The sequence below is a fragment of the Mastigoproctus giganteus genome, chromosome 6 (genome assembly GCF_048544385.1).
Source record: "Mastigoproctus giganteus isolate SK-2022 chromosome 6, ASM4854438v1, whole genome shotgun sequence".
In the NCBI taxonomy this organism is placed as follows: Eukaryota; Metazoa; Arthropoda; class Arachnida; order Uropygi; family Thelyphonidae; genus Mastigoproctus; species Mastigoproctus giganteus.
This window is the reverse complement of record NC_143580.1, coordinates 216,613,525-216,757,703: the sequence shown is the minus strand read 5'-3', so window position 1 is coordinate 216,757,703 and position 144,179 is coordinate 216,613,525. Positions and strand designations below refer to the sequence as shown.

General features: G+C 37.7%; 1 protein-coding gene and 1 non-coding gene across 2 annotated transcripts; both read left to right on the top strand.

Annotated features, from left to right (window-relative positions):
* The first annotated feature begins 44,244 nt into the window (after nucleotides 1-44,244).
* On the top strand, nucleotides 44,245-98,663 carry LOC150084968 (globin C, coelomic-like). The gene is made up of 3 exons (XM_090375675.1): nucleotides 44,245-44,822; nucleotides 95,337-95,562; nucleotides 97,996-98,663. The coding sequence occupies exons 1-3, from the start codon at nucleotides 44,611-44,613 to the stop codon at nucleotides 98,200-98,202; spliced, it is 645 nt and encodes a 214-aa protein (XP_090231801.1). The 5' UTR covers nucleotides 44,245-44,610; the 3' UTR covers nucleotides 98,203-98,663.
* Nucleotides 98,664-137,073: 38,410 nt separating this feature from the next.
* Nucleotides 137,074-137,145, top strand: TRNAW-CCA (transfer RNA tryptophan (anticodon CCA)). Its single transcript has one exon. It is a non-coding gene; the product is annotated as a tRNA-Trp (tRNA).
* Nucleotides 137,146-144,179: the final 7,034 nt, after the last annotated feature.

Below are 144,179 nucleotides of genomic sequence, written 5' to 3'. Positions count from 1 at the left end.
TCCTGAACGCCTGTAGGATAGTCAGAGAGTTCCTCGACCAACAGTAACACCAGACACAACAACAACCACTCTGTGTACTTGGTACCAATACCCGTGACGAGGTGAAACACCCAATCAGCGAGAAATAATAATAACAATATAATTTATTCATTAAAAGAATTTCTGTACAATAAATAAACTTGTTAATAAAATTAAATTTCTTAACAATAACTTGTAATTCATCACATAAAACAGTTTTCCAGACAAATTTATTATTTAACAGAAAAGAAAAAGAAAAGATTACAGTATATAACACATTCCACATTGTAAACAGAGGTAATAATTTTTATGCATAGAAACTCTAATCTACGAAATCATTAACTAACAAAAATTTCGTTATTTGAAAACAGTATACGTTCTCCTAAATCTCAAATCAACACTGACCAACAAATCATTTAATAATAATAATACTTACATTTAACAAATAAATTTTCTCAACGTTCAACACTGGCTAGAGGGCGCGTGTGTTCTTAGAATGAAAATAAGAATCGGAAATAGAATAATTTAGTATTTCTTTCACTCGCATTTATATAAGGTAGCTGAAAATACATCAAAGGTAAAGTTAACTTTTTATTATTAGATTCATGAGTATACTTTGAAAACTAGCTTTACAAGCTTAAATTCTTTTGATGTGAAAGAATCGAATGTGAAAGGAGTGTAATATACTAACGACATTAAGCCTACTTTCCATTGCCATATTTGTCATGCAAATGTTAGTACTACAATACATTTCTGTGTGTTTTAAATATTAATAGAACTCCACAAAGTTTTGATATACAAATTCTTTCTGCTGTATCTTCTCAACGTACAGGATGGAATGGCAAAAGGGGGTAAGCAGTTAGCTCCGAGGATGTTATGTCTGATTATGAATAAAACAACCACAGCAACCGGAAACAAACGTCTGAAAAAGAATTAAACGAAAAAAAAAGGAATATTTTTACAAGTAATATAAATGCGGCCCTCGAAAATGTTGCCCTCGAAGATAGACCTTCCATGGCATATTCCATTATCATGTTCTGTATTCTTCCTCAAAATATGCAAATAGAAACATCTCATTTTCTAGCTTGGACGTCATCGCTTCTGAACTAATATTTGTCCACGAGACATGCTTTTATTTAAGGTGATCGATATTGATTAAAGATGGGGAGGAGGAAATCGAGAACGTTCGCGTATGCCATCAGTTGGATCTGCGAATATAATAAAAATTGGATAAAAAATTGCGAAAAAAAAAAAATTTAAACGCTTTGAATAACAATTACGACCAGGATATGAGAAAGGCAAACAGAAAACAAGCGTAGAATTAGATTGCTAGCAGGAAAGAAACAACGAGACTAATTCAATTTAAAATTTGGTATTACAAAAAAAATCGCTGTAAATAGAAGATTCATCTATGATTACAGAACATAATCTCAAAGAAATTAAACACTAATGCGTTTCTCGTCTCCCTGCTGTTTCAGGGAGACGAGATCCAGGAGATCCGAATGGAAAAATTAATGTTAGAGCTCCTTGGGCTTCTTTTCCAAAACTTAGGGGGGGGGGTCCCTCGTTTAGATTTGATGCCCTTTTCAATCGGGGAGGGGGTTCGGTTACGTTGCTTCTGCTCCTGCCTCTTGCACAACAACTGATTTTGGCATAACAGAGTTGTACAGTGGACGGATAGCATAATAGAAATACCTGATATGAAAGTAGTAGTTGTAGTAGGGTTTTTGGTTATACTGCAGTACATGGGTACACCTTGTTCTTCGGCGAGAAAGAGTGGAAGAAGGCTAATTCGGGACGGATTCAAGCAAAAGAAGTGTGGGTTTTTTAATAGACTTTCATTTTTGGCTAGTGAAAAAGATTAGGTTAGTTTACGCCACTAATTCGGGACGGATTCAAGTAAATAAGCCACACTGGCAAAGTGGTACCCATGTTCTGGAGTATAACCGGGTGTTTTTTAGGAGCATCAGCGACTAAGGCCATATTGTTTCGTGTATATTGTCTGTAATTAGGTGTGTTCTGAGGTCGATTTTCTGTTTGCTGGACGAAAAACTCGAGTTTCCTGTAGAAAAAACCATGCTACCCTCACCTGAGGCCGACTAACTCAGCCACGTTGTGAAAAGTGCCCATAAAAATTCCTCCCGTCATCAACGGGACTCGAACTCATCTTTTCCGCCTGGTGGCATGGGGAGATGAAAGTAGTAGTTTTTGTAATGGATGTATGACGTATTTATGAACATGCAGTGATGATTTTTTTTTTCTTTCAGATAGTTCTGTGAGGGAAAGACAAAAGCTTATGTTTATTTTAGAGGAAATATAAAAGGTAATATAAAAGATATTATGTTGCTTAAAGGCAATATAAAAGGTACATGAAGAAAATTATCCACCTGTCCGAATTCCAAAGTGGTCAAATTGTTGGTGCCGGTTTAGCAGGGACCACTAAAACTGTGACTAAAACCGAAACAAATATGGAAGAATTCTGATAGGACGAATTGTGGAAGAAAATCGAAGCTGAGTGAGGGAAACCGCCGGACACTGAAAAGGACTGTAAGCCTTAAAAATACTGCATCAAATATGACTGCAGAACTTAACACGGGTCTTAGAAAATCAAGTTGTAAGGAAAACAGTTCGGCGAGAACTTCATAAAGCTGAAATTTATGGTAGAGCAGCCGCGATTGCCAATCTACTCGTTACTTATGGTAATGCTAGAAAGAGAATGCATTGGTGTAAGGAGCCAAAAACTGCACACTTGATTGGAAACGTCATATTTTCAGACAAATCATCATTCATACGTTTTCCAACATCTTTACGTTTGGCCGATGCCAAAGGAAGCTTATTATCCTGACTGTCTTGTGCTAACCGTCAAACATGGAGGAGGATCAACAAAGATTTGAGCAGCAGTATCTTGATATTCTTTAGATCTTATCATTAACCGTGAACGGGTTAATTACTGTCACTGATAATCTTACTAGGTTCATCGCATAGTGCAAACATTGTTTCCCAAAAACGATGTCGTGTTTCAAGATGATACTGCTCTAATACACACTCAGACAGATGCGTCCAATCTTGCTTTCAGGAGCACGAAACAGGCTAATTTGCAATTCACCAGACCTAAAAGTTATTAAACCACTGTGGGCATAATTGCAGGGTGGATTGAGAAGCAGATTTTCATCAAGGAGTTTGAAACGTTCCTCCATGACGAATGGTCCAGTATTCCTCTTAAGACGGTTCAAGATTTGGAACCTATTTCACGTATAATACAGCTGTTTTAAAAGCAAAGAGTGACCCAACACCGTATCATTGCGTGTGTTCGGTCACTCTTGACGCAAACTGTGTTTCCATTATTTTGTCCACTTCCTATACGTATATAACTTTGCCTAAGAATCATAATAGGTGGTAAAAAAGATTACTATTAATTATGAACCTGCTGTTTCACTTGATTAGCTCTTTTTATTCGTGTTCAGATTAGTGGAAAATTCAGATAACAAGATCGGTTTAATAATTCATTCTGCGCACTTGACGTTCGTCAGTTATGGAAGTTGGTTTTTTGTATGTAAGAAAGCAAAAAAAAGCAGATCATGTTTTTTTTTTATTTGATTTTCTAATCAAGTAAACAAGGGATGAGCCTCACTCCAATCTTGAAAAATAGGAAACTATGCATTTGTATAAAGTATTGTATAGAGAGAAATCATAATTTTATGGAATCCAAAAATACTGAATGTCTATTAAAATTGAGAATTACAATTACTGGATTTCTATTTTAATGAAATTTGGGATGGTTCAACAAATCCTACTAAAGTATCCAAATATAAAATTTCATGCAAATCTGCCCAGCGGGAGTTGAGTTGCTGTTAAGTGCAGACAGACGTACATACACAGTGGAGACAGCTGGTGTTTTAGAGATCTGAGATTGCTCCTGAAAATTGCAATTCTAACAACATAATTCTATTTGAATCTTTCCGTGGTAAGCAGGAAGTATTTGCTTTGTCCTGCTGTTCATAAATATAAGAAAATAAAAGAAACTATCCAGACACTTTCCAGACGCCTCTGCATACATAATATGCCTTTATTAAAATGGAGGGCAGCTTGGACATCTTAATGACAATAATTGCATTAGACAGAAACGAATTTATGGTAGTTGAAAATATAGAATTTTTTAGTATTTTTGACGATGTGGATCATGATTTTAATGTTTTGAAAGTACAGAGCTGCTGAAACTGTTGTATGAAGTCTAACTCCACTTAATTCTGAAATAAAAGCGATGTTTTTTGATTTTGTTGCTCTTGAACGTTATAGGAAGTTAGTTTATTGAAGGAAAAAGGGCGAAAATTGAAAATTTATGAGAAATAATGGACTGGTACCGAATTAGTTACTATTAATTGTAGAAAAGCCATCTAGTGATAATTCTTATGGACCCTCTGAAGATGGATCCTTAGTGTGGTCTCCTGCCACCCCAGATAAATTTTGTATTTTTTGTAGCATTGGATCAAACTGATTTTTAAAAAGATTCTGAGAGAAATTTGACCATGTCCTTCAGCGAGCCTTCAGCAGTTGGAACGTCACTTGTACCAATCAAGCAGGAATAAGTTTTTCCAATGCGTAGCATACGTAGTCGAGGAACAAGAGGTGGATCCTTGTGCTTGATGCCCTTATTCAAGAGATTATTATTACATTGAAAAATTGAAACTATACATTACAATTACGCAAACGTCACATCATATATATACATACACTCCCACCTAAAAGTTTAGAATCACAGCGTATGACAACAGTTTCATTTTTTTTTTGAAATTAGCTACGACAATGTAAATTTTGTTATTAAATAAAAAACACCCTACAAAGTATTTTAAGATTTTTTTTTATTAAGTATTGAAAATTTTTTAGAGCAAAAATATTGAAATGATTCATATAGTGATATTTCTTAAAAATATTCTCCACGAGACCTTACACAGACGAGGCATTCTGGCAATTATTATAAAATTAATGTCTTGATTAATATTATTCCAAGCGATCTGCAAGGCTCCCCATAAATTTTTTGAGGATGGGCAGATTTAACGGACTGGACGTTCTGGATGATCTCATAAAAGCTCTATTGGGTTTAAGTCAGGGGATTTGGATGAACACATTATAATTTGCAATCCCCCCCCCCCTCCGTTGTTTAGTTGCTAGAAAGTTCCTGCACAGCTTAGAGCTGTGTTCCTGGTCTTGTAATACAGAATTTCTTCCACAAAGTTGAAGTCCATAGGAAATGGCATTATGTTCAAGGATGTTTTTATAGCCTTCTTTTCTTAAAATTCGTTCATTTCTGATGATTATTACCCATTCCAGAAAAACAGAATCAACCCTAGACCATGATGAAATCGCCACTGTGCTTAACAACGTGATACAATTTTTTTCTTCAGTTGAGCGTTTGAGCGTCTCACATAAGCTATATGCTTGGGTCCAAAAATTTCAAATTTGGATTCATCCATCCACAGTACGTTTTTCCTCTTTTCAGTTTTCCAACATTGATGGCTGTTATCCCAAGCCAACCGTTTCTTACGATTTTCCGACTTCAGTAAGGGTTTTTCGGACCTCAATATGACCACGAAGTCCTGCTTCTTTAAAACGAAGTTTTACAGTGGATGTAGACACTGGTGTTTCTCTATTCCTGTTGAACTGAGCTGGGATTTTAGCTGAAGTAAGTTGTCGATTGAGTTTGGAAAGCTCTTATGTCTTACCTTGTGCTTCCGTTGTAACGCGTGGTCGTCTTGGTCGTGTCCTTTAAACTGCCAGTCTTCTTGAATAGTCGAATGGTAGTTTGTACTCTTAATCCTTGTTTCTTGCCATATTTATCATGAACCACACAAATCTTACACCGAACATAATTTCTGAATGGCTTGTGTTCGATTATATAAGTTTCAGATTTTACTCCTGTATATTATGGCAAAACACTCTAGAATCATCTGCAATCTTCTATAATATTCAAACAATACTCCCGCTTTCCAGAATATTCTAGAATCATCTACAGCGTAATACCACATTCAGGAGTCTTCTACAACTATCTGGAATAGTCTTGAATATTCTAGAAATTTCTTAAATATTATTTAAGGTAAACAAGTAAAATAGGTTAACAAGTTTATCCTATTTTAATAAAAACTGAAAATTAAGTAAAATGAAACGTGATTCCGAACTTTTAGGCGGGTGTGTATATACGGGGACACAGAGTAGAGCTGTTGATAGAGAATGACTCTGTCTATGAGATGCAGCTTGGTTGAGCAAGGAGATTGTGTCAGATAGCATTCTGATGATTGTCATCAGTCATATTAACGGAAGTCTGCGAAGATGTGGAATGGCTTCCAGGGCAGTTGTCACGCAAACTGCTCGGAGGCTGTGTTTATATACACATGGCCGTGCAATAGGGGGATGCACTTTATGAGACGTATCTTGGCTCCTATACAGAAGAAGCCCCAGAGAATTTTTCTTAATTCTAAAATAAGGGTGCCCCAAAATCAATCATGTACCCAGGCCCCGGAATACCATTGTATGGTCGTTATACATAGCTCAATGCAACCAATATTCTTCTGCAAATAGTTATTTAATTTAATGGTAGTGAGAAATGCACAGCCCCAAATATGGTCTCCATATATGTTGTTGTAGGAGTCTATCTGCATAAGCAACTTTGTCATATTGCGCCTATATAATGTCTGTAAATTGCGTATGTTCTGTGATCGATTTGATTTTTTTTTTCTGGATGAGAAATGTGAGTTTCCGGTAGGAAAAAACTATCCCACTCTAGCCTGAGACCGGCTAACTCAGCTGCGTTGTGAAAAAGTCTCTTAAAAATATCCCGTCGTTGTTGGGATTTCAACTCCCTTCAGTTACTGCACTCGTGGGTAGCACAGTTGGTAGGATCGCCGTCCTCCCAACACCAGGTGTAAAAAACCCGAGTTCGAGTCCGGGAGGAATTTTTATGGGCTTTTTCACAACGTGGCTGAGTTAGTCGGTCTCAGGCCAGGTTTTTTTCATTTTTATGGGCTTTTTCACAACGTGGCTGAGTTAGTCCGCCTCAGGCCAGGATTTTTCCAATGGTAGCATGGTTTTTTCTCATGGTTTTTTGTGGACGAAAATCCCGAGTTTCCGGGATTTTCGTCCACAAAAAACAGACAATCAACCACAGAACACACGCAACTTACAGACAACATACACGGAGCAATATGGCCTTAGTCGCTGATGCTCCTAAAACCCAATTCATCTAATGCTTAAGGGATTCGAAATCAGATCTTTTCCACATGCCGCATTATGGCTGTTTAATTTTTGTCTCTTGGCAGATAGACTGTGATAGGTAATTGTACAATGAAAGGACAGAATTCATGGGATACCTGGTTTCCGGGCAACGCAACGCTGTCATCCCTCTCACTAATGTACGAGCCCACCGCTTGGCAAGTATATAGGTGCGCTGTATTCATAGACGACAATTCGATGTCACTAGGCCCGCGGGTGCATAAGTCACATGCCTTGCGTGACTGGGGTTCAAGCTCGTGACTACTGAATACGGTGCTGTTTGGTCGTCCCGGAGTATAAACAGAAAAAAATAATAAATAAATAAACGTCGTGAGTTAACCGACTTTGAAAGAGGGATGATAGTGGGTGTTCGACGCATGATCACCCTATTGCGGAAGTGGTACAGAAATTGTACTGTCCTCGTTCGATGCTGTCAAGGATGTATCAGGAATATGCCATTTCTAGAATAACATGTCATCGTGGACAGCGCTGTGGATGGAGAAAAGTGGTGGATGAATGTGGCCGTCGACGTCTGTCTCGCATTGTTTCAGCCAACCGGAGAGCGACAATGGCACAAATCACCGCTGACTTCAACGATGGAGGTGCCAGAAACGTCTCAACCAAGACCATCAGGCGATCATTAGCCTCAATAAGTTATGGGAGCCGCCGACCCCCCAGAGTCCCATTGCTAACACCACGACACAGGACTCTAAGCTTCAACTGGGCGAAAGAACATCCACACTGGACCTTGGATGATTGGAGACGGGTCTCCTGGGCCGATGAGTCCCGTTTCCAGTTATTTTGAGCGGACGGGAGGGTGCGTATCTGGCGGAAACCGCAAGACGCTATGAACCCGTAATGTCAACAAGGAACTGTTCGGGCAGGTGGACGGTCGGTGATTCGTCTGGGGCATGTTCAACTAGCACACTTTGGGACCTCTGGTACATCAAGACTCATCTCTGAATTGTCCAGGTTACGTGTCCATCCTTGCAAACCATTTGCATCCCTTCATGGTCATCGTACACCCACAGGGCAATTGACTCTTCCAGTTAGACAGTGCGCCTCCCCACAGAGCTGTGGTGACTCGAACATGGTTCGAAGAGCCTTCCGCAGATTTTACCACCATGAATTGCCTCCACGTTCATCGGACATGAACCCTATGGAGCGTCTTTGGAATGCTGTGGAGAGGTCCATTCGAGCTTTGGATTCTCCACTCAGGAATGCGACGGAATTATAGACAGCGGTGCAGCAAGCACAGATGGAAATATCTGTGGAACACTTTTGTGGATTCAGTGCCTCATCGTGTGACTGCCCTTATCCGGGCGAAAGGTGGGCCTACCCGTTACTAGGTAGGTATCCCATGATTTCTGTCCACTCAGTGTATAGTATATTTTTACTGTACAATAAAGATTTATTGTACCTTGAATAATCAGAAACTTGGCTTTGCACTCGGTTCCACAAACCCTAAATCTGACGCTCTATGTTATGCAGTTTTTTGTTCATTTGCTACAGCTTTGGCTTTCCAAAGACAAATAAAGAGAGAAATAAAACTTCTAGACATGTCTGACTAATTAAACAGTCCTTTTCAAGACATGCTTCATCTTTGTTTAAATTAAAATGTTTAAAAAACTCGGGTTTCATAATAGTGTCACGTACAGAAAAAGATAAAAACGTGAAATCTCTTCTAATACACATTACAATTATCATACAAACGACTAGTAGTCAGTTAAGCCATAACTACACCCACTCATAATATTTAGGCACTAAATCATCTAGAAAAATTCCAATTCAAGTCGTGTAGTTAAAATGAAAGAAGATTTTAATGATATAATAAGAAGTGCACCGGATTAGAACAAATTTGTGTTATCTGTGATGAAAGAATTTGCGTGAGTTTTTGACACCTTTGATGATTAATGTGATGCTGTTAAGTTTTTTTCCATTGGAAGATTGGTTTAGAAACTTCTAAGAGAGACAGATTAAAGGTCTTGTGTGTTCCGCAGAAGTTCTGAAATGTACTCGTACCATAAAGTGTATACCTTTCAGATCTGCCACTTTTGTATCCCAGTGGAATAAACACTGGGTGACCAAAAATGTAGGAACCAAGGATTGAATGTTCATTTTCAAGAAAACATACAGACCAGTCACTTTTCAGGTTTTTAGAATACGCGCCATGGTAACTTCCTTTTCAAAGACCTGTAAATTTGCTGATGTATAATGAGAGCTGATGGTCCTTTGCACTTAATTCATCCTTTTGAGCGAAACAAAGCTTCATAAGAAGTGGAAATTGTTTGGAGATGTGGATAGGATCACATTTTCAATTTCAGAAAGACCTTCAACAGATTGAAATCTGACTCAATTAAAGGAACCTCAGTTGCTCTTAATAATGGTAGTACTTTTATAACTCGGGTATGGCGGATATATTAATCCCCTTGACAATAACCCTTGGCTTAATTACATAGCTGCGTTCTGTTCCCTTGCCTATGATGTTAATCCTCCGTGTATACCCCAGTGGTGTACTCCTTTTGTACTGTTTGTATTCGCATTTCTAAATACGAGCTCATCAAAGCAACGAATGCCATTTTCCCGTGACCGCTGATAATGGCAGAATACCTTCAGTATTTACAACGAGATTCTAAAATTTATTTATTTCAGCTACAAATAGCAATGGTACATGCCTCAAAATGCAGCTACATAAAACTATAACTCAATTTCAAAGAAATTCAGATTTTTTTTTTCAACCCCAAACACGAGAGGTATTAGAACCTATAGTACTTAGTACCGTGCATGGGTTGAAGGTTGAGAATAAGGACGATACTGTGGCACGTGTTTAGATTGTTTTGGAAGGGAGAGTGGTAATTGTGGAAGCCAGTTTAGAAGAACAGTGCCGATGGAAGTATCTATAGAAAAGGCATGCAGCAGAAATAGAGGGTTGATGAGACAGAGAGTGGAGAGACTGTTAGATGAGTCATTAATTAACTTAATTTTGTATTAATTCTTGTATTAAATAATCTCTTTTGAATAGAATCTAGAAGCCTAAGAAAGGTTTTGGGGGCACCGCCCCAGATGTGGGAACAATATTCTATGGGGAATTGCGACTTATACAAAGTGAACAGCTGATTGAAAGATAAGTAATGCTGAGAGCGAAAGAGAAAACCTAGTTTTTTAGTTGCAGAGGAAGTAATATTTGTAATGTGCTTATGCCAAGAGAGATTAGAAGTCAGGATAATCCCCAAAAGAGATATATAATCTTGCCTAGAAAACAGTGTCATCGCAGATAAGCATAGGAGCAGAAGAATACTTTTTTGCTAGACATAAGACAGGTCTTAGAAGCACTGAAATCAACTATGTTATCTTTCCTCCACTGGAGAATTACATGGAGATCAGCATTTAAGTAACTGGTAGTAGATTTTCGAGAAGTTGAAGCTGTTTGTTCAGGGCAAAGTTTCTTAACCTGGAAGGGAGAATGCAATGCGCTGTCATTAGGCGAAACTATGAATATGATTTTTGGTCAATGGAAGAAAGTCATTAATACACAAGAGGGAAAGAATAGGAGAAAAAAAATTAACTTTGGGGAACACCAGCATTAGTAGTGTAAGAGCTGGCGGTTAATTGATTTCTCCATTACTTTGGAAAGAGTAGTAGTGAGTGTCATTTTAAGTAATGGCTCTTACTTATGATAAGCTGATGTAGTGACCTTATTTTGTATTAAATATATTAAAAAACTGTCACATTAAGGCTACCTGAGAATTATCTCATCTATCAATGTGTATATTGCGTGTGTTCTTTGGCCGGTTCTGGACGAAAAACCGAGTTTCTTGGGGAAAAACCTTGCTGTCCTCGCGTGAGACTGACTAACTCAGCCATGGAGTGAAAAAAGCCTATAAACGTTTCTTGTCACTGACGGGACTCCAACTTGAACCTCTTCCACCCTATGTGGAAGGGGCGGTGGTTATAACTACTGTGCTATCTGCGAAGATTGTGTTAAAAGTTGTGGTGATGTATTAAATGCTCCTTGTGGCTATAGAATTGGATTAGATCGGAGATTTCCAAACTTTTATACCTTGCTGTATTTTAGATTTTATTATGTTCCTGTATTATAAACTCAAAATATTAAATATCTGTTACGTTGGTCTCAGAGCTTTGTAAAATATTAAAGTCTAGCGTGCATCTGGAGTGGCATTTAAAACTGAGAAAAACAAAAGATAAAAAAAAAAAGAGAAAAGCTAAACTGAAATAGTGCAACTTGGATTTCAGTGGAAATAACTCTCCTGGTCATTCTGTAAGATCTATTGGTTATTTGTTATTTGGATTGTTCCCCAGCTATCAAAAAAAAAAGGGAATAAATCTTGGAAAGGATATATACCAAAGGGAAAACTTTGTTCAGTGATCACGCAAACTGTGTTCTTGAAGTCCCAATTGAATTCAGCGAAAGAACGCGAGAGCAAGAAGGAAAAATAAAATGAAACCCCGTTTTTTAGCAGTCTTATAACAAACAGCCCTAATTTTCTTAACCTATGGTTGGCCTTCACATCTGAAACGTAAGTTGAAGGCTCGCTAGTCTATTTTTTGTATAATAAATTTTATTGCTATTAAAAATACAAAGGCATCCTCAATATATATATTTATTATTTATTTTCAGTACTTTCACCATCATTTTAAGAAGGACATTGGCTATTAATAAATATAAAAAAAAAGCATATTGACATGGTTGGAATCTAAGCTCTCTCCTTAATAAAAGAAGAAACAAATATATTCTTAGGAATATTCTAAATTTTTTTAAGGTAATATAAATATAGACCTAAATTTAGGATATTATCTGAATGTGCATCTGGCATTTACTGCTGTGAAGGGAATTTGGTCCTAACCAATGTAGTAAGTAGTATTTTGGTTAGGGCCAAATTTCTATTTGGTAAGACAAATAAAGGTTTATTTAAAATAGCAGTATATTTATGTTAAAATATAATAACAGAAATTTGGGAAATTTTTGAAAATATTGCTACAAAAATATGATTAAAACACTGCTTACTTTATTACAGAATATTGCTTGTTTATGTCGGGGAAGGGAAGAATTCATAATTTCCGGATCTGCCCTTAAAGTAAGTCATTAGAACATAGATGAGTGAAATGTTATTGAAAAACGAGTTTTATTGTGCGTTATTTTAGATTGCAACAATCAGATATTTGATTTCTGTCGACTTTACTTTCGCATCCCACATTCCCTGCCTGGAAAAATCCTAGAGTGATTACTTTATCGATAGAAAGAAAAGAATGAATGCTGCAATTTTATCTTGGCTTTCGCTCTGATCGCGTTTTAATCTAAAATTCTTGATTGTAAAAGAAAGTAAGTTTGAACTTTGGTGAAAAACGAAACAAACATCTTACTTGTTTGCTTTCTTAGAGAAGCGTGAAAAATGACAGTTTTTTTCCCCCGAACAATACAAAGATGAGAGAGATCAGGATGGAACTACTTAGTCTCTTCGTAGCGAAGGAGAGGATGTCACAAACACGGCTTCTGGTGAGTAATCCTTGGAAGAGGCAGGGCGCTTGAGCGAGGGAGTTGAGGGGGAAAGATGCTTCAGCAGACTCAGAAACCAACACAACGAAAAGAATAGAAATGAAAGAGGTGCAATGTAAAAAAAATCGCTCCTTCTCTCTTGATCATTCGGTTGCTGCAATGTAAACGCGAACTGCCAGTGTCCCTGTCGGGTGTTGGAAAAAGGATGCGCGGCAGCCTCTCCATTCTTTAAACACAAAAGAAATTTCATTCCCTTTAAGAGTCCCATCAGCATCGTTGACGTTGATGTCTCTGTCGCTTCCGGGTTTAGAATCACCGCTTTCGAAATACCGTGAAGTCTTTTGTAATTGTACCTTGTCTCTTGTATTACATTCTTAATTTACTTCCATATTATTCTCTAATTTTCTTCTATTTTAATCATCGCTTACTTGTTGCCCTAATGAGATTATGCAAAAACAATCCAATTTAAAATGAGCCACGATTAATGCAATTAAATAATAATAACTTCCAATCTCGCTGACCTAGAAAAACAGCAGCTTACAGTATATTTCATACCGTTTAAGGCAGCTCGTGGTAATGTCACCATGACAACAGCTTACTGTATATTTCGTACTGGTAAGGCAACTGCCTTAAATGGTACGAAATATACAGTAAACTATTGCGGTACTGTGGTCACCATGGCAACAGCTTACTGTATATTTCATGTCTATAAGGCAGCTCTCGATAACTTTACCATGACAACCGCTTGTGCATTTCATATAATTTAAGGCAGCTCGGGATAATGTTACCATGACAACCACTTGTATATTTCGTATCGTTTAAGGCAGCTCGGGATAATGTTACCATGACAACCACTTGTATATTTCGTATCGTTTAAGGCATCTCGGGATGATGTTACCATGAAAATTGTTTACTGTATATTTTACATTGCTAATGCACAGTATGCTTTGGGGGTATGAAATATACCCAAAGTTATTGCTATGGTAACCATTAAAATAAAAGCCCCAACTTTCATAATCTTAAAGTTGTTTCTGCGATAATTTCATGGATTTGCATATATATTAAACGAAAAATAGGTAAATAAGTTATTTATTTAATTTTTTAAATTAAAACTATTCAAGCATCAGCTGAAAAAAAAATGACACACGTATAACTTCCTATATAGCTAAATTGCAAGTAAAATAGGTATTTTTGTGTTTGTTTTGACTATGTTTTTTTTTTAATTACGTAATTTTATCTTTTAATTGTTTTAAATTACAAAATATACATTTTAATTTCATCATTTCTTATAATGCGAGTTGGCTCTGACCGTTTATCTCCGATTATCGCGGCTCTACTTTTTTGCAAGAAAACAATCTTCATAGCAAAATTATAAAATAGAAGAGGTAGTCACTTTATAAGAGTTTCTTTATATAAAAAATATATAATAAACAAATCCATCTGTTTAAATGTAAGCAACAGCATCTCTTTTACATAGAGAAACAAACTGTGAGCTATTTTGCATACTTTTCTGTTAGCCGAATAATTCAATAAAGACTATGATGACCCAAAGACAGCGATACCGCTTTTTAAAAAGGAACCTTTGCTTTTAAGTTTATAAATCTGCGTGGTAATATTATTATACATTTTGGTGACTGCCTACGATGAAACACCACTCTAAGAGTGTTTTCGCATTACTATCAACCGCTTTGTCCTTGAGCTTAGGAAAAAGTTTCACGACTTCTCCGAAATGGGTGTTGTTTGTCGCCTATAATACCGGAAAAATAAGGTGATAAAAGCTATCAATATGTGTCTGCTATTCGTGACTCTTCAGCGTGAACTCTAACGCCAGAGAATGCTTCAAATGATGCCTCGTAAAAGAACATTACGAAATGCGACAGTAGTGCATACTGGGAGCGGTGTACATGGACACCTACATAGCTTCATAACATAGTTCTAATGTTAAATCATAGTAGAATGAAATAGATTCCAATACAAAAGCATCCCAACGACAGACAGCCTTATCTTTACAACGTCTATAAAAGAAATTCTTCGATAGAAGGAAAACACTGGAAGATACGGGGTGGGGGCTTAGTCGTAACGGATCCTAGAAAGGATGTTTATATTGCTTTATGCCAATGGTTCCATAGTGACAACATAAATGACCCTTACCTTGACTTCTGCACTCTAAACCACAGCATTTCGCTCTTATACAATACTGTATAGGAGCTAATCTACCATTTAATGATTACTGTATTTTTTTTCTTCTGAAACTATACTGGTTTTTAAAATTAGCAGAACAAATCGTTATTACACGCAGTTATTGTGATATGGCATGTTTCTTCCTTTACTTTTGCACGCTGGTATATTTTCTGCTATCTAGATTCAGCTTTGTTTATTTAAATATTACATTAATGTATATATATTACCGAAACAGGGTCTGTTTATAATTAATCCCCTAAACATAGAAAGAGATCATTAGCCAGCTAGCGTGAATAATTGCCCTGCCTCCACCTCATATTCTATGCATATCTGTTAATAAGAAAAGCCAAAACAATTATTGTTTAATGTGACCTTTCTAATGTGTAACGAGATAAGTATGTTGTTGAGAAGGAGCAACGGAGGATGACATAATATCACATTGCTGCCATGCATTTGCATGTTTCGGATTCGGTCCAAAAATTGAGATAAAATTAGTTCTATACAGTTTTATAGACTATTATTCTTTGATTCTCTGCAAGTCAAATAAAGGTATAAAAAGATAATATTTTTGTCTGTCTGACTCAGTCCTCTCCTCTTCCATATATCTATCTACCAATCTGTTTATCTTTGGTAATTTTCTTGATGTCCTCAAGAATATCAGGGCAATTTCTCCATTGTTAGGACTGAATATCAAGGGAATCGAGTACAGTACAAAAGCAATAAACCTCAGTGAACGCATCCTTCCCTGACTGATAAGAAAAGGGGAGAAATTTCCTTGGAGGATCATGAAATATCTCCACTACTCCTCCCAAACACAATAACTGCATGGGGGATGGCTTACAACGTCTGAAGGAGATAGTTTTGTGTAATGCTACACGCCATACGATGATTATATACGTTGCTTTTCACTCCGTCTGTCTATCCATTTATCTTCTCTCTCTCTCTTTCTTGTCATCCTTGCTTTATACTCCTTTCGGAGTAATATTCTTTGAAGTTGGTTTGTTTCTATAGCTGCACTCCCCGTTGATAAAAGCTTGCTCAATCCATTGCCGTTTTCCCAGACATGTTATTTCCATCTTATCGACTCTTTCTCTGTAGAATAACAATTCGCAGGCACCATATACTAATTCAAGGCTATAGTTTGCAAATAGTTTTATTATTCCGTTGGTTCCAGGAAACAAAATTGCAAATACCTAAAGAAACTCCATTAGACAGAAATCCATTAGACGGATTCAAAAGACCAATAAATAATATTGGTCTTTTGAATTAATGTCTAACCACGATTTCATTTTTTTGAAAACCCCAAACACGAGAGGTATTAGTACCTATAGTACTTAGTACCGAGCATGGGTTGAATGTTGAGAAGATGAAAGAAGATATTTGTTGACAATAGACTTCAACTTCTGTAGATTATGATTTTCAGGGAATACGTATCAAGGAACGTTGTTCCAGAGAATGGAAATTGAAGGAATAAATGGTGAAGAAGAAAAGTTGGTTCTGTGAATTTGAAGTTGGACAGTGAAATAATGTTGAGTAGTTTCAGCACATATTCGGATTGCTTTGGAAGAGAGAGCGGAAATTATAGAAGCCAATTCAGAAGTACAGTGCCCGTGGAACTATCTATAGAAAATGCATGCAGCAGAAACAGAACGTCTATGAGAGAGAGTGGAGAGACTCTGTTGGAGATGAGTCATCAATATCTGCCCTCTTTTTAATGGAATCTTAGAAGCCTGAGAGAGGTTTTGGGGGCACCGCCCAGATGTGGGAACAATATTCCATGGTAGGGCGGATTTGCGATTTATACAGAGTAAGCAGCTCTTTGGAAGAAAAGTAACGCCGAGAGCGAAAGATAAAACCCGGTTTTTCAGATGCAGAGGAAGCAATATTTGTAATGTGCTTATGCCAAGAGAGGTTAGAAGTCAGGGTAATCCCCAATAGAGATAAATGTGATCTTGTCTAGAAATCAGCGTCATCGAAGATAAGCTTAGGAATAGAAGAATCCTTTTTGCGAGATATAAGACAAGGCTGAGTTTCAGAAGGATTTAAATCAACTAAGTTATCTTTGCCCCACTGGCGAATTACCTAGAGATCAGCATTTAAGGAATTAGTAGTAGATATTCGAGAAGTTGAAGTTGTTTGTGCATGGCAAGGTTTCTCAAACTGGAAGGTGGAATGGAACGTGCTATCATCAGCAATTTTTGTCAAATATTGTAAATAATTCTGTGAATATTATTATAAATATTGTTATACACAATATCAATATTTTGGTTGCATAAAAAATATATATATATTTATATCATCTCCATATAAATTAATTAAAAGCATAAAACAAAATCCTCACTTTTTGGAGATTTTTTTTTAGATTAAGAATTTCTTATGACAAAATTCTTAACACTTTCTCCAGAACAGACTGGATTCGTCGTTACATGGAATCAGCAACACCTGATGTTGTTACAGGAGGTGTACCCTACCTAAGAAACGAACTACAATATTTAATACGGTTCTTCTCGAACAAAGAGGATTTGAAACATTTTTCTGTCTTTCATACGCTCTGACGGCTGCAGTGACACTGTCACATTACTGAAAACAAAATTTAAGAGCGATTTATCTTCAGGCAACATTTTAAAACGAACGTGACTGGACCTGTTTACTTAAGTTAGGTCCAGTGTCAAGTTTTTATCTTGAAAACAAAGAATAAGACCACGACGAACAAACACTCGAATTCTTCGTTCCTAGAGCCCTTCCTTTTTTTACAACAAACGCAAGAATGGTTGATTAGAGTGAATAAATCCCCCTGGCGATAAAATTTCGAAATAATTCTTATTGTTAAAAAAATTCCCCAATATTCCGATAACAAACTTTTAAGGACTTCTTAACGTTTAAGGACTTCTTTCAGTAGTAATTTATGAAGTGGTTGCTGGGTAGTTAGAGTCTTCCCTTTATTTATATTATAAATATTATAAATTTACTGTATATTATAAAATTCGTGACTTATTACTATTTTCTAATAGGTTAGCTCTATACAAATTTTCAGACATCAGCAACTATCATATGCTCATCTCATCTCTCTTAAATGCATGAATAAAAGCTCTCGTGGGTAGCACAGTTGGTGGGATCGTCGTCCTCCTCACACCGGGTGGAAAAGACCTGAGTTCGAGTCCCGTCGATGATGTAAGGAATTTTTATGGGTCTGTTTCACAACGTGGCCAAGTTAGTCGGTCTCAGGAGAGAGTAGCATGGTTCGTTCTCCCGGAAACTCGGGTTTTACATCCAGCAAAACAGAAAATCGACTACAAAACACACGTGCAATTAACTGTCAATTGACAGAGCAATATGGTCTTAGTTGCTGATGTTCCTAAAACCGAACAACAGCATGAATAACAGACGATTTTCAGTAGGAAGAGACAGACAAAAAAATTTCTGCACACTCACATGCCTCAGCTGAAAAAAAAGAAAAAAAGTTGGGCCAGTTCGAACAGTCTGATAGGTAAGAGAATTCCCAGGAGGAAAAAGGGACGTGGGTAGACATTAGATAGCAAAAGCTTTAGAAGCTGCCGAGTGACTTTATCTTAGTGTGCTAAATATAAAACGCCTTTTTTAACTCCTGTAGGAGAGTATCTAACGGGGTACAGCTGTCCCATAGGACTTTAGCACGCATGTAATGGTATCAAAATGAGATTTGAGGTAATATTTGGGTGTCCAAAGCCACCTCCTCCGTCTACAGTGTTGGTAATAAGGGTATTCTGTGGACGACGGGCCTATATTACAACAAGGAAAAAGGTTTTTTTCCGATTTCCACGCCAGCTCTAAATTGAAAGAAGCAAGTTTTCTCCGCTGATCTACTCCATTGGGAAGGAGAAGTTCTCGTACAGTTGTAACAGAATAACAGTGTGATGTAGCAAGAAAGAAACGAATAAGTAATTTCCCTTTTGATTTATGGTGCGAAGAATCAAAAGATTGGATGACAAAAGCGGATTAAAATTATTCCAGGCGGATATGAATTGCTAGGATTCATTCAGCATTGCCTGCAACACACTACAATTGCTTCTTGAGAGTTTTATTTAAAACAGGTTTTGATTTTTTTGTCACTTATATGAATGTTTCTTCTCGTCCGATACTTTTGATAATGTCTTGTGTATATCCATTCTAATTCCGTTTGCTGTAAATGGAAGAAATAGTTAGTCTAGTTTACGAGAACAAATGTTGGGAAGCATTTCCTTGCGTCTTAGGTAATCGTAAAATTTAAGAATTTTTTCTTCTATTTATTAAAAAGATAATCAATCTTTATTTTATATAAACTCCAAACACGAAAAGTATTAGAACCCTCGAGGGAGGTTGAAAAGTTCATCGCCTGAGTATGAAAGGGTAGTGGTATAGTGTTAAAAATTTCTGTACTTAATGTCAATAGCGTTCACTGTTTTTATATCTCATCCCCTCTCTGCCCTTATTATATACACTCAGTGATCACTGAATTATGACCAACCTAGCCATTATGGACTATGCCGCATAGCTCTCAGTATAAAAAGCCGAATATCTTCGTATACTAGAGCAGTGGTAATTTGTATATGGTCGTGCAAATCAAAGTGAAAAAGTAGCAATTATGGGAGGCCACTGGAGGACTGCAAACCAGTGTATTGGTTGGATGAGTCCAAAAACCTGATGCAACATGCCGATGGACTCCGTGTGTGTATCAAACAAGAGTCCACGAACCGTTCGTGCATGGTGCTGACCGTGAGATGTTTGGGAATGGGAAGTGAGGCTTTTGGACACGCAACCGTCATCTGTTCGTACATTGTGGAAAGCCTTGTAGGCAGCATTGCTGCAGATATCTAGTGGAGTCAAGATTAGGGGAACAGCGGCTGTTAATCGTGCGAGTGTCCCAACACGGTATTAGATAGGTGATCATGCCCATTATTGTTAATCCAAAATTTTCTTTTGCGACTTCAGACATCTGGCCTTCCGTTATAGTCTACACTGAATAACCACTTTATAAAGTAAATTACCCAAATAAGCGAGTAGCCTATATTTTAGAATTTTTTTCATGGCGTGGACTCAAAGAGGTATCAAAAGTGTGCCACAGGGATGCTGGCCCATGTTGACTCAATTACTTCCCACACTTGTTGCAAGAAAGAAACACTTGTCATGATGAACCGAAGGCGAAAAGTGAAGAGCAAGATAAACACTGACAAGGAGAAAATTGAGTATACTGAGTTATGCAAAGCCATTAGAAAGAGACTCAGAGAGGACATAAGAAGATTTAACACAAGAAAAGTAGAACAAGCATTAAGGGAAAACAAAGGATTTAAATCAGCAGCCATGAGCAGTAATACAGAAAGACAAATAATACTGAAACTGAAGAATAGCGATGGTGTACTTATAAACAGCAGAGAAGGCATAATTCAAATAGCAGAAGACTACTATAGAGAATTATACAAGGAGCAGGGGAATGATGCCAGCAGTGGGGAAGATGGATTGCAAAGTAGCAACACATACGACATACCCGATATTCTTCCTCATGAGGTAGAACATGGATTGAAGAAAATGAAAAATCAGAAAGCCCCGGGGGAAGATGAAGTTACTGTAGAGTTGTTAAAATTGGGAGGAAGAGCCATAACACAAAAACTGGCAAGGCTCTTCACAAAGTGCATTAGAAAAGGTGTGACGCATAAGCAGTGGAATAATGCAATCATAGTTTTGCTGTATAAGAAAGGAGATAAATTGGAAATTATAGACCAATTAGCTTGTTATCCCATATCTACAACTTGTTCACAAGGGTCATTACTAACAGATTAGAAACAATACTTGATGAGAATCAACCGAAAGAGCAAGCTGGCTTTAGGACAGGATTCTCAACTATGGATCACCTTCACGTAATATCACAACTAATGAAGAAAGCAAATGAATATAAAACACCATTATGCCTGGCATTTGTGGATTATGAAATGGCATTTGACTCCATACAGCATAAGGCAATGTTTCGGACACTGGAAAGACAAGGCATAGATATCCCACATTATAATTGTGAAGAAAATATATGAGAATGCGACCTCCTTTATTAGACAAAAACAGTAGGAAATTTAAAATTGAGAAAGGAGTTCCCAATGAATTAGAGGAAAATCTTAATCAGTTATGCACAGTTAGTAAGGATTTTGGACTAAAGATGAATATGGCTAAAACAAAAGTAATGATGAACAAGTATGCCACAGAAAGGGAAATAATGATTGAAGGAGCAGTAATTGAAAAGGTGGAGTCATATACTTATCTGAGACAAGTTATTACCTGTAATAATGATAAATGGCTGGAAGTCAAGAGAAGAATAAATTTTTGATGGATAGCATTCAGGAAATATAGTCACATACTGAAGAGCAATATCCCAGTTTGTCTGAAACATAAAATAATGAACCAATGTATACTCCCCACCATGACTTATGGAAGTGAAACTTGGGCACTCACCAAAAGAATGGAAGAGAAGCTGAGAACTACACAGCGAAGAATGGAACGAATCATATTGGGAATCAGACTGTTAGATAAGAAGAGAAACACATGGATTAGGCAGCAAACTCAAGTAAAGGACATTCTGATCAAAACTAAAGAACCAAAATGGTCTTGGGCAGGACACATAGCTAGAAGACATGATGACAGATGAACTAAGAAAATAACAGAATGGTACCCAAGAGGAGCTAGAAGAAAACCTGGAAGACAAAGGCGGAGATGGATAGATGAAATTCATGAGTTTTTGTGTAGTAAATGGATGGCTAGTGCTCAAAACAGAAGGAACTGGAAAGTGGCTGGAGACGCCTTCATCCTGCAGTGGATTGAAAATGGCTGATGATGATGATGACTTGTTGCAAATTGGATGGTTGTGGATCTCTACTATGAAGTGTTCGTGTATTTTGTGCTACAAATAGGTGATGCTGTGACTGAAGGAGTGTCCCATTTCATGAAATGGGATGGTATACTAAGTTGAAACATTGATTGATCTTATCGGAAATAGAGTATTTGAAATAAAGCCAGCGAGTCTCACTACTCAGTATTTTTCACAACCTGAGTAGTCAAGAAAAAAAAATATAAATAATATAAAAAAGTTTTATTTTTTTATTGACTGAAACGATTTTTCCAATACTTAAATTTTAACTTCCTTTACTCTAACATATTTACAAGAAATGATTAACAGAAAGTTAATTCATATTTGAATTTGCGAAGACGATACGGACAAGAATTATGCAGAAATGTTTAGTACCAAAAGCCACCGCCAGGTGTCACATTCTGATGACAAGTGGAAGTAGGCGTCATGCTTTTGACATCTTTTAGCTGAAATATCTTTTTAGAGAGTTAATTTGAGTAAGATATGGGCACAAAAAGACCCTCAGGTGTGTACCTGAAAGAAAAATTAAAACAATCCAGTTCTGTGGTTGTTTTTGTCATTCTATCTTTTTCAGGTTTGCTCATTATCTTAAAACTCTACTTTCTTTCGACTGAGTAAGCATATCATTAATATTCTTTTGATCGAAAATACTTCAGTTATTTATAAGCTAATGGAGTTCAGAATACTAATTGGAACCAGTTGGTGATTGTGAAAGTATTCTAGACAGACAACAATACGATTCTTTTAGTTTTTAAGCAATTTCTGACTTTCAAATAACAGAGAAACTGATAAATTTGAATTTTAAATGCTTATTTTTCCAACTATTTTACATTAGATTTTTGTTAGCGCTCATTGTGGCGATACATGCCTAGTACGAAAGACGCTTGTCAGTTTTTGTTATCAAAATGGAAAAAAACTAAGGCCTGCATCGCCATCTGGTGGGATAAATGAGCATTGAAATAAATAAATGAGTACTATATTTTTTCTGCTACCCTTTCGATCTCTCTAGATTTGTTAATAAATAAAAAACTTATTACTACAACAAACTTCTGCAGGTAAACTTCTCTAACGGGTCTCCCAATCTTAGAAAGAAAAAAAGGAGAAAAATAAAAGAAGGAATTTTTTTTTTCGACTGTTACCTGTAATGAATCGAGATCTCGAAGTTCACTGTGCTAGTGAGCGAGCACACTAACCACACCCTCGCTTGCTAAGGTGTCTCAGTGTTGTCCTTTAAATACACAAAAATATACGAGGGGTGATAATTTTATTCGCGGACTGGTGCAAAATCTTATCTTAATTGTCATCATCCGAATTTTCTTGTGGATGTCTCTTTCTCGAAATACTCTCCCTTGAACTTTACACACTTTCGCCACCGTTGTACCCAAGCATTAAATGATGCTTCTTGCAAGCCATTTTTCGAAAGACTGCGAAGTGCTTCCTTTGTGGCTCTGAGAGCATTGTTCTGTCGGAACGCTTGCCATTCAGAACTTTCTTAGACGTGGAAACAGGAAGAAATCACACGGGGCCAAGTCCGATGAATAAGGGGGATGTGGCAGAACCTCGGCACCTATAGCCTGCACAATATTAGCCATATGGGACCTGGCATTGTTTTGCTGGAGAAACCACTTTATACCGGAATATGGCCGTTCTACCAAGACACGTCCTACCGTACGCTTCATTCATCTCTTTAACTGTTTCCGATGCATTTAATCTCCTTCTGACACAATAACGGATCACATATCGCTGTTCAATCTGTATGTCCGACATGATACTTGCTTCAAAACGATCGTCAGTGACACGCGGCTAAAAAAACTCTTCACGCAACATTAGCTCGACAAGTACTGACATGGGCACACCGAGTCTGCTCAATAGGAATCAGGGAGAGCGCCTCCAGAGTTGAACACTCATGTCCGTCCGATCCATCTCTCTGCACAGAGACCTGCTCTTCTTGGCATTACCAGAGCCTCTAGAACTGTGACAACATGTGCATTATGTGTGTTAGCTGGCAAATTGCCGGCTGACCTGCAAGTTGCTCAGACTCAACTTGAAGAGAGGGATTCCCAGACTGGTATTTGGCGTCCGGTCGTGCCCGGTTGCGCAGACGGACGATGCCTATAACATTACAGCTGAGCAGAGGCGGATCAGTGATGAGCTAGAGACCATATGGCAAGCCCAGCCAGCGTAGGCCTTGGCTCCGATTTAAACTGGCTGTCTGTTCTGTCCTGACAGTCTGCGCGGGTAGCACAGTGGTATTGTCACCGTCCTCCCCACACCGGGTGGAAAAGACCTGGGTTCGAATCCCGTTGATGACGCGAGGAACTTTAAGGGGCTTTTTTCGCTCCGTGGCTGAGTTAGTCGGTCTCAGGCGTAGATGGCAAGGATTTTCCCCCAGAAACTGGAGTTTTTTCGTCCAGCAAACAGGCAAATCGACCAGAGAACACACGCAATTTACAGACAAAATAAATATATGAGTAGATGTAATCATTTACGGAGGACCCTAATATTATAATTTGTTTTTTTTTGTTTTTTTTTGTTCTGTCTTGACTGGACATGGTCTGAGGTCGCGGCTGCTCCGGCTGGGGCTTGCGATCAGAGATCTCTGCTCTTGTGGAGAGCCAGAAACTGGCCTTCACATTGTGCTGGATTGTTCATTGTATGATGACCTCCCAGCGAGGCTAGAGGGAGGGACGCTCGCCCTTTCAGAGTTCGCGGTGGAGGAAATTTGTCAGTATTTTTCTAGGTTTGACAGATTTGTCAAATTTGTGAAAGGTGCCTACGCACGCTGACCTAATCGCTAGACAGGGCGACCTACCTCCTCGTGGTTGGGACGGTAACTCATAATAGGGGGGGGGAGACACCATCTCCACTGCGTGGCCAAAGGGTTGTTCCTGTTTTAATCATTGTCATTTGAGGTTGTGAATTGTATTCTTACTAATAATTGTTGTTATGATAATAACACTGCTAACCTTAAGAAAGATTAAGTTGCAAGTAAAGAATCGGAAATTACTTGCACCAGTCCCCGAATTAAATGATCACCCCCTCGTACTTAAGAACTCCCGATACACTTAAAAGAAAATAAAACAACTCGTAAAGTAAATTTTTGAATAATTTATTGAAACTGGAATTTAAATTTAAATTTCAATAAGTTATTTCTTAGCTTTAATGGCGTACTGAATATTTAAAATATTGCATTCATTTTAAAAAAGAAGTTCGGATAAATGGCATCCATCTCTGATTCGTTGCAAATATTTTTATTGCGTTCCGTGTGCAAAATTTTCTTTTGACTTTATGGAAATAGAAGGTCGCAGACAAAAGGAAATTTCTTTTTAGGGATTTAGCTTTTTATTGATGTCACTCTGTTTAAATACGAGTTCCAAATATCCGTGCACGTGGCCAATGTGTACACTTTGATACGGGCTTCCATTTCTAGCACCCCAACCTTATTCGAGTCCTTTGAAAGGTAGGATTTACATCATTATTTTAAAAAGCTGTTCGAGTTTTCAATCTAAGCCAAACAGCATTGTCGACTCCTATGAACAATAAAAGGCAGTTTCCATGGCAACCATTTCACGCATCTTCGAGAAGCAATTTATGTCCTTTGGTGATAAATGCACTTCGGGCATCCAAGCTGATAACTAATAATCATGCCTCGTTTCGCGGAAAATTCTCTGGCAATATTTTTATTTCTTTTATTCTTTTACAACATCCTCAACTATTTAACATTACCGGATATTTACGACAATGTTGGCCAATTGAATCTCCTAAATTATCACAATGCACTTATTTTAAAAATAAATTAAAAATTTTGCGGTTTAAAAAAAAAAATCAAAAAATGACAGCTGTTAAAAGTAACTGCAGTAGTATCTTACCAAACATCGAAGTAAGAGATTATGCGTGTGTTTGTAATGATGACATTTCCGATGTAAAAACAGCGGCTTAAGGGGTAAAGAGGATCAAAATGAATTTAAGTTTCAGTTTATGATATCATAGAACAACCTGAAGTTGGTGTACAACTAGTTTCACTGAAAAAGATTGCGCATGTGATCATAAAGCTACATTTACATCTAGGTACATATACAAATTTTTGTATATTGATATTGTAGTGAAGTTTTAGGAGCATCAGCGACTAAGGCCATATTGCTCCATGTGTATTTTCTGTAAATTGCGTGTGTTCTGTGGTCGATTTTCTGGATGAAAAACCCCAGTTTCAGGGAAAAAATAGATTAGATTAGGTACATGAGATAGGAATTGTCATAAATGAGGTTCTTCAGAGTGGACTAGAGCAGCAAGTGAAGTCCCTCTGGGATCAGTGATTGGACCTCTCTTAGTTTGGTAAGCAATAGAAATAGTAGTTTAAAGAACATCCTTTAATCCCTCCCACGACGCCTTGTTGGAGAGATTAAAGAAAAGTTCAATATGAGAAAGACTTGAGGATTACTATGCATGAAATTCAACATGAAATTGTAAAGAAGAAGCAAGAAGATCGCATGGTTTTCTATCTACACTCATTGATCACTGAATTGTGACCACCCCATCCATACTGGACTATGCCACATAGATCTCAGTACAAAAAACCCGAACTGCTTCGTACGTTAGAGCAATGGTAATTTGCATCCGGTCCTGCAAATCAAAGTGGTAAAGTAGCAGTTATTGGACGGTTTTAAAAGGACAAATTTGTGGGAACTCACTTCCATATTGGAAACATATGTCTTCACTGCAGCTCACTGCCCCATGTGGTTTTGGTCTACAAATAATGGTGTCAATGGATCGAATCACCTCTTCCGCAGACAGAACTGTAAAGAATTAAGCAAGGTACAGCGAAAGTACAGCGCATTGTAGATGCCCGATGGAAGGTTACCGAAGCCAAATATTTGATATAATAGGCATCCTGGCATGCAAGTTCCCAGTATCCAATAGAAATCGATGTACCACCTTACAGAATCACACATTATGCAAATTATTCATGCCTATAAAAACACGGGTTGCGACCACATCACTTCACTCCCGTTTGATGGCTTGCTCAGTGGGACAGCCACATTTTCAGTACTCAGGATGGCAAGTCATTGTCGTTTAGATGATTCTTTGGGATGGTGATCCGGTGGAAGGCCTGAAGCTGGGCAGTCACAGAGGGGGGGGGGTGACACGTTCACGTAATGTGTCACGCATGTCGTCTAGGCACTGTGGAAGCAGTTTCAGGAGACGGAAACCATTACAAGAACAGCGAGGGCTACGTCAACTAGAACAGATCTCCTATTTGGATCTAACAGCAAGACGGAACCCTGTCCTGTCATCAACTATCTAACGAGGTTGCTGTGGCCACAGGTGAAAACATTTCCAAGTAGACTGTGTTAAAAAGGCTCAGTTCAAGTGGACAGTTCAGTTCTCAGATTCTACAGTTATTTCATCTGGAGACGATGTGGTATGCGGTACCATCCCTCCAACATCAGAGAAAGGAACACCTATTGTGGAAGCGGTGTCCTCGTGTGGGAATAATGATCAACAGCTGCACCCCTCGTCATGTTTTGGTTAGGGTACCGTAACTGCACAGTGGTATTGAGAACAGAATCTGGAACCGTATATGCAACTTTCACGTGTGCACTTATCCCAGATTTTCTTTCATGTACGACAATGCCACTGAACATGGAACTCAAGTGGAGGAGGAATCTTGAAACTGAAGGTGTCCAGCGACTACCGTGGCGAACACGATCATGTGTGGGACGCCCTTGAACTCGAACATGTGTGGCACGCCTTTGGGCGTCGCATTGCACGCAGACAGTCAATTCAGCTAACGCCTCAGTCACTTGGTGAGCTGGGGTGTGCGCTGGTGTAAGAATGGGATTTATTGCCACAGAATCTTGTAGACACCCTTAGATTGAGCATGGTTGTCACTGTCAGGTCTGTTTAGCCGTTGTGGATCATACGCTGTATTGATGTCATGTGACCATATTTTCGAGCATCTTGTATCGACTTGTGTAATGTGACCTTTTTGGTAATTCTTATACAACCCCTAGAAATGTTCCTTATACCCGAAGTTTCTCGCTTTCTCTTATTTTTATAATTATTCTATGGTACACCACCATACCAAATTTTGTCCAGCTTCATCGCAAGCTGCAAGAGTTACACCACGTTTTCTACCGTGTTCTGTTTATTTTGTCGAGCAGTGTAGAACTTCTGGTGCAAAGAAGAGCGCCAAACATTATGCCTATGAGAAACGGCTCAGAAATTGTATACAGTGCATGACAACAGTGTTAGATCTTTTAGGGGAGGCTTTATTGAAGTATACAAAGCCTTGAAAGATGATTAGCAAAATGAATTACAAGGAATGGTGAGTGACACAAGAATCAAAGGGCAACTATAAAATCTTTGGGAGTAAGAACAGATTTGACCTTGTGAATAACAAACAATTATTAAATCACTATCTTTGTGAATGGTGAAATGCCTGTCTGTTCAAATTGAACCCGTGTAATAAAGTTATTTTCTCTTCGTGCGAATTCATCTCGGAAATGAATCGAATATTTGGTAACTTATGTTTACGGGCACTTCCAGTCTGGAACACGAATTTCTGTGCAGGAATCGATTAGGTCAGGCGACGTAAAAATGAGGAAATATTCCCTTATGGGCAGAACAAAAGAGCCACGAAAACTCTTTTCTTCGGAACATCAGCCAGCGTTGACGCCAAATATTTCGGAGAATGAACGAAGATGAAATACCGCGTACCTAATCCTTCAGAAGCAACAGAAAGCCGAAGAAACTTATTACACACAACAGCACCCCAAAGGAAATGGTTATACGAGCGGTCGATAAAGCTTGGAACTCTAAGATGCAAAAGATCATATTAACTGAACGGTGCTGTTTTCGATTAAAATTTTCGCACTGTGGTCACGTGTTATCCCTTGTTTATATAACTAGCAAAATTTGTTTTCCATTAGCATGACAATAAGATTGAAAATTGCGCAATCCTTTATGAATAATAAAAGTTTATTAATTAATATGATCTCGTCTATTATATCAATTGATCAAGTTAGATTGCTCAATTTACATCTTTTCAAAACCGTATCCCAGCAGATCCTCTACCTGAAATTAAAATTGCAGACGTGTATTCAGTCCTCAAGATCTGGTCTATCCAACAGAGTGGAATAATTACCTTTTTTCATGCCTACCAGCAAAATTCCTGAACTTCATACACTCACTGGCCAAAATTTAGAAACGTTGTTGTTGTTTGGTTTTTAGGAGCATTAGCAACTAAGGCCATATTGCTCCAGGATATGCGGCGGTCATTCCTTAACCTTTCCGCATCCTCCGTATTTGGTGGTGACGGGCTCGAACCCCGGTCTAATCAAGAAGCGTGTGCTACGCACTGCTGCTCCTTCCCACCTGGCTACGGAGGCGCCTTAATTTAGAAACCTTTTGCAATTAGAGTTAACAGATAATTAAGTGTGAGTTGTAATATGGTATGATCACATGCTTATTGGTTAACAGAATAAAACTGTACGCTTTCCTGGGATTCTCATTCAATGGGGTCAAGGGTAAGAGAGAAAGGCGTTATTGTTTGACACGTTTAGTAGGAGCCACAATTGAGAAAACAAAGGAAATTACTGGTGTGCTGAAAGCAGCCATCTGAAAGGTATCCAATGAGTGGAAGATGAAAGGATAATGCAAGAATGGGACCATGCAATGGAAAAGAAGGTTCAATGTTCAGGAAATGACTGAAAAATTATGGCAAAGAAACACCCATTTCCAACCGAACTATGTGGCGGGAGTTTAAAAATCTAGAATTTGGTAGTCGGGTGCCTACACGAAAGCTTCTTTATTTCTTTTTATAAAATATCGAAAAATTGAAAGATTCGACTGGATGCTGCCCCCACCACAAAGACTGGACTGAAAAAAGATTGTGGCTCTCGATTTAAACGTTTTTGTCCCAATGGTAGGATTTAAGCGTGATCTGAACCTCATGAATCCACGAATACAGACTCTCGTATCCACAACTGAAGCGGCTGGAGGCGGTGTCATAATATGGAGTATGTTCTGTTGGTACGGACAAGGTCTTCATATTAGAAGATCGTGTTATCTTCAATGAATATCTGTCTGTCGTAAATTCACTCTACAGTGCCTAAATTTTACCCAGATTGCGACGAATTCTTTGAAGGCAACTATCTACCATGCGAAAATTGTATCTAGGAACATTTCCAAGATCGCAACATCTACCCTGGCCGTACCATTCTCCAGCACTGAATCACGTCTGGTATATGTTTGAAAGGGCAGTGCAGTTCGGCTTCACAGTTCTCTACTGATCACAATACAGCAATTGACAAATACAAGGTGCGACTAAAAAGAAACGAGAAATATTTTAAAATCATTTATCGTTCTAAATACAACAATCCATCATCATAATGGATTGTTGGACAGACGTCCATAGGACCACCTACTGCATGGATAGACGTCCATGCAGTAGGTGGTCCTAATAGTTATTGAATAAAGATTGCTAATTTTTTTCCCTCGTGAATGCAGCATGAAGGTATCAGATTGTTGGATTCCCTAATAAATTGGATGGGCAGTGTAATTCTCCAGTACCTTTGAAAGAAATTTCCCTTGATAAATTATAAGACGAAAGAACTGTTCATCTGATAGTTTAAGTTCAAGAAACTCAATCTTCTCTTCCGGTCAAACAACGATCCAACTCCTTTCTGGGAATCATCAACAATCGACTTTATAAGTCAGTTTACGAAGAGCTGGAACGCTTAGGGTAGTTCGTAATTAAACCGCACATGACTGGTCGCTGTTTATGACTTTCCAACTTCAATTAGTCATTGCTAGACAAAAGGTCAGTTATTTCCATCAACTGCTAATATACAGACATGGATCTACGCTTCGAGAGAGCGTTCAGGCTTTGGAGGTTTGAAAATTATACGACCGCCAGTTCGCCTAGTCATTACCGAAGTTATTCGTGTGTTCGCGTTCCTTGTTCATTGACCTTAACAGGTGCCGGTGTGATGCAGCCGTCCACGTACACACAATGTTGACCTCATTAGAGAAGTTTATTTACTCTGCCAAGAAATCGACCTTCAGAACCTTTTTCAAAGTTCTAATCGATTGAGCAAATGCGAAGTCTATTGATGAAGATTAGACTAGGTAGTTTACATCTCCATTTAAATTTAAATGGATTATAAAAGCTTTAAAAATAGACTGAGCAATGTAAAGGCAAATTATATTTAAAACATTGTTAATTAAAAAAGAGAGAAAGTTTTCTTCTTTGGAGAAACTTTCAGACCTATCGTCAATATCTGTCCGGTACAGAAGAAATTGGTAGAACACCAAGAAGATTAGAGGATAGAAGTTAATTCTATGTTTCTATTGAACATTCTATTAACTATTTTTAAACTTCCAGTTTTGGTGATTCAGTACTCTTAACACCAGTTCTGCAACGTAATCATCTTAGAAATTGCTGACAAGTGAATCTCTAGATTGCTGATCACAGTATAATTTTCATGGTTCCTTAAAAAGTTTTATTCTTGTTTTGAAGTTAACCGAATTTTGAAATTTATCACGGGAGTAATTAATAGTATGGTATGAAGAGTTGGGAGAAGAGCACCTTCTTAAACTTTATCAATAAGAATTTTTATTGATAAAGAATGAATCCGGGAATTTATATCTGCAGGATAAAGAATTATTAAAACAGCATGAAAATTTCAACATTACTTCAATAATTTAGATAGGCTCAGTGGTCTCTCTTTAAAAGGACTTCTTTGTGGGAGCTCGTGCGTCAGGTGCTTTCGTATAGGAAGCACCTGATGCACGAGCACGTATTGTGGTTAAGGTGAACCACCTCCTTCAGACAGAACTGTAAAGGCCTAAGCAAAGTAGATTTTCCTGGTAAGCGAAGGGTGAAGAGCGTTGAGCCGCACACCCAGACATATGGGGTTCCACAGCAGACGACCCAAGAGACACCTTCATCTCAATGCTAATTATCGTAGATGGCGAATGATGTGGAGTCAACAACACGCTGGTTGGGCACTGGAGGACTGAAAACGAGTGTACTGATCTGATGAGTCAAAATACCTGGTGCTACATGCCTTTGTGTTTGTCGCAAGCAACACGACTCCATGGATCCATCGCTGTTCTCACTATCGAGAGAGGTGCCGGTGGTTGCTTAATATGGAGTATGTTTTGCTGGTAAGAACTAGGACCCGTGCGTATTGATCAACGTTTCGCTAGTGAGGTTTACCGGCAGCTGTTAGGTGACCATGTACACCCCTGCCATGTTACATTTTTCCTCAGAGAGAAACTGCATCTTCTAAGACGATAATGTGCCATACATCGGTCCTGCAGTGTGCACAAGTAGTTCAAGGAATGCAGTGAGGATATCAGCCATCATCATTGGCCTCAACATTCGCCTGACCTCAATCAAATTGAACACCTGTGGTATGTTTTGGAATGGGAAGTGAGGCGTATGGACACGCAACTGTCATCTATTCCAACACTGTGGAAAGCCTTGCATGCAGCATGGCTGCAGATCCCTACAGTCGTTTTTAGCCATCTACTGGAACTAATGCCTAGTCGAATAGCGGCTGTTATCTGTGCAAACGGTGGTCCATCACGGTATTAGATATGTGGTCATAATTCAGTGATCACCAAGTGTATATGCTATTTCAGATTCTTGATATAAAGTGATACTCTGCTCACGATTTAAGAGAGAATGTTCCTTCTTTAAGGAACATCTGATGAATCAGTACGTGGAATAGCAATATTGAGACTGACGGCATCAGTAATAATATATTCAAACATATATTAGGACCTCATTTTCCTATGTGTAATATTTCAATGAATTCGCGTTCTGTGGACGATTTGCCTGTTTTGTTGGACATAAACTCCAAGTTTCCCGCGATAAGAAACCTTGCTGTCCACGCGTCTGAGACCGACTAACTCAGCTACGGAGTGAAAAACCCATAACAGTTCCTCGTATTATTGATGGGATTGGAACCCCAGCCTTTTACAACACCTGTAGAAAGGACAGTGATCGTATCCACTGTGCTACCACGCAGACTAGTAACCATTCTCCAACAAGACTCTCTAAAAACGTTTTCTGGCACATCTTCCAGTACCCATTGGAAACTCTCTTTGTAGAAACATTGATTGACACACACACACACGCGTGGGTATAACAGTGGTATCAATGATCCAGTATAAAGGGCTTGAATACAAATCCTGTCTATGAAAAGAAGGATTTTTATGGGCTTCTATCACAATGTGGCTTAATCTATCTCAGGCGAGGGTTGCATGGTGTTTTCTCCTGGAAACAGTTTTCAAATAAAATGAAATACACACAGTGGCCAAAAAAATACAAACTTTATTTAGCATCGAATCGAGCCACCTTTGTTTCGAATAACAGCACATGTGCTGCGTGTCATGGATTTTAAACGTGTTTTGTTTTAGTGCTTTTGGTTCTAATTGTAACCATTCTTCCAGCAAAATATCGCGCAGCTGCGACAAAGTTGAAAGAAGAAGACTTCGTTGCCGAATAGCTCTCTTCGAACCATTGCGCTTTTGCATTGTCATTCATGAAGTGGCCATCACCTTGATAAAAATGATAGAAAATTCAGGTACCTCCTGAATGATCTTCTACCTTCCACCATTATCAACGGATCCAGCCCTTACCAACAAAACATTCCCCATATGATACCACCTCCAGAAGCTGGATTGTCTTTACAAAGCAAGTAGGGTCCATCGTTTCGTGGTTCTCGCCATACTCTCACCTGCCACCAGTGCAAAACAAAAGTATATCGTAATTCTTCTGACCACAACTTTCTTCCATCGTTCCACTGTGCAATGACGTTCTAGACATCATTGCAAGCGGATTGTTTTTTCTCTGAAACGAGTGGATTTCAAATAGGCACATGACTGCCAATACCTAATTTCTTAAATTCCCTGCTCAGTGTACGAGTTTAAATATGGCAGTTCTGGGCTTGGTTGAATTCAGATGTTATTTGCTGCACACTGGATGTCCTATTTTTTTCGTACAGTCCCCCAAGAGTACAACGGCTTCGCTCTTTAAGAATTGATTTTCTGCACATTTACCCGTTTGAGATGTGGAAGAACCGCTTGCTGTCCAGCCATTAAAAACCTTTGAGACGAATGCTTTTGAGAAACCTGTCATGTTTTGGGTTTCTTGCATCGTGGCGTCTGCTAAACGTACACTCACGATAAGACCTTTTTCAAAGTCTGGTAGATCACACATTTTCCTCATTCTGGCTTCAAATTACTGCAGTCGAACATCCTGTGCAGTCTTTATACCCAATGAGGCAACACTTCATTACCCACAGTCGCAGTTTCATTTACATCTGTTTGAATTTCTCCTGGCTGTGGCTGTCTTAATACAAAGGTTCATAATTTTTGGCCAGCACGTGTAGATACATCTCATATTACTGGCTTTTTAAGCAACGTATTTACATTTGCTTTGCTTAAAATTTCCAATTTGTGATACAGGAGGGTTTTTCCAGGTTTTAGTAACTCTGTCTTTTATAGTTTTCTAGTTGAAATAGATAAATTCTTGTACAGTGACTCATGAATTGCGCGATTATCTGTACTCAGTCTGAATTGGCCAGCTCTGAATAGATATTTTGTGTTTTAAAATGACGATTTTACTAGCCAGCGAATTTTCATCAAATATCGTTTCAAATTACTGAAAAGTGCAACGAATAGTTGAGTGCTGGTGTTCGTGATCCGATCAGCAGGCAATTAATATTGATACAACATTTAGGAATGCAATAACGTTTCAGACAAGTTTGAACATCACTGGCGATCACAAAGAAGTTCTCGAATGTCGGGAATGACTAATTATGGATATATGGCTATAATCAAGAAACAAAGGCCCAGCCCTTTCAACAGAAGACTTCATTTTCTTCAAGGTCCAAAAAAAAAAAAAAAAAAAAAAAAAGCAACCCAATCTTGATCAAATGTGAAAATCAATTTAACAATGCCAATGAGTCAAAAAAATTTTCAATTTTTTTGACTCATTGGCATTGTTAATTATGAATCTATTCCGTATGGTGAAATAGTGAACTAGGACTACTACAAAACATTTTTATGGTGGTTGCGGGACGCCACTCGGAGAAAAAGATCCAAAAATTGGGTTGCGGGGAATTGGCTCTTGCATTATGACAACGTCCTTGCACACATTGCCCTTTCCATTCAAAAATTTCGTGCGAGGCACTTTTTTCGTTTTCTAAACTTAAATCTCCTTTGAATGTCGCAAATCTGGAGTCTGTGTACGCATTGTCAAGAAGACTACTTAGTATTAGCCACAGGCTTTTGATGAACTCTGGCAAAGAAAAGAGTAGGTCAGAAAATATAAATGCTGAGCTTCCCTCCTCACTTAGTAACTATCCAGTTGATCTTTGAATTTCTTCAAACTGTCAGCCTCAACTTGTTCAGGCAACCAACAACTCGCTGGCTAAAAGAAAACTTCCTACAATCTAGTCTGAACCATTTCCCCTGTTAATGTTCCCTATTTATGGAATTCTTCATAACAGTAAAAATTCCACCTTCATTCATTTTACTAACCCCTCTCAGAGCCTTATAAACCTCAGTCATGTCCCTTCTAAGGTGACTGGTTGCCTAGTTCTTTAGCTCACATAATCAAAGTATTTCCTTGTACAGTCGCCCTTTTGTCGATCTCACCTTGGGAATTGCCCCTCTTTGGACTCAGTCCAGAAGCCGAATGTCTCCTTTCAGATGAGGTCTCCATACTTGGACACAGTATTACGATGCAGTCTTACAATTACTTTATAAAGTGGGATTATGACCTCCCCATCTCCACAGGATATTCTTCGATAAATCATCGATAGGACACCATGAGCTTTCCTTCAATGTAGATCCATCCGTATAGCGAGTAAACTTCGTTATTTCCCAAAAAGGTTCAGTCTCCGAACTTTTTAATAAAATCCCAAACTCTTGATTGATATTATTAATGATACTGATCTTATTCCTAGAAATAAGTTTAGGAATTAAGTTATTATTTTTTTTTATTTTTATGTACGTAATTTTCATTACTAGCTGTGCTTTTATGCAATAGCTTTGTGAGGTCTCTTGTGTGTTAATAAGGCTACGAGGCACCAGTGCACATTGTCTGAAATTGTGTGTATTCTTCGGTCTGTTTGCCTATTCGCTGGATGAAAAACCCAAGTTTTTCATCCAGATTTTAAATTTTCAAAAAAATTTAAAATGAGTAATGGTGTGTTGCAAGAATCAGACAATGATATATTATTCGGTGATTTAGCAAAAAACGCCCAATCATTGAGACCATTATTGGTTATCCACTAAAACCAGGTAAAAGCAGGATAAGCGTGTAAGTTCAATGACATGTGGATGGTGTCCCATCGTACGCTAATGGCAGACGAAAAGTAAACTCATCATTCATCCCAAGCCATATAGAACACCATACCATTAATGACTCGCAGAGCATGTTGACAGTTGAAACCGGAAGTGAGAGAAAATTGCAAATTGCCCTTAATGGGCTGACTTGAGCGACAATTGACAGGACCAGAATAAGTGTAGGACCAACAAACACCATAGAAACACTTCACAAAATGGGTTACCATGGTAGCTGCTTGTAAACCAAAGCCGATATTCCCAGCAATGACGTCATTGATTATTCTTGTGCAAAAAGAGTGAAGAACTTAATATTACAGCAGTGGCTGAACGTGATAAATCGCTGCAAAGTCCAGGAGTCTGATGGACGCACCTGGTGTGGTTGTCATTGTAAGGGGATTTTGGGAGCATCAGCGACTAAGGTCATATTGCTCCGTGTATACTGTCTGTAAAATGCGTGTGTTCTGTGGTCGGTTTTCTGGATGAAAAACCCATGTTTGGTGGAGAGTAAACCATGCTACCCACGCCTGAGACCGACTAACTCAGACACGTTGTGAAAATGCGAAAATCGTAGTTTTACATGTGTTTTATTCCCAAATTTGAAATTGTGGCACCGAAAACCATGTGCTATAAACAAACATAGGGATTATTGACTAAAAATTCGTGCCTGATAAATAATTTCATATTTACCCCAGTGGATGTAAATTATAAAGTAGAAACTCCAAAATAGCACTGACGAAACAGCTGCCAATTGCATATTTATTACATTCTTAAAACTTCCTGGAGACAGTCGAATATTTTCTTCTCCGAAAGAAAAATGTGCCAATTCCACGCGCTGTCTAAGACTACACACTCTTTGCAAGCGAGAAAAAAAGCATTCCAAGTGTTTTCCAGACTTGTTGCGACCTCTAGCAGATGCATTATTTATGTCTCTGGAGGAGAGCGCACGTGATATATGCTATCACACGCTTCCGTGGAAACTTGAAAATATACAGGCGGTAGCAAAAAATGTCACTGGTACAGTTTAGGAGAAGCTCTTGGAGAAAACTAGTCATAGGAGAAGCTCTTTATCCCTCCATATTTACACATTCCATTAATAATTACATCAACCTCCTAATGAGATGAAAGCAGCCTAGTGCGTGCCTCTACTGTGCATTATAATCAAGGTATTTTTCTCCTCTCTCTCTCTCTCTCTCTCTGTCTTGCTGTCTATCTTTATAGTGGTATATAGGCAACGAGCTGCAAAGGAACTAGTTTTTAATTTTAATTTTAAAATGATTTAAATTTGAATTATATGTTATCGCACATTATATACATTTTAAAGTATTATAATTCGTGGTATGTATAAAAATTGAAATAAGGAACAGACTACTTGGTTAGTTTGTCTGGAGAGGAACACCAAGAAATCTGGGCAAGATATCTTCCTGAAGATGTCGATAAGCTTGGTGGTCTGTCTCCAGTCCCAATTAACTGATCACCCACAACACCGCACGAGCTGCTCTTGATGGACCCTTACCATCACCATACTGTTAGCAGTAAAAAAATTAAAGTGGTACAACTATGGGGTTTTTGTTAGAGCAGGGTTTTAGGTGCATCAATAATTAAGGCCATATTGCTCCATGTATACTGTCTGTAAATTACGTGTGTTCTGTGGTTGATTTTTTGTTGGCTGGACGGAAAACCCGAATTTCCGGAAGAAAAACCATGCTGACCTCGCCTGAGACCGACTAACTCTGTCACGTTGTGAAAAAGGTCCATAAAAATTCCTCATCTCATCGATGGGACTGGAAACTCAAGTCTTTTCCACCCGGTGTGGGGAGGACGGCGATTCTGCCCACGAGGGCTCCACTACTATGGGGAGTGTATATCATCATTTTGTCTGATACGTGTCCATGGATCATCTTGTCTAGAGTCAACTAACATGTTGAGACAAGTCACAACTCGCTACAACACCTTAATTTTAAAGACACAAAATCCCCGAACTTTTTCATCACGCCTCATATATTGACTGTAGAAACGCCGAATGCTCTCTGGCACTAAAGTGCGGAACATTGACGTTTAGCAACATCAAACTCTTGGGAAAATCAATACTTTGGTTTAATGTTGTCAAGGAATGAGACACAACATCTCGCTCTTCTTTAATTTAGGAAAGACGTGAAACCGCTGTCGTAGTAGGCAGAAGTATCTACGAAGAGAAGCAATTTTTTTATTTGAAGCAAAGAAAAATAGTCCGTGTATGTTTTATACATTTGAGTTACTGGACACCACTGATTCGAAAAGAAAACATCAGAGAAGACAGGAGGGCACAGTAGAACAGATATATTAAAGCAAAAGGGTATACGTAATCATTTTAGCCCTCATGAGTATCAGAGTTGGTAGAATGGCCATCCTCCCCACACCAGGTGAAAAAGACCTGAGTTCGAATTTTATCGATGACGTCAGGAATTTTTATAGACTTTTTCACAACCTGGTCGAATTAGTCGGACTCAGGCTAGGGTACCATGGTTTTTTCTCCTGGAAACTCTGGTCTTTCAGGACTCTAACTCAGTTCTTTTTCATCCGGTACACTACTTCGTGTACACGGTGAAAAAGAACTGAGTTCGAGTAGTACAGTATTCTAACATGTTCAGATATCTTCAGGCGTGTCTTTCATGTTATACTGAGGTAGAATTATATTCTAAAAAGGATTCCATTCATCCTCTTTGTCCATTGAGCATCGAAGGTTAAAAATGTTCTTTTACAATTGGAATCATCTCCAAGAATGCGGAAGAAAAACTCACAATTTTTCAGTGACTTTGAACAACGGCGTATCTTTACAACCCTTGAAGAAAAACACTTCAGTGGTGATTTACAAGTACTTCTGAAAACTTTCTTGTAGTTTATAAACAATTCTTGAAATACTGAACATCGTCAAAAAATTGTATTTTTGATAGGTTCGATCTTCAACATTTTTTGTAAGACATCTATGATATAGTTGCGTGCTCTTCAGCCATTCTACCGAGAAACTCTTTTTCTGAACCAGTTTTTTCACAGAACTCCAATATATTAAAAAAAAAAAAACTGAACACTATACAAAGTAAACGGACACCTGCATATTTCAAAGGGACCCTTTATTGACACCATATGAAATCCGTCACTAGCAACTCCGTGGATAGTTAAACGTTATTGCATTCCTAAATCTTGTATCAATATTAATTGATTGCTGATCAGATCACCAACTCTAGGATTCTCCCAAAGAATTCAATGAATTGTTTGCCAGCTAAGTGAAAGCTGCATTCTGCCCACATGGTTTTCCCGACGTTCATAATTCAATTATGCAGGACCCACACAGATTGTACAGATTTTGTCCTAAGTGTCTTAAGTGATCTGCTTAATTACCCACTATGTTTTTGTAGGTAGATTCCGAGCCAATTTCTGATGACAAGATGGCATTCTTCAAAATATGTATCCAACACCGTTTGGAAAAGGATTGAGTTCGAATTCCATTGATGACGCCAAGAATTTTTTTGGGCCCTTTTCACAACGTGGCTGTGTTAGTTGGTCGCAGGCGTGGGTGGTATGGTTTTTTCCCCCGGAAACTCCACTTTCTCGTCCGGCAAACAGAAAATCGTCCACAGAACACATGCAATTTACAGACACATTACATAAGGCGCAACATGGCCTAAGTTGCTGATCAGACTAAAAACTCTCCTACTACTGCATCAGCAATGAATGTCTGGAGACATGGTGGAGAAGTGATCGTCTTCTATCTCACTCTCTGTCATTGACTTAAGAGAGGTTCCAAGTTAAGATAACTCTGAAAAACATTGTGTTTTTTTTTTAAAGTTGACAACTGTTATTTTTAAGTGTGTTTGGTGTATCTTCCTCTCCAGAGTTAAATTCTTGCATCGTCACAATAGCCCTACAAGAACTTAACTCAGCCTGGGGCGTACATCATCTGCAAATAATCCTTTGTACTTTTGTTGGGTGAATTTAACATGCTACAACTAAAGTATGAGAAACAAACAAAAAAAGAACCTCGATCATGATGGATTTGGGCTTAAGCGCTTATTCCTTAACCAGAGGTTCTCAAGCCTTTGATCTCATACATCACAATCTTCCAAAGGTACTTCCCGTACTGCAAAATTTCAAACTTAATTGTGATCAACACCAACTATCATCTAAATTTCCTCATCAGAGGACTATATCGAAGGACTCATCGAAGTAATTCCAAACAATCTAAAGGTATCATCTTTGATAAGTTTCATCGACAAAAATCATAATAAAAGCTGCATTCTGCCCACATGGTTTCCCCGACGTTCATAATTCAATTATGCAGGACCACACAGATTGTACGGATTCTGTCCTAACGGATTAAAATTAATTATGGCCTAGAAAAGAATCTACAAAGTCTGCCAAAGGACGGATTAAAGTAGCCCTGAGAATTTCTGAAGAAATCTCCAGGACTGCTTTAATCCGTAGAATCTGGAACAGTCAAATGAGTTCCAATCAAAAATCAAAATCGAAGGACCAAATAAAATCATGTCCTGGTCCTTTCTCAGCGTGAAACGTCAGGAACCGGGATTCTTCAAACTAGGCAACGTTCATGAATTTCGAGTAGAAATTCGAATCCTGGACTGTTCCATTACAGTCTGGAAGGATAGTGATTGCAACCACTGTACTAATTGCGAGGGCTTGAAATATATTTCCTTTAATTTAGCTTTTGGATTGCTTTTATTTTATTATTTCCCCAAGTTTTTATAACCTCAATAAATCTCCTATCATGTATGTTCAACTGTTATCTTTTAAAATCTGTTCTCCTATAATTGACTTTCTTAACTTGAGTAATAAAATCATGTATATTTTGAATTTAAATCTTTCTTTATATTGGATTGATTGCAATTTTTCAATTATGATGATCTATAGTAGTTCAAATTCAAACTATTGAATTACTCTGAAGGTGCATTTTTTAGCTTCTAAGGATTTTGACATCAAGTGTGTCCGATCTAAGATTTGGAAATTATGTAACGTTTATTGATTTTTCGAATCCATAACTGTGTTTAATGTCCCGAACTTCAAGTTGTTCGAGCACCCTTTGGTGTCACGTGATGTCAGATCTTTAGACACAGTTGTAAATGTGTCTCACACCCTTACTACCACTGAAACTATCCCCCGTAAGCACTTCGCAGGCGCCTGAGCATGGCCATCAACCTTCTGTAACCTTGACTACCTTTCAGAAACATTATCAGCAATTGATCGACAGTAATAAACTTCATTTAAGATCATCGACTGTGGATGCGCCAAACGTCAAAAGGCCTTGAGGTAAATCACCCTAGTGCATCAGGGGCTGAGTTTGCTAATTAGGCTTAGCAAAGTTTTATGACTCCTAGGACTGGAAAAGCTCGCTATGAGAGCAATCCATCATGTCTATATTTGCTGAATCCTTTCAGACAAAACCACTTGTTAGTTCTGTTCTGTTCTTGGAAAAAATTGTTACCCAGGAAGACCTAATCGATATTCTTAAAGTCATCTGATCTCCCTGTTTATGGAAAAAGTCGATATCCTGGTCTTAAGTTTAGATTTATTTCTGACTTTAAAGATTTTATGATTGTAACTTATCTCGTTTCTTGTTTATATATAAAACATTTCCAGCCATATCTGTTTTCCGAGGCATTTTGGAAAGGATCGATCTATGGCTAGCAAGAGAAAGATATTATTTATTTTAACAGCACTCTTAGTTTTGATGCCCAGTAAAAGATATTATGGGATCTTTATTCAGGCAGGGTGATCGTTTAATTCGCAGAGTAGCAACGCCACCGTACAACCACACAATTTCAGCTAACTGCCGGTAGATGGCAGTAGTTTAAAACCGAGAAAACTTTGGTTATATTGTTTTGTTTGACGTGGTGATCTCCTGCCATCTACCGACAGTTATCCAAAGCTTGGATGGTTGTACAATTACAAGACCCTTTTCTCGCTCACTTTTGCTTCAACTGTATTTTCTACCACGAAACCTATAGGGCTTCTGACAGAGACTGTCCATTTTTATCCTAGAAACAGGACTACCCTGAACATATGCAACAGATGGTTCAGTAATGACTAAACTCCCGCCATACGGTGGATTGTGATCCAGTAATGACAGCTGAGAAAATGCAATCCAGATCTGAAGTCACTCTTTGGTTTCACATCATTGTAAGACACTTTGTTGGTTCTGATCTGTTACGGGATTCTGTGAATGATATTGTAGATGATTAAAGATTTCCTGTGGCCACATTCTCAATGGGAAGAATGATGAACTAATACTCATATAGGATAATGAATTCGCTGCAATTCTTGATAATCTTTGTGGCAGCCACGTTTTTCGAAAGCCACTAGAGCAGCGTGTACCAATTATTTGGTTGTTGGGATTTCACCTCTAACCTCTTGTAACTTCGTATGAGGCTGGACCAAAGAAGAGCTTTACAAAACTTGCTCTCGCGTAGCATAGTGGTTTTAACGAGTGTCTCCTACTCCGGAGGACGCTGCCACGAAATCTATAGGGCCTCTGACAGAGACATCCCATTTTTATCCTAGAAACAGGACTACTCTGATCCTATGTACTGAATTTATGCCCCTAGCCTAGTGCTGTGATGGGCTTGCTGTATTTGCAATAAATAAATATTTATTTATATGCAACAGAAGACTCACTAATCACTAAACTTTCGCCATTGGCTGGATTCCGATCCAGTAATGATAATTGAGAAAATGCAGTCCAGATCAAAGTCACTCTTTGCTTTGTTGGTCCTGATCTGTTATGGGATTCCGTGAATGATATTGTAGTTGATTAAAGATTTCAGGTGGCCAGATTCTCAATGGGAAGAATGTTGAACTAACACTCATATAGGACAATGAACTCGCTGAAATTCTTGCTAATTAGTGTACATCGAACCTCTTGTAACTTCGTTTGAGGCTGGACCAGCGAAGAGCTTTACAAAAACAGCTCTCGGTAGCCTAGTAGTTATAATCAGAGTTCCCTACATCGGAGGACGCTGATTGCAATTACTTAAGGAACTTTTATGGGCTTTTTCACTTCGTGGCCGAGTTAGTTGGCTTCAGGCATGGCTGCTGTCTGTTCTTTTTTTTTTTTTTTTTTTTTTTTTTCAGAAAAAATCATGCCATCATCATGATGAAACGGGATCAGAAATACAACTTACCCGCGTTTTTTTAGCTAAGAATTAGAAGTACCGTCCAAAATGTAAACAGTCATGGTCCGATTCTTGTATACAGTTCCCAACCACCCTCACGAGTAGCACAGTTGGTAAGACCGCCATCCTCCCCACACTGGGTGGAAAAGATCTGAGTTCGAATCCTGTCGATGATGTGAGGAATTTTTATGGGTCTTTTTCATAGTACAGCTGTATTAGTCGGTCTCAGACGAGGTTAGCATGATTTTTTCTCCCGGAAAGTGGTTTTTGATCCATCAAACAGAAAATCGACCTCAGGACACGCAATTTACATACAATGTACATGGAGCAACATGGCCTTAGTCGCTGATGCTCCTAAAACCCAACAACAACAGTTCCCACCAACTGCAGTACTCTTTAGGCAAAATCGAACTGGGCTCTGGAAATCATTGTGGCAAACCTTTTCACAATAAATTTAGAACGTTCTTCATGGCTCTATTATCAAAGTTAAGATGTCCACGTAATCTTCAATACCTCTAAAAAAAAAAAAAAAAAAAAAAAAAAAAAAACACGAATAAACCAAAAATTATTTGCGAAACATTTACGGATTTTGAAAATGAAAATCGAAACTTTTTTCCTTTGTTCAACAAGATAACGAGTTCAAAGATCTTTATGTTTTTCTATCAGTTGAACAAATCATTAATTGCAATGTTCACACCGGAAATTGTATATTAATAGATTTTTGTTTGTGTTTTGACATATCTGATCGTTTGTTTTACCTTCTGTTTTGCACGCCCTGTGACTGTTGCGTTGCTAGGAGCAACTGTGTTATCAGCGCCCTCATTCTGTACTCGCTATAAGAGAAGCGTTGGAGATCGAAGAACGCTCATAGTGTTTTGATCGGATGAAGACTTACATCCTTCTGTTCGCGATGGTATCTGAATAGCGCGTAGTAACTCTTCACGATGCGCTAAGGAGGAGAAAAAAAATCTGAACTGATTAAACCGAAGAAAAGAAATCCGGAGAAGATTTACTTAGGCGAGATTAAGTGTTTAAGTTGAAAAGTCGAAGTTTAGAAGGTCTCCGGACAACCTCAGTAGGGCGTGCATGAGTGGATTGGCAATTTTCCGGTTGGGAAAATTCAAGTGAGGAGGCACACTTGTTAACCTCGTATCTGAGATTCGTTACTAACGATGAGAGGTTCCTCTGCTGTACAACGCACATTACTTCCTCTTCGCTGATGCCATGCTCAGCCCCTCGACATGGGTTGCCAGCAGAGTAAAACAGCTGATGCGAACGTAAAGTCTTGTCAGGACACAAATGCCTGTGGTCAGAATGGATCGGTGAAGACAAACTCCAATATTTTGCCACCCAATCCTCCAACTCTATCGGAAGATCAAAAGAAACTTGTGGTGATCACTTGGCAGAAGCTTGTGGAAAACATTAGCAGTGTTGGAGTGATCACCTTCATGAGGTAAGTTGTAGATTTTAAATACCACTTAGTGTGACGTCATCACAATTTTATGTGTGTTCAGTTTTCTCTACCGCTCCTCTCTGAATTCCTGAAGATGCTAAGAATTATTATTCTTTCTTTTAAGGCTTTGTGTTTTTTTAAGAAAATTATTTTCTGGGGACTCGCTAGAAGTAATAAGTTTCTTTAAGTAGTAATATTCTTTCTGGTGATTACTCTGACGAGGTACATTACTTTTTGTTTTTCATAAACCATTCAGATCTGTGCCATCGCGTTCGTGATTAGAAACACCCCCGCTGCAAAGGAGCTAAATTTTTTTTTCTCCTCCCATTTATAATTTGCTTCACTTTATTCGTGAATCTCTCAGACGGAATGGAGTATCTTCGTAGACCGCTCCCGCGGGTTTTTATTCCCTTTTCAATTACTGCGAGAATGTACTCTCCAGCAGGCGCCAAATGATAATCCTCCTTTCCATTTGTGTGTCCAATGTTCCGTTGCTACTGGTTACTAAGTTTTCACGAAGCTAATGAGAATGTAAAAGAAATCACCCGGAGGGCTATTTTCATCCTTTGTGCAGGTGGTATCGTGATGTTTACGACGGGAACTCTGCAATCACTGGTGTCTTGTCTCGACCGATTCCGTGGGTCATTACACCAGCCCAAGAGACTCACAAAGTTGGATGCGGCGCGTTTGTCTGGACTCTCTCTTTCTCTCTCACTTACTCACTATTGGATCTCCACCACTGGTGTGATGTGTACCTAATTTTTCTTATTTAATTTTCCATAATTTTGGCCTTTGTTTATTCTCATCACCTTCATCTTCCTTATCCCATCATCCCACTCCTTATTCATCTTTTGTCATCCTAATTTCTATTGTCTTCATCGATTTAATTTCCATTTTCTTAATTTTAACTTGTCTATTTTTCACCCACCCTTTTAATCTCCCTAATTCATCCTTTTAATCTTCATAATTTCCAATCTCTTCATCTTCGTATTTTCAATTTCCATTCCTATCTTCATCTTCCTCATTTCCACGTTTTTCGTATTTATTCGATTAGAAATTTTCACATCATCATCAACTTCTTCCTCATCATCTTCATGTTTCCAGTTTTCTTCATTTTTCCTTTCCACTTTTCTCCCTTTTTCATTTCCACTTTTTTCATCTTCATCTTCCCAATTTCCATTCTCTACATCTTTATCATCCCAATTTCCATGCTCTTCATATTTATCTTTTTTTTAATTTCATCTTTTTCTTCATATTTATCGTTGTAATTTCTTCCTATTCTTCATCCTCATCTTTCCAATTTCCTTTCTCTTCATCTTCCCAATTTCTATTCTCATCTTCACCTTATAAATTTCCATTCTCTTCTTCTCCACCTTCCTAATTTCATTCTCTTCTTCTTCATCTCCATCTTCCTAATATATTCTCTTCATCTCTATTTTCCCAATTTCCATTCTCTTCATCTTTATTTTTCTGATTTCATTCCTTTCTTCATCTTGATCTTCAGCCTCCCAATTCCCGTTATCTTCATCTTTAACTTTTTGATTTTATTCCTTTTTCATCTTCATTTTTCCAGGTTCCATTCTCTTCATGTTCCTCTTCTCAATTCGTTTTCATCATGTTCCTGTTCTCAATTTCCATTCGCTTCCTCTTCATTCTTCATTCTCTGCATCCTCATCTTTCCAAGTTCCATTCTCTTTATCTCAGTCTTATCGGTTTCCATCTCAATCTTCCCAATTATCTTTTTCTCCCTCTCAATCTTCTCAATTATCTTTTTCTCCATCTTTCCATATTCCATTCACTTTTTCTCCATCTTCCCAATTTCCATTCTCTTCTTATCTTTCTGATTTCATCCCTTTTTTTCATATTCATCTTCCCAATTTCCATTCGTTTCATCTCTTATCTTTCTAATTTCCTCCCTTTCTTCATTTCTATTTTCATTATTTCCTTTCTCACCATCTTCAGCTTCCCAGTTTCTTAATTTTCACCCCTTCATCTTCCCAATTTTTTTAATTTTCATCTCCGTCTTCCGATTTCCATTCCTTTTTTTATCTGCAGCTTTCTAATTTTTATCGACATAATTGCTATTATTTTCACTCTTATTCTTTATATTTCTTCGATATCACTATTTTATTTCATATATTTCTTCTCTTTTACTTACCAATCTATTTTTTAATTTCTTGTTTCCATTATTATTTACATCTGGCAGAAGAAAAACAAAATTCACATTAATCCCTTAACAAAAAAGGTGAAGGGATTAATGTGTTAATGTGCATCTAACTTTTCCTTAAATTTAGCCAAACTCTCTGCCTCAGCTGCACTTGCAGACAACTTCTTACAACGTTCACGCTACCACTCCAAACCCTTCAATAGTAATGTTAACGGGAATCCTACCATTAGTAACGTTAATACCGACTTTTTCAGTGTAATGGGATGCACACCATCTGGCCCTGAGGCTTTACACCCCTCTTAGCCCCCAATATCTCTTCAGATAGACGCAGGTCTTACCCCGTCAGCAGTTAATATACCATATGAAAGGGATGTAATGCATGTCCTTGATCCATTATCTCATGTTTAACTAAGAATACGTATTAAAGACCGAAAGCCCCTCTTGGAAGCGAATAGAAGTGATGGATCAAACGCGGAAAGGTTATAAGTCAACAACGGAAGAAACTGCGACAGGCGAGCAAGTTTAACCATTTTTAAAAGAACATCGGAGAGAGAATTCGAAACTGATTGTATACCCTTAGAAATGTTACCATCTTATTATTACATCCATTAATACGCTGGAGGCTAGTTGGAAATGGGATGTTTTTGAACAAATAGCTCGAATCGCTTAAGATGTCGTATGGAAGTTCTGATAGTGCTTCTATTCATGCAACGCGTTGATACGTGCGTTCGATGTAAGGGGGTATTTATACAAGAAATGGACGTTTTCATTCTCCTCTCTGTAAGTGTCCGTATTACAGATGGAGTGGATAGGTTAGGTTGCTAGATTCACAGCGTGTTGTATGCTCAGATAGACTTGTCGTACCATTCCTACCCTGTTTACTGGATTTCCAATAAGTAAACCGAATGGAACCAAATGGAGGAGTGATTTTGTATTAAAATGAAATCGATTTTAGCCTATAACACTCTCATTCGTTACATGTTTCGTGTGACAACCACAGTTCAATAATAAAGATTTTTTGGGACACAGTGTACATAACTCCAGAATATTTTTGTACTTCTTCAGGACATTGTTTTCATGGGGGATATTACCTCTTGTTAATCCTGCCACCTTCATTCAGTTATCTTTTGATCTCATTCATCCTCAGTAGATGTTATAAAACCGGTGGGTTTAAGTACTCCTTACATCCAACAACGAATAAGGAATATGGGCTTTCCAGAGATTATACAGGGGCAACTTCAGGGATTGACAATGGATTTATAAAGGAGTTGTGTATTTTCGTATGATTCACCCGAAGTTTGGCCGTGATTTTTTCTTTCACACTATATAAGAAAAAGTAAATACTGATATCCTTAGAGAGAGAGAAGCCTTAATTGCATTATAATCCTGCGTTTATTAATCATACGCCATTTTTACCAACGAAAATGGGATGAAAGGCTCCAAACTACAAATGGAATATGGGAGCGAGAAGTGACTAAAGGCGATCCTTAGATGGTGTCTTATCGGGACTACTGTTTACACCAATAATCGCACAAGTACTGAGGAACAGCCAACATCTACTGAGTTATGCCGACGACCTTAAGCAGATCTTGCTCAGACTATCGAGACCTCAATGGAACACTTAGTAACTTATCTACCTATCTCGCACATTTTTGACTGAAAATTAACTCATCAAAATCTGCCTTAATAAGTTTCTCAGTAAAGTTTACCCCATATGTGAACTTACCATCGTTTAACAATACGACATTCCTCATGTTACATCACATTCTGATGTGGGTGTGACATTTGACCACAAATTGCGATTTAATCTGCAGATTGAAAAACTGTCGTCCCATACGGGCGAATTCAGATGGAGGGCAAAACAAGATCTACAACATTTTAAGGACCGCGTAGTAATAAAGTATACCAGGACAATATCTTATCCACCACTGTGATATGGGACTCAGCAGCTAATGTTGCCAAATGAGTTGTTGTTGCTAGGTTGGGCTAACTGGAAAGCAAGACTTCCATAACGACAGCGCATAACAGCCCCGGCAATGTCGATGGAGATTCAGTGGATCCTTTAACTCATTAAGGAATAAGGGCTTCTCATAACTGTGAAGATGCTCATCGGACAGATTTCGGCACCCTTAATTTGGGTAAAGTGCTGTTGGTGCATTCCACCGCCCGCCCTTCGCTCCACTCCAACATTGGAAACAATCAAAACACACCTATACGTCACAGACCGATCCATCCATTATGAAATGCTTCATATTGTGCAAAGGCTAGATGTTAACATGGGCCAACCCGGAACAATATCTGGCATGACCATGTGTCGCACGCTCGCACGTATGGGCTATACCAGCAGATAACCCCTACGGCATCCTCTCCTAACCAAGGTTCATCGGCGTAAAAGACTCGCCTGGTGCAAAGAACATGCAAGTTGGACGTTAGAAGACTGGAAGAAGGTGTGCTGGTCGGATGAGTCACGTCACGTAATTTACTCCACACCGTGGATGGTCGTGTACGGATTTGGCGTCGACAACATGAGGCTCATGATCCATCATGCATGGTATCAAAAGTGCGGACTCGTGCACAGGCAGGAAGTGAATCAGGCACGAAATTAACACTGCTTCTCTTTTTGCAGACAAAAAGAGAAGCAGTGTTAATTTCCTGCTTGATTCACTTCCGATTTTTAAACGAGGGCATAGGGGATATATCTGTTTTTTTTTTCAAAGTCTGTATTACATATTCACTATATTCTGAATATAGTGAATATGTTAGTGTTCTTGCGGTCTTTCATCATGTCACGTCAAGCTGTGGGAATAGAGGGCTGCAGTCGGTAGTTGAGGTCGGTCCTTATCTCCTCCAGGGTCACTGGGAGTGTCGTTGTTAGGACCTGTACGGTCAGACTGCTTACTGGCGGCAGGCTCTTATAAAAGTTAACAGGATATTTCTTAGTATGGGTTCAAGCTTGCATTTTTTCCTTACGAATATTGCGCAGGTGCACCATATACCAGCTCCATCTGTTATCACTGGCCAGAAGAGTGGAAAAGAGCACTGGGGTGACAGTTTAGGTAAATAGGTGAAAACAAAGAAAGTGGATGATAGGAAGACTTCCGCCTGGAATCTGAAGAATAGGAGATAGGGGCACCCTCCACAGGGAAGACTCTTAAACCTGGGAGAGCCAACCAAGTGATTTTATTAGGTAGGTAGGGTAGAGTAGAGGGAGCGGTCAGTACCTGCGGTGTTTGAGGGGGGGGGATTAAAGTCATAGGGCCAGGGCACCTATGTGGGGGAGGTCGTCAGTCTTTTTAGTCAGAAAAATTTGGCTTTCCGTCATCGGTCAGACCCCATGCAACCAGTGTCAGCATCTCACAACCATGCTGCCTAAGGAGAAGTGGTGTCAGCACAGGCAGAGGGGACGCCTCCAGGTAGGTCGTGCCCCCCAACTGCAGTCATACTATAACCAGATCATATAATACCCATTTGGTTAACGCACAATTATAGACATGACCAATCCATTCGTACATCGGAGACCTTGGAAAACCAAGGCCCTCGATGCCCTTCCACTACTACAAGAATGTAGGCCAGGAAGTAGGATGTATAGTCTCTGACTGAGGCGAATCCTAGCATCGCATGGGTTTGCCAGGGAGGGCCCTTACAAAAAAAGTGGTTGTTTTTCTCAACAATTTGGAAAGTGTTTAGTACACTATTTGTCTATCTTGCACATTGACATATCTGGTGGTTTTCACAGAGCGGGGAAGTCCTTACCTGTGGGATGCCCAAGTCGTCACCGGGAGAAGGGAACAGTGATAGGAAAAGCAGAAGGTGGGAATTTATTACTAAAGTTGGGGTATTTATCGGGACTGGGAAATATCCCTGTAGTAAAATTAATGTTATTTCCACGTTCCCAGAGGCCCTCCCCACATACAATGGGTCAAACATTATCAGTTGGTCCCACTGTATAGAATTTACACTGTCCGAGATCACTGTAGTCACCGTTAAGAAAGTAAAAACCCTTCCCTTTACCTCTGATGGTAGTTATATCTTTAAGTTGTTGTTGGATTTTAGGAGCATCAGCGACTAAGGCCCGACGTGTATATTGTCTGTAAATTGCGTCTGTTCTGTGGTCGATTTTCTGGTTATCAGGCCGAAAAACCAGAAATTGCGGAAAATAAACCATGCTACCGTTGCCTGAGACCGACTAACTCAGTCACGTTGTGAAAAGGCCCATAACAATTCCTCACATCATTAACGAGACTCGAACTCAAGTCTTTTTCACCCGGTGTGGGAGGATAACGATTCTACCAACTGTGCTACCCACGAGGGCACATCTTTAAGTAAATCCGAAATCAGTACACTGTGATCACTGCCATTCAGTCATTCTTTTATCTGCAGATTCTTAATTCATGAATAATCAATGCTGATAATCAGATCAAGAGTATTACTTCTGGTTGCCTCTCGAACATGATGCCATAGAAAACAATCAACCAATGAATCTACAAAAGTCTTTCTAGTGTGCGATTGACCAACCCACAAGTTCCAGTCAATATCTGTGAAGTTAAAATCCCCCATTATAAGACAATCTGGTTTACTGTCCCACTCTGTTTCTTTGTGTTTCTCGATGATAATGCCTATCTTTCTATCGTCACTAACCAAATACACCCCTTCACGATGATGGTGTATCCAGACAACTCCGGCGTCTATCAACGACACAATGCGCCATGACACAAGGCCCGGCAGGTTCTAACTGATTTCAGGAGATGAAAATGAATTCTCCGTATTCTTATAGCCGCCCAACTCTACTGATCTCAACCCAATGGAACATGTTCGGGACCTACTAGAAAAGGACATGCGTTGCTACGACCAACCACTTGACAATGTGCGGCCATTACTGAACACATTGTTCAACTCATGGGTAGCATTACCACTGGATAGCCCGCAGCACCTTGTAGTATCCTTGTGACATCAGAGAGTCATGTATTCCTGCGAGCTCTTGGCGTACCATCCACCTAGGTCATCATTCTGGTGATGAAATGTGAAACCCTCATCGCACGTGAGACCCAAGTCCTCAAGCGTGTTGACCTTACCTACCAACTCACCTGCGATATAATGGAGTAAAGTCCCTTTTAAATTCTTTACAGCTGATATTGTACAGCTTGTCGAGAATACAGTTTGCATATTGGGTGTCTGAATATGTGTGATTTCCATGGAAACACACTTTCGAACTGCCTTTTTTTAACGCAAATTGCTAAGCTTGGTGTGACGTCATGTGCCTTTAATAGTCAATATTTTGTTAAATATAGCATCAAATCGAAAAGCTGTTTTGGATATTTTCGATTTATTGGCCAAAGAATCATTTCTCGTGAGATTATGAGGTAATGATGGTACACTGTGAGTACTGTATTATTTTTATTTGATGTAATATATATAAACAGATGAATTATAAGATTAATCTAGTAATAAACTGGGAAACGTCCTCATCGTGCACCTTTTGGTGGGCAGACTATACTTCCATCATGTACGCTACATTGCCAAAAGTAGCTGGGCACTCTTGGTATTTCGGAAAAACGAAACAAATTGTTGCATACAGACGATGGGAAAAAAACGAAAACATCACAGCATCTGTGATATCCAGTATTCAGAATCAGTATGACCACAAGAGGGTTGCTTTGATTCAATAGTACCTACAAATCATTGCTATTGTAAAGCGATACAAGCGCAATCAATATCTGATGAGAACTGTACCATTAGGATTTTCATGGGCGAACAAGTGCTTAGCATCATTATCGAAACAGAATGTCAGATACAGTCGTGTTTACGATTTCTAAATAGGTTCTGGAACAATAGAGGAGCATCATATGGTGCGATGAATCATTAACCATTGTCTACCTCCTATGGGCAAGTCGGTTTTGGCGTAAACCGAACAAATGTTATGAATTGTCATACTACAGTACATCAATAACGTTGTCCTCCCCAAACTGGGTGGTAAAGACCTAAGTTCGAGTCTCGTCGATGACGTGAGGGATTTTTCTGGGCTTTTTTCACAACGTGGCTGAGTTAGTTGGTCTCAGGCTAAGGTAGCATGGCCTTTCTCTCCCAGAAACCTGGGTTTTTCATCCAGCAAACAGAAAATCGAACTCGGCACACCGGAAAAAGAATACAGACCACAGTTACACGATATAACAAGCTAATAAACTTTCATTAATACACCCCATCGAGGATTTATTGAATTATTCATAACCTTAGCAAGCTGAAGGAGTTAAATTGCAGACCAAATACTTTTAATCTTATTTCGTGGACCAGTTCACTAACACTATATTAAATTTCTCGGATAACTTGGTTAATTACTGCAAGAATACGGTCTGTAATCAATAATTTTGCTTCTCTCCGCGATATTTCATCACAAGCTGGACGTATTTAGGAAGCTAAAATCTCCTTAATGCGTTTAGCTATTCGAACAGCCCAAACTTAATTTTGTTTATTTGCAATTAGTATATATAATGACATTATCTTCTCAAATGTCTTCCTTTTAAGCGAGGGCTTAAATGATTTTCCTTTAAGTTGTGAAAGTCGCATCGCTGCAGACTAAAGTGGAACATTCTGGTATCTATGGTTACCGCAAGAAGCAAGTAGGAGAGTGATTGAAAAGATTGGAACATACGTTTGTCATTTCGGCAACGTTTTTCAACAAGAAGAAAGAGATGTAAATTTTGCCCTCGTGGTAACAGATTTCGTTGAAACGCCATCGTCCCCACAATGGGTGGAAGAGACTTGAATTGGAGGTGTAGTCGATGACGTGAGGAATTTTTATGGGCCTTTTCACCACGTGGTTGAGTTAGTCGAGTGTAGCATGGTTTTTACTTCCAGCAAACAGAAAACCGACCTCAGAACACACGCAATTTACAGACAATATACAAGGAGCAACATAGCCTTAGTGGCTGATGCTCCTGAAAAAATAACATACTACGCCTGATGTGAAAAAGATAAAAAGGCTAAACTCCAGGAGATTTAGGTGTATTATATGCATAGCGCAGACAGGGGAAGACTAAACATTTCATTTCAGCAGGATTCATGTCCACAGAGTTATCCAAGAGGATGAACAGGTTGTTATTGGTATTAAATACTTGAATCTGTTTTCTTCTGTTGAGAACGTTTCAAGAAAATTATTGAAGCACGCAAATTTTAGTAATTTTCAAGTAGCGTAGCTAAATTTTCTTCTTGAAGTGAAGGGACCAAGTTCTTTTGTTGCTCGTAATATGGGCAGAAAAGAAGGTGAAACCATGTTTCTTCATCACCGCATAAATAAAAGGCGTTGTTTCGAACCTAAATTGAAAGAGTTTAGCCTTCAGGAGCCATGACCTATGAGTAAATTTGACGTGGTCATTGAAGGATAGAACCAATTTTTAATTGTAGTTGTTAAAGCATAAGAAACGTCAAGTATAAAGTTCCTAATAACTAGACCTGTAATGCTAGAATGACATCTTGTTTGTCAAATGATGTGCAGTTCGGTCCGAATTCTAGACTTTGTTTTTTTTTTTTTAAATTTATTTTCAGAATCGCTGTTAATACCAAGTGAGTCGAAAGGGCCTTCAAAAATGTTTCCAACCAAATTGAAAGAGTTTGGTCTTTAGGAGCCATGACCTACGAGTAAATATGACGTGGTCATTGAAGGATAGAACCAATTTTTAATTGTAGTTGTTGAAGCATAAGAAATGTCAGGTGTAAAGGTCCTAATAACTAGACCTGTAACGCTAGAACAGTCATACATTGGGGGAATGGCGTCTTCCGAAGAGAAAATAGAATGGTAGGCATTCTCATCGTGTTGTTGATAAACAGTTATCAGAGAAGTCAGGAATGCTATAAAAACAGTCCCCAAATCAAAAACAGTGCTGCCTCTAGTCTGCCGAATGCCAAAATGGCATCCAGGTGCCATGGCCTCATGTTGCCTTCTCCAAACATGATACGCCGATCAGCATGATAGAGTTGAAACGGGATTCACCAGATGAGAACATTCCACGTGTTAGTGGAGATATAGCACAGTATTGGTACTCACTGCGAGACAAGATAGACCGACGAGCCATAGCTTATACGAGCTAATATCTCTCCAGAGCATAGTCAATGTGGAATTGGTCTTGCTGTTCTTACGTTGTACCGGGTGGTTAATGGGTCACTTGCTGCGTCGCTGCTAGGTTACAAGACGAGACACAAGACTACCCTCACCATGGGCTTCGACCGCACACCCGGCTTTGTTCGACTGCTGTTGAGCCACTCACTGTAGACTCGTGACACCACAGAAGGGAGCCCTTAACCGCGTAGGCTGCGGTCGAGATACAATCATTCCACGTTGAAAGTTGGAAAGATCTCTACGCCGACCCATTCTTCCTCGTAGATACACTAAAAGTGTGCGAACTACAATCTTATATCACCCGTTCCTGACTTTGAGCCGTCACAGACCAGTCCATTTCTACACAAGGGAGTGTTGCTAATACAAAGCCAACTCAGTGTATTCGATACACGGTACTTAATCGTTAAGGACATATTGAGTAATACACTATTGAGAATGCACGGGATCACTGCTGTTCAATCTTCATAGGTCACATTATGGAAGCGGGAAGACACATTTAAACTTTATTTAGGGTGGGGAGCGGTATCAATAAACAGAACTGCCTAATCGAAATCCTCTTCGCGACTACACAAGAGTGGATTTCTTCCTTTAACTCAATAATGAACTATATTCTACCAAAATACAAATCATGCACTAGTCGACAAGGGTATCATTTGCATATCACTTCGGAGTGGTATCAGTTCTATGCCATAAATCCCATTTTAACGACTTAATCCCCATATGGGCATATTACAAAGATACAATGCATTGACAGATTTAGAATTATATTAAATCCAGTTATAGAATCAGTTTGCTTGTAACAAATGAATTACTATTTTTGCTTAATGAAATATACTCGGCACTCCCCATTTGCATTCAAGCTTTTCGTATCAATGAATGGTAAGCATTGTACAGAAGACTGTTCATTATCCTATTTATATAACGAACGCGCCATTCATAAATTGCCTGAAGCAATCACGAAAAGGCGCCACTACCAATCGTTCAAACTGAAATCAGCCATTCGTTTCTCTCCAGGGTATGCTAATCGACCGCTGTAGAGATCCCTCGCTCGATAATCAAATGTCTCGAGTTCTCTTCGAACTGCAAGCACAACTTTGTTTCAGTCTATCGGAGTGGAATCACCAGGTAGTCATGAGATGGAACAATGGGTCCCTAGGGGTAAACCTCGAGGGACCTATTGAGTCGGGCTCTGTTACATCGTTCGATGTTTGGGCCCATAGATGCCCATAGTGTCCTCTACAGTCTGGTAGCTACACTTCTACTTTATCAGTATTCTATAGAAGAACATTCTTGTTAGGGATAATCTCTAATGATGATGGTGGGAAAATGATTCTGGAAACTGCAGATTAGAGGAATTTCAGAATTCGAGACAGCTGCGTAGCTATCTTCCCTTGATTTTTAAATAATATTTATTACCATTTTAATAATGTATACACGAGCAATGAACTACACACCACCGACAACAGGTCAAAAACATTATGGAGTTAACTGAATTTGCGGATAGCCCATTTTACCATAAAGTATTCCTGAGAATAAAATGGTTCTTGTAAGGAGGGAGTGGCAGGTAGCCATATTTCAGATTCATATGTTATTACATGATAGACCTGAAAGAATATTGCAACTCTTTTTTGGAATCGTTTATGTAGAGGAAATGTTATTCACAAGGAAGTCAATACGATGGTTGAATCTCATCTTTGGATAGAAAAGGACTCTATGATCTCTGTGGTAAATGATTCGATATCGGTGTACCATTAATTTGAGCAGTATTTGTCTTGAATTGGATTTTAATAAGAATATCAGGTTGGATTTATTTGCGTTTAGGTTCAATTTAGGTTAATATCAGAGATTTTAATCGAACAGGTTTATTTTATTATTAATTATTGACGTGAGAGTTGATGGGGGCGCTGTCTGAAGTACGGTCGTTAGAACTTTATGTCTTCCACGTACCTGTTCTTTGGGGTACATCAAGAGAAAAAGAATAGCAGAGAATTGGTGACCAGAAAGGACACCACCTTGCAACACACTTATAATCTGTTGCTGTAGGGCTCATTTGTAAGGTGGAATTCGTGTTTTGGAGGAGAGTGTTGTCCTTTCTCCATTTATTTACCCTGTATTCCCCCCCCCCCCTTGTTCCTTAGTATTGCCATCAGTGGAAATTGTTGTTATTATTTTAGTACAACAGCTCCTCTCAAGCACTGAGGGCCACAAGCTATCAAAATATTAGAATTTGCAGTAGCTGTTAATACATGATATAATTTCCATTAAGTTTCTCTCAATTAACAATATCAACTCTCTCTACAGCTACAAACCACAACTAATTCAATCTTAATCGCTTCCTCATATTTCTCTTAATCAGCAATATCAGTTCTCTTCACAACAGCAATCCATAAACTAACCTAATACTAACAATTCCATATAATCTCTTTTAATTTACCAATATCGATTCTCGTTATAACTTTAACCAATAAACCAACTCAATACTAAATAAACCAACTCAATACTAAACATTTCCTTATGTTTCCCGTAATTTCTTTAACTTCAATCTTACTCTGAAATAATCTACAACTCTATCTAAGCACCCTTTCCAGCACAGTTCAGAGGACTTACATTCCTTCTCTTTCACGTGGGATATTTTTATAGGATTCCTTCCACGAAATGCGATGAAGTCTCTCTTCTTAGTTGAAATCCCATATAACTCTTCTAGTATTGTCTTATTTCGGGAATAGTTTTCTGTTAATACTGAAGGAAATTACCACAGCAGTAGTAGTAGAAGCCAGGGGCGCTATCTGACTTACCTGTTACTCAGCTTAAGGATTAACTTCTGGACAGGAACATATCCGACAAGAGATAAGCTAAACTTTCCCTAATAACCTTACTACTTAAGGGGTAACAGGATAAGACAGGTACCATTTTACTTTACTCTTTTCAGTACTTTCTCTCCTAAAACTGAAAATTCTCTTTCCCCCCACACTCGCTGCTAAAACAGCCTCTGTAGTGCACGACAGAACTCTTCCACTAGGCAGTGGGACTTTCCCAGGACTGGACCCCAAACTAATCCCAGAATTACAACAGCAACAAGAAGCACAATTCCCTTAACACGATGGGAGCATGGAGTTAAGGTGTTGAAAAGCAACACGTGGAATATTGGACTTTTCATTATGCAGATTCCATGGTCATTTTTTTTTCCTGGATAAATCTCCCAATATCATTGAGGAAAAAATCAGGCAATAGAATAAGTGGGTTACGGTCTGAAAAAGGCCAAAATTGGTCAATCTGCGATTCGAACCATTTCACAGTCGAATTGCAAATTTCTTTTTTTCCTTTGAAGTGTATCGATCTTTCAAAATAACATCAAGTTTACTGGTAGTTTCGACCTTAAGAAATAGCAATTCATTTTCATTTCTCACTTTAATAATTGTCTTAAGCTGATCTTAATTTGTATTCATGTCACTTATTTAGATTTTGAAATTTTAATGATTTTGAAGCAATTAATTTTAAAAAGAAATGATTTACACTTCAATTTAAAACATTCCACTTTTTAAATTACATTTACTGCTGTTTATTAAAAAAAAAGAAGGAAATTTATTAATCGACATCAAGCATAATTTAATGGGTAAACGTTGCCACTAATAGTTTTGTTTTGGTCGAGCTCACGTGGCAAGATGTATAAAGATTAATGCGCATGCCCGTTAATCTTATTGATGGGCATTTCCTCATGAGAGATCTTCTGCGCGAGAAAAATAAATCATTGGACCCCCTAGCGGTAAATTTCAGTCAGAGAGTCCCAGAAATAATAAATCAAAATCTAGGTACGTCTTGTAAATAAATAATAGGAAAGTTATTTAATTTTTTTTTGCCATTATTTTCAGAAACTCCTTATTTTTGTTGAGCAATATTTAAGTGAACTTCACGATCCAATAAATAAATATTATTTGCCATAATTGGAACGTTTTATGGCATAAATAAATCTAAATAATAATTGATCTGATTATTAAATGCGTTTCGGATAGAAGGATTTCTAAAATATTTAATGGTGGAACTGCGTGCTTTTTCTTTCTGTCTTGTTTGTTTAATGTGCACCAATGCGGAAATAATTCAGTCTGATGAGTATCATACACATTCAGTTTGTTTTTCTTTCAGCCTACACATTCAGTTTGTTTTCGATTTCAATACACTATTCATTTTCTGTATTCTGTTTTCATCTGTGGGCTTCACTTGTTCGCAGCATTTATAAGTGGAGTAACAGATTCTGAAAAAACTTCTGTCCTGTAGTTCTTTTGTGCATAGCCTTTCTAGGTCTACTTGGAGATCGTTGTAGATCTTGATAGTAATAGAAAAAAATCCCTGCAGACTTACCAGCTGCGTGAGCGCACTACTAAGTGGAGTTTTATTCGCCCACTTTTGCTTCATGCGGGGCCCAGTCAGCAAGTATTCAGCTTTCGGAGAGTCGAGTCTCCCGGTCAGCAGTTTCACGAGTGTGAGAACGTTTTTTGTGATGATTATGTCTGTCCACGGTGTGACATCCAATTTTGCGCATAAAATGGCTGCAAAGCGACACTGTTTAATCATCTCAAGACCCAGTACTGTAATCCTAGGAAAGCTTTGATGGTGTCCAGGGAAGAGGACCAAATTTGAGATGCGTAGAGAGGGACAGGTATGACGCATCTTAAAATGTATTTCTTAATAAGGTCGGGGTTTCTAATGCCCACCAGCTCCTATCTGCAGGTTCATAGTGCTGCATACGTTTTCTTCTTTACATGCCCGAAATATGTGAAGTTTAGGTTTTCGTTCCATTTCAGACGAAGATCCACATGTGTCTGAACTTTCTGACCTCGCTTCCATTCATGTTTATGGATATGTGGTTCTTAATTATCTTGTAGGTGAAAACAGTTTGTGCCGTCTTGTGTTTATTTAAATGGAGCCCAATGCAACTAAGTGATTCTTCCAACTCGACGATTTTGGAATTTGCTTCATTGTGGCATTGCAAAGCTGTCCTTTGATTGTTCGAGGTGATGAAAAATTTTAAAGTCGTCTGCATAAACGACAAATTGTTTTTGATTCTGGACCAGGAAAATGTGTAGTGCTACCGCAAAGAGAGTAGCAGAGGAGACATCACCTTGGGTACTTCCCTTTTGACTTGGTAGGTCGCTTTAAAGATTCCGTTAATGGCAGTGATTTGTCTCTCTTTGAGAGTGCTCGTTATTATGCTAAGACCTACCCAATTATATGGAAATATTCCTTTAAGATGACATTAATAGCCGAGATGGAAATATTGTTAAAAAGCGGATGTAATGTGTAGGAAGACAATATCTAATTGCTGTCTGAAGTTAACGGCACGTTTGATTCTAAATAATGTCTCCATAATGGTTTGAGAAGTATGCGAAGGATGGACGCGGTGAAGATAATAAGGCGTTTATGCATATATATGCTAACGCGCCTAAAAAACAAACTTTTCCGTTAATAAAGCTCGATTTTACTGAAAGGAAAACCCGAGTTTCCCGCAGAAAAAATCATGCTGTCCTCTCCTGAGACCGACTAGCTCAGCCACATTGTGAGAAAGGCCCATAAAAATTCCTCCCATCACCGACGGGACTCGAAATCAGATCTTTTCCACCCGGTGTGGAGGAGGACGGCGATTCTATCAACCGGGCTACCCACGAGGGCAAGTACGAAGTACTTCGTGTTGTGTTTAAAAGGCGGACGTTCTCATTAAAATTTGTTTAGTTTGCATACGAACGAACACACTGAAAAGGGCAGAATAGGATTCCTTACGTGGATAGCGAGCAGTCCGAAACCTAACTGCTCTACCCTGATTTTAGGTGATTTCAATTTGTTCCTGCTTAAATGTCTAGGGCTTTGCAAAGCGCTAGATAAAGCCCTTCTCGTATATGACTTACATCAGCTCAGAATGGCTGGCCTATGACTTACATCAGCTCAAAGTGGCTGGCCATCCTTCCAGGGATGGCCAGCCACTTGACCCAATCTTCTACAACCTTCAGAAGATAAAATTAAGACCAACTGCAATAAGTTTCAGTCAGATCATTCTCCATTTGTAGGTGGTTTTTACTCTGTGATCAATTTTAGACCAGAAGGCACTTCGCGAAATGGGACAGTGAGAACATGCCTAGGTTTTTTCCATTAAATTCATATAAACGGCCATAATTCTTAGGCACCTAATGAGCCGTGTTTAGGAAGGGCTGAAAACGAATTGAGTAGAAGAAATCTCAAAAAGAAAAAAACTAAGGTGGCTATCACCGGAGCGGCCAAGTTTGTCTGAATCTCATCCCGTACTCCTGCATGGTTCAATTCTGGTGTGAAAGGAGACTTTCTCCAAATGCAAAAGGCATGCCAGAGATGGAGGCGGACCTCTATATTAGAAGACGATATAATGTACAAGAAAAGAGAGGATTAATTTCCTAAGAAGCAAAAGAAAGTTAATGAACCACATAATTTATGAGAAACTACAAGGGAAGAGAATTTATAAGTGGCAGCACCGCAATTTCCAAATGAATGAACAAACTTTTCAAAAATGTGAACAGTGTGCAGTGTTTTGAACAGTGTAGCCTTCTTCCAAATAAACTTGATCTTCCGAATGTGAACAAGTCAGGGAAACCCCTCTTATAAACTATGGAGATTACTTGTGACATAATAAAATAACCAATACCCTACCAAATAAGAACACGATCGGTCTAGACGGTTCCCCACAATTTATCCTTGGACATTTATCCTTGACCCTCTCACTGTACTTTAACCAGATCATGGAAGATGCAACCATACCTAAGATATGGAACCACTATTATGCGAGACGAGTTCCTGAATTGAAGAATTCAAGAGTATTCAATGACTTCAGGCCCGTATACATATGCTGCACTCTCCTAAAGGTATTTGAAAAAGCAATACAATTCATTCTGGCTCAGAACTGCTTCAGCACTGGACTCCTCCCCTACTTGCACACAGTTGTCAGAGGCAGATCCACCACCAACTTACTACGAATTCAATATGCGCTCAACAGTAATATGCAGCTGGATAGCTAATATATACTGTATATGTCATAAGCAGCTTTTACATCTTTTTAGATGTAAAAGCTGCTTATGACATATACAGTATATATTAGCTATCAGTTTCTCCTGAGCAATGACACAAATATCATAAAACAATTATTTATTATACAAATTCATATTTCTCTTAATCAGCAATATCATATCAATTCTCTTCACAACAGCAATCCATAAGCTTACTTAATCCTAACAATTCCATATATCTCTCTTAATTTAGCAATATCAATTATCTTTCCAACTTTAACCAATAAACGAACTCGATACTAAACATTTCCTTATATTTCTCGCAATTTCTTCAGATTCAACCTTACTCTAAAATAATCTACAACTTTATCTCACCTTTTCCAATACAACACAGTGGACTTACTGTCCTTCTCTTTCACGGTGGGGTTTCTTTGTGCGGATTCCTTCCACGGAGTGTGACGAAGTCTCTCTCTTCTTAGTTGAAGTTGACCATATAGCTCTTCCAGTAGTGTCTTATTTCGGGAACAGTTCTCTGTCAATACTGAAGGAAATTACCCCAGCAGTAGAAGAAGCCAGGGGCACTATCTGACTGGCTTGTTACTCAACTTCCGGGTTAACTTCTCGCACAGGAACATGCCCGACGACAGATAAGCTTAACGTTACCTCTTAAGAAGTAACTCGACAAGACAGATACCATTTTACTTTAATCTTTTCGATACTTTCTCTCCTAACACTGAGACTTCTCCTTCAAACGCTACTAAAAAAGCCAGTGCAGTGCACGATTGAGCTCTTCACTACATAGCGGGACTTTCCCAGGATTTGACCCCGAACTTAACCCAGAACTACACAGCAACCACTCCGAAGAGCAACAACAAACACACTTCCAAAATTTACGCGAAAACTTTATTTATCTTCTTCTAATTTACTTATCTTATTTATACTTACAGCTACCCAAACTTAGAGAGAAGACCGCGCAGTCCCACCTGTCCCAATCATGGTGTTACTTTTTAAACTCACTCTTCTCATACATCAGTAACTCAGATTCTGTTTTTCCCACACAATCGAACTCTTTCATCTACCTCTAGACCACCTTTCGAACTCTTTCATCTTTTACCTCTAGACCACCTGCTGACCATACCTTTGAATTGCTCCATACTGACTCCCTTCCCCTCAAATGCACTGAGTGTTGTGTCCTCAAGACCTTGTTTTTTATATTTCTTAAGTGCCCTACAGCCAGGCCTACTCCCACTAATGAAAATATTTCCATAATGATATTTTATTTATTCCTTAAGTGCTTTACTTTCACACTATTCTTACTAAGAGAAATATTGTTGTTGTTGTTGGGTTTTTTGGAGCATCAGCAACTAAGGCCATGTTGCTTTGTTATATTGTCTGTAAATTGCATGTGTTCTGTGGTCCGTTTTCTGTTTACTGGACGAAAAACCCGAGTTTCCGGGAGAAAAAACCATGTCGCCCTCTCCTAAGACAGAATAATTCAGCCACGTTGTGAAAAAGATCCATACAAATTCCGCCCGCCATCGACTGGACTCGAACTCGAGTCTTTTCCACCCAGTATGGGGAGAACGATTCTACCAACTGTGCTACTCACGAGGGCTTTCAAGGAGACAGTAATACGATTGTGAATGCAAGTTGCAGTGATAAATGGACTTAAGACTTCAGGCGTAGAATGATAACAGGGTGCTACATAAGCAGTCGGTCTGTTAGGGGTCATTTCAACGTCGTTGAAGATCGCTAAGTCGACTAATGGTGATGTGATCCTCAAATGAAAGCGGACTGGTGCTGAAACCGTCACGAAATGAAAGAAAGCCATCTAGCTTGGTGTGAGGCCTACTCTTCTTGGACTGTAGACCAATGGAGAGGCTGCGCTTTGGAGCGACGAGTCACCATACATGGTTTCCCACTGTGACGGTCGTGCCTGAGCGTGGTGGATACCCGGAGAAAGCTACCTGCCCAACTGTATCGTCCCGACAAATGAAGTTTAGCGAAGACAGCGTGATGGTCCGAAGTTGATTTTCATAGTTTGGTCTTTTCCACCCATGTGGGGAGGACGGCAATTCTACTAACTGTGCTACCCACGAGTGCTCTCGTCATTGGCTGAAATTGAGAAATACATCCATTTGACAGACACGATATACTGATACCTCATAGCTTCAGATCCCCTGAACGTAATACAGGGGGGAAGTTCGATACATCTCTCCCATCAATTCCCTTCCTTCAACCTTTGGACCAACCTGATGAATTCTTTGTTTCCTTCTTATTTCGGAATCCTTTATCACTCCCTGAAATATTTTTCTTTCACCTCCCCACTATTTATAAACACTCATTTCCTTGTTTGTCTGGGTCTTCTACATAAGTTGTCTCCAAACAAAGATACTATTCAAACAGCCTAATGCAAATTCACTCTGTACTTTGGATATATATAGAAACGAATTTCCTGCTCTGTTCTGTCCTTTAATACTCTAACACTCACATTACTTACAGCATTCATCACAATAACGCCTTTGTGAATTTTGAATGAATGCTACATGCTCTGAGCTAATATAAGGCGTCTATACATCTGTAAACTGCTATATTCACTGGGTAGGTTAGCCATGATAAAGTTATTAAAAGTTCCTCCTATCGTGGCATGAAGTAACTTATCTCTCAACTTCGACTGTTGACCAGAATCGAACCCAGGCTATTTCTACCTGGTGCGAGATCGCATAAACTTTCTCTATTGCTAAATAAGAAATAAGCTTGTATTTTGGGATATAAAGTTTTAAATATCTGACGAAAACTTGTATATTTATTCCCATTAACTAGGGATCAAAACGATGCATCAAATTCCATATCTAATCATCTGTCATCGTTCCTCTGTTGCACGAATCAACTTAGAAAACTCGCCACCAAGCCCTGTCCGTGTACTTCTCTCCATCGCATTTCACTCCACTTTCTCCCTCTCTTAATGACATCGATCATTATTATGACCTGCCACCTCATTCTTGGTCTCCCCCTTGGTCTTTTGTCCTTTAATTGTAAATCAAACATTCCTCTTGGCAAACGTCTCTCGCTCATCCTCTTGACATGTCCGAACCACCTTCAGTTCTACTCTGCAGCTTTTCTAGCTGAATTCTCTCCCTAATCGCTTTTTGCTGGGTCACAGTTCCTCCCTTTATAAACACAATATAAAGTTCACCTTTAAGAGGTGTCACTGCTCTTTCTACAATATTGATTCAGAAAAGGGATTGACTTGAGAATTCTGCGAAATCTCTTGTAATACCACGAATAGAATTCCAAGAAAAACAGATAAAATCCCCATACTTTGATGAACTTGGAAAGAATTTCCATGTAAGTTGTCAAAAATATCAAGGAAAATTTATCCCCCTACAGCGACAGTGATGTACAACAGACTCCAGCAGAATAAAACCTCGCGTTTTTTCTTGTGAAAATATCTTGTCAGCTGACACCAAAGATTATCTTAAATTGTTTCTCATGATATCCTCTAAAAGAAAAGTTTCTTATTGATGCTAGAATAAAGGGAAACAATCCTACAGGACATAATGATAAATGCGTGAACTGTTAAGTAGAAAAAGCACCCGGCACCGTATGTCTTAAGCATCAGACAACGACGTATCAAAAGAGAATGTCAGGTCAAGTTGCGATGGAGGAGTGTTTGCAAACAATTTTGAATAAAATTACTTCCCAATATTGAAAAGTTGGATGAATAAAGGCGCACATATGTATCATTATCCCACCTTTAATTGTCACCTTACTTTTCAAACAGCCCTCGTATACACTCACTGGCCAAAAACGTAGATTCCTTTATTCAATATCTAGTAGGGACACCCTTTGCGCAAATTACAGCCCATACACGTGCTTGGATGCCTGGAGACGGTCCAGCTCCAGATTTAACCATTCTTTCATTACGTCTTGTTATGCGCTATAGTGTGTGGTTAACACGTCACAGGTCGACGAAACTTGACTAGTTGTACGGTGGTGCTGCAATTTCTCGAATTAAATGATCAACGATTGTATCTTGGGGTTTCTTTTATTTTCTTATTTTATTCTAAATATGAAACGCCTAGATTTCAACTTAATCTAAAATTAAAAACCTTTTCTAGGATGCTTTTAAAGTTCACATGCTCCCCAACATATTTTAAGTTGCTTTATTAAGAGTGACAAATATTAAGTTTCTCTTAAAGTCCATATTGCATATTTTCTTCTCATAATTAGGAGAAGAGAAAGTAGCATCCTTTCCACCCATATTAATTACGAAATTTCAAAAAGACAGAAAGAATTACTTAAGTAATTCCGATTCTTCATAAACTGTCTTATTTTTTTTTTTCACCTTCTTTCATTAATACTTAAAATATGTCAGCCATCGAGAGATGCAAACCATGAAAAAAAATATATATAAATAAAAAAGGGTTCCTCTATCTACAACCATTTCTACAATTTTATTCTTCATTCGAAATGGAATTTAAGAAAAATAAATAACTCCTGGTGAGCATTCTAGGAAATATTACTCATACGTCATCCTATGCGATTGTTAGCTATTCCTACTCACAAAAAAGCCATTACAGCGGCTCAGTCCAAAGAAATCTTTATTCTGGCCTCGCTGACTTTCGATTTCTTAACGTACATACTTAAAATTTATATTTCTTTTAAAATACATTACTCGAATGCGCAATAAACTACAATCTTTCATCTCTTTACAAAAAAAAAAAAAAAAAAAAAAAAAGCAGATATTAAAACCCAGTTGGAATTCCTCAAATAAGAAATGTATCTGCATTTCTTTTAGGAAAAAAAAAATATACTTCCTTATTATTTCCAATTGTGTAGTTTTTTTGAGGGGATTAGTTAGTCGGGTAGTACAGCCTGGTATTTTCTTCTTAAAGAGAAATTTTTCTTTGATTTTTGCTTACAGTAGCTGTTTGATTAGCCCTCAGGGCTAGCAAAGGGGATCACACATTTTCAGTAGACGCCCTACCTTTGTGGTAATCGGAGACTAAGAATATTTCCACCCTTTCGAACCATCCTTGGTTTTGACTGATTGAGTACTGGATTGGGTACTGGACAAATTTTGAGTACTCTGAGTACTCAATCCAGTCTGGAAACGAATTCTGTACCTCAGCAGCTCCAATAGATAATTTACTGTGGTCAACCGTTTGGTTGCCAAAGGTAAACTTCCTGGGAACCAGTTTATAGGCATTAACCTTTGGCCAACAAGAGCTGATGCACTCACTGTCCAAAAAATTATAAACCATTATTCAGTATCTTAACGGGATTACAGCTTGTACAGGTCATAGCACAGAAGACGTCCAGCTCCAGATTTGGCCAATTTTTAGGACCATGAGGGTTTGAGCTATATATATGCAACAATTATTATGAAGAAATGTATAAATCGAAGGAGTCACATTGTGTATGACCGGCCGAGGAAAGTGGTATAATACCATGTTACCAGATAGTTCCCAAAGACTTCGAAAGAGAAATGACTGTCGCACGTTGAAACGCAACTATCTTTAACGAATGGGAAAACACCAAGCGCATCTCGCGGTCTTAATAAAGTGGCCATGCAGTGTACCAGTGTCTTCTTAAGTAGGACAACAGAGAATTTGTTTTTCTTCCATCAGAAATCTCTTCAGCTTTATCGAATTAGACTGCAATCGATGGCGACTTGCTGATAAACCACTGAATTAATTAAGTGCAGCGAAAAGATCCTGGCTCAGCATATTTGATATAACCGAACTGGGACAGGAAGGAAGGGAGATTCAGTTAATCACACAAATGTGCCTCATGAATAAATGAAGGCTCGTGACAGCAAAATTACTTGTTATACCACCCAATCAACTGAATATTAAATTTCCAATCAATTGCACGTCAGCTTTAAGCCCCTAAAGGAACGCAATAAATATAACAATCATGTGGTAGTAAGGAAAAGAGCTCGGTGTAGTTCATGTACACAAGCAATTTGATTAATAATCTCGTATGGAATGAAGTTGGCCATTAATTTTCGCTGAACATAGAAGAAAAGTGGCCATTCGAAATTTAAAACGCTGTTTAACATCAAGTACTGTGTTGTTATGGAAATGGGCCGGATTATCGATTGCATGTTCTCGATCATTCGGCCCGGTTCAATAATCGATTGATTTATTAATTTAGGTACTTCTATAAGAAATTCTTGAAACCGAGAATGATTCTAAAATTTATTTCCATGGTAAAAAAAAATTATAAATTCATCATGAGATACTGTCTTCTGTTTCAAATTTTTCTTCTGAAGATCCTGCATAAATCTTTTCATGGAAAAAATGGCAAGTTGTCATTTGCCATCCAAGTCATCAGGAAAAATTAAGTACATGGTAAGATAGCTGTCAGCACCACACTGAGAATTTTGACAATGACTTTGAAGAATCCAAACTGACAATTTGCAGCAATCTTGTGGGTACCTCCAGGCAAGATGCCATTGCGTGATGAATGATGGCTTAATTTTATAATTTGTTCGATTGAGAAACTAAAAATAAGGAAAATAATTTAGATTTAAGAAAATGCGATTTTCCAGAGATTATTTTCTATATATTAAAGCAGATATCACTGTTTATGAATCCTTTTTGCCACACCAATTAAAACTGGTGCTCGTTTTATTCTGGCAAGGCAGTGTATTTCATGCTTGTCATGTACGAGTTAATTATACATCTTACTGCGCTTGATAAATTGCAAAATTTTAATAGATGTTTATCATCTCTTCAAAGCCACCCATCATCTCAGTGTTTATTGGCTGATTGAAGAGGCCATAAATCACCTTCGTCCATCTACGAACGTCTTACACATGTCCAGATAATGGATTATTTCCTGATTAGCAAAGGAAGTACTCCTTCGCATCAAAAATGTCATCATAAAGTTTTCCTTCCACGGAAAGGAAGATCTTGTCTATAGATTAGGATCTTAGAAATTGGACAACCATGCTCACCTTGGTTTCTTTGTCGCAATAAGAGGAAATGGAATCCAGAACATTTCCAGCAATGGCGAAATTTGAATCTCCTTTTAATTTCTTCTGGACTAATCTGTGGCTAAATAAATCGCTTATCAGATCTCACCAAACTGACAAAATGTGTACAATCCTTTCTGAATGCTTTCAAAGTCGATATCAGGAAAAAAAGAAATCATTATTCTTCCAGTTATCTAGCAATCGCATGATGTCTGCTAAGTTTCATAAAGTAAAAACATCTTGTTGAGTTTTTAAGGAAACCATGGAGATATCTTGTAGAACTAGGAGAATAGGATAAATTCTGCATTTATGTTTGACCAGGAGGAATAAAACAGACAATTGTCAAACTTCAAAAGATCAAGATGTATTTTGTCGTGGTGGACAGACACAGGCTCCTTTACCTTCAACAATTATAACGTATTGCTGGATAAATAAATATTACTTTGAAGGACGCCTTGTATACACTGCACTACCATTAATATCCAGAGACCTCTCCAAGGATGGGGAATCAGGTCCTATGCATGCAACACGTCACAGAACCTGCTATAAATATGCACACTGGGCTTCGAACAGACAATTGCAAAGTTGGGCATGCAAGATGACAAGGTCAACAGAATTAACAGACTTAGAACGTGGAATGATAGTAGGATGCCACATAAGCAAGCGCTCTGTGCGAGACATCGCAGTCACTCTGAGGATCCCTAGGTCAAAGGTTAGTGACGTCATATGCAAATGGCAGAGGAATGTGAGTGAATCTGCCAAAAAACGGCCTGGTAAACCCCAAAAACTAACAGAACTGTGCGCGCGAATCGTAATTGGCCATTGTCTCAAGTCACACAAACCCCTCTGTGATAATAGGGGATAATATCAGCACTAGTACAATACGAAGGTCACTCTATGATATGGGTTAAAATGGTCGTGCAGTTGTTCACAAGACATTGATCACCTCAACAAATGCTAGACGCCGATTAACATGGTATAAGCAGCGCGAATCCTGGATGGTAGAACAGTGGAAAACAGTCCTATGGCCAGACGAGTTGAGGTTTGCACTCTACCAGTCTGATGGCCGTTCCTGGGTGTGGTGAATGCCACGGGAACAGTTCCTTTCTCATTGTATCCTCCGAACAATAAAGTTTGGAGGCAGTGTCATGGTATGGGGCTGCTTTTCATGGTTTGACTTGGGCCCATTAGCCATTATCGACAAAACCATGAATGCTGTGCAATAGTGTATAGTGTGTTCGTGTCTAACGGCACCAGGGGTTTCCCCCCATCTCCGCGTTGCTTTCATTGTGGGTGTAACAATTCAATGTAAAGCCAGAGATTTAAAAGTGTATGGATATTGTATGAGTGTAGTGTTGTGTGTCGTTGTTCTTCTGGCCATTTAGCCGCTAGACTCCTGTTGGGGCCCAACGTTGTCCACACTATGCCTCGTGGAGACAGACCAGGGTACACTAGTATTGAAATATTTACTCTAGCAGGTCCTGCCACCTAATTTCCTGAGATTTCAGTGGCTAGGACCTAAAAAAATAAATAAATAAAAAATATATATATATAATAAAATAAAATAAAATTTTCGCTCAGTCGGGGTTAAGAAAATTGAGTAGAAAGGCCAAATGAGTTTAGTGTGAGGGCGCCCCCGTGGACAGGTGCGCAGGAGCAGCAGTGCGTAGCACACGCTTCTTGATTAGACCGGGGTTCGAGCCCGTCACCACCAAATACGGAGGATGCGAAAGGTCAGAGAATGACCACCGCATATTCCCGGAGCAATATGGCCTTAGTTGCTAATGCTCGTAAAAACCAAATAACAACATAACAGTTTAGTGTGAACTCAATTACATTTAAATTTTAAGATATGTGGGGTGTACACTTGCGTATTAGGTAGAGTGGGGGGAGACAGAAGGCTGGGGGGAAAAGATAGAAATATGAGGACGATAGAGAAGGCGACCCCAGATAATCAGTGGGGCATGCTGTGCAATACCAGGACACCCTGGACAATTATGCATTTCCAACATTATGGCAATACTTCGGGGAAGGCCCACACCTGTATCAGCAAGATAATGCGCCATGCCATACTACTCGGGTCATAAGGTTTGAGGACATGGGTGTGGAAAAGTTGGACTGGCCAGTTCAGAGTGCTGATCTGAACGCTATCGAACATCTTTGGGATGTTTTGGATCGTCGTGTACGTGCACATCGAGACCGCCCGAAGAACAAGGCCGAACTGGTGGCTCCGTTAAAGGCCGAGCGGAGGAACATATCACCTGACATTTATAAAAAGCTGATTGAGAGTATCCGCGAAGATGGAAGGCCCTCATAAAAGCAAAAGGTTTCAGCACAAAATATTAAATGACACAATAAAAGCTCTTTTTTTGTCTAAAGACAGATGTCCGAATATTAATGGTAGGGCAGTGTACTTTATCGATCCTTTTTTGTGGATAATCATGCAATTTTTCCGTAAACAAGCAGTCCATCTCATTTCGGGATGAAAAACCTGACAAAATTCCATTATATTTATTCTCAACAACGCTCCATACGTTTCTGGACTAAAACAGAAACTAGAACAGAACTAGAAAACTTATGTTGAGTGAGCATTGAGTTATCAGGAAATTTATATTCCACGGAATAACATTCACTGCGCTGAATTAAATGGAAAAATATTCACTTTATGGGATGAAAAGCCTTAGTTAAAACGGATCCTAATTCCTGTTGGTTTTCCTTCCCGCAAACGAACTAACCAAGGAAAAATGCAGTCTGTAGAGTCAACATACCAGCTCCTCGTGACCTTACTTACCTCCATTCAAATCCTAACCAGCTCATTTAAACAACTTTTGATACTGACAAAATTCTTCCCTCGTATCTCATAATTAATAACGGTCTTCCAGTTAAATATCTTGTTTGAAGAAGGATAGTTTGATTGGAAGTTTAAAACTTTGCGGTTATCGACTGGATTTATGTAAACTGATCTTAGAGATCCTTCATCTAGAGAGAGTTTGCAATCTATTCTCTTGTAATTTTGAAAACTGGAATTTTAGAGGCACTCAAGAAATTGAAACATTTCTAGAGTGCTTCTTAAAAGCAGGTGAAGCCGCGAAAACAGACCGAATTTATCTCTCTCTCTCTCTCTCTCTCTCTCTCTCTCTCTCTCTCTCTCTCTCTCTCTCTCTCTCTCTCTGAGGAAATAAGAAGTTTCTATGATTCAGAAAATTGCTCACGATTTGGCGAGACTGAAATGGATGTTGGTGAGGCTTTTTGATTTAAGTCTCACCAAAGCAATTTTACAAATATGATTACTTGAAAACAATGATTAGATTTCCAATTAATCGCAGAAAATAATAAGGAAATGTGAATGTCTTTATTAAGTGAAGAGTATCGCATTAAATAAAAATAATTTGAATCACGAGAAGTTGTTTTCTTTTCTTGTCCCCATTTCATTCCTTAAGAATCCGTGACATTTAAGAAGTTCCTGAAAGAAAAACAACGTAAAAGATAAAAAAAAAATATTTTTCCTTCGTAACTTGAGGGGATTTAACGGACTAAAAGTGTCTGCCGTGTTGACAATAACTTTTAAATTAGGTTCGCTAACCATATTAATGGACGTATATCTCGGCAGTTTAATTATTTATCTTTGAGAAGAGCTGGCGCGTTGATCCATTATATATGTGTGTGTAATAATTTGTAGTAGATGGAAAGTGTCAGATTTTAGTGGTTTTTGTAATGGAGTCATATATTTCGGGTGAATAATTCATAATCATTTCTTGTGAGCATTTTCGATTAATATCTTTTTTTTTTTTCACATAGATTATAGATTTTTTACTATGCTGGAGTTCGTAACAAACATATTTTGCGTTTCTCTTTTGCTTTAATTTTTTTTGACCCCCCCCATGGCATGTACGTGGTCAAAAAAATGAAAATAATATAGAGAAATGCAAAATATGTTTGTTTTCCCTCTTTTTTGACCACATACAGCATGCACATTTCTTTCTCTATTTTTTGACCTCACGTGCAGCATGCGCATTGATTTTTTTTATTATTTTGATATCACGTGCAGCATTTAGATTTCTTTCTCTATTTTTTGACTTCACGTGCAGCAGAAGAATTGATTTCTTATTATTTTTTGACTTCTCGTGCAGCATGTTAATTTCTTTTGAATTTTTTTTACTTCATGCGCAGCACATTCATTTTTTTTACTTCACGTGCATCATGCTCATTTCTTCTCTTTTTTACTTCACGTGCATCATGCTCATTTCTTCTCTTTTTTACTTCACATGCAGCATGCGCATTGATTTTTTTTTTTTTTTTCAATTAAATCGAAATAATTCAATTTCAAATAGACAAAGTTTAACATTTAAAACTGCAGGTTACTTCCACGAGGATATAACGAGTGTAAAAATTTTAACTATCAGACCGGATTAAAAGAGCCTTTGGTTGTTGAATCTGTTTTGATCATCGAGATTACATACAATTGACAGTTAAAGTTGTGAACCTTTTCAGCTCTTGTTTTTCGTTTACTTTCCTGTCTTCTGTGGATACGCTTAAAGGGTGATTGGAGACTAATGTGAGGTGTCTTTCTCCACGTTTCCACTCTGATGTACAGCTGGAGGTGTTCTAAAAGGAGTCTTAAAAGCTTTCGCCACAACAACAGCTATCCGCACCTTTTACAATAAACCACTTCAGATCCCGCAGGTACACTGCCCTGTCATCTTGTCCACTAAAAAGAAAAGTACAAACGATAAAATTCGAAAGTAAGATCTGTCTCTTTGGCGAAGTTTACAGAATCCTTCCTATGAAAACTTGATAATTGAAGGGGTTGCCTATTCCCAACAGATGAAACTTTGGCTGTCAGTAGTTAGGGAAATAAATCGGGCGTGGCGTGTACATTGATGTGTTGTAGTCCATTACAGAAAACCCCTCGCGGAAATCTAGAACTCCATTAACTTATAGGCTAAAATTTCCACCCTTTTCAATGGCATAAATACAAAATTGTACCCTTCTGCGCCAACCAATGACGCTCCTTTTGAAAGTCTGACTTTTGACACTTCAATCCACTGGAAATCCAGCCAATAGAAAGATGCGTTGTTTGAATGCAAGGGTGGAACTTCTCTGAAACAATCTTCCACAAATGTCATGTTAAAAGTATGCTAACTACAAAACTATTTGTACATTCTTTAGTCACGTGCGGCCACCATAGCGAGATGGTTTATACATGAGAGGCAAAAAGCATTGCGGGACTTAAGCTTCTTAAGATGGCCTAGAATAAAGGCAAGTTTTCGAAGTGGAACACTGTTGATCACGTTCGCAACCATCACAATAAAACGTGTTCAGTTTTACAAGATGACGCAAAGCGAATCGATAATATTGGAACTTTCATTTCTGTGGTAGAAATTGGAAAAGGAAATGGTAAGGAAAAATGGTGTAAGTTTTCAAGTACTTCGAAACGAATTCGATTTCTGGTTGCGTTCCTGCAACTTCTGCAAAATTAGTTCAGTCATCTTGTCAAGTTAATGTGTACACTGAAGACTAAGCGGGTTACACAGAACAAAGGGTATGTGCAGCTTTCGAGCATTTTATGAATTATTTATTTGTAATTCTCTTACGTAGCGTGCCTAAGGGTTTACTCCTGACTGGACAGATAATTAGATAAAAGAGTTGAATTCCTCCTCTAATTTCACTAAGCCGTTTTCGCGTAATGACTGGATTCTGCACAGTGAGCAATGATGGAAGGGAGTTTCCGAAATATAATCATAAATCACTATAAAGTTGGACCATTACGCTAACAGGAATTCTCTACCATTTGGTATCAGATGTCTATTAGTAGATAGTCGTGTATCTCTCTCTCTCTCCTCTTCCCCTTTCTATCTATTCACTATATTTATCGATTTTTATTTATCTTTGTTATCGTGGCTGAGTTAATCGGTCTCAGGCGAGAATAGCATGTTTTTTTTTCTTTCGGAAACTGGGGTTTTTCATCCAGCAAGCAGAAAATCGACCAGAGAACTCAATTTACAGCCAATATACAAGGAGCGATATGGTTTTTCCTTACCATTTCCTTTTCCAATTTCTACTATAAAGTTGGACCATTACGCTAACAGGAATTCTCTACCATTTGGTATCAGATGTCTATTAATAGATAGTCGTGTATCTCTCTCTCTCTCTCTCTCTCCTCTTCCCCTTTCTATCTATTCACTATATTTATCGATTTTTATTTCTCTTTGTTATCGTGGCTGAGTTAATCGGTCTCAGGCGAGAATAGCATGTTTTTTTTTTCTTTCGGAAACTGGGGTTTTTCATCCAGCAAGCAGAAAATCGACCAGAGAACTCAATTTACAGCCAATATACAAGGAGTGATATGGTTTTTCCTTACCATTTCCTTTTCCAATTTCTACTATAAAGTTGGACCATTACGCTAACAGGAATTCTCTACCATTTGGTATCAGATGTCTATTAGTAGATAGTCGTTGTTGTTTTGTTGTTGTTGTTTTTGGTTTTTAGGAGCATTAGCAACTAAGGCCATATTGCTCAGGGAAATGCGGTGGTCATTCCTTGACCTTTCCGCATCCTCTGTATTTGGTGGTGACGGGCTCGAACCCCGGTCTAATCAAGAAGCGTGTGCTACGCACTGCTGCTCCTTCCCACCTGGCTACGGAGGCGCCTAGTAGATAGTCGTGTATCTCTCTCTCTCTCTCTCTCTCTCTCTCTCTCTCTCTCTCTCTCTCTCTCTCTCTCTCTCTCTCTCTCTCTCTCTCTCTCTCCTCTTCCCCTTTCTATCTATTCACTATATTTATCGATTTTTATTTCTCTTTGTTATCGTGGCTGAGTTAATCGGTCTCAGGCGAGAATAGCATGTTTTTTTTCTTTCGGAAACTGGGGTTTTTCATCCAGCAAGCAGAAAATCGACCAGAGAACTCAATTTACAGCCAATATACAAGGAGCGATATGGTCTTAGTCGCTCATTCTCCTAAAACCTTACTACCACAACAACCACTTGGTTATCTTTCCGCACGTTGACTTTTTCAATTACTCTTTATATTTATCTCTCCAATGTATTTCGATTTTTCTTTCTCTGTTTTTTGTGCATTGCCTTTACCTTTTCTTTTATTCAGTTTATCTGTACCATAGCTGATACAGTTCGGGTCTTCTATGTAGGTCCTATTTTCGAAGGTTGGGAGAAAAATACCCGAAATACAAAGTGTGCATCTTTCATAATTACATTCACCCTATATAATCTCCAACCAGCTCTCATTGTTGTTGTGTGTGGAAGACGAATACCACTTTCAGACTGATGTTTTTGGATTTCAGCAGAAACCCAAAACGTTCTTTCATATTGAGAAAGAGATCAAAGTTATTTCTGACAACCCAATGATCCGGTCTCTTTCATCAATGCTGCCGCGTAGATGGTCCCAGTTTGTACTGTGTGTACACGAAGTACCATTGCTGCAGATCCCCTGACGAGGTGTAAAACACTTATTGCCTGCGCCTTACATGACCAACTACATCTCCGATTAAAGCCACTTTGGATGCTTGTTTTGGATTTCAATTCCGAAAAATGTTGAGCTATAATTTATGAGCTAAAGTTCTTGGGTTCTTCTTGATGGCTGCATCTCTGTTGAATTGTAAGCAACTTTTTGAGACGCTAATAGTAAGAAGGTTGTTCAATGAATTAAGAATTATTTTATATAATTTTAAGGTATGGATCATGACATTGCTAGTTCTCTTAGATTAGTGTTTCCCAATGTGTGGTTAGCATGACTTATGAAAGCGATCCGCGGAAAGTAATGTGTCACAGCATACATACACGCCCTCAATTCGATGATCAGATACATCAACACCAGTACAGGGTGAAGCCACATGATATGGGTTACCATGGTCGTACAAGCCACTAATTACTCCGAAAAACACAAGAAGTCGCGTAGCTTGGTGTATGGGTCGCCGTTCTTTGACCTTAAACCAATAGAAAGCTGTGCTTTGGAGTGACGATTCACGGTACATGGTCGACCAGTTTGACAGCCCTGCCTGGCAGATGCTAGAAGGAAACTGCCTGGCGGACTGTATCATCCCGACAATGATGTTTAACAGAGACAGCGTGATGGACTGGGGCTGTTTTTCATGGTTTTGCTCTGGGACCATTGATTATTTGAACCAAACCATTAATGCTGAGGTCTCTCTAGAAGTACTGGACAATAATGCGGCGTTGCCATGTTGTTGCAGCATATCGGGGAAGACTCATACCTGTATCAGCAGGACATACTGCTCGAGTTGCGACGAACTAGTTTGAGGATATTTACAAAAACTAGTGGAGAGTGTTCCACACAGACTAGAGTGCTGCCATAAATGCGTGTCCCGATATTAATGGTATGGCAGTGTATTGTCTACCCATTACCGATCCAAATTACTACAGAGAAGCAGATTATGCGTAGAAAACAAATTCCTTCATGCGCCACCTGTATTTAATCAATGTCATCTTGTTTAGGCTGCTTCATAAGTATCATCAACATACCGGGACACGAAGAATGCTGAAAACAAAGCAAGAAAAGACATAAAAGTTCTCATAAGATTCTGCCTACCAATAATCGCGTGACTTCAGAGAAATTGGATCAAATCAAAGTACCGCCTTAACCATTCCTTTGAATAATAAAATCCCTTGAACTTTTCCGTTTCTCATATACACCGAAAGAATATAGTGCCACCTGCTGGCATTAAGTTACGCAAATCGATACTGAACATGATAAACTGCTCACGACACGTAAATGTACCTTCAGAGTGATGAGCGTAGATCAGGCATTCTCAACCGGAAACTTTTTTGTTGTCACCATAGCAACAGTGACGTTTTTCATCTCTTTAACTGTATACCTCGGTATTTAAGTTAACAAAAGTTTTTCCACCATTTCTATATATTCTTGAATCAGTTTGTCACGTATTGGATCTGTTACACAGAATAGATTCAAGAGATAAGTTTTGTAGCTCAGAAATTTATATCTATCTGACTCTAAACTCCACCATATACGCACTTGGAATGTTCAGTGAATCAAGGGCTGATTTGATTTATCTCAAAAGCTGCGCTTACTTCAGACCAAGTACTAGAAGAGATTCTGGTTCTTTCTCCATTTCGACGAAAGCCATTATTTCTGATTATCTACACAGCAAACAACAGAACAGTGTGGTTACAGTTGAAATAGAGGTACGAGGGTAATAGTGACCAAGCCAGTTGTGAAATATTAATGGATCAACATTTATTTCTTCTTTCAGAATGGAACGAGAGAAAGAGGGCAAAAATACAATCCTAAGGTACATTTCCTAGTATTATGAGTAAACATAACTTAAAAATATTGAGAACAATATTTTTAAGGGGGTTATAAATTCAATATTACATTTCTCATCGAATATCTGTATCAGCTTTGCTTGGTTTCTTTTTTGTAGGAAAGATTTAACAGAAAAGTGACTCGTCCTTCAGAGGAACCACAGTCGTACGACTTATATCGATATTTACAAAAGGCTTAGATGTCACTATGACAGTTGTACGCTGAGGAACAGTTTCCCAAGAGTACTGTTAAGAGAAAGTAAAATCATAGGTACTTTCAGGGACTGGATACAATACGCTGTGGAACTGCTCTTCTGACTGCAGATGTATCTTATTTACGTTCAGCTATGTCTGGATTTCTTTATCCGCTTGCTTTGGGAGGTCTGAGGAGGTAAGATTTCCTGTTGTCAGATTGCTGGATTGCTAACCATTTCGAAGATTTTTGAGAGGTCTGGATTCGAATTATTTCCACAACGCCAAGAAAATGGACTTTCTGTAGCCTCTTCATTTTGGTAAACAATTTCTGCATTTACCACATTATAACGCGACATCAGGCCTTCAGACAAGAAGTCCACAGCTGTTGAAGAATGCAACTTCAGTAAATCGAATTCAACGATTGATGCTCGTGAGTGCTATGCAGTTATTGGAGATAAATCTTCGGATTTACCTTGTGTATCTATAATTAGTAAATCTACTCTTTGATGGAGAATTTTCGGCGAACTTGATGTAACAATATAATAGAAATTAGCGAAATATCTCATTTTACTTCACTTAGATGGAGTCTGGGAGTTTGTAACTATTGAAACTATGAACTGCACTTTGGGACATGTAATAACTTCATACTCGATGCATAAACACTTCGGGGAGCTGAACACCCTTTCTAGGTCAACACCCTTCCACAGAAGCAAATATCCTTAGGCTTGAAAGTCAAGTTTAGATATCGACATCTGCTCATGAAATTTTCCATTAAAGCAGGTAGGACTGCTTTATCGGAAGAGCCTGAGGTAGTGGTGCGAGTATTTACAAGTTGTCAGTTGTCTTCGAGGTGCGATCCCATGATAACATTCATTTAACTTTAGTGTTTAGTTCTCCAATTCTTTGTATATTCCAACTCAAAACTTTTCAAATCGCCTTCACTTTCCCATTTTGAGAGGTCTGGATTCGAATTATTTCCACAACGCCAAGAATATACTGAGTGCTTTGAAACAGAACTCTGTTATTTGATCTGAGGCGAACGTACAAGGATTTTTCATCCCGTTAACAAATAACGTTTTAGAACACGCAGTTTATAGTCATTCTAAGATCTCACATCTAAGTGAATAAAAAAGCCTGTTTCAATAAAAAATTACACATCGAAATAAACCGTTTGAATTATTCACAATTGTAAATTTGGTTTGGACTGCGTTGAGTTCATTATAATTTGTGCCGAGGTATTTAATGCCATAAAGGGTCAGTATATTCCCCTGCGAATTGCTAAATGGTCAATTTTCACGCTTTGCATGAAAAAAAAAAAAAAAACACAGTTCCTAGTAGTGCGAGTGAAACAGTGCAATTCTTATACCGGCTAACTCGGCCACTGGAAAGAGTCCAAAAAGATTCCTTCCATAACGTGTTATTTGAGCCCAAATAGCACAGTATGGAAGAGTAGCAATGATATCCACTGCTAGGTTTATTTGTGGGTGAGAGGAATAGAGATAAAAGGACCCACTTTGCATTTTTGGAGAGTTGGCTAAAAATCAAACATGCAAATTGAACAATATTAAAATTGTTTAAATGTTTTTTTCGGTTTGATCAGAAGATTTATCATTTTTAAATATGTGCAATTTGAAAACGTACTCATCTATCAGTGAGGTCAGATTGATGACTTTTACGAATATCTCTGGAAAGTTTTCTGAAGACATGAAAAATAAGAAATTCAGCCGGTCTAACAGTGAAGCAGGAAATGTAAGTTGAATCGGAGAAAACCGCCATAAACCCAAACTTCCAAACTTCTTTTCGAACTAGGAAATATATGTTGGAGGAAAGAGCGTTGACCAAGAAATATTTCGAAATTTAAATAAAAGTAGGGAAAATTCCAAAGTTGAAGTTTGATTTGGAGTTGATTTGACATCGTTGACAGCAGCATCTCAGATATCTTATAGAAAGTTCCATCAGAACTTATTTCGGCTTTTAATATCTAAACACATTTATTTTTAGTATAACAACAAATGGAAGGTTGAAAATGAGTAGAATGTATCAAAATATAAAAGGAGTTTAAAAAAATCGGTGAAAATGCGTTTTTCTTGTCGACAGATAAACTACTTCTTTGTTTTCTGGCTTCGATCCAAAATCTTTTCTTCAGAACGCTAAGAAAATTGCAATCAATTTTATGTTGTCAAAGAGACGCGTTAAAAAAACAAAAGACATTGTAAGTGTTTCCTTGTTATGACAGAGTTGACAACTGAGATAGACCCGAAGGGCTTGCTGCGCCATGTCACTCCATGATGAATCTTTCACAACAACAACACGAATACTGAACACTGCATCTGCAAACATCTCCAGAATGGTAAACTAATTTAATTCATTCTTATATCCTGTTTTAACTGGTTGTTTCTTTTTGGAGGAAGTTTATAGTTTCAAGATGTTTGAATTCGTTTAAATAATCAACTTCAGAAATTAGTTCAACCTGTTTACTCAACCGAGTTTCTGAGATCTATTTTTAGTCTTTTCAAATTCTCAATATGTAAATACTTTGTTAACGTTTTCTAAGGTAAATAAAACATATTTGTTATTTCAAGCAAGTTTCATTATTATCTTTGTGGAAGAGATTAAATCTGCTTTCTCCAGTTCGTCAATATTTAATTATAATGGTAAATTATAAGATGATTGTTTGCAATGAGCATTGAGGCAGATAAGAGGGAGAATGAATCAGTTTATCTAAGTTTAGTTTAACGACTTTTCCCCGAAAAAGCTCTTCTTGTTTTTGCGATGAAAATCCCGGGTTTCAGGGACAAAAATCCATGCAACCATTCAACCAATCTATGAAAATTACAGTCCTGTTAGCTTAACTTCTGTTCCAGGTAAAATAATGGAGTCATTGGTTAAAGAAGCAATGCAGGAGCATCTACACAGAAATGCAATTATCCCGCAATCACAACATAGATTTGTTGGAAGTCTTGTCTAACCAATCTGTTTAGTTACTATGATGCAGTGATCAAGGAACAGGATGCAAAAAATAATTTTGATATCATATACGTGGATTTCAGGAATTCTTTTGAGTTATTACTATGGATAAAGGGATGGTTGAGTGGAAGAAGACAGACAGTGGTTATCAATGGTCACTGCTCCTCCTGGAAAATGTTATTAGTGGAGTCCCTCAGGGTTCAATGCTGATCCCGTTCTTGTTTTCAATATTAATGATATTGATGAGGGTATATCAGGCTTAATGTTTAAGTTCCTTAATGATACAATGGTTCGCAGGGTGGTTAGCGACATTACTGAAGGCAAGCTACCCCAACAAGGTCTAGAAAAATTAGGCAGATGGGCTGGGAAGTGGCAGTTTAAGTTTAACATTGACAAATGCAAGGTACTGCACATGGGTAGTAATCCCAGATTACCGTACCCATGTGTGGTACTACACTCAGGGTAGTGGAAAATCAAAGAGAATGAAAGAGGGGTAATTGTGCAGTTAGATATGAAGTTTGTTATGCAGTGCATACAAACTGCCAGGACAGCTTGTGGGGTTTTGTCAATGATGTACAGGAACAGGAACTTTGCTAGCGCGGATAAGGAGGTGATTATCCTATTGTACGAGGGGTGACCTTTTAATTCGGACTGGTGCAAGATTTTATGTTTACCAGTCGAACTTTTCATGACTACCACTATAGGTGCTGTCGCCTATCGCTATTGAGCAGACTCTGTGCGCGTGATCACTGCCACAGGTGCCGAGGTTCTGCCAAATCCCTCTTATTCACTGAACTTAGCCTGGTGTGATTTCTTCCTATTTCCACGTATGAAGAAAGTTCTGAAAGGCAAGCGTTTCGCGTCTGACACAACGATTCTCGTAGAGCCACAGCGGAAGCATTTTGCAGTCTTTCGAAAAATGGCTTTCCAGAAGCATTTAATGAGTGGGTACGACGGTGGCGAAAGTGTGTAAAATTCAAGGGAGAGTATTTCGAGAAGGAGAAATCCACAGAAGATTCAGATGATGACAATTAAAATAATTTCTTGCACTAGTCCACGAATTAGATGATCACCCCTTGTACAAGACAATAGTTAGGCCGCATCTTGAGTACTGCATACACGTCTGGAAGCTTCATTTTAGAAAGGATATAAATTAGCTGGAATAGTCACACAGAAGAACAACGAGATTTATGAAGGAGGGAAACGAAAGTGTGGTCTTACCAAGAAAGACTTCAATGCTGCAAGTTGCAGAGTCTGGAGACTAGGCACCTTTTTAGGTGATCTGATCAAAGCGTTTAATGTTTGAATCGATTGAGTAAGCTCGATGCTGATGGGACTCTTCCTCTTCAGAGTACACACTTCAGGTGGCATGAATTCAAATTGGGAAGGATGGTTGAAGTACATACCCTAGGAGATAAGCTAGGCTGCTCATTATTCTTTGGCTAGTCTCTGCCAGGTTTGCCTGAGCTTCCTGGATGGACACCAAATTAAAAAAAAACAAAAAAAAAAAACAGGTAGTTAGAGCTCTGTGGAGTACAGGATATACGCATAAAAAGAGATATCCTACCCTGCTATTAGGCCGGGTTAGCAAGGGGATGATAACCCTGGATGTTCCAGGGTTAGCACTCCGTGTCGGTGGACATAGAAGGTCAGTCCAGAGAAATACTTTAAGTCCTCTTAGTTAGGGTTGATAGTAAAATCACAATCGGAAGAGTCATGGCCAGTTTAAGTCAAGTCCAGATTCAGTAGGCAAGAGTTTTAGTTGACAATGCCCAATTTAATTCTCCGGTTGGGAGAAAGGTGCATAGGCAGCCACTAGTCACGGTCAGGAGGAGTGTGGTTTTCAATTGCCATTATTTTGATTCTGCGGGTGAAAAGCTTCTGAGCGAAGTTGGTAAAAGCTTGGTAGTAGTACTGTTGGTCTGTTGTGAAAAGCTGCTCTCTATCATGTGAAAAGTCGTGTATAACTGTGATTAATTGGCTACGAAGGTCCTCTTAGCGAGGGCAGATATAGACTAGAAGATACCAGTCTTCTATCTGGCTTCAGTGGCAGTAGGGATCTGCAGCAATGCCCGGAAAATGTTTGTTTTTGATTGATGGGACCACATCCTATTAATAGAAAGGTGTTGTATAGACCTTGAGAGAACCAACCAAATTAGAGACTTGGGATAAACAATTGCTATTTCTGGAATATACTTCTTTATGGAGTCCCTTGGTGGAGTCGGTCCATCGTGCTTGCCACATTTGGTTCAGTTTGTTAGATAGAATGTGCTTTCCTTGCTTGATAGTATTTGAAGTGTTGATGGCGTGGTCATAGATGGTTGTGGGGATATCGCTCGAGAGACGGAAATGAATTCCTCTACGGATAACCTCCAAGTCCAGGGGGAAGAACTCCAGCAAGGATCTGTAGAACTGGAGTATTCACTGGGCAACAGGCCCTAGTGATTGCCAGCAGGATACACCTTTGGGTCGTTTCTGATTTTTTATTGTTTTTGAGAATGGCAGTATTTTTTACCAAGAAATACTGCCATTCTCAAAAAATATTTGGTTCCCCAAGGAAAAAGTTTGGGGAACCAAACTCCTGCTCCAAACGTTATGACTGGAAGAAAAAGTGATTCGTAGAGGGACGAAAGGGGACGAAGATTTATACCCCAATCTCTCCTGTTAATACGAGATATCATAGACGTGTGATTTCTTACTTTAGTATGCAGATAAAAAACAAAACAAAACAAAACAATATATATATATATATATATATACACTGTGCTGCCACTTTATTAGGTACACCTACCTAATAAAATACCCTTGAATGCGTATATACCATTAAAAAATACTCCACGAGGAGGGTTCCAAGTAGGATGTATAGTGAAGTTGCCACATTACTTGAGCAGAAAAAGGTAGCATGGAAAGGTTACAGAGCAATAAAAAGTACTGAAGCTTATAACAGCTACAAGATGATGTGTAATAGAGCCACAGAAAAGGTTCGACAGGCAAAGGCAGTTTATGAGAAAACTCTAGCAAACAGAGCAAAGAGGGGGGGGGGATAAAGAATTCTTCACATATATAAATGCCAAGAAGAGCAGGACAAACCAGATCGGACCTTTACGTAAGGGAAAGGGGATAGTATTAAATACACCAGGTGCCGTTGCAGATGAACTCAACAGTTTTGCATCGATATTTACAGATGAAAAACCTTTTGTGGTAATGGGAAATGGTGGGAGCGAAGTTGAAAAATATATAATTAATGATATTTAAATTTTGCAAGATTATTTAATGAAAAAACTTTCGAGCCTACAGGCCAGTAACGCTCCTGGAGTTGATGGAATATACCCTATAATCTTAAGGGAGGCGGCAAGCGAGTGCATTGAACCATTGAGGCTAATTATGCTAGCATCACTAGACTCTGGGGAGATTCCCTTGGATTGGAAAAGTGCCAATGTATCTCCCATACATAAGGGTGGCTCTAAAAGTGAAGTTGGAAATTATCGACCTGTCAGTTTGACTTCAGTAGTAGGGAAAATCATGGAGGCAATAATCAAGGGTGGAATTCAGGATCATTTGGATCGAATTGAAATTCTCAAGGATTCTCAGCATGGTTTTGTAAAGGGAAAATCATGTTTAACAAACCTGGTTCGCTATTTCGAAAGGGTCACTCACGAGCTAGATTTAAGAAATAATTTCGACATTGTTTATTTAGATTTCAGCAAAGCTTTTGACTCAGTCCCACATGAGCGGTTGCTTTATAAACTGGAACAGGTTGGAATCACTGGGAAAATCCTTAGATGAATAGAAGGATGGCTTCAGGGCAGGGGGACAGAGGGTTGTGATAAATGGCTATTCCTCAGATTGGGTTGATGTAAGAAGTGGGGTTCCCCAAGGATCAGTATTAGGACCACTGTTGTTTTTAATTTTCATAAACGACATTGATGAAGGGATAGAGGGCGTGATGTCTAAATTTGCAGATGATGTTAAAATTGGTAGCGTAGTTAATGATCACTGTCAAGCTGAGCTTCTTCAGAGAGACCTAGATAGACTTCAGGAATGGTCAGAAAAATGGCAGCTATGCTTTAATCCAACAAAGTGTAAGGTATTACACCTGGGAAACAGTAATCCCAAAATAACTTATTCACTTGGTGGAGTTCAACTAAACCCAGTACTGGAGGAAAGGGACTTGGGTGTTATGATACGGTCAGACATGAAATTCCCCGAGCATTGTAAACAGGTTGCAAGGAAGGCCCATGGTGTCCTATCGATGATCTATCGAACTTTTTCAAGTAGAGATAGGGACTTGATAATCCCATTATATAAGGCTTATGTTAGACCACACTTGGAATACTGTGTTCAAGTATGGAGACCGCACCTAAAGAAAGATATCGAGCTTCTTGAAAGGGTGGAAAGACAGGTAACTCGCCTGGTGAGATCGGCAAAAGGGCGTCCTTATGAAGAAAGACTTCAAATAAGTGGGTTGCAGAGTTTGGAAACTAGACACCTTAGAGGAGATTTCATTGAGGTGTTTAAGGCTCTGAGAGGCATCAGTAAAATGAATTAGGACGAAATTTTCAAGATTATAAATGATGCTATAACTAGGGGAAATAAATTCAAGTTACGGGGGGAAATGTTTAGATTGGACAGCAGGAAGTTTTATTTTAGCCAGTGAGTTATAAATTACTGGAATAAGTAGCCATCATGGGTGGTAGAGGCCGACAGTTGGGGAAATTCAAAGGTCATCTGGATAGTACTTTCGGGTAAGGGAAGCGCATAGGATGATAAGTTTAATTTCCTTTTTTTTTATTAATTATTATTATATATTTATTTTATTTATTTATTTATTTTATTTTTTGTTTTTATCATTGTTTTGTTCGGATATATATATATTTTTTTTTGGCTGGTGCAGCATAAGCCATAGGCTTTCTTGCACCATGCGGCCATTACTAATACTAATACTAATACCTAGTAGCGTGTTGAGCCTCCTTTAGCCTTCAAAACAGCCTGAATTCGTCTAGGCATGAATTGAACAAGATGCTGAAAACGTTGTGCAGGAATGGAGTACCATGCAGATATGAGTGTGTCACGCAGTTCCCTTCAGATTCGACGGAGGTGTAGGCCTGCAGCGAACAGCCCTTTCCAGCTCATCCCAAAGATGTTCAATAGGATTGAGATCCCTGGACTGAGCGGGCCACTGCAGCAAAGAAAAGTCATTGTCAAGTTCCTGGAACCATTCCATAGTGATTCGGGCTTTGTGCACCGGCGCATTATCCTGCTAGAAGTAACCATCTGATTGAGGATAAACTGTCAACATGAATGGATGTACTTGCTCAGAAACGATGTTTAGGTAGAACGTGGCATTCAGACGTGAATCTGTGGATATCAGTGGACCCAACATGTGCTAAGAAAACATTCCGCAAACCATAGCACTGCCCCCACCACCTTGCACAGTAGTCGTCATCCATGACGGGTCCATGGATTCATGTTGTTTTCGCCAAATTCTGAGCCTTCCATCAACATGATGCACAAGGAACTTCGACTCGTCAGACCAAGCAACTGTTTTCCAATCCTCGATAGTCCAGTGCCGGTGTTTCTGTGCCCACAGGAGGCGTGCTCTCTTGTTCTTCATTGATAACAAAGGTACGCGATGTGGTCTTCGGCTGTTGTAGCCCATTGGCGACTAGTGGTCCATTGCGATATTTTGTTCTCCACAATTCTACCCATCCTCTTCTGACCTCTCTCATCAACACGCGATTTTCTTCCACGACTTTGAGAGGATGTTTTCTGTTCGTTGCACCATTCTCGATACACCCTTGAAACTGTGGTGTGTGAAAAGGTCAGGAGAACTGCCGTTTCAGAGATGCTTTGTCCAGCACGTCTTGCACCAACTACCATGCCACATTCGAAACCCGTTAGATCACTCCTTTTCCACATTCTTGCTACGGTTTGTACGCTTAACTGATACTAGAAAGGTTGTTCTGCGGCATTTATATCCACAACTGTGGTCATGTGACTTGCAACGTTGTGGGATAAACCATTTGTGTGCACAGCAGGTGTGTACCTAATAAAGTGGCACCACAGTGCATATATATATATATATATTTTTTTTTTTTTATGAAAACCCCAAACACGAAAGGTATCAAAACCTATAGTACTTAGTACTGTGCATGGGTTGAAGGAGAAGTATGGGGGGAGGGGGATGCCGGAAGCTTAGCTCTAGAGACTAAACATGGGTTTCACCACTTCAAGCCTCCAATAAGCAAAGTGGTGGTATTTCACCGGTTGATGAAAGTCATCTACCACCTGATATTTATTAGGGTCACCCAGAAAATTATTTCATCTACCTATGTGTATTGTGTCTGTAAACTGCGCGTGTTCTCTGGTCAATTTTTTCTGCTTTGCTGGACAAAAACCCCGGATTTCAGGAATAAAATCTTTTAGAATGCAAGGCTAGATGGGGATGGATATTGTTTTGAGTCCAGGACAATGCGAAGGTGCTTAATTTTTGTGACAAGTTTGATAGTCATCATCATCATCATCATCATCAGCCATTTTCAATCCACTGCAGGATGAAGGCGTCTCCAGCCACTTTCCAGTTCCTTCTGTTTTGAGCACTAGCCATCCATTTACTACACAAAAACTCATGAATTTCATCTATCCATCTCCGCCTTTGTCTTCCAGGTTTTCTTCTAGCTCCTCTTGGGTACCATTCTGTTATTTTCTTAGTTCATCTGTCATCATGTCTTCTAGCTATGTGTCCTGCCCAAGACCATTTTGGTTCTTTAGTTTTGATCAGAATGTCCTTTACTTGAGTTTGCTGCCTAATCCATGTGTTTCTCTTCTTATCTAACAGTCTGATTCCCAATATGATTCGTTCCATTCTTCGCTGTGTAGTTCTCAGCTTCTCTTCCATTCTTTTGGTGAGTGCCCAAGTTTCACTTCCATAAGTCATGGTGGGGAGTATACATTGGTTCATTATTTTACATTTCAGACGTTTCAGATATTGCTCTTCAGTATGTGACTATATTTCCTGAATGCTATCCATCCAAAATTTATTCTTCTCTTGACTTCCAGCCATTTATCATTATTACAGCTCATAACTTGTCTCAGATAAGTATATGACTCCACCTTTTCAATTACTGCTCCTTCAATCATTTTCCTTTCTGTGGCATACTTGTTCATCATTACTTTTGTTTTAGCCATATTCATCTTTAGTCCAAAATCCTTACTAACTGTGCATAACTGATTAAGATTTTCCTCTAATTCTTTGGGATCGTGGCTTATGACCACAATCTCATCTGCAAATCGTAAATGGTTTAGGTACTTTCCATTCACACTGACTCCTTTCTGCGACCAGTCTAATCTACTGAAAGCTTCCTCAAGGGCAACAGTAAACAGCTTCGGAGATATTGTGTCTCTTTGTCGAACTCCTTTCTCGATTTTAAATTTCCTACTGTCTTTGTCTAGTCTAATAAAGGAGGTAGCGTTCTCATATATTTTCTTCAAAATCATAGTATATGGGATATCTATGCCTTGCTTATGCTGTATGGAGTGAAATGCCTTTAATAATCCACAAATGCCAGGCATAATGGTGTTTTATATTCATTTGCTTTCTCCATTAGCTGTGATATTACGTGAAGGTGATCCATAGTTGAGAATCCTGTCCTAAAGCCAGCTTGCTCTTTCATCGGTTGATTCTCATCAAGTATTCTTTCTAATCTGTTAGTAATGACCCTTGTGAACAACTTGTAGATGTGGGATAACAATCTAATTGGTCTATAATTTCCAATTTCTGATTTATCTCCTTTCTTATGCAGCAAAACTATGATTGCATTATTCCACTGTTCAGGCGTCAAACCTTCTCTAAATCACTTTGGAAGAGCCTTGCCAGTTTTTGTGTTATGTCTCTTCCTCCCAATTTTAACAACTCTACAGTAACTTCATCTTCACTCGGGGCTTTCTGATTCTTCATTTTCTTCAATGCATGTTCTACCTCATCAGGAAGAATATCGGGTATGTCGTATGTGTTGCTAATTTGCGATCCATCTTCCCCATTGCAAGCATCATTCCCTCGCTCCTTGTATAATTCTCTATAGTAGTCTTTTGCTATTTGAATTACACCATCGCTATTCTTCAGTTTCAGTATCATTTGTCTTTCTGTACTACTGCTCATAGCTGCTGATTTAAGTCCTTTGTTTTCCCTTAATGCTTGTTTTACTTTTCTTGTGTTAAATCTTCTTATGTCCTCTCCGAGTCTCTTTCTAATGGTTTTGCGTAACTCAGTATACTCAATTTTCTCCTTGTCAGTGTTTATCTTGCTCTTCATTTGTCGCCTTCGGTTCATCATAACAAGTGTTTCTTGACTAATTTTTCTTCTTTGGATTTCTTTTCCCCTTTAGTTTTCTTGGGCTTTATCACTTTCAGAAAGTTGTAATATTCCTCGTCGATATCTTGGTCCTGAACAGTCTGCAGAAGGCTCAAATTTGTTCTTAAGTTCCAGTACATACTTCTTTTTCTCTTCTGTTATCCCATAGACCTTTGTATTATTTACTCGAGTCAGTTCTTTCCTTTCCTTTCCTACATCTATATCAAGTGTACATCTTACCATTCTGTGATCACTTCCAACATTTACCTTATTCAGGACGGTAACATCATTCACGATATATCTTCTGTTAGTGAGGATGAAGTCGATTTCATTAGTTGTTAATCCATTTGGACCCTTCCATGTCCACTTTCTGTTCACCCTTTTCTTGAAAAAAAGTGTTCATTACTGACAATCCTTGAGATTCTGCAAATTCCACAAGTCTTTCACCTCTTTCATTTCTTTCACCCAAAATTTCCTATAGTTCTCCTTTCTGCACTGTTTTGTCTTTTTCCAACCTTAACGTTGAAGTCCCCCATAATACTAGTGTAGTGGGTTTTCTTTTCATCTAGAAGACTCAATTTCGGTGTACATTTCTTCAACCTCTTCATCATCATGACTCGATGTTGGTGCATAAATCATTATAACCTTTAGCTTGTACCTCTTAGAAATCTTGAGTATTAGTCTTGACACCCTTGGTGATGTACTTTTGAATTCCAAAATGTTTTTTAAATCTTTATGGACCAGAAACCGAACTTCATCTTTACTCCTTTCACTGTTTCCGTTGGTGTACAGCAGATTTCCACTTGATAAACTTATAAGTGATTCATTTCTTCTTCTTGTTTCAGCCAAACCGATGATATTCCAATTTACATTTTCTAATTCCTTTTCCAGCTCTAATATCCTGTCTTCACCGATGAGCGATCTTATGTTGTAACAGGCCAAGTTCAGTTTCCGTGCATGGCAGCGTGCACGGAAACTTCGTTCCGTGAGATTCTTAGCACCTTCTGCTTCCACTCTGATCCTCTCGCTGCCGTAAGAGGGAGAGTGAAAGCTGCTGGGGACTGAGGGCCATTTGCTTTGTCGTGCTGTCATATGCTGGAGGGGTTGGTCTTTTCCTCTTCACGCTGACCAGGCGTCTTGAAGAGAACCACTCTACACGTTCGTTGCCACCTAAGTGACGTAACAGGGTTTACCATCGAGAAGGTGTGCATGAGTGGATTTCAGGGAGGCAGGCCAACCGGACTTTTCCTAAATCTTCTGTAATAGAAAGATATTGGATCCATCAGTGTTTTAGACTGAGTGTCTGATAACACACAGAATACCTGTTCCCCTCTAAGTTTGATAGTGTCACCATCAGTTTGATTTGGGGCGAGTCTTGTGGTCTGCAGGGTGCCTTTTAAAAGTATAGATTCTGACTTTGTTGGGTAAATTGAGAGCACATGTATATCCGCTCAGCGCTGAAGGTGTTGTAGGGCACGGTTTGCTGAGACTTCGAGTGATGCTCTGGAGTGGGCCGAGAGGGTCAGGATAAGGTCATCAGCATAGGCTCGTGCTGATACGGGGCCTAGATCCATGTTGATTAGCTCATCAAACACAATGTTTCACAGGAAGGGACTCAGAACAGAGCCCTGGGGATATTCCCTCTGTGGATTTAACGAGTGGTACTGCTCTGGATAGTGATAACTTGAATTCTTCTGTTGGTTAGGTAATCGCTGAGGAAATTGTAGAGGTTCGATGGGAAGCTGTCTTGCCGAAGGCGCCTAAGGAAGCTGAGCTACCAGAGCATATTAAAAGCCTCAGAAAAATCCACTGAGATGAAGAAGAGGAAGTATTTATTTGTAGAGTTGGTGGCAGCTGTTATTATGGTGGAGGACATCTTCATTGCATCTACCTGGACGGAATCCGCATTGGCTTTCAGCTTTAATACTTGCGTTGGTGTAATGTTGGTCTCCTCTGATGACAAGCCTTTCAAGAAGTTTGCTGACAGTAGAGAGCAAGGCGATCGACTGTAGGAGTGGGATTCTTTTAGCAGTTTCTTTGGGTTTTTGATAAGAAGTTTGACATTAGCGATTTTCCATTCATCTGGCACCAGTGGAAAGGCATTTATTGAAGAGATCAAGGAAAATATTTAAATTTACTTCTATGACTTCAGAATTTCAACTTCAATGTGGTCGGTGCCAGAACATTTTTTATCTTTGGTTCTGGTTTGGGCTTCCTGCAGTTCTTCGATGGTCAAGGGCTGCCCACTTAAAGTGGGCTGTGTCATAGGTATCGTTTTGCTAGCAGATCTCCAGCTAGTCAGGTGATCTAAAGTCCACCAGTGGTGGAAACAGGGCGTCCAAAATGTTACCTATCGACTTTTGCCAAGTGGTTTTCATTGTACCCTACGGGATTAGGGTGGAATTAACCACCTCCCCTATGGGGAGCTTATTAGTGGTGACTTTATACACTACTCCTCAGGTCAGTGTTCCCCATGGTGCTGACGAGATTCTCCCACGAGGCCCTCTTCCGAAAATGAATGAGGGCCGATACCGGTTCCTGATATTTCTGTAATTAGTTCTAAGCGCTACGGTTACGGCGGACAATAGAAGAATGGTAAAACGTTGTCTGTTTTGACGAATCCTGGATATTGCTATTTCGCGCTGATTGGAGAACCAAAATATTCCAAAAATACTGAATCCATTGCTTCATCCTGCCATGTGTCAACAATGCTGGCTTGTGGTGGCCATGTAATGGTGTGGGAAGTGCTTTTGTGGTTCATTTTCCCCCTGGTATTAATGGAGCAACGTTTGGGTATTGCAGTTCATCTGAAAATTGTTTTTGACCAGGTGTATGCCTTCATGATTTCACTGTATGCATCTGTAAATGGGTTCTTGCAACAAGATAATGCGCCATGTCATCATACAGTACTATAATTGAATGAATATAATTTGCAACAACTGTGAAGAGCAATTCAGTAAACACGGGCCAGCACCCCTGTGACACGCTTTTGCACTGAGTGGCCACCCATTGTATCTCTCTTGTGAAAAAAAAAATAGTCTGGGCAATCCATGAACCCTCTTACGTCAATTAACTAATTTTTTGGGAGATACTTAAAGGTTGAGTTTGTTGGTTGGGGGAAAAGAAATAATTTATGAAAGAAATTTCTTACTTTCTCTTCTAAAAGCATGTACACTTTCTAAAGTGAATATCGCAGAAAAGCTCTATGGAATCCAAATTTTTTCTGTATCTTTTCTAAAAAATGTGGAGATCGATCGCATTTCTAACGATCGATTAGAAACATCATGACATTACTTTGATCTCGACATGAATCCTCAGCAATCCTCCGATGCAATATCACGTCAAGAAAGATGACATAATGGATACAGCTAGAGAGAAAGCATCCAAGAACTTTTGATTTATAAAATGATTGCAGACATTAAAATATTAAGTTGAAGAAAATTCTGGATAGCTTTGCTCTCTACCATTCCTTAGCCATTTGTATATTAAAAAGATGTATTCCATAATTCTTTTTTTTATTATCATTTTTTTTTTCTTTTCATAACTTCTTTACATAACTTCTTTGTAATACTTCCCGTTACAAAGAAACAAGGTCGAGTATTTGCGTCATTGGTGTCATTTGGGGAATAACAGAATTATTCAGAAAAGTTTCATGAGGTGTGTTATGTTTGTTTAAGTAGCGAGAATTTTTTTTTATTTGTATAAATAATTCGCAGCTAAGAGAAAATGATATTTTTGTTGTGCTGAAGATGGCAAACAGTTTACGACATCATCCTGAAAAATGAATTAATCAAACTACTGCACTTATTAATGTACTTGGAAGAATGTAACCTTGTTAGAAACTTAATACAAGGAAAAAATTACCAAAACACCAAAATACCAAATTTTTCTGAGCAAAAATCAGTATTTATTTTGCTTCTGGTAAATTGCTGTAATAGAAATTCATAAATTTCATAAATTCCTGTAATAGAAATTCATAAATATCATAAATTCCTGTAATAGAAATGCATAAACACCCACTTTTCGTAAATTCCTGTAATAGAAATGTATGAACACCTACTTTTGGTTAATTCCTGTAATAGAAATTAATAAACAGCCAGTTTTCGTTAATTATGCTAATAGATATGTGCATAAAACCTACTTTCCATAAATTACTGTAATAGAAATGCGTAAACACCCACTTTTCATAAATTGCTATAATAGAAATGCAATAAAACCCACTTTTCGTTAATTCCTGTAATAGAAATGCATAAACACCCGCTTTTCGTTAATTATTGTAATAGAAATGAATAGATATGCATAAACACCCACTTTTCGCAAATTCCTGTAATAGAAATGCATGAATACCTACTTTTCATTAATTCCTGTAATAGAAACGCATAGAAATGCGTAATAGAAGTTCATAAACACCCACTTTCCTTAAATTATTCTATTAGAAATGCATAAAACCCACTTTCTGTAAATTATTGTAATAGAAATGTATAAACATTTATATTTTCGTTAATTCCTGTAATAGAAATGAATAAACACCCGCTTTTCGTTAATTATTGTAATAGAAATGAATAAATACCCACTTTCCTTAAATTACTCTATTAAATATGCATAATACCTTTTCATAAATTGTAGGTGTTTATTCAATTCTATTGAATTGAATAAACACCCACTTTTCGTTAATTACTGTAATAGAAATGCATAAACAACCCACTTTCTGTAAATTACTCTATTAGAAATGAATAAAACCCACTTTCTATAAATTACTGTAATAGAAGTGCATGAACACCTATTTTTTGTTAATTAGTGTAATAAGAAATGCAAAAACACCCACTCTTTTTAAATTTACTAGAAATCCAAAAACATAAATTCATAAATTTACTAGACATCCATAAACACCCAATTTTCGTTAATTACGGTAATAGAAATGCATAAACACCCACTTTCTGTAAATTATTGTAATATAAATGTATAAACACCCACCTTTCATAAATTACCGTAATAGAAATTCATGAACACCTCTTTTCGTTAATTCCTGTAATAGAAATGAATAAACACCCACTCTTCGTTAATTACTGTAATAGAAATGAATAAACACCCACTTTTCGTAAATTACTGTAACAGAACTTCATAAACACATACTTTTCTTTAATTAGTGTAACAGAAATGCACATAAACATCCTCTTTTCGTAAATTATTGTAATAGAAATGCATAAACCCTCATTTTTCATTATTTCACTTTGCTTAAAGAGCACAATAACTCAGTGGCCATCTTAATAAAGGTGAATTCATTGAACGCATCCACCAAAATACATTTGGTATCAAAGAAAAATATTTAACGGAAATATTAAGAAAAAAATATTTGTTTTCGTGTTCACGTACATTTTTATTGTCTACCATATTTATTAATTATTTTATATATTTTTTCTTAGCTTGTTCGAAACCCATCCCGATGTTCAAGAAGTCTTCATGCCATTTAAGGGCCTTTCCCAGGATGAACTTCAGTACAGCAAAGAACTCCGGGCTCATGCTCTTCGAGTTATGGGGTTTGTGCAAAAAGTAGTGGCCCGTCTTGAGGAACCTATAAAAATGGACCAACTGTTAAAGGAGCTTGGACGAGACCATGTTATGTACGGGGCCAAGATTGAGTACATAGACGTAAGTATTTTTCCTTTTCATCTATTTCTTGATTATCCCAAGGAAATGATTCATAGAAACCATTTAGGTCAAATATTAATCATCCCTTAATAAAATTGGTTGGCGCTCTAAAATTAGGCGCACTTGATGGTAGCCCTGTGGATACTTTGCCATTCTCTCATACACTTGATGGAAAACGCCGAGATTGTCTTCTGAATTCAGACCCTTTTTACAGAGACAACTTCAACCTCATGAAGTGAAAAAACTTTTAATTTTTCCTCAAGTTTTCCGGGTAGAATTTCTCCAAGTTTTTTATCCCACAAAACAGGCCATCCTTCCAGTTTACTGACGATTCATAGCCTTAATTACTTTGGCCCAAAACGAAAACAATATTCAATGCCCATTTGTTTATATTCGAATGTAGATAAACAAACAGAATTATCCACTGATAAATGGAAACGTTTTTTGTTTTGTTCTGGCAAGCAGTATTAGAAAAAATTAATTAAACTCAGAGGACCAAAAAAAGATATCAGTCATGTACACTTCGAAATATTAATCATGGAGGACTGCAGAAGCTACAGAAACAGGTGTCCATGGCAACGATTGAAGATTAGAGTTGCTATCTCGTTTTTCAGTCATGGAGTAAAGAAGAAAAGTATTTCAGATAATGAAATACTGGAGCCAGAAAAAATTCTTTGAAATTAATAGCCACACTCTCCTTTACTTCCTTACTTTCTTTTTTTTATTTCTTTCTAGATCCTTCATTTTATCTTTATGATCAATAGCTTTAGGGAAGTATTTTCCCAATTTGTTCCCAGGAACCAATTAACTGTCATCCCAAAACTTGGTATCCACAGCAAATAAAATCCTGATCCTTCCTAAGCCCTGGTTTTCCATAAGAGCCCGAATCTCTTAGCAATAATCTGCTAATACCACACTTCAACAGTCCGCTAATACCCCACTTACCCTCTTCTTTGGTATATAAGAATGGTAAATATTGATATGATGGATGTTAAGGCGCTGATTTATACCACTTAGAGAGTTAATCAGAAAGTTTGTTCCAGCGTTTACGGCAACTATCTTTGTAGATGGAAATGGTGCAGATTTGGACCAGGGAAATATCAAGTACAAATGAAATGAGGAAGTCCATGAAAATTTCAACCCTTTTGAAATTTAGAAGTTTTATAATCACAAGGGATCCGTGGACCAATCCATTTCCGGAATAAGTTGTCGTTGAGTTCTCATAGAAAGAAGCAGGGAAAAGTTTTAATTTCCTTAACTTTTTATTGGAATCTGTATTTCACAACAGATGTGAACCCATCTGATTCTGAACTGCATGTTTTCTTGTTGTTGAAATCTTTTAAAGAAAACTAATACGCCATCTTCTTTTTCACCAAAGAAAGTTAAAGGATCAAGTATACGATGTTGATTTTCCCTTAGGTGATATATAAACATTCTTTGTATTTGTTGACAGGAGGTAGATAATTAAACCCATAAAAAAGAAAAATTCCTGGTCGTAGAAAAAGTTGCCATGGTTCACAGAGCAAGTTAATTAGGCAAATTGGCGTGATTAATGCGCATACACCAACTGATAATTAAAGTGATACCGGGATTTTTATCGATGGATGGACACGCTAGATTAAGAACAGTTGCTGAGACAGAATGAGATATCTTTTTTACTCCCAACATAAGTCACGCATGTGGAGAATTGGATGGTGGTTTATCGAGTATTAGTCATGGACCGGAAACAGTTATTGCCATGCTTAAAAAGATTTTGTATCCATGGATGGCTAAGGTGGTTCCGGAAGTTTTGAGATTTCTTGAATTTGGAGAGGAACCATTAGCCACTGTGATGACATCTCTTATAATGAAGGCTCCAGAAGAGAGCAATAGACCAGCGAATATGGCCTGTCAAGCAGAAGTTCAAGCCTTATAAACACATTGCAGTTAACAATGATCTGGCCAGAATAGTTGTTACAATCTACCATTAATTTTCGAGGCAGAAAAAAGTTCATGAAATTAATATTTTTAAATCTGCAATCATGGCAATTTCGAGTTAATCAGAAAATAAATCCATATCTATATCAATGTTTCAGATTAGTGGCTGTTCCTTTACTTTTGGAACTTAGTGTATATTTTAAAATAATCTTTGTTGTTCTATGTTGTCACACCTTGTTAGATAAGGTTTGATAATTTAAAATAACAATATTTATTTTAAATTAAGTTGCCTTTTCAAGTGAATAGTTTAAATTAACTATGATATATGATTATACACTGAGTGGCCACTTTATTAGATACACCTATCCTTTTCAAGAAATGAAAAAAAAAAAAAATAACCTAGAGTTATCAATTTATTTATTTTGACTTTTAGCATTAGGGCTGCTTTAATTATAAGTAAAAATCCGCGAGTAAATACGACATTCAAAAATATATCAAAGAAATTATCTATTTCAGTTAATCGGACCACAGTTCATCTATGCTGTAAAACCATCTCTAGAAGACGAATGGACGCAAGAAATAGAAGAGGCTTGGCTTCATCTCTTCCGATGCATGGCATACGTCATGAAAAACGCCATGTTGGAATCTGTTCAGAAACAAATCACAGACAAGCAAGTAATGCAACAAAATCAGCAATCCCCCTCACAACAGATATCGGAATAACAGCTTGAAAAAATAAAAATCCAAAAAGAACTACATTGTATGCTTGAAGATTTATCGGTTACGTGTTCCAGGTAAGCTGCATATGAAAAGACATCTTCTAGACGTTCGATTATCTTCAAATATGATGGATGATTCACCACACTCAGAAGTTATTTTTCTTTCATAATGGACTTATGGTGACTAATATTATGGTGACTCATATAGATGTTGTATGAAAGAGTATTTTTATTTCAAACACGCATTAAAATTTCAGTATATTATCATCGGAGAAGTTTATTCATAAATTTAAATATTTTTGATCAATTTATAAAATCAACAACCATTATCATATAAAGTTTTTAATATTTTAACTACCACCAGATGGCAGCAAACAATGTTGAATATTCATTTAATATTTATAAAAATATTTTTAGATGTCCGCTTCAAAGAGCTGCATGGTATTATAAAAAGCTGTTCTATTAAATGCCAAATATAGTTGACTGTACACTTCACCAATGAGTGTTTTGCAGTTGCCATGTCTTTGTGGTGATTTTATCGTATGGTAAACTAGTAATGAAATGTTCGTTTTGTAGCTGGTCTACAAAAGCATGTATTTAATTATAGTCGATATTGTATCAAGATGTATAAAATAAATAAATTATTTCAAAAATATCTGTTTATCTGTTTCTAAAAGGACAAGGCTTTATAATAAGTTGGCCCTATATTTTTGGTAACGTAGTGTATATACATATCGAATAATGACGTAAATAACTTCAGTATTTGAATATTTAAAAATGATAAAATCTCGGTTGTATCCTCTCCTACAAGATTGTAGGAGACAGTTCATTTATATTAAATGACTGAGAGTTTAGTCTTTTAGTTTCGGTTCAAAATATACACTGCCCTACCATTAATATAGGGACAACCCTGATATTACAAATAAGACTCTAATTACACTAAATCACGAAATATGTGCATTATTTGAGAACAAATGCTCACTGACTACAATTTTATGTAAATACAAATGTGATTTTTACTTATTTGAAATTCAAGCATGCTGAGAAAAGATTACAAAAGCATGAAATGAGAGATTCTAAATGTGCACTTATATAAGCGTAAATGTTAAGAAAATTGCATTTATTGTTCGGTAAATGGCTCCTTTTGGGCTATTTTTAAACTATAGTTTGATAAAAGCACACGTAATGATCGAAGTCAACTGCGCATGCGTTGAATTTCGCAGACGAAGTCTCTATGGCCTTATGGAGCCGTTTAATTTCTTTAAATGTTTTAGAAAAACAGCGTGAAATCTGAATTATGTGAAAAATGAAATTATTTTTATTATAATTGTTTTTTTTATTTAAAGATAGAATGAAGGTATACATAAAAAGTTGAATATGCTTGATTTAATTTGTATAATTCAATTTCTGCTGAGTGATTTTTCTTTTCTTTTCTTTTCACTCTTTCGGATAACTTAATCTTCCATGTGACAGTCTGCTAACTATCCTGTTATTTTCTTTTCTTACATTCCTAAGGGAATTTTTGGATTTTCTTCAATTTTCGACGCTTGCTTCTTTGACTACTCACATCTTTTAAACCTGCAAGGAATTCTCCAACTTATTTTTCTCTTTCGACTTTTGCATAGCATTGAAAAGAAACGCTTGGAGACATTTTCAAATTACATGCTAACAGGTTGTTTACATAAACACAGATACAAAAAAGTAAACAAAATAAAAACACGTTCTGATAAAGGAGCACAATTTCCTATCAAAAATGACAAATAGAGAACAAAATAAAATTTCATCTGCCTTTTCTTAAAAAAACAACAAAAAGTATGCAAATAATCCAAAAATTCCTGAACTTTACGTTCTGAATTGGTTTCTAAGCTTACTTCATCACTACAGATTATCCCGAGACACCTCAGCTTCAAATTTTATGGAATATATCCAGAGATAACTCGAATATTCGAGTTATTTATTTTTTTTTTTATAAATAAAAAAAAAAGTCTGAGGAATTTATTCAGGAGAGCCTGGCCTCCTTTTATTCTCCTATAAAAATAATTTCTGTAAATAATCTATCGTAGCCCCACTGACTGGAAAATATGTAAGGAATGTGGTTGACGCAGTCCACAGGCTGATTTTTTTTTTAATGACTTAAATCACTTGGACTTTCTTTCTTCGACTTTCTTGGACTTTTACTTTCTTTTCGTATGTGGATGTTCAGTTCTTTGGGTGAATGATTTATCTGAAAAAAAAAATTCCAGTTTCCAAACTCAGCCGCTTGACTGCAGATGAATATACGCAATCCCTACAAAATATAGAGCAGATGTATCATCCCTCTGTTGCATTTCTAACCCCTTTATTCATATAAAAAGAACCACAAAAAGGAAATAAAAAGGAAAACATTACTGATTTTCTATTTATCTTTTCTTAGGTCATGTACTATATACGCTGAAAGAAGCACCGTCCATCTTAGAATCTTTAACTGCTACCATCCATTATTCATTCATGGATAGAGAGATTTCTAGACTTTGGAAACAAATGGTGTGTTAAAAATCCACAACCTTCGCTTTTGAATTTTTACTAAGGATAAAAATATCGAAAGATGTTCCATTTTGTCATAAGTGACACCTGCCGTCAGTTTTGGTAAACTTAAAAAGAAATTCAATTTTAATGGGATCATAAACTTGATATATTTTGTTTTTATTAAACAGAATAAAGTAATAAAACGAATACTTTTGTATGTGTGCCTTATTACGCCACCGGAAGTTAAATATTCGTTTTATCAATCAACCGGAAGTTAAATATTTGTCTTTGGTAGTTTCTCAAGATTACGGGTTTCATATTAATATGAAATATATACGTAGCAACAAAATGATAGCCAACATTCTTTACTTGATCCACCAGGAAGAGTCTAGAACCTTTTACCCAATAAATGATTATTGATTTTTAAACGGATCACTTACCATGGAAGTAGATTGATGTTTGAAGATTTCTCGCAATTTGGGATTTCCGGTATTGCTTAATAAACAAAGATTTCGTCTTGGTAACTAATTATTTGGCAAGAATATTATCCATAAAGCGCATTTATATTTACTGAGCCCAAACATTTGAAATGAACTTCCATTTAAACTTCCAATTTCACTCCCAAATATTGGGGTGACACAAAGATTGAGATTCAAGACAAGCATCCAGGAGGTAACTATAACGAAATTTTCCACATATTTTGAAAGAAAAAGGAGTCTATTTATATCCTCTTGTTAAGACGTCAAATAAAATCTCATCCATATTTCATGGACCCTCTTTACAAGTCCTTAATGGGGAATGGATTTTATTTATTTAGACTTAAATGGAAAATTTTTTAAAGGAAATGCGAATTTTTGATGAAAACATTATCTCTTTACGCTCTCGATAAGTAAAAATACAGTTGGGAAGTGCATCGGATAATGGACAAGAAATTTTTAAGGCGAATAACTCTTCTTAGATGGGAAAGAATCCCTTCATTTCCAGCTGACGTTCAAAGGATGGAAAAGATTAAAAACGATCTTCACTCACTTTTGTTCGCGATACTGCCGATCTAATGGCTATTTTTCTCTACCCATAATAGGGGCGGCTACTTGGAATTCGACATTGATTTCGGGTTTCTACCGACAAGCGTGCTCGTTCTTGAATTTGTAAGAATAAGAACTCCAGTAGATTAGCGATAGGAAAGGATGGATAGTAGAAGAAAGGCTGGTTTTTTAGAAATTTCAAGTTTAGGATATAATTTATACCACAAAGAGAAGAATAAACACAGAGGTGAAGTGAATTGAAACAATTTATTCTCTACTGGTAATTTTATAAAAGTCTAAAAATTCAAGAACGTACAGTGTATAATTATTTTTTGTTTATTATCATACCATATTTACTCGCTGAATTTTCTCATATTCGTCTTTGGAAGTTAAATGAAGAAAATCATTAAAAATGGGAAATTTATGCGACTAAATACGGTAATTGAAAAAAACTTTTTTTTTCTAGTGATCTTACATTCTTTACATCCCTATTGAATAAAATATATTTATTTCAGGCTGAAAACATAAATGTCCAGCGTCGTATTTATTAGATAAGAAGCTACATTGATATAAAGGTTAATCTCATCTTCCTGAGTTTCTGATGGTGGCGTTAGTATGATCATCAATCATCTCTGGAGCCATCAGACTTCAAGATGGATCTTTCATCTTAAAGATAATCTGTTTGGCAATGCATTTTGCATAAGGCAGAAGAATACTCTCTCTCGCGCAATGATCCGCGATGTTTGGCATCTTGAAAATCGTTTGGAAAATTATAGAAAAAGGGGGTATTAGAGGGATTGTGGTACGTAAAGGGATTTCAGTTACCAACTACACCTTTCGGTTTCTTAATAAAAATACAGCGTAATAAACTTCAGCGAGAAAGAAATTTATTATCGCACTAAAAATAAATATATTTGAGGCTCACCGAAGCAGATTACACTGTTTTTCCTCCCGCAGAAAATAGGATTTGTGGGCTTCCATTTTAAAAGACTATTTTTGAAAAATTTAAAGAACACATCGGAAAAATTCTACCCAAAATATCTGTTTAAACAACTTAGAAGCCGACAATGGAGAGTTATTGATTTACGCGCAGTAAAGGGACCAATTTCGTCAATTTTTCGAATACCCCCGAGTTGGATGGATTGAGAGGAAGTTGAATTTTTTAAGAAAAGAATTATTGCTTTTCGAATTTATTTCATTAATTATCTTTACAAAATCAAGGAGGAAGAATTGCACAATGGTAACATATTTACATGTAAAAGTCTGCGAGTAAATACGGTTTTAATATTCTCTATAGATTAATCGGTAATTTTATGAGTGGATGCCTCCCAATGGTTTTCTCTCTGGTTAGTATTATTAAAAGAATTTTAAACTTTGTTTGTGAGGTATCCACAGGGATATTCATTGATGTACTAACCCTTCGTTCTCTCTAAACAGGTTTCTCTAATATAACTGATTTGGCATTAACCGTGGTTAACCGGAGAATGTAGAAATCAAATCAGTGTACCAAACTCCAGGTGGAATATCCAAACTTGATGGGTCTTTTATTAACTTCCAATGGAAATGTTTGGTTACGTCACCTTCTTTGATCGATTGGAATTAATATTTTCCAGTAACCTTCGGATCACTGTGCCAAGATAATTCCTTAATTAGCAGCCCTCGAAGCTGTCATCTATGCATCACAGATGGGAGAAGCGACCAGCTGCTATCTTCCCGCGCGCAGTTCCTATCATCTCCCATCTTTAATATTTTCCGATTTTGCTACCAGATGTCGTAATTAGCTGATTAGGAGATGGCTGAGAAAGAAAGGGATTTTTTTAAAAAACTTTTCTTTAGCCACCAGTTTAAGACTCGTTTTTTGGGAATATTTATAGATAAAAGAAGCCGACCGGGCTAGCCGGGTGGGTAAAGCCTGGCAACCCAAAGGTAGCGGGTTCTAATCAGAATAGATAATGCAGAAACCTTTGGGAGGTGCATTATGGCCACAGAAGCCGATGCGCCAACAAAAAAACAGAATTGGAAAAAGAATACTTCTTTAAAAATATGCGCAACTATTGAGGCATCGGATATTTTGCTAATGCAGTGTACTTTGGAGAAACCTGCGTTATTACAAGTTAGATATATTCGATGTAATAAAAATGCCAAAAATATTTTTATAAACTGCATTTTATAATCTATATTTAAAAATATATACCACAATGAGAAGAGATTACAACTCATTTCTCTCATATTTATATGCCGTTACCAAAATATTAGGGAATTCAGCTCCAGCTGGATTCAACCACAGGCCTTTTCAATCCAGTTTATAGCGTTATTATGACAGTATAAAATGCATAAAAACAGCTTCTTAAAATAACCAAGATTCTATTGGATGTTGGTGTCAATTAGGGTCTTGCATAGGTGGTGAAATCATCCCCTCCCCTCCCCTCTTTCACGGGGATGATTTCTCCGCTACATTTCGTCCAGTTCTGCAAAAACATCCGATGTGGAGGGTTGCCATGGTGACAAATGAGGTGGAGAGTCGTTTGTAACTGTAATCAATCATCTGAGTTATGGTTGGTCCCTCAGTAAAGGAAGTGGTACCACCTTTTGTGCAGTCCCCCAGGCCGATCTGTGATTAAATCTTTCACTTCTCTCGCTCAGCTGTCCGATACAGACAGACAGACAGACACACGATCACTAATGTGTTTGGGTTTGACCTTAATTCAGCTCGTGTTCTGGTAAACTGGGTCCATTCACGGAAACCCATTAGCTTGCATAAACAACTGGCTTCTGTGATTGTTAATAGTTGAGTTGCTAAGTTAATGACATTGGTTCTTCCTGTGTCTGCACTTGCTTTGTGTTTTAAGACTTCTGTGGTGAAGAAGGAGACTTTGAAAAATCTACAATGTTAACGAAGTAGATAGGTTAGGTTACCTAAACTTTGAATATTGCTAATGTACTATTAAACATGTCAGAACACGTCTTCTTTCACTCTAGGGTTGTACATTATATTATCCATTCATTTGAATTCTAAATAAACAACACGGAAAGAATCTCTGGAATGAAACCAATCGGAATAACTGCCAAGATTTTGAATTATCGATGGTCATTAACCAATCTTAAAAGATGGAAAACAAATAATCGCAAAACAAAAATGGTAAGCAATAGTGGTATTAGTGGAGATCCTTGTGGGGCACCTTCGACAGTCCAAAGGAAACTCAGAAGAAACGCCATCAGCTTCCATAATACAAGGACGTTTCAGAAAATGTAAGTATTTTTACCAGCACTTTTTGATGAAGGATTTGTTGGAAATAATCCTTGTAAAAGATTCCTTAAAAGCCTTTTTTTTTATTTTTATCCCGAAATTTAAGTCTTTACAACACCATGGACGCTTTCTAAGTCCCAGATACTTTTAAAAAAAAAGTATCTGGGACAAGTATCTGGGACTCAAATTAAGACAATGACCGACAGCCGAGTCCCTTTATTGAGATCAACAATTAGCCTGAAATGAGTATTGCTGTCAGCTTTGAACCTCATTAATGTTACAAGAGATTTGGAACGTGCTATTCATTTTATTATTTTCAATCAGCAATTCAAACTGTTAATTGTGTTTTACAGAACAAAGGGATCCTTCCAAGAAAAAAATCATTTACGCCATTGATTCCATCGTAGACATAAGGCTATTATGTTATTGATTTTGCAATAAATCATGTTTATTCTGTGGACGGTAACTGGCAGTCTGTTCACTTCCAAAGCAGAATGGATCGATTCTTTCCTTACAAAAGCTCAGACGTTGCCAAGTATTTCTCTTCAAAGCAAAGGAGTTCCAATGATCATGTCTAACAGCTATCTTCCTCTTTATTGGATTTGTACATATTTATATGTGCTGAGGAACGGATAAATTTTATACTCCCTGATATAAGTAAGTTTAAATTTATGGAAAAACACCTTATTTTGTCCTTGTGGGTCCATCCTCCCCACACCGGCTAGAACAGACCACAGTTCGAGTCCCTTCGACGATGTGAGGAATTGTTATGGGCTTTTTTCACAACGTGGCCGAGTTAGTCGGTCTCAGGCGTGGGTGGTGTGATATTTTCTCCTGGAGACTCTGGTGTTTCTTCTAGCAAACAGAAAATCGACCACAGCATAATTTGCAGACAGTATACCCGGAGCAATATGACCTCAGTCGTTAATGCCCCTAAAACCCAACAACCTTACCATTAACTCTCCAAGAATCTTTAAATATGCACCTTCATAAAACCATTAACGATGTACTTGATGATTTCATTCACTGACCACCTAAATGATCTGTCCACTGTTGTAAAACATGTTACGCATTTATTAACAACTTTCGAACATTCAGGCAAGGTTGGAAGGTATTTTGAGAAAATATTTTGTCGTTAATGCTTACTGAATTTCTTTGGAAAGTTTAAAAGAGGATCGATTCAGCCATCAAAGGAAAAGTGAAAAGGAGAGGGAAAAAAAGTCACAAGTTGGTAATTAGTGGATGGCATACACTCGAAGAGTGACTTTGCCTGAGTTGCGTGCATCTCACAAGTGTCAAGTGTGGCGAGATTGATGAAGTTTTTTTAACTCTTACTGTAATGGCATCCAATTATCGTTATAAAATGCAGAAACTGAGGCGGATTATTAAAAAGTGGAAGCAATTTGCATATTATAATTACGAAATCGTATAAATTAAAAAAAAAGAGAGATTTCCTTTAGAAATGTCTCGAAATTGAAATTAGAGAAGGAGCGATCATTACGCGGTTTATAGTTAAAAATTGATGGAGAAATGTATTAAAGGAATTTTTTAAGGATAAATGTTTTAGAGGAAAAAATGCGCGACCACCTTGTTATTAATTTACATTTTTAAAGATTGTATCAATTTTTGAAAGTGCGTTTAAAATGCGTTATTCGAAAGCAGAATTCATTAAAATCTTTTCAGATAAATAGTTAATTCGGAAAAATCTATTTTCATTATAGAAATAAATTTCCGCTTTATTTTCTACTAAATTTCTCTTTATAGTAAATTGCAATTTTAGGTGTTTCTATTTCTAGTACAGTATTTCTATTTCTGGTATTTCTATTTGTAGTAAATTTTTATTTCTAGTGTTTCTATTTCTAGTAGAAATTCTACTTTATAGAAATAAAAACATTATTTCTAGTAAATTTCCATTAATACTGTTTCTATTTCTAGTGAATTTCTATTAATATTGTTTCTTTTTCCAATAATTTTCTATTTCTAGTAAAATTCTATTCTATTTCCAGCAAATTTCTAGTAGAAATTCTACTTTCTAGAAATAGAAACACTATTTCTAGTGTTTCTATTCTTATTAAATTTCTATTAATATTGTTTCTATTTCTAGTGAATTTCTATTAATATTGTTTCTATTTCTAGTGAATTTCTATTAATATTGTTTCTATTTTTACTAATTTTATATTTCTAGTAAAATTCTATTCTCTTTGGAGCAAATTTCTAGTAGAAATTCTAGTTTATAGTGTTTCTATTTCTAGTAAAATTCTATTCTGTTTCTAGTAGAAATTCTAGTTTCTATTAAATTGCCATTAATATTGTTTCTATTTCTAGTAAATTTTTGTTTCTAAGAAATTTCTATTTCTCATGTTTCTATTTCTAATAAATTTTTCTTAATATTGTTTCTATTTCTAGTGAATTTATATTAATATTGTGTCTATTTCTACTAACTGTCTTTTTCTAGTGTTTCCATTTCTACTAATTTTTTTAGTTTCTAATGTTTCTATTTCTAGTGTTTCTATTTCTAGTAAAATTCTGTTCTGTTTCCAGCAAATTTCTAGTAGAAATTCTAGTTTCTAGTGCTTCTATTTCTTGTAAATTTCTGTTTCTAGGAAATTTCTATTTCTGGTGTTTCTATTTCTAATTTTTCTATTTCTAATAAATTTCTATTAATATTGTTTCTATTTATAGTGAATTTCTAATAATATTGTTTCTATTTCTACTAACTTTCTATTTATAGTAAAATTCTGTTCTATTTTCAGCAATTTTCTTGTAGAAATTCTACTTTCTAGAAATAGAAACACTATTTCTAGTAAATTTATATTAATATTGTTTCTATTTCTAGTAAATTTATATTAATATTGTTTCTATTTCTAGTAAATTTATATTAATATTGTTTCTATTTCTAGTAAAATTCTATTCTATTTCTAGTAGAAATTTTAGTTTCTAGTAAATTGCTATTAATATTGTTTCTATTTCTAGTAGTTTTCTATTTCGACTAAATTTCTATTTCTAGTAAAATTTTATTCTATTTCTAGTTTTTAGAAATAGAAAGACTATTTCCGGTGTTTCTATTTCTAGTAAATTTTATTAATATTGTTTCTATTTCTAATACATTTCTATTAATATTGTTTCTATTTCTAGTAAATTTCTATTTCTGTGTTTCTAGTGTTTCTCTTTCTAAAAAATTTCTATTTCTAATGTTTCTATTTCTAGTGTTTTTAAATCTAGTAAATTTCTATTTTTAGTAAAATTCTATTTCTAGTGTTTCTGTTTCTAGTTTCTCTTTCTAATGTTTCTGTTTGTAGTGTTTCTCTTTCTAGCAAATTTCTTTTAATATTGTTTCTATTTAATAGTAAATTTCTATTTCTAGTGAAGTTCTGTTTTAGCAGACGATAAATTTCGAAAAAAAAATTGTATTTAATATCAGTTTCAAGATTAGGAAAGATTAGCAGTTGATTGCAGATGAACAATGAAGTTCTTGCGTTCACATGCACTGTTCTAAAAAAGTCAAGTTTTTTTAAAATCAAAGGACTTTAACGATGATTTTGGTCCCCTTCCAGAGTAGGCATTTCCAAAGACGTCTTAATTAAATTGAAATTTAAAGTTTGCTATGGGAAGAAGAAATGTAAGAAACACAGCACTGCCTTTGTTCATCTCTTCGAGCTTCTTGTAAATAAATACACGCATTCGTAATCCAAGCATTAGGTTCCATACATATAAAATTTACGTCCTATGACGTAAGGTGTTAAAAGAAAATACGTTAGGTGTATTTTTATGAGTTTTTTTTCACAACGAGACTTTACACGTTCTTTTCTTCCAAAAACTCAGATTTTTAGTCCAACAGCCATGCAAATAAATATGCACAGACAGTACACGCAATTTGCACACACAATATACTGTTGCCTCACAGCCTCAGTTGCTTTGGCACTTATCACCACGTCCATTCCAAAACATTAAGGTCGAGAGTCCTTTTTCTTAGCGTTCCAATACTTTTGATGACATACTGTATATTAAAAAAGAAGATCTACTTAATTCCTCCTTAAATTTCTTCTTAAGCTTCACTCAGGAGATGCTCTTTGCCTTTTTTTGCCCCACAAATTGTTGCCCGTTCACTCTGAAGATAATTTTCCTAAAGAGGATCGAAACGTTGCCTGGAATTTAATGCATTTAATAACTTAACTGCCTTCGTATTGGCTTTTAAATCTAAATTCTCCATCACTTTCCATTGGCTAATTCCATCACACTATTGGTGTAAAGTGCTTCTCAACTCACTCGCTCGCTCGCCTCAAGACCCTCTGCATTATTCATGATCCAAAAAACGCTAAGAGTAAAACATATCCTCGTTGAAAAGCAGGTGGTAAACTTCATGAATCTCTTCAAAATCACATATGGAATCTCTTAACATCGTTGAAGAACTTGTTAAAGGTCAAAGGCCACTTGACTCTTGACTCCATTCAATGGCTTTTATAAATCGTGTGTTTTGAGCTCCCAAGACAGGCACTCAGCCCACGTATTCTCTTTAGAGAGAAGATGGCTTTCATCGAAATTGTAATGGTGTTGCGTCCTCCTTCGTAAAGTTACTTAGATGTTAAGAAAACACTGAAGAGTAATGCGCCATGACTGATGTTCAATCCACACGTAAAAATAGTTGGTATTATGACTTTTGTTGATAACGATCTTTAGCAAATGGCATGATGTCGCAGTTGGGGTTCTCCGCGAACGAAATCCTCTTGCCATTCTTTGTTTAGTGGATCATTGATGGCGTTTGCCGAAGGCACAAATCACAATGATGGATCACGAGGGACTTTATCCCTACTGAATTGGAGGTAGAAACTGCACGTGTATTTGTATTCGAAGAAATGTTTGAGATCTTATACTCCTTTTGTGTCAGCTAGAAAAGATGCAAGGAAAGGAATTAAGAAGAATTTCCTCGTGATTGTGTTTGGTATTATGTGGAATAACCGTTTTAATACACTCACTGGGCAAAAAATTAGAAACGTTTATTCAATATCTAGTTGGGGCACCTTTTGTCCGAATTACAACCGTATACGTCATGGCATGGATTCCATCAGGTGTTAGGAGAGTCTAGCTCCAGATTTCACCATTCTTCCATGAGGATATTGCTATGTGGTCGGTGAGGCTGAAGTACCTTTTCAAAAGTATCCCGGACATTCTCAGTTGGATTCAAATGTGAAGAATCACGCGGCCAGAGGGTAGATGTTGTAAACCTTGGAATGCTCCTCAAGAATGTTCCTGGAGTCGTTCAGATGATATTTTGCCTGGCGGTAGTTGCCTTGTCGTCTTGAACCAATCCGAATGAAAATGAAGCACTGAATGATGAAATGGTCTGATACACAAAAAGGATATTCCTTGGAGGTAACATGATCTTCTAAAAGTACGAGTGGATCCAAACCTTACCAACAGAATATACCCCATACCATGATACCACCTTCTGAGTGGTGCACACGACACAGTGTGGATGTAGCTTCATCAGGTTCATACCACACTATCACTCTAAAACTGGTGCAAAAAAGCATGCTGTACGTTTAATTATCTGCTGGCACCATTGCAAAATGTTTCTAATTTTTTGACCAGTGAGTGTAGTTACAGTTAATTAATATTATTTTTTTTCTATCAGAGAGAAGAGTACTCAATGCGATACTTATATTTAATTTAGGGTAGGCATTAATTGCAGGGTTTTAAGAGTATCAACAACTAAGATCATATTGCTCTATTCATACCTCTACAAAGTTACATGTGTTCTGTGGTCGAATTTCTATTTGCTGGACGAAAAACCGGAGTTTCCAGGAGAAAAAGAACTATCCTGAGACCAACTAACTCAGCCACATTGTGAAAAAAGCCCATAAAATTCCTCCCGTCATCGACGGGACTCGAACTCAGGGTCTTTTCAACCCACTGTGCCATCCACGAAGGCAGGCATAGGCATTTACTAGTATGAATATATACTACCCTACCCAAAGCATTAGGACAGCATCACGCTCCCAAAAACACGTTATAAAATTAAGTAAGTTCCTCCAACGAATATACCATTGTTATATACCATACCAAAAGGTTAGAGTGGCCAAGGCTGAGTAGGAGAAAGCACTAGCTAAGAAGGCAAAGAATGGGGAGAAGGAATTTTTCATGTATATGAATACAAGGAAGAAAAAAGCGAATCAGATCGGACCCTTGTTCACTGGGTATGAGAAAGTCTTAGACAATCCAGCTGATGTTGCGAATGAATTGCTGTCAACTCATCTTCATCATGAGGTACTTTGCATCTGTCTTTACTGAATAAAAATCCCTTCATGCCGAGAAGAGGCTCTGCAGGAGAGGCTGAGCCATATGAGATTAGTGATTTCGAAATAACATATGGTTGTTTATTAGAAAAACTTTGGAGCATAAGGCAAGTAAGGCTCGTGGGGTTGATGCCATGTGCTCAGTAATTTTGAGGAAGGCCGCCAGGGAGTGTATTAAACCATTGAAGTTAATTATGAGGACATCTTTGGACTCGTGAGAGATCTTTGATTCATTAGATTATACGATGACCTCATGAGAGGTTATTGTATAAGCTGAAATATGTTGGAAAAGTTCTAAGTTGGACTGTTGGGTGGCTGCAGGGCAGAGAGATGTGATAAATGGTTATTCTCCAGATTGGAGTAATGTCGGGAGTGGAGTCCCTCAAGGATAGGTTCTTGGATCACTGTTGTTTCTCTTTTTTATAAATGACATCGACGAAGGGATAGGTGTGATGTCAAAATATCACAGTGTACTCATGTGGGATTTACTTAAAGATGTAACTACCATCAGGGGTAAAGGGAAGGGTTTTTGCTTCAGTAAATGTGACTACAGTGATCTCAGACAGTTTTAAATTCTGTACAGAGGGACCAACTGATGATGTTACCAACAGCAAATTCTAAATTGGAAGCATTCATTGACTTAATCTTGGAGGCTAGACTTTTCATACCAAAGAAGAAATAGTGTTCAGGGCTTAGACCTAAATGGTGGATGTCAGATGAACTGATGAGGCACGTGGCAAAGAAGAAAATTCATGGGAGGGATGCTTAAAAATTATCACGTGTCACAGAAGTCTATGGTAGATATGAACTAGTCTGTAATCAAGCCAAAAAGGAAGTTTGGCACGCTAGGGCAGATTACGAAAAGTCTCTGGCAAAGAATGCCAAGGAAAAACAGCAAAGGCTTCTTCACTTTTATCAACAATAGAAGGAAGGGGCTGAATCACGTTGATCCATTTGATGTTTATGATTTAACTGCTGATGATCTTGCTGAGGTTGCTGACAAACTGAGTAGGTATTTTGCATCCACATTCACCCATGAGAAATTCTTTAGGGAAGGGGATGCCAGATGTTTATCAAACTCTAACCGGTAACTAAATGATTTTGTGATAATTGAAACGAAAGTGGAAGAGAAATTGTTGAGGATGGATATGAAAAAGGCACCTGGGGTGGATGGGATCTATCCAATTATATCAAAGGCTGCTGCGAAGGGAGTAAGCAAACTCTTAGCCATAACTATGAGAGCATCCTAGGATTCAGGAGAGATTACCACAGACTGTAGATGTGCGAATGTATCCCCAATTCACAAGGGGGTATCAAAAGGGGGCATTAGTAATTGCAGACTTGTTAGCTTAACCTCTGTCCCTTGGAAAATAATGGAATCTCTGTTGAAATAAGTAATACAGGATCATCTAGACAGGAATGCAGTTATACTGCAATCATTGCTGGATTTGTCAAGGGACGATCTTGTCTATGTTTTGTGATGCAATAAGTAAGGAAGTAGATGCAAAAAATAATTTTGATATCATATACTTGGACTTCAGGAAAGCTTTTGAGACTATTGCACATAAAACAAAATCCTGTATCAATTGAAGTAACTTTGTATTAAGGATAAGCTACTGTTTTTGAACAAAAGGATGCGTGAGTGGGGGAACACAGAGAGGGGTTATAAATGGACATCGCTGTTCTTGGACTGATCTTATTAGTGGAGTTCCCTAGGGTTCAGTGCTAGGCTCATTGTTTCCTGTATTTATTAATCATATTGATGAAGGCTTAATGTCTAAGTTTGCAGATGATTCGAAGTTTGACAGGATATTAAACCTCAGTAATCCGGGTGTGCTACGGCAATAATATCTAGACAAATTACACAGATGGTCTGAAAAGTTCCAATTGAAATTTAACATTGACGAATGCAATGTACTGCATATGGAAAGCGGTAATCCTAGCTCAACGTACCAACTGTGTGGAATACCACATTTAGGACAGTGGACAGTGAAAAAGACTTGGAGATAATTGTGCAGTCAGATATGAAGTTCTCTGAGCAGTGGCGACAAGCTGCCATACAGGAATTTTGGTAGCAGAGATAAAGAGGCGTTGTATAAGTCAATGGTCAAGTCATGTCTTGAGGACTACATACAGGCCTAGAGATCTCATTTTAGGGAAGATGTAGATCTGCTAGAAGGGGTGCAGTTCAGAGCAGATATTGGTGAGGGGAATAAAAGAGCGATCTTACCAAGAAAGGCTTCAGTTCTTCAAATTGCAGAATTGAACTTTTCTTGACAGATTGAGCTTGCTTTCCAGTTGGCATTCTTTCTCTTGTTCGGACTACACACACACAGAAGGGAAACGGCCTGATGTAGCAGAGTGGTCAAGATACGAGTGCAGTAGCACACGCTCTTTGAGTGTACCAGGATTAAAGACCGTGACTGCTGAATACGATTAACGTTTGTATTAATTGGTTTGTTGTAAACTCTACTGAGCTGGTGGTCGTGCCGGAGTATAAACAAGAAAATTTGAATTCAAATTGAGGAAGGGTAGTTGCAGGAGAAATGTCCAGAAGTTTGCCTTCAGCCAGCGAATAGTTGACTGGTGGAACAATCTTCCATCTGTTGTTTTGGAAGTGGGTAGCGTGCATAAATTCAAGGAAGAACTAGACAAATTGTTGGTGGGGATGGATGAATGATTTTTTGGAAAGCAACTCAAACAATAAAAAAAGATCCAGAATTAAGTTAGCTCCGATAACACTCGAGTTGAAACAGATTATTTGGGATTAAGTGAGATCAAGATGAATATTAGACTAACGTGAAGATTAGACTAAGATTAAAGTTGATATTGATATCGGATTAAGTTTTTATTTAAAGGAATATTAGGTGAAGATTATATTAAAGTTAAGCTTAGATTACTATTAGAGTGAAGATTAGATTAAAGTTAAGCTTAGATTAGTATTAAAGGGAAGCTTAGATTAGTATTAAAGTGATGATTAGATTGAGATTAAAATGAAGATTAGATTAAGATTAAAGTGAAGATTCGATTAGTGCTAAAACTTATATTAAGATTAAGATTAGGGTAAAATTAAAATTAAAATTACATTAAGATTAAATTAAAGTGGAGGATAGAGCAAGATTATATTAAGCTTAAGCTTTTGAACTGAACCTACGATTAGATTAAGTTTATACTTTTCAATTGAACTAGGGATTCGATTAAGATTAAGCTTTTGAACTGAACCTACGATTAGATTAAGTTTATACTTTTCAATTGAACTAGGGATTCGATTAAGATTAAGCCTTTGAATTGAACTTAGAACCCGATTAAAATTAAGGTTATTAGATTACCGTGAAAATTAAATTAAAATGAAAATAGATTAATATTTAAATGAAGATGGCTTAAGTCCGCAGTAAAGGGAAGTTTATGTTAATATTTTTTAGACGAAGAACAGATTAAAGTTAGAGATTTTGGGTTGCTTTAGATCAGCTAATAACCTGCTTTTAGCATTAGGAAGTGGTTTGACAGCATCATGCGTGATTCTTGTCAACTTCTCTTCGATCTCGCCTATTGAACGACAATCACGCGCCTCAACCCTAATGGTTGAACCCGCTACCCTCAAGAGACCGGAGCAATGGGTAATTTGCAGAGAATCGATAGCTGTGTTTTATTACTGGATCACGTGGAAGACAGCTGCTCTCTGACATTAATGTCCCACTAAAGGATGCTCTATCGGCAGCTGGCGATCGCTCTTCCTGTGGATCGATGCCGACACGATACAATCCATGGAACTCTCATCCTCTCACATATACGTCTGTTAAACTGTAAGTGCATTCTTGCAAATGATTGGCTTAGTCCCGCTCCACTCTTCTACGTGCTTCTGCTAATACACCACGATGAAAATACGCCTCTCCACTCTGTTATGAAACATCAGCGATCTGGCACTGATATCAGAAGGTCATACAACAAGATCTCTTGAATATGTACCCCTTCCTGCATATTGCATTCCCAGTTTTTACGTTTTTGTGACCTCATCTAGATTATTTGTTTGTTTATGGTAGGGTTTTAGGCTCATCAGTGACATATTGCGCCCTATATGCAAAAACATTCCAATCTTTATTCAATTTCGAATAACAGCAAGTGTGTGGCGCTACATAGATTCTATAAGGTTTTTTAATGCGCGTTTTGGTCTAATTGTAACCATTTTTTCAGAAAAATATCACGTAGATGCGACAAAGTTGAAGGAAGAGGACTTCGTTGCTGAATAACTCTCTCCAACATTCCCACATATTCTCAATAGGATTGAGATCAGGTGAGTGTGGGAGACAAGAAAGATGGTGAAATTCGTGTTATGTTCTCCAAACTATTCTTGTACGATGCACTGATGCACTCTCATCCATAAAGTGGTTGATGGCCATTCCGTGCTTACAAAACAAATTCCCCATACCATAATGCCTCCTATAGATGCTTTGGTTGTCTTAACAAGGCAAGCAAGGTCCATCGCTTCGTGAGGTTCTCACCACACTGATGGTAGAGAACATCACTTCGTGAGGTTCTCTACCATCAGTGCAAAACAAAGTACATCGTGATTCGTTTGACCACATGACTTTCTTCCACTGTTCCTCTGTTTAATCACGACGTTCCTGGCGAAAAACAATTGAATAAGCAGGCGCTTGCCAATACTCAATTTCTCCTATCCTTTGTGCATGGTACGGTTGGAATAAGGCAGTTCCGGGCTTGGTTGAAATCAGATGTCATTTGCTGAAAACTAAATATCCTATTTTCCTTAAAGTCCTCCTTAGAGTACAGCGGTTTCACTCTTCAAGAATTGTTTTTCTGCCACATTTGCGCCTTTGAGATATGGAAGAACCGCTTGCTTTCCACTCATTAAAAACCTTTGAGGTGGATGCTTTTGAAAACCCAGTTATGTCTTTCGTTTCTTGAATCGTGGCTGCTGCTAAACGTGCACCTACGATAAGATCTTTTTCAAAGTCTGATAGATCACACGTTTTTCTCCATACTGCACGAGAGAAAGCGTCATCACCCAACGTCACCAGTTTCTTTGCACCTACTCTCAGGCTACCCTTGCCTGAGACCATTCAGAATCTACAATCAGAATCTGTCATCTAGAATCTTATAGACATAATGCCAAGCTACAATTTAAACACTGTACCAACAAGAAAATAGGATTACAAAATTTCCATTAGGTGAAAAATTAAATCTGTCTCCATCCTTCTGTATCATCTCTTTTACCATTGGTTCCAGTGTGGACCAATTTTCCAAAATTGAATTGTGTTGTAATCATCGCAATACATCCAATCATTTAACTACCTCTATCCTTAAATATGTGTCAACCATCTGTTCCTTTCAGAAATTATCTTAATGGGGACCGCTCGTATTCCAACATTTTAGGATTTTAGAAGCTAAGAGGACATTTTATGTTCCTGGAAAGATAAGAGCTCCCTTCCATCAAAATAAAATCTCTGCTTAAAGAAGAACTGGTGAAAAGTCAGACGAAATTTTCACACAAGACGAGCAAAGATAAGGCATTATCTTGTTTAAAAAAACCCAACTCTTCTTTCGAAACTACCAGTCTGATGGAAGAAGGAACTACCATTAAGATAAGAAACCCCATACAGCAAGATCTTTCACTAGAAATACTTTTAGAAACTTAAAAATTTAAGAACTTTTCTTAATACTCATATGAATAGTCAATTGGTAAGAGATTAAAAGATAAGAGATGGAAGAATTGAAAAGGGGGAAACGTTGTTCCAGACGTGGGGAACAACCCCTCCACGCATTTTGATAGAAAGAAAGGGCTATTGTAGTTGGGATACATTTCTTTTAGCATACTTCTGACGCTTTTTGCTATCATCCTCACGAAATAGCTCCTTTTCTTTACATATCCGGCCCTATCTTCACTCCATCACTGATAGAAAGTATGAGATGTATTGAACTGTGCGCGCGTTCGAACAGCTGACTATAATATCAGCTGAAAACACTCCGGAGTTCCGCTTTGTGATGTCAAGTTAGGTTCCGGAGAGGCTGAATATTAGACGTCAAAGAAAATGAAAGTGGAAGATCGATTTCGGGTCTTGCATCATACGCAAGCACATAAAGGTGTCATCTGTTTGCTTGTCCCATAGGCAAACGAAGATATCTTCGGTTCGAAGAACTTCCCAGAACTCAATTACCAAGAAACAGGTGTGTTCGTCCTTATGATAATCACCAGAATTCGTTTTCGATTCCCCAGTTGGTAACCCTAATAACATACCGAGATGTGTGTGGATGGGAGATGGCATCTGAGGCAGAGACCTTTTGGACAAGCACCCTTCGATCAAACATTTTGTTGATCGAAGATTAGTATAAACTAATTTTGATATTTCTATTGAAGTTCATTTTAAAAGTTTTGTAATTTTAATTAAAATTAATCTGTGGATTAATGAAATTATTACAATATACATAAAGTCGTTTCAATTCAAGACCAAGCAGGTAACGGATTCTCCACAGACTGATGTTAGAGTGCATTGGATATCGTTAGGCTCAAAGAAGATCATAAAATTTCATCGACTGATTTAAAAAATGAGGTATTATTAACTTCCTATAACACCTACTCGGTAATCTTCGAAATCACGATAAGTTTCCACATGGCAGTGTACTTTCAGCAACCCTTTTTACAGCAGTGTTGAAGCATTCTTCGCGTCCAGTGAAAATTTTCGTGTGGGACAAAATTACCGACCGGTCAGTCTAATTTCAGTGGTAGGGAAAATTATGGAGGCAATGATCAAGGGTGGAATTCAGAATCATTTAGATAGAAATTGAATTCTGAAGGATGCTCAGCATGGTTTTGTAAAAGGAAATCATGTTTAACTAATCTGGTTAGCTATTTTGACAGTGTCACTCAAGAGCTGGACTTTAGGAATAATTTTGGCATTGTTTATTTAGATTTCAGCAAAGCATTTGACTTAGTCCCAATGAGCGGTTACTTTATAAGCTGGAACAGGTTGGAATCGCAGGGAAATTCCTTAGATGGATAGCAGGATGGTTTAAAGCAGGAGGCAGAGTGTTATGCTTCAAGATTGGCTTAATGTAAGAAGTGGGGGTCCCTAAGGATCAGTATTGGGACCACTGTTGTTTTTGATTTTCATAATTGGCATTCATGAAGACGGCGGGATGTCTAAATTTGTAGACGATGTAAAGATCGGTAGAGTAGTTAATAATCAACGCCAAGCACAGCTTCTTCAACGTGACCTAGATAGATTTCAGGGATGGTCAGAAAAGTGGCATAGCTCCAACGTCATCCATTCTGATCATTTATGCACTTAGTTGAGTTGGATTAAAGCCAGTAGTGGAGGAAAGGGACTTGGGTGTTACGATATGGCCAGACATGAAGTTCGTTCTCAGAGCATTGCAAGGAAGGTCCATGGTGTCCTATCGATGATTTATCGAACAATTGCGAGTAGAGATGAGGACGTCATAATCCCATTATATAAGGCTATTGTTAGACCACCCTTGGAACACTGTGTTCAGGTATGGAGGACGCACCTAAAGAAAGACATTGTTCTTCTTGAAAGGGTCCAAAGACGGGTAACTCGCCCGTTGGGATCTGCAAAAAGGAGTCCATATGAGGAAAGATTTTGAATATGTGGGTTGCAGAGCTTGGAAACCTTAGAGGAGACTTGACAGAGGTATTCAAGGCTCTGAGAGGCAAAAGTAAAATGAACGAGGGAGTAATTTTCACGGTTATAAATTATTCTAGAACTAGGGGCCATAATTTCAAGTTTTATTTTAGCCAGAGAGTTATAAATTACTGGAATAAGGTACCTACATGGGTGGTTGAGGCTGACAGTTTGAGGAAATTCAACTGAATAGTACCTAAGGGTGGAGGGAAATGCATAGATTGGCTATTTCCTTTTCTTTTATTATTACTATTATTATTTCTTTTCTGTTTTTTTGGTCTGGTGCAGGATAATCCTTGCTAATGCATCTAATTTACAACGACATAAACTCTACTAATCTTAAGCTCTTTTTGATGTTTTTGGTATTTCGAAAATTACTTCCATTTCATCGCGTAAATTCTCACTCATCCTACGTGGATATTAATCTCACCGGAGAATTAATAAGTCATTTTGTAATCAATGTTGATCCGTAAACAAAGCACCTGTTTGAGTAACAACTCTCTTTGGACCAGCAATGCTTTCGAAATTATCGCCTACAATTAAAACCCCTCACTAACCATAATTACAAGAACTGGAATCAAGTACCAAATTTCAGATGTTTACTTTGAAATATCTAATTAACCGATTGATCAAATAAGTTTCGCTAATGGTTATTAACTCCGCAAAGAACCTTCTCATCAGCGGCTTTCAATGTTCAAGAGCCAGCCCTTCTGATCACGCTGAGAACCACTCTGCAATAACAAATCCTCTGTAGATGCAGCTTGTTAATTAATAATTACCACCAAGCCATTACATTAAGCGAGTCCGATAAGGTAAACGCTATCTAATTAGCTAACGATCCACCAACGTTTCTGCTTTGGACAGGCACGTCTGGCCACGACTAATTTCAGAGCCTCCATGTGTGACAGCAACTGCTGTGGTAACGTGATGTAAACAGATAGTATCTATTTATTTATTTTAATGAATTAACAGGTTTTTTTTTATCCCCGGATAGAGATCTGGCAGATAGATGTCAAAGAAACTTGATATGCCAAAATCCCAAAAGTCGACAAGGGTAGATGACTGACTTTTGAACTAAAGTCTTTATTAATGCAGCACAAAACTCGTTTTAATAATAGAAATTGTTTTCCAACTCCAACCTTATTTCCAGCTTGTACTCAGTTCCACCGTTTCCATAGTAACGCTCCAAATGTTCCTCCCGCAACGAGTAGGATTCTTTGCGTAAAGTTAGAACAAATGCAATTTCCCCCGGGACAGGAGCCAATTATAAAAAGCTATCTACATTCAGAAGTGTCCCTATCTACATTCAGAAGTGTCCCTATCGATGGAGAGTTAAAAGTCCAACTCGTTTTCTAAGAATGCAAAAATTCTACTCCAAGAACTTTCTCTCTCTGTCTTTCTCATCTTCGATAAAGATGGAAAATATGCGGATTTAAGTTAGCTGATATTCGAAGAATTTCCTTCGGCAAAGTTAGGGATGTGAAATTTAATTAAACGTGGTAATGAACCTCGGAAGAAGGAATTAATCAGTTGCCATGGCAACTGATTCATTTGCTCTTGCCCACTTTGATTCTTGCTTTCGGACCATGGGGTTGTCGACAATATAACTCTGGCAATCGGGACACTAAAAGTGCGATTACACTGGTGGTAAAAAAACAAAACAAAACATTTTTTTCTCTCTCTGTTAAAAAAATCAGAGTGACTCTTATAGATTCTGACGTTGGCCAATTCAAATATGGAAACAATATTGCTGTAACACCCACCAAAATGAAAACCAAGTTTCTATTATAGATTTTTGATTTATCCATCAATGGCCTACTGTTGTTTCTGAAGGGTCTGGCCATTTTCTTTACCATGTAGTGGAAATCCTTCGATCGGCTGTTCCACCCGGATAAAAAACAGTATTTAGTGTATCCATCTTGCAACTCAGTCACTTTTTGGTCGCTCCATCTATTCCACTTGTATTCTTGATAGCATTTTTTTGCAAAAGAACTTGTAGGTACCCGTACGTTTGCTTCATGGGAACTGCAGTGGTACAGATGGATACTTATTTCCATAATGCAGTAATGCTGCTTTCAAACTGATCTTGGATGAATCAATGAAAAGTCTTCCCTGCTCATGGATATGCTCCAGATGTAACCCTTTCATTAATTCCTGGTCATTGTTCAATAAACCAAAGCACCATCCATGGAGTAATAGATCGTTATGTTAGATTGCCTCTTCCTAGAAAAACACACCTTGGCACTCTTTTTCAAGACTATTCCACAGCTGAAGCCGTAATCCTAATAATTAAACCGTGGTTTAGGAGAGGACCAAATTGTTCAATTCTGCCCGAGTTAAATGTGGCTTTGAACTATCAAGACTTGAAAAGCCTGGATCTGAGTTCTCCATCTTCTGGAGACTCCTTTTCCAGTCCCGAATCACAGTTAAGTCTATATGTTGCTTGTGGATTTGCCACTAGCATTTTATCAACGTGAGGAACAGGCCTTAGAGCAGTAGGTATGTTGGGACACTCTACTTTATGCTTGGAATTCCCAGAAAAAACAGAAATACTGGTCATCCAAAAGTAATATTCGCTTATGTGGTCTGGAGGTTCCCTCCATATCACCAGAACAGCAAAAGGCATCGATTTACGACTTCCTTTAAGCCAGCTTGTTAATGTCCTTGAACATGAGTTACAGGAAATCTTTGGAGTCCATACTTTTTATTTCAATAATTCGTTAAGACACTTGTCTTAATGAATTGGTGAGAGCTTGCAAATGCTCGCTCTAGAAATCTCCCAAAAGATGGAAGATGGATGGATGGATGATTAAACCACTACAAGTTTTCGTTTTCGGTCATTAATCTACAATATTTGAAAACTGAGGGTGGTGAGAACTCTTTAAGCCCATGTCTGAGTTTTTGAACATTCTCCTGAGGAAATCTGTAGAAATTGTTTCAAGGAGGAAATTGATACCGCCCAGTGTTATGTAACTATATTACTGAGCACTACATTAATTGAGGTGACTGCCATTATTTGCATATCGAAAAGAAAACTAGAAATTTTTCTGACATTTTTGCTGTGGTAACTTCTGTCCGGATATTTGTTCTTTTAAAGTGACAAAAGTAATTTGCTGAATCTTTCTCGGATGCAACTTTTTGACGTTTGATTGTGGCAACGTTGCTTTTGTGAGAGGAAAGAGCTCTCGCTGGTGCACTTAAAGTATTAACACTTTCTAAGTACAATCTGCCATTTTGGTGTCTACGTTCATCAGGACAGGACAATTCCGAAGTCACTAGAAAGTAGTCCACACGCGCAATAATTTCGGAGGGTTAATAGCTCCTGAAAATATTCCAATTAGGATTTCAAAGATAATAAACAGTAGATTCATGTTTATCATCTGGCTGTGACTGATTAAAACTCTTAAAGAAACTTTCAGTGGGTATATTAAAGACCTTTATGGACAGCGCAGTGGTTACAACACAACCAGCAAATCATATGGAAAAGAATCCCATTTCTCTGGACTTCTGGTTGAAGTCAGGTTTTAGGTGTATTGGCAATTAAGCCCATGTTGTTCTGTGGTTGAGTTGAGTTGCTATTTGTTAGACGAAAAACTCAAGTTTCCAAGAGTAAAAATCATGCTATCCTCGCCTGAGACCGACTAACTCGGCCACGTTGAGAAAAAAGCCCATAAAATCCCTTCATCGACGGGATTCGAACTCAGGTCTTTTCAATCCAGTGTGGGGAGGACGGCGAGCCTACCAACTGTGCTACAGACGAGGGTTCTGGACTTCTGCAAGCTGAAGTCCAGAGAAATTGGATTTTTGTTTGTCCTTTCGATCTTCCAATTCGATATTCATTACAGTTATTCGATTCTTATTAGGTCTTTAAGGAGAGCAGAGTTAGAATCTCATTGGAGCAGGGATTCCCAAAATTCGGAGCTAGTCAACCGCTTGAAAAAAGTAGCTATTATAGACTCCAAGTAAAAACGAATCAGCGCAAGATATCTTTTAATGAATCTGTATATGGCTTTAGTCACTGATGCTCTTAGAACCCTACAACAACAACAATAACAACAACATGAAAATAGGACCAAATCAACCACAGAATAATAGCAGCTTTAGGAGCAATTTGGCCTTAGTCGCTGATGCTCCTAGAACCCTACAACAATATCATAACAATAGGACCAAATCAGCCGCAGAACCATAGGAGTTTTAGGAGCAATATGACCATAGACACTGATGGTACTAACTGGGCAGGATGGACATCAAGAATGGCTGCAAGTTTGTGAGTTTGTGTCTAAGTTAACCACGTCCTTCGATGTTCATTTGTTTCTATGTTCATTCAAAAGTTCAATCACTTGACTGAATTCACCTTCGACCGTGCCTGGAGTATGCAAGTAGTCAGGAGCGAGAGTGCAGTAACCCAGCTCTTTGAGTGAACCGTAGTTCGAGTTTCCGTGACTGCTGAACACAATCCACAATTATATTCATGATCAAGATAAGCAAATTGCGATCTGAAATATCTTCGCTTTTCCTTCTGTATTTGGGTTCTAATATTGTTGAAAAAGATGGGACTGATGGAAGATGAATATAAGAGGGCCCAAGGAAGAATAATATGAGGGGACACAAAGATGATTACCATGAGGGGACACAAGGATAATTAATATGAGGACCCAAGGAAGATTAATATGAGAACCCAAGGAAGATTAATATGAGGACCCAACAAAGATTAACATAAAAGCACCCAAGGAAGATTAATATGAGGAGCCCAAAGTAGATTAATATGAGGGGATCAGGGAAGATGAGTATGAGGACACAAGGAAGATGAGTTTGAGGGGTCCCGGGGAAGATGAGTAAGAGGATCCAAGGAGATTAATATGAGGACCCGAGGAAGATTAATATGAGGGGTCCCAGGGAAGATGAGTATGAGGATCCAAGAGCGATTAATATAAGAGGACCAAAGGAAAATTAATATGAAGACCCAAGGAAGGTTCTTGTGGGACTCCAGAGCTCAAAGAATGGTTTTGGAAGTAATAGAACAGATTAATGCTGTGAAAAAGGCACATATAAAGAACTTGTATATAATATACAAGTAATTTCATAATTGAAATATAATTAAAAAATATAAAGTAATTGTACCCTTACTGAAGTTAGGGGAACCTTCCAGATTAGAAATGATTAGCCGTTTTGTCACAAACCAAACTGATAGTGCTCAGTAAAAGGACTGGACTGTGCATTTCTTGATGAATTACGTAAGATTGAATTAAATGTGGCGTCCCTTCTTAAATAAACAAAAATCTTAATTCTTCTTATTTCTAATTAATCACGGCAGACATTAAACCTAAAAAGCCATTTTTAAAGAATTACTTTCCAACTGTTTTTTTGTCATTAAACTGTCCTGCGCGTGCGCACCTTTCTTTTACTAATAAAATTGTCACTTACAGACAATCTAATTAAAATTAGCCATCAAGCGAAAAGTTTATCGACTCCTAGAGAATGTAAACTCCTTCGTGTTAAGACAGCAAAAGTAATTTGGGAGAAGACGTTTTTGCTTCTCCAATGGAACAACGTTTCGGACCAATGAAATTAGTTTGGCACACGCAGTCCGGCCACAGTTTCTGTTATAATTATTAGGGGATATTATTTACAAAATGGCGTACTGGAATTCGTTTTTAATTTGCAAGGATTAAGAAATTCCTGGCGAGATATAAAACATTAATTTCGGGGACCACAACTGCAGGTAGATGAAATAGCACGACAGTCGCACCGATATCTTTAATTAAAATTAACGTTTGCGTTTAGTTGGAACAAATATTTCAAGATTCTAATATAAGGTTTAATTTTCGTCCACCAGGTTTAGCTGCTGTCTCTAAGAACACGTGCTGGAGATGTAACAGGAGATTGGTCAAGATGGGGACATAAAACCACATATTTCTTTCGTCCTCGTGGGGAGCACAGGTGGTAGGATCACGGTCCTCCCCACACCTCCTGGAAAAGACATGAGTTGAGTGCAGTCAATGATGGGAGGAATTTTTATGGGTCTTTTTCTAAACGTGGCTGAGTTAGTCGGTCTCAGGCGAGGGCAGTATCGTACTCCCAGAAATTCGGTTTCTGGTTCAGCAAACCGAAAATCACCCACAGAATAAAAGCGGTTTTAGTGGCTAATGGTCCTAAGACCCAACTACAACAACTCCTTGTCAACGTCATATTTGGTGGTTCTAAGAAAATTAAATCTATCTTTAACCACAGAACAATAGGACTTTTAGGAGCAATATAGTCTTAGTCGCCGATGCTCCTAAACCCTACAGCAACAATAGGACCAAATTAACCAAAGAACAATAGGAGTTCTACTACAATAACAACGTATTTTTCCTTGGTGATGAGTCATCTTTGGCGGTTCTAAGAAAACTTACTCCATCTTCAAACACAGAACAATTGGAGTGTTAGGAACAATATGGTCTTAGTCGCTGATGCTCCTAAAATCCTACAACGCCCACCAAAATATGACTCATCTCCTTGGTGACGAATCATTTTTGGTGGTTCTAAGAAAATTTATTCTATCTTCAAACAGAACGATAGGAGTGTTAAGAGCAATATGGGCTTAGTTGCTGATGCCCCTAAAACCCTACAACAACAACAAATTTCTCTTTGGGGATGAGTAAGTTTTGGCGGTTCTAAGAAAATTAAATCTATCTTCAAACACAGAACATTAAGGGTTTTAGGAGCAATATGGTCTTAGACGTTGATGCTCCTAGAACAACAAATCAACCAAAGAACAATAGGAGTTTTAGGAGCAATATGGACTTAGTAGTTGATACTCCTAAAACCCTACAACAATAACATAATTCTCCCTGGAGATGAGCCATTTTTGGCAGTTCTAAGAAAATTAAATCTTTCTGTTCAGTGTTGCTTGTAAGATGATTACTTAGGGCTGCAGATAATTCAATTTTCTCTAAAATTGCCAAAACACAAAAAACGTACAGAATAAAGAATCCTGGAACAATAGTTCTGATAATAGAACGATAAATTTAGGAAAAAGAGAGAGATCTTTTATGTAGCTTGGCTAAGAATTAACGTAGTAGTAACAAAGGCAGCGCAATTAAGTTTTCTTGTATGTCTGTAGTGAATCAATTGAGAATATCTCCTTCCCTGACAACTAGAAGAAGCGACACATGCGTTACTATGGAAACAGCTATAAGATTACAGTTTCGGCGTCCTCATAGACAGGTGCTTTGGGTGCAGTTGGATGCTGATAGCTAAGAAATATATTGGAAGAAAGTGACAGGGTGGGCATATTGAACGTTACTTGTTGAGAAACGGGTTCTGTCAGAAGCATAAATATATCTTCCTTTCCGTTACGCTTGTCTTATACTAGACACGCAAATTAAAGGAGGTCTTTGAGGAGTTTCCGGCCCTCTTGACAGAGAAAAAGTGTTTTTAAAACACAGAAACCATCTGCTGAGTATTGAACTAACGGTGGCTCCTGAAGAATATAAAATAGTCTTAAAGGACAAAGTTACCACCAAAATTTCAACTTATTTACCAGTAGCTGGTAAATAATGGTTCATTCCAGAGGCCCTGACCTTAATCCTGTTTTCGCACGATTGAATATTGACAGAACAAAATGTTTTTCATGAATAACAATAAAATAGAAGTCCCTTTTTAGCCTAAAAACATATTCTAGACGTCATTTCATCTGGAGAGAACGAGAAATGCGGTACCATCCCTCCAACATCAGAGAAAGGGACAGTTGTAATGGAGGTGGTGTTCTCGTGTGGTGCGGAATATCCATGTGCGACTTTTTAGGGGTGCGGTTGGCCCAGATTTTCTTTTCATGCACGACAACACCACTGCACATAGAGCTCAAGTGGTGAGGGAATATCTTGAAACTGAAGATATTCAACGATTGCCGCGGCCAGCACGATCACAGACTTAAATCCAATCGAACATATGTGGGGCGCCCTTGGGATTGCACGCAGACAGCCAACTCTTGTCACTTGGTAAGCTAAGGTCATGGTCCTTTTTTGGTATGCCTGCTGGATAACTTTAGAACACCAGTGTATATTTAAAAAGAAAGCTATAGCTAATCCAGACGAAGCGCAAAAACAAGGCCACTTAGATCTGTTAACAGGAACCCAAACCACATAACTTTTGTTCGAGACTGGCTAACTCGGCCACTGGTTGAAGAGGTTCCAACGTATTTATAGTGTCTCGAAATATTTTGACAGCACAGTGTATGTATCCTATATTAAAAAAATAACAACCTCAATTTTCATTCTTAAGTGTTTGTTTTACAGACCCCTGGCAAAAGTATGTGGACACTGACAGTCTATACTTTTCCTACAATCAAGACGTCTGATAACAAATAAAATTTGGGTACTTTCTGCGCACTACAATCTTGTTAAACGCACTTTCTCTACGTTTCCTTTCCCTCTTCTCTCTCTACTTCTAGTAGTCTGCTTGTAAGAAGTCGTGCGAAAAACCTTTGCCGGTAAGATCGACTGACGAAATCTCCGTAGATGACGTAAATGTGTGACCCCTCAAACCTTACGAACTTAATACCACCGCGTTTCCTTGAGAAGGTGCGCCGGTAGCGCCAAATTTTGACAGAAACGAGATTAATATCCTCTCCAAGGTTGTCTTGGTACACACAGTGCAGGGAACGAGTTCACATTTGTCTGCCAAACCGTAGGTTGCAAAATTAAATTTTTTCCCCCGCGGACTAAGTGAAGTTGGAATCATTGCGGTACGTACACCCTGGACAGCCACCCGTACTGAATATCAAGCAGTCTCAATCAGCCGGTCCTACTTTGTCTCGAGCTAGATAAACATGCTTGGTGGTTTTATAACACTCGAGACTTCGGAGGAGGGACCATATTTGGTTAAGCAAATTAGTCTGCGGAAGAATTGAGTCCAATGTAAGGTCTAATGGGGATTACGACTACTGTACGGTGCCATCTGTCGACATATTATCGAACTACAATGAATCTATCCCCAACCACCCCTTATTCACAAATATCTAATATCTTTCGGGGAATTACTGGAGTATTTTTATTTTGGATTGCCCAATAAGTGTCCCTTTTAGTTTGGTAAATAAACCCTCGAAGATTGGTTAAACGTTGAAGTGGAGATTTTTTTTCTCTTTGGAAATTGGAGATTGGACTTTAGAGCGGAAATATCATCTTTCGACTCAGCGAAGTAAGAAGGCCAACAGCGCTCTTCAACAGGCAATTTTCTTTTCATAGTAAACTACTTCAGAGAACTCTTCGATCTTAAATTCCTTCTTTAACATAAGAAGTCAAACGTATAAGTCACCCCAAGGATTTTCTTTTCTATCGTGCTCAGAGTGTTAGAAGAGTAGAATGTTAGTAGCAGGCATGCGTGAAATAGATACAGTGTGGTGGCTTTGTGTGTGCAGTTGTAGTTTATTAGAGTGTACAGTGGGCGCCACAAAAAACCTGCCACTGCCCAAAAATGATTTCATACTTGATAGAGAAAATGTCGATAATGCGCTTTTTGAGTATAAAGTGGATTCGGTTCTTGAACAGATAATTTTTTGTTGTATTTTTAAGTGAAAATGCACAGGGTGTATCCAAATTGGTACATTCTGTACGCTCAGGTTTCTATTTTAACTGCTTACTATCCATGTCAATAAATTTAAAAGATTGAAGCACTTGATTAAAATTAACTGTTAAATTATTTTAAATAAGTTTAGCATATTTGTAATTTCAAACATTCTTAACCTCAACTCTCTATCCAATTTCATCAAGTTTACCGTAGAATCAGAGGTGGACGGTTCGCTCCCGTTTCTGGACGTGCTAGTGCATCGCGTAGGCCCACATCTAGAGACCTCAGTATACCGCAAACCCATGTGGTGCGGTCAATTCACCAACTACGGGTCCGGCCACGCTCCAAGCCATCTCAATAGCACTGCCCGCACCCTGTTCTCCAGGGCCTGGAGCCATTCCAGCACCGACACAATTAGACGTAACGAGATCTCCCGTGTGAAGGCGGACCTAACCAGATGCGGTTATCCATCCCATGTACTAAACAGATGCTTGTTATAGGCACAAGAACTTACTTCCAACCCAAGACCTCCGAAGCAAGTCGGCATATCATCCGCCTACATTCCGTACTATCCAGGAGTGTCAGGACGTATCTCGAAGATCCTGAGAAGTTACAACATCAAATGTGTGCAATTACCCGGTAAGAGCCTACGTTCACTTGTCTCCAGTGTGAAGACCCCTGTCACACCTGTCTTACGCAGCAATGTAGTGTACCGTATCACCTGTAGGGCCTGTAACAGTTGCTACGTAGGTGAGACATCGAGACGTCTCCAGGATCGCCTCACGGAACACGACAGAGCAATCCGGCTTGCCGAAACTGACCAGTCCGCGCTTGCAGAACATTTTTGGGCTACCAACCACGATCTTGACCCCAAGCGCGACTTTGAGATAGTGGACCACGCGCGACACTTTCGCCACCGCCTATGGCTAGAGTCACTAAACATAATGAACAACCCTAAGGCATTAAATCGCCAGAAAGGCATGCGTATACATCCAATCCTGGAGACAACCGTTTTATTGATGGATGATCACTGGCGCAAGGCAGCACACGTCCGTGCTACAACAATGACGAATGAGTAACGTGCCACACTTTGCTTGTAATGTATTCAAAAAAATTCTGTCAGTTGAGAAAGGGACACGAGTTCCGAAAGCTTCTGGAAATATTTTATTTTATTTTATTTTACTGGGTATACTTTAAATAAATATCTGTTCAAACATTCTTTATCTTTAATGAAGTGTAAGATATAAAACCTACTTTTTAAAATTTAGTTTAAAATTTACACAAAAGATGGCGCAACCTGTTCAGCAATGAATATTCACAACAAAAAGTAATGAAGATAGTGAAACCTGGAGTAGCCTAGTGTTTCGTGAAGAAACGCACTTTATTATTATTATTTTTTCCTTATGGGAGTTCAACCCCGTGATGGATGCTGGTTTTGGAATTGCGACCTTTTGGAGTTCCTTGTAGGTATTGCTTAGGAGGTCTATTGCTGCTAGGTTCTTGTGTAGGCTCTTTGGCACTATGCCAGTGGTCAATATTGTGATAGGGATGGTCGTTAGGTCTCTGTACTTCCTGATTTTTTCCTCACATGTTTTCTGGAGGTTGGACACCTTTATGACGATCAGATAGTAGCCTTTTCCTTCTTGTCAACAAGGGTATGTCCGGTCTGTTATGCGGGATTGTCTTGTGATTGTTATGGTGCAGTCCCAGTACAGCTGGGTTGGAGCCTCTAGTACATTCTAGGATTTATACTTGTAAAAAAGTAAATTTTCTTTGATCAACTGGTATTTCCTTATTGGTTGGTTGTTGTAGGGTTTCACAGATCCGTCCTTCCTAAAATTTGGCTTCCAGACCTGTATGCAGTACTCTAGATGAGGCCTAACCATTGCCATGTACAATCCAATAATCATCTCCTTGTCTCTCTGGAAAAATTCCTATATATCTTGCTCAAACTACACACATGAGATGGCATAAATTCAAATTGAGGAAGAATCGTTTCAGAATAGTTGTGGAGAAGTTTGCCTTCAGCCAGCGGGTGGTTGATTGTTGGAACAAACTTCCATCTGCTGTTGTGGAAGTGGGTAGTTTTAATCAACTCAAGGAAGAATTGGGAAAACTATTGGAGGGGACGGACAGGTGCTGTGAGAAGTTTTCTTTTTTGGACGATGCTAGGCTAATCATTGACAAAAATCCCAAGAGCTGTCCTGGCAGCCTGTCTGCACTGTTCAGAGACCTTCATATCTGACTGTACAACCACACCGAGGTAATGGTAAGCTAAAATAATCACAATGGTTTAACCATAGTGGTAAGTTAAAATAATCATAATTGGTTAAACAACTTTAAGATTAACTAAATATTTTATTAATTTAATTATTTAAAGATCATTAAATCATTGAGTTTTAAAGATAAAAACAGCATTGTGTGTTATTTAGACTCTTATTAGGTTATGGTAAACTTGTATTCATGCGCGAAGTTAGTTTCCACGTGATTTAATTTTCTGTTGGTGAGTTGCGATGACCGAGATCAGCAGTAAGGAACGAAATGAGCCCCCTGTTCATTTGCAAGGCGCCATGCTATTTCAATTAATGCTGTGTTCTCACACAAAGCGGCTTTCCAATAATACCCTTAGTATAGTCCTCCTGGATGGTTACACGATCTTTAATTACGTGGGACCTTATTTTTGTGCGGGTTTAATTAAAAGGAAATGAAGGGACAGCTGCAGGCGGAAAACTGATAAATGGTTCTTTTAGATGAGAATTTAATCTCCTTCCAGTATTGCGAGAATTGGATGTTATAATTGGACAGGATCCATTTCACTTTCTGAAAAAGTACATCAAACCAGCATTCTTCATGGACCTGCGTTTTCGTCTTCTTTCTGGGTATCTTTATTATTGCTATAGTAACATTTTAGGAGTATCTATGCTACTCTTTCTGAGACCGACTAACTCGGCCACAACAACTTCGAACAAAAGTTGATCACAAATGTCGGTCTTGTTAGGGTCATCCCATCTTACGTTGGAACTGGGAAGTTCTGGTTAATCCATTCTTATTAAGAGTGATGTGCAGAAGATTCAGCCACAGTCCACTATAATGTCCAACTATAAGAGGTCAAGGAAACAAACAGTTGGTCAGCGTACATTGACACTCACTAATGAAGCTTTCTATAAACGGTATGTCCGGATGACCTGGATCAAGCATTCCTATATATCCAAGAAGATCTGCTTCATCACATAAAGTGTGATGAAGGTAAAAATTGTTACTACATTACCATGGAGCGCTATGATGGTTGACTTCAAAGATCGCAATAAAGTGTTTATCTTGAAGATGCTGATTGGGTTAATTAGTATAATTATCTAAGCTACTTGAAGCGAAGATGCGATCACTGAGTACATTCCAATGTGTTCCGGCCCTGGGGTTATGGAGTAATGAGGCAGGAGAAATATAAATATTCAGTTAGCTCTCTAGACACCGTTTCACACAGATGAAGACAGAATAAACTCAGAAATCTTCGTTCCATTACCTTTTCCTTTCTATCTGTTTTATTCATACAATCTTAAACCTTCTGTCTTTTCCTAGTGAAAACGTTCCACTAAAATTCTCATCTTAAATTCCCCATTAGCCTAAGGCTATTCAAAACTATATATTGACTTCAAGTTTCATCTTAATCTATTTACCTTTTTCGGTCTTTGTTTCCGCTTTCTAAGTACCTCTAAGTGCTCTCCAGGAGAAAAAGAAAAAGAAAAAACTGAAGGGAAAAAAGACCATGTGACAGATGGTTACTAAAATATACATTAGCCGTGCGTTCATCTGTTCGGAGAATCCATTTTATTTACTTTTTCCAGTCTTCGACAAGAAGAATGGTTTTTTATTGCTCTATAAACATAGATGGATGTTTTTTGGTTAGGAGACAGCCCACCACGGAAAACCATTTAAAAAGGGTCAGATAAGACCGACTTAAAACAATAATATATTAATAATGTCTACATTACTGACTTATCTATTTTGTCACCATGTCAGAGATGAACGATTATCTAAAAAGTCTTTTAAAGTTGTGTCAATCACCCATAATGCATGAAGACATAACCATCAGTTCATCTATTACAGAGAAGTGGAGTGTATATAATAATGCGAATTAAATATAAGCCTTCAGTTTGATTAGACAAGTAAAACAAGAGGGTGAACCTGACCTTGTTCCTTCGGATTTTAATATATCTTTATTGCAATAACTGAAGAGTTTTACATGGATTTAAGTGAGAACACCATTTGGGCTGATTTATTTGGATTTATCTTAAGAGGTTTCGGAAGCAGAAACAGGTTAGCCGTTCCAATGGATCCAATAGTGGAGCTCCAAATCATCTGCATAACTGATAAATTCTGTTTGCTGGCACAGGAATGGGTTGATGGTAGCTGAAAAGAGGAGCCCAGAAAGAACTCCGTCTTGGAGAACACCTATACAAACTTTCTTTGCGAATGATTTTTTATTCACAGTCAGGTGAAGGACCCTGATGGTAAGTAGCGACTTTAAGGATACTAGCATATTGCATTTGATCTGGTATCCCTTCTCGCAAAGATGAAGGAGGGACCACACGTCTATGCAGTCGAATACAGACTGCATATCCAGATAAACAAATACCATCTAAGCCTTATCCTGTAGAGTCCAAAATGGTGTTGTTTGTAGCCAGTTGGTGCGTTTCAGTGCATGATGAATAAATGGTGAATCATATGAGAGAACCTGGTTGGTTAAGATGGGAAGAAGGCACTTCTCCATAACTTTGAAGATACATGAGGCTTTCATTATTGGCCTGAACTGTGAAACTGAGGTGACTCCTTGTGTTTTGGGAACTCTTTGGACAATATATTGGTTCCAGGCTGTTGACAACTTTGAGTTGTGAGGATTGAAAACACTAACGCTCTTAAGGATAAATTGTGGGACCCCATCAAAACGCTAATGGGATATCATTGATGGCCTGGATAAACTCTCTTTTTGTAATGATGATGGAAGCAAGGGCATCTCGCTGTCAACTGTTGTGAATGTTCTTAAGGTCTAATGCTATATTTGGCTTAAATCTTGTGATGCAGTCAAGCTAAGATCAGATTAAGTTGTAAACAACCAACGTATCAGTCCAGGATGTCAATCAAAGCTGATGTGACCTAGTAAATAATGTTATCACTTTCTGTTGGCTTTCGTTGTTGATATTAAAATATATCCATGATCGAGCCATATTTGAGTGGTAGCATCGGGTTTGTACATATGCATGTCGCGGGTTCAAGCTGACACGACGCTAAAAAATACTGTGTTGACCGAATGCTGTTAATGGCTGCTATAATATTGACGTTAAAGTTTTTCTTTGGATTTTTCTCTCTAGGAATATAAAGAGAATTTTTTGTTCGTTTGTTTCTCTTTCTGTGAAGATCGATATCAGGAAACGTACCATTATCCGGAAGTTCGCTTTTATTTCTGCGGAGCTGATCGTTTCCTCGTGAGCACCTTTTAATGGGAATCATGGCTTGGTCATTTATCTTCTATTCACATTGGGTCACCTGCCCGTACGTCAAAGGAGAGGTGGCATTTAAGAAAGGGAGTAAGTTAATCAACAATTATGGAGGGAAGTAAAAGATCTGAAAAGATTTCTTAATAAAACGAAGACGTTGTGTTGTGTTGGGAGAAAGAGTGATGAAGTTATTATAGAAGTACTTTTCTTTCTCTGCCACAGGGAGAATTTGGTTTATCTCAGAAAAGATTATCGGAATGACGTACGAGAAATGCCACAAGACTTCATCAGATAAAGTGCACACCAATCTCCTGGTTGCTTCTAAGGTACTTAAAGAAGAAGTGATGGAGCTAGTAATAGGCACTCTGTCGTTTTCAGCCTCTAAATCCTTCTCTCCCTCCCCTTTTTGTTGTATCAAACTGATGATTAAAGTCATACTCTTGATCTTTCCCATTGCGTTATTGGCTGAAGTAGTTGCGTTGTTCAGTGTACTTAGGATTTTATTGTATTTAAATACATTGCCTTGAGAATTTATTAGGATTTTTATTGTATTTAAATACACTGCCTTAACAATTTATTAGGATTTTATTATAGGTAGATATAATCTGTGTGGGTAGCACAATGGTATCGTCACCGACCTCCAGGTAGAAAAGAACTGGGATCAAATCCTGTGAATGACTTGGGAAATTTTTATAGGATTTTTTCACCCTTTGGCTGAGTTAGTTGGTCTCAGGTGTAGAGATAGTAAGGTTTCTCCCCTCGAAGCTCGGGTTTTTCGTCCAGTAAAGCTGACAAATAGACCAGAGAACAAACCTAATTCACGAACATAATATACAATGGGCAGATGAATGTATATTCCAGGTGGTCCTAGCATTTAAAATGGTATATTCCAGTATTTAAATACTAGGACCACCTAGTATATTCCAGGTGGTCCTAGTATTTAAATACACTGCCCTACCATTAATATCTGAACTTCTATATCTACAAATAACAGGAAATCACATGCCCTGAAGCCTCTAGTTTGCATGCTTGGGTAATAAAAAAATTGTTTAAATATTATTTTAATGAAAGAATTTAATTATAAATAAAAAAATTAAATAAATAAATTTAATTTAATCTTGTAAATTTAAAATAATAAAAATTAAAATGGAATGTCTCAAGCTGAATAAAAAAAAAAGATTTTCAATTTATTTTATTCAAATTTCACATTAAAAGAAAAATAGCTTCAAAAATGAAGAGTTTCTATCTATAGTTATATAATAATTTAAAGTTTGAGAGTTTATTTCTGAAATTAAATTTGAAAAGTTAAAATTTTTATTTCTTGAATCAATATTTAATTGCTACAAGCTGAAATGTTTCATTTTAAATTAAAGAAATGGAAATTTAAGTTTTAAATTTATTAAATCGCAATTTTTCGTGTTTTAAAACTTCAAAGTGAACGACCTTTATTCCTTCAGTAATCCAGCCTTTAATCATTTAGTAATCCAGCCATCAATCCGTACGTACTCCATCTATAATCCTACTTTTAATCTATCAGTAATCCGACTCGTGAGGTTCTCACCACACGCTTCCTACCATCAGTGCAAAATAAGCAAATTAAAATTGCTGGGAATTCGATGTTATTACCTTTCCTACTAACAGATGGAGCCACAGTAGTGGATATTACTAAAAGATCAGCTTTTCTGGAACTATTTATTTGACAGTGCATGTGCTGCCATCTATTAGGCACTAATCATATTAATGTTTTTAAATCATCGTTTGGAGATGTGTTAAGTATAATTACAATGAGGTGTGATTAGAAAGTTCGGGGACTGAATTAGTAATATGGAAAATGGCAGATAATGTATCACTAATAGAAATAAACGAATTTATGAGTAATAGCATGTAAAAGTCAACGCTGAAAAATAAAAGTGAGCAGAGATAGCAAAAATTACGTTAATATTAGGTAAGAAACAATTCAGTTAACTCAAATATGTAGTGAGGATAGCCCATAGTGCTAAGACATGCTCTTTTGAAGAAGGAGTTCTTTTAGATCTCTGTCCTAAAGTTACTGATGTGGAAAGTAGTCCTCTGTCTATTGGCCACCCCTGGAACGTGAAGATCAATGTGGCATAGAAGATCGGGCAGATAGGTTGAACAACTAGTAAAGATGTGATAAAACTGCTTTAGATCCAGAAGAGTTCACCCAGGTTCCATAGATTTCAACTTAAAGTAAAATCCGGTGGTAAAACTTGAGATTATGTCTGGAAAGATAGTGGATGAATTTTATTTGCTGGGACTCGGAGATGGATGCTTCTGCCATCTATTGGTCATTTTCTTATCTGTTTTCTGGTAGCCATAACGTATTAAATGCCAATTTAAATTTATTGAACAAATTTATTAAAAACAATCCCTCAAAGAATAGTAACAATTCTAAATATTGAATAATCATTCGTTCTATTAATTACTAATCATGAGTAAAATCCAATGATTTGCTACAGACAGAATAAATTATACTAATCTCTTAATTACTCAGTTATTCTCATTAGAGGATAACTTCTGAATTTTACAAATGTTTAAAAGAAATAATTAAAATATTTCTACTGTAGACAGTAAACAATACAATAAAAAATAGCTATATCATATTAATGAATTAGAGAAAAAAAGAACAGTTTTTTTGTGGAGAAATGATTTTTAAAAAATAATCACCCCGGACACAAGATGGAGCTGATGGGCTGTTTGATTATTCAATAATAATAAATTTGATTATTCAATTAATCAATAATAATAATAATAACTAGAAATATTGTATTAAAATTTATTCATTAGATTGCATGTTATAAAATACTTTAATACAATAAGGAACAGTAAACAAAATTAAAAGATGGCGCTTATTGCTTCTATTACGTACAGTATATGGCAATCAAGATACTTGAATATTTAAAAATAATTATTGCCTTTTGAGAAACTTAACGTGTATATATTGTCATTGATAAAAAATTATAAATGATTATTATCAATGTATTTGATTATTATTAAAGTAATAACTCCATAATTAAAAATAAACCATTTATGTGGATGTAGGGCTTTATTTTCTATAGAAACGTTTGCAGAATTTGGCCAACGTGGGCCGGTGGCGCAATGGTAGCGCGTCTGACTCCAGATCAGAAGGTTGCGTGTTCAAATCACGTCCGGCTCAAAATTTCTTTTTCCAATTTTATTATTTAATAATTTTTGTTTTATTTATTTATTTTTATATTAGAACAATTCAAATACTCTATTACAGAATAAAAACAGTAAATATTCACCTCTTTTAAAATTATAAATTAATTAAACGTAATAGACTCCTTTATCCAATTAACTTACTAGAATATTAAAAATATTGATGAATTAAATATAATTTTAAGTGTTATAATGGTTTTAAAAAATAAATTTAAGTTGGCCTCGATATTTATTACGTAGATGTTTAAAATATTCAAAAAATGTCTTTTATGATAACAGCATTTTAAAATATAGAATAAAGAAAAATATTGTTATTGGACTTTCCATATTGATGTGGCGCCATCTGTTGTTGCAAAATCTAAATAGAGCAGCCAAATTCATATTTTTAATCCTTTTGTTGAGTTTAATCCTTATTTCTTCTTTCTTGGTGATGCCCTTCGACTTCTGACTCGTTTTTTCTCTCTCTCTCTCTCTCAGGGTAACTCAGAAATTTTTTTTGGCTGGTGCATCAAAAGCCTCAGGCTTCCTTGGACCATACTGCTAATAATAATAATAATAATAATAATAATAATAATAATAATATACATTATTTATTAGTCTTCATCAAGTGCATTATATCAAACACTCATTAAAAATCATAGAATCCTTATCAACAAGTTATTGTTATACAATTGCTCAAACACAAATTTGACTATACAGTTTTTAGTCCCACTTCCTGAAAATAAAAAAATAATAATAAATAAATAAATAAAATAATAAGATAGCACATAATACCTAAAATTTAATATAAAATAATATCTTCATTCCTCAATAGATGGCAGCACGATATTTTCCTAATTTAAAGCGCTCTAATTTTCTTTTAGACTAAAATTATCTTCGATCTCATGTTGTTACGATCTTGTTTAATTTTTTTTAAATTTCTCTTTCTTTACTTCTTTCATTCTCTCTAAATCTCCACGAAGCCTTCGAAAGTAGATATTTCGAAGAAAATATACTTTTGCGGTACTAAATAATATTTTCTTTCCTCAATAGATGGCAGCACGAAATCTTTATATTTGAAACCTCTCTAATTTTCTCTCCTTCACGCTCTCTACTTCATAATTATTTAAAAAATTACACATGCTACAGTTTAAACGGATTGGCCGATATGCTAACAAAATAAATAATAAATTCTTGTTAGAAATTATCAACGCAATATACACTTCCTTACCAAAAGTATTCGGACACCATCACTTTTGGATTCAGTGCAATCAACAGTTCTATTGTAGAAGGGGGGGGGGGCCTTTTGTCCTGTAAATTCAGCAAACTCTGAACAAAGTTACTATACGGTGAATTTGATCTCATCGCTCTCTACCGGTCACAAAAGGCTACTATATTTCAATAAAGGTTTCTAATTTTTTGGCCAGTGAGTGTATAAACATAGAAAAAAAACATATAATGCGCATTCCTCGCATGTCTATTAGAAAGAGTGCGTAATTTAAAACCAAATTTAATTCAAATTATTTAAAAATAGTTTCAAATTTATTTTAGAATGGAAATATCAAAATTTTAAAAAATATAAATATTATTTTTAATTAAAAAAATAAAGAAATATCTTCTTAGCAATTATTTTCTACTAAAACTGATAGGAAACCGGACTAGTGAAAATTTCTCATTGATTTATATTAGAGTATTTTAAAAACATGGAATTTTTAATAGTTTAAACCGATATTCGTGGGTATCTACTGCAGAAAAATGCGCAGGGGGCATTATCATGGAACAGGCGCACACCTTTTGACTGCCTTCCCCTCTTTTTTCTTTTAGAGCAGCACTTAGCTCTACGAGAAAGCTGAAATAATAAGAATATCCTTAATAATTGATGTCCAAACTAGTTTATGACACTATTGATCTGTCACTATTGGCCTGGGAGGATTGTAGCGAACATTAACACCCAAAACTCAGAATCTCCTTTATCAGAGAAGTTGCACGTGCCTCCAGTAAACACAGAGAATTCACTAGGAGACCAGAGGAACTAAAGTTAGCCTGCTGGAGCAGCAATCAATTTGTTCAAACTTCTACAAGACTTTAATTCGTTACAAGCCCACAGTGAGTCGCATTTGTCGGTAGTATCGATTTATTATTAACACACTTTTACTAGCCATAACTCCATTAAGTTGTACACTCCCTCGCCAAAAATATAGGAACCTTTTACAATTCGCTCCAACGGGAGAGTAATTTTTTTTAGGAGATTTGAGTTTCAGGTGTTTTAAGGGGAGATGTTTACAACTCCACTCTGTCATGATGATGATACCCCCTAACTTGTATTTATATAAATATCCATTTTAAGCACTTTTTTCTCCTCCTTTTTTTCCCCCTCCTTGTTTTTACTAGAAAATAAAAGCAGACCTATCGATTCATTGAGGAAATTCGTAACAGCTGTTTAAGTCTAGCGGACGCTTATAGATTTTAAGATGATAATCGACTCAAATGACTCCTTTCTGTACCTCTACCTCCATCCAGCAATCATTATCGACGGTAGCCGTCCCTTAATAGCTTCGCGAATTTTTAAAGTTCATTTCCTAGACAAAGAGTCTTTATATGAAGCTTTTCAGACTTAAGAAGGCTTAGTAAGCATGTTTCTAGATAAGAAGGTTGTAAATGTATATCTGACAACAATAAAAAGCCAAGAGCTATTGGTTGCCAAGTAATAATGCTGATATAGCTCATTTGCTGAGATAAGATGTCACAATTCAACCATTAGCGCCCTCTACCTTCTCTTGTTGAAAATGAAAAACCCTGAAATTGAACCTAGAACCATTTCAGGCGCCAACACCAACAGATGTTGAAAATTTGAAAAATGTATACGAGGTGTGTCGATAAAGTTCCCGGACTTTAAATTAAATGGAAGCCGTATGTTGTAGTTCAGACTTCCTTCAACAGATGGTAGTACTGATATTGTCCACGAGACGATGCGTCAGAGCATGGATTGGACTTCAAAGTCATCACCAAGACCCAAAAGGTTTCGTTTACAGAAGTCTAGGATCTGGACCATGCTGATCATGTTTTTTGACCAACTCACAAGGAATTTGTACCTGAAGAGGAGGGAGTAGTAGGTTTCGAGGAACAATGCCCTTGCCCATTCTTCCAGATCAGTCATCCACCCTACTCTTCCGATCTAGCACCAGGGGACTTCTTCCTCTTTCCAAAGGTGAAAATTGCTCTCAAAGGAAAGACATCTCAGGTTATTGAGGACATAAATAATAACATAACCATCCAACTGATCATTATCATCTCTTTGGACGCCTTCGCTGACTCTTCAGAAACTCTTTGTAAGGTGTACTAAGTGCAATCAATGAGGTGGTGATTACTTTGATTGAAAATAAAATTATTATTGATTGATTATGTCTGCATTAAATTCTACTCATCATCCATCTATTTCTTCAAAAAAAAATTGTTGTTTTTCACAGAAAAGAACAGAAATAAATAATACTATCTCTCAGAAGGATGTGTTACTTTCTGGTTGTTTACCAACTGAATGATGAGATACTTTATCGACAATAAATGGTCTCTTACACTTGGCTGGATCTTTGTGCAAACTGGAGTCCCCTTTCGCTATTGTTAGTAGCTTGGAATCGGATGAAACTACTTTAATAGAGAGAGTTGTTGCCAAGGCAACAGAGAAGCATTAGATTACTACCAAAGTATTTTAAGTTTCGCTTGCCTGGCTGTTGTTAGCCTTTGTTTGGATGTTTTATCAGATAAAAGGGTAATTTGCCGCAGAAACTTGCTGTAGGAGAGAGAGAGAGAGAGAGAGAGAGAGAGAGAGAGAGAGAGAGAGAGAGAGAGAGAGAGAGAGAGAGAGAGAGATGAACCAATTGCCGAACTTACTAGATGTTACGTGCACGCATGAATTAATTAATATATCAGATAATTAGTTGTTTCTCAAGGTGACCTATAATTGTTAGTTGACGTAAATATCCAAATCTGGGTGTTTGCTATTTGAATTCCAAATCCCAAGCAGAAGATTAATTTGGCAAATGGAACGAGTTTTATTCCTTTGGGATGTTCTGGCCACTGCGAGACTGTTTTCAATTTTATCCTCAGGAGGCAGCTGAGAGATCTCTTAATTAGCTTTTTATTAATATCGAAGCACACTGGTCGAAAAATTAGAAACCTTTTGCAATTGACCTCAGCACATAATGTCTGGGATATGACACAACATAGCAGCTGAGGAGGAATGGTCAAATCTGGATCAAGGCTACTTCGGACACCTAGTGGAATCCATTTCTGGATGGTGACCCTACTAGATATTGAATAAAGGTTTCTAATTTTTTGGCCGGTGAGTGTAGCTATTGATACAGACAGATAATTGCTTTCTGGATGATGTTATTAAGTTGTAAAGAGGGTAATATTTTCTTAAGCTTAAAAAAATGTTAATTTGCTTCTGCTGAAGAACAGAAGATGTCGAGATTAATGCGCGTGTACATCCCATCTGATGAGATGGGCGGGATTCATTTTGATCCGTTGCAACTTCCATGATTTCCATTAGCAGACCAGTGCTGCCATCTACAGATGGTAGGTTTCCTCCTGCTCCAAGAAGCTTTGTCAATATTCACAAAATATTAATTTTCAGAAATGCCTCAAACTAAATTGAAACCGATAAGGAAATCTTTAATGCATCTATCACTGTCTAATGGCGCGAGGGAACGCATAAGTAGAATAAATATGGCGCATCCTTAATGGAAAATGCTACGCAATTATTTTTTGTGACTTAAGATAGTAGAAATCTAATAACATTTTCCCCGGGCACTTGTCCTGACTGAAGATTAATCTGCATCAACCCGGATTGTACGAAGAACAATTTCAAATATTACTTCTGCATATTTAATCATCAGATAATTTTCCAAATTTACTCGCACGAATTGCTAATTCCATTACACGAATAACAAATTGTTTTGAAATCAATTATCTGTTTTTAATCCCTTAGAAAGCTCGCCAGGCGTTCATTTCTATCTATTATCGATGGAAAATGTCTATTTCAACAATGGAGCACGTGCGATGTCGTTTTTTGTAAATTTTCGTCTTCCTCGCGATTTGCAATCAGGTGCTATAAACAATGGAGCACGAGCTTAAAGCTCGTGTTCCATTGTTTAAAGCGCGTGCTTAACAATGGAAATAAACGAGGTCAAAGCTCGTGCTCCACTGTTTAGAACACGTGCTCAACAATGGAAATAAACGAGCTTAAAGCTCGTGGCTCCATAATGTGCGCAAAATTATTGGATTAGAAATTTACAACAATTCTGAATTATTTTTTCTCTCTCTCTCTTTTAACTCTTCAGAAGCAAACGAAGCGATACTTTTATTTGAGTTGTTTCGAGAGCTGTTGTTTCTGAAGGAGAATCCAGCCTGGATGCACCTGCGCAGGATTCTTAGAGCATGAAATTTATTCAATAATGCATGCAATAGAAGTGTAAATTTTTAAACTTTTTTTTTATTTTAATTTAAAAAGTCACTTTGGCGTTTGAAATTTGGAAGTGAAGATTCTCTAAAGGAGGTATAAGGAGTTATTTCAGCGATACATCTACAATGATTGAGCAGTGTTTTTAGAAGCGTTAATACGTGTAAAGCGTCTATTGTCTTCATCATTTCCCTCTGTCTGTCCGACCGCATGTAACAACTCGACTACCAATAGATGGATTTTGATGAAACTTGAATTGGAACAATAGAAATCTGGCGAATATTCTTTTTTTATTGTAGCTGAAGCTCTGGGTGTTATGTTTGTTGCTGTCAGTTGACTGGAGAAATGAATGGACAATATGGCGGATGTGCAGAAACATAGCAAAAAATAAATAGAATATTAAAATGCGCCTACTGGGATGAAAGAAAATCTAATTGACCCTCTGTTTTTTCTTACTGTTCTTTTTATGAGCTCGTGCAAAGTCAATGGACGATACGATGGATCAGTTTTTCGTGTCCAAGACAAAAACTTCCTCCGAGTGTGTTGTTTTGAAACACTGGTCTATAAAAGATCAGCTTTCTTGTTACCCATGTGCGGGGTCATTAGAAGCGATGATCTGTTGTTCCAAATCACCAGAGCCGAAGACCTTTACTTATTGCTAAAGACATCATTAATGACTTCTCTTTCTCAGAGCACCTGAAAGATGCTTTGTTTTTTAGTCATTTCTGACCAGGCTAACTTAGCCATTGCGATCTACACGGCAGTGCCTCATTATCTTGAGGAATAGGAGTTCACTAAAGGTCAATTTTTTTATTTATTTTTTTTTGTTTGTTACTCGTATTATTATTTATATATTTATTTTATTTTATCTTTATTTATTTTTAATATTTTTATAAATAAATAAATACGTTATAAATACATTTTTATTTATTTTTTATATTAATGATTGTAGTAGGACAAAACTAATTACGGTGTGACCAACGCGCTACATTATTACGTCACATATAGATGCGCCAGAATAAACAGACGATAAAAATTATACTCTTTTTAACAGCAGTCAGGAGTGGTTTATGTCGACTGCACAGAAACTACTTAACAGTGACGTAACAATGAATAAAAACTATAAAAAAAAAATCATGTCAATTGCAGAATCCTGTAGCAATGGACCAAGAACAAATTAAAAAGCATGTCAATCACGTAACAATGAATCAAGAACTATTAAAAATCATGCCAATCACTTAACAAGGAACCAAAAATATTAACAATCAGGCCAATCACATAACAAGGAACCAAAAACCATTAAAAATCATGCCAATTGAACAGAATCGCATCAAATTAACTAAAAACGATAAAAAAAACATAAATTGCAAAGAATCACATAAAACAATTAATAAATCCTACAAAAATCATATAATTTGCAGAGAGTCACCTAACAATGAACTGACAACAATTAAAAACCATGCCAATCACTTAACAAGGAAACAAAACTATTAAAAATAATGCCAATCACGTAACCAGGAACCAAAAACTATTAGAAATCATGCCAACTGAACAGAATCGCATCAAATGAACTA

Excerpts from the sequence above, each read along its gene's own strand:
- LOC150084968 (XM_090375675.1), top strand. The coding sequence starts at position 44,611 with ATGGGTTGCCAGCAGAGTAAAACAGCTGATGCGAACGTAAAGTCTTGT. Across the intron at positions 44,823-95,336 it reads GGAGTGATCACCTTCATGAG|CTTGTTCGAAACCCATCCCG; the intron begins GTAAGTTGTAGA and ends ATTTTTTCTTAG. Across the intron at positions 95,563-97,995 it reads CCAAGATTGAGTACATAGAC|TTAATCGGACCACAGTTCAT; the intron begins GTAAGTATTTTT and ends TATCTATTTCAG.